This window comes from Pseudophryne corroboree, chromosome 6 (genome assembly GCF_028390025.1).
Source record: "Pseudophryne corroboree isolate aPseCor3 chromosome 6, aPseCor3.hap2, whole genome shotgun sequence".
In the NCBI taxonomy this organism is placed as follows: Eukaryota; Metazoa; Chordata; class Amphibia; order Anura; family Myobatrachidae; genus Pseudophryne; species Pseudophryne corroboree.
This window is the reverse complement of record NC_086449.1, coordinates 28,081,940-28,226,118: the sequence shown is the minus strand read 5'-3', so window position 1 is coordinate 28,226,118 and position 144,179 is coordinate 28,081,940. Positions and strand designations below refer to the sequence as shown.

The window sequence follows — 144,179 nt, the reverse complement described above, 5'->3', positions numbered from 1 at the left end:
ACAGGAGGTGGAGCTCAAATTTCTTACATGGAAGGCGGTCACTTTGTTGGCCTTAGCTTCTGCTAGACATGTCTCCGAGCTGGGGGCTTTATCCTGTAAAAGCCCTTACTTGATCTTCCATGAAGATAGAGCTGAGCTCCGGAATCGTCAGCAGTTTCTTCCAAAGGTTGTGTCAGCATTTCATATCAACCAACCTATTGTGGTGCCAGTGGCTACTGACTCCTCAATTACTTCAAAGTCCTTGGATGTCGTAAGGGCTCTGAAGATATATGTGAAGAGAACTTCTCGTCACAGAAAGTCGGACTCTGTTTGTCCTATATGATCCCAAGAAGATTGGGTGTCCTGCTGCTAAGCAGACGATCTCTCACTGGATTAGGTTCACTATCCAGCATGCTTATTCTATGGCAAGACTGCCATGTCCAAAATCTGTTAAGGCCCACTCTACTCGTAAGGTGGGGTCTTCCTGGGCGGCTGCCCGGGGTGTCTCGGCATTGCAACTTTGCCGAGCTGCAACTTTGTATGGGTTGAACACGTTTGCAAAGTTTTACAAGTTCGATAATTTGGCCACTGATGATCTGAAGTTCGGTCAATCAGTTCTGCAGGAGCCTTCGCGCTCTCCCTCCCATTCTGGGAGCTTTGTTACATCCCCATGGTACTAATGTGGACCCCAGCATCCTCTAGGATGTAAGAGAAAATAAGAATTTACTCACCGGTAATTCTATTTCTCGTAGTCCGTAGTGGATGCTGGGAACTCCGTAAGGACCATGGGGAATAGACGGGCTCCGCAGGAGACTGGGCACTCTAAAAGAAAGATTAGGTACTATCTGGTGTGCACTGGCTCCTCCCTCTATGCCCCTCCTCCAGACCTCAGTTAGGGAAACTGTGCCCGGAAGAGCTGACACAACAAGGAAAGGATTTGGAATCCAGGGTAAGACTCATACCAGCCACACCAATCACACCGTACAACTTGTGATAACTATACCCAGTTAACAGTATGAACAATAACTGAGCCTCATTCAACGGATGGCTCATAACAATAACCCTTTAGTTAAGCAATAACTATATACATGTATTGCAGAGAGTCCGCACTTGGGACGGGCGCCCAGCATCCACTACGGACTACGAGAAATAGAATTACCGGTGAGTAAATTCTTATTTTCTCTGACGTCCTAGTGGATGCTGGGAACTTCGTAAGGACCATGGGGATTATACCAAAGCTCCCAAACGGGCGGGAGAGTGCGGATGACTCTGCAGCACCGAATGAGCAAAGGCAAGGTCCTCCTCAGCCAGGGTATCAAACTTGTAGAACTTAGCAAATGTGTTTGAACCCGACCAAGTAGCAGCTCGGCAAAGCTGTAAAGCCGAGACCCCTCGGGCAGCCGCCCAAGAAGAGCCCACCTTCCTTGTGGAATGGGCTTTTACTGATTTAGGATGCTGCAATCCTGCCGCAGAATGAGCTTGCTGAATCGTGGTACAGATCCAGCGCGCAATAGTTTGCTTTGAAGCAGGAGCACCCAGCTTGTTGGGTGCATGCAGGATAAACAGCGAGTCAGTTTTCCTGACTCCAGCCGTCCTGGCTACATAGATTTTCAAAGCCCTGACTACATCCAGTAACTTGGAGTCCTCCAAGTCCCGAGTAGCCGCAGGCACCACAATAGGTTGGTTCAAATGAAACGCTGATACCACCTTAGGGAGAAATTGGGGACGAGTCCTCAATTCTGCCCTGTCCATATGGAAGATCAGATAAGGGCTTTTACATGACAAAGCCGCCAATTCTGACACACGCCTAGCCGAAGCTAAGGCCAATAGCATGACCACTTTCCACGGAGATATTTTAGCTCCACGGTCTTAAGTGGCTCAAACCAGTGGGATTTCAGGAAATCCAACACAACGTTAAGATCCCAAGGTGCCACTGGAGGCACAAAAGGGGGCTGAATATGCAGCACTATCTTAACAAACGTCTGAACTTCAGGCAGTGAAGCCAGTTCTTTTTGAAAGAAAATAGATAGGGCCGAAATCTGGACCTTTATGGACCCCAATTTTAGGCCCATAGTCACTCCTGACTGTAGGAAGTGCAGAAATCGCCCCAGCTGGAATTCCTCTGTTGGGGCCTTCCTGGCCTCACACAAAGCAACATATTTCAGCCATATGCGGTGATAATGTTTTGCTGTCACATCCTTCCTAGCTTTTATCAGCGTAGGAATCACTTCATCTGGAATTCCCTTTTCCGTTAAGATCCGGCGTTCAACCGCCATGCCGTCAAACGCAGCCGCGGTAAGTCTTGGAACAGACAGGGCCCCTGCTGTAACAGGTCCTGTCTGAGAAGCAGAGGCCATGGGTCCTCTGAGATCATTTCTTGTAGTTCTGGATACCAAGTTCTTCTTGGCCAATCCGGAACGATGAGTATAGTTCTTACTCCTCTCTTTCTTATTATCCTCAGCACCTTGGGTATGAGAGGAAGAGGAGGGAACACATAAACCGACTGGTACACCCACGGTGTCACTAGTGCGTCCACAGCTATCGCCTGAGGGTCCCTTGACCTGGCGCAATATTTTTTTAGCTTTTTGTTGAGGCGGGACGCCATCATGTCCACCTGTGGCCGTTCCCAGCGATTTACAATCTGTGTGAAGACTTCTGGATGAAGTCCCCACTCTCCCGGGTGGAGGTCGTGCCTGCTGAGGAAATCTGCTTCCCAGTTGTCCACTCCCGGAATGAACACTGCTGACAGTGCTAGCACGTGATTCTCCGCCCATCGAAGAATCCTTATGGCTTCTGCCATCGCCATCCTGCTTCTTGTGCCGCCCTAGCGGTTTACATGGGCGACCGCCGTGATGTTGTCTGACTGAATCAGCACTGGTTGGTTTTGAAGCAGGGGCTCTGCTTGACTCAGGGCGTTGTAAATGGCCCTTAGTTCCAGTATATTTATGTGTAGTGAAGTCTCCTGACTTGACCACTGTCCTTGGAAGTTCCTTCCCTGAGTGACTGCCCCCCATCCTCGGAGGCTTGCATCCGTGGTCACCAGGACCCAGTCCTGTATGCCGAATCTGCGGCCCTCGAGAAGATGAGCACTCTCCAGCCACCACAGCAGAGACACCCTGGCCCTTGGGGACAGGGTGATCAACCGATGCATCTGAAGATGCGATCCGGACCATTTGTCTAACAGATCCCACTGAAAGATCCTTGCATGGAACCTGCCAAAGGGAATTGCTTCGTAAGAAGCCACCATCTTTCCCAGGACTCGCGTGCAGTGATGCACCGACACCTATTTTGGTTTCAGGAGGTCCCTGACCAGAGATGACAATTCCTGGGCCTTCTCCACCGGGAGAAACACCTTCTTCTGTTCTGTGTCCAGAATCATGCCCAGGAAAAGCAGACGCGTCGCAGGAATCAGCTGCGACTTTGGGATATTCAGAATCCAGCCGTGCTGTTGCAACACTTCCCGAGAGAGTGCTACGCTGACTAACAACTGCTCTCTGGACCTCGCCTTTATAAGGAGATCGTCCAAGTACGGGATAATTATAACTCCCTTCTTCCGAAGGAGTTTCATCATTTCGGCCATTACCTTGGTAAATACTCCCGGTGCCGTGGACAGACCAAACGGCAATGTCTGGAATTGGTAATGACAATCCTGTACCACAAACCTGAGGTACTCCTGGTGAGGTGGGTAAATGGGGACATGCAAGTAAGCATCCTTGATGTCCAGTGACACCATAAAATCCCCCTCTTCCAGGCTTGCAATAACCGCCCTGAGCGATTCCATTTTGAACTTGAACTTCCTTATATAAGTGTTCAAGGATTTTAAATTCAGAATGGGTCTCACCGAACCGTCTGGTTTCGGTACCACAAACATTGGGGGTCATTCCGAGTTGTTCGCTCGTTATTTTTTTCTCGCAACGGAGCGATTAGTCGCTAATGCGCATGCGCAATGTCCGCAGTGCGACTGCGCCAAGTAAATTTGCTATGCAGTTAGGTTTTTTACTCACGGCATTACGAGGTTTTTTTTTCGTTCTGGTGATCGTAATGTGATTAACAGGAAGTGGGTGTTTCTGGGCGGAAACTGGCTGTTTTATGGGTGTGTGTGAAAAAACGCTACCATTTCTGGGAAAAACGCGGGAGTGGCTGGAGAAACGGAGGAGTGTCTGGGCGAACGCTGGGTGTGTTTGTGACGTCAAACCAGGAACGACAAGCACTGAACTGATCGCAGATGCCGAGTAAGTGTGGAGCTACTCAGAAACTGCTATGAAGTGTCTATTCGCAATTCTGCTAATCTTTCGTTCGCAATTTTGATAAGCTAAGATTCACTCCCAGTAGGAGGCGGCTTAGCGTGTGCAAAGCTGCTAAAAGCAGCTTGCGAGCGAACAACTCGGAATGACCCCCATTGTGGAATAGTAACCCCGTCCCTGTTGAAGGAGGGGAACCTTGATTATCACCTGCTGGAGGTACAGCTTGTGAATTGCCGCCAGTACTACCTCCCTTTCCCTGGGAGCAGCTGGCAAGGCTGATTTGAGGTAACGGCGAGGGGGAGTCGCCTCTAACTCCAGCTTGTATCCCTGAGATACAATTTGTACAGCCCAGAGATCCACCTGTGAGCGAACCCACTGGTTGCTGAAGTTTCGGAGACGCGCCCCCACCGCACCTGGCTCCGCCTGTGGAGCCCCAGCGTCATGCGGTGGACTTAGTGGAAGCGGGGGAGGATTTTTGTTCCTGGGAACTGGCTGCCTGGTGCAGCTTCTTTCCTCTACCCCTGCCTCTGGGCAGAAAGGATGCGCCTTTGACCCGCTTGCCTTTCTGAGGACGAAAGGACTGTACATGATAATACGGTGCTTTCTTAGGCTGTGAGGGAACCTGAGGTAAAAAAGTTGACTTCCCAGCTGTTGCTGTGGATACGAGGTCCGAGAGACCGTCCCCAAACAATTCCTCACCCTTATAAGGCAAAACCTCCATGTGTTTTTTAGAATCAGCATCACCTGTCCACTGCCGAGTCCATAATACTCTCCTGGCAGAAATGGACATTGCATTAATTCTAGATGCCAGCAGGCAAATGTCCCTCTGTGCATCCCGCATATATAAGACGACGTCTTTTATATGTTCTATGGTTAGCAAAATAGTATCCCTGTCGAGGGAATCAATGTTGTCTGACAGGGTATCAGACCATGCTGCTGCAGCACTACACATCCATGCTGAAGCAATAGCAGGTCTCAGTATAGTACCCGAGTGTGTATACACAGACTTCAGGATAGCTTCCTGCTTTCTATTCGCAGGCTCCTTTAGGGCGGCCGTATCCTGAGACGGCAGTGCCACCTTTTTTGATAAGCGTGTGAGCGCCTTGTCCACCCTAGGGGATGTTTCCCAACGTAACCTGTCCGTTGGCGGGAAAGGGTACGCCATCAGTAACCTCTTAGAAATCACTAGTTTCTTATCGGGGGAACTCCACGCTTCTTCACACAATTCATTTAATTCATCAGATGGGGGAAAAGTCACTGGCTGCTTTTTCTCCCCAAACATAATACCCTTCTTGGTAGTAACCGGGTTAACATCAGAAATGTGCAATACATTTTTCATTGCAGTAATCATGCATCGGATGGCCTTTGTAGACTGTACATTTGTCTCATCCTCATCTACACTGGAGTCAGACTCCGTGTCGACATCTGTGTCTACCATCTGAGCTAGCGGGTGTTTATGAGCCCCTGATGGCCTCTGAGACGCCTGGGCAGGCGCGGGCTGAGATCCCGGCTGTCCCAAGGCTGCTGCGTCATCGAACCTTTTATGTAAGGAGTTGACACTGTCTGTTAAGACCTTCCACAATAAAAGCCTTCTCCCTTGTGCTACGGGGGAACCCTGACAATGACTTGATTGTGACACAATTATTGTATTGCGGCGCATACCACCTCCCTGTCCAGAAGAGAAGCTGGTAAGGCGGATTTGAAAAACCGGTGAGGGGGAACGTCTTGAAACTTAGTTTGTACCCCTGGGACACTATTTCTAAAACCCATGGGTCCAGGGCCGAACGAGCCCAGAATTGACTGCAGAGTTTGAGACGTGCCCCCACCGGTGCGGACTCCCGCAGAGGAGCCCCAGCGTCATGCGGTGGACTTGGCAGAAGCCGGGGAGGACTTCTGCTCCAGGGAACCGGCCACGGCCGGTGATCGTTTACCTTCTCCCTTTCCTCTAGTAGCAAGGAAGGAAGAACCTCGGCCCTTTCTGTATTTATTGGGCCGAAAGTAGTGGTGTGCTTTCTTTTGTGGTGCAGGCACATAAGGTAAAAATGACGACTTACCCGCGGTAGCCGTAGATACCAAATCAGCGAGGCCGTCACCAAACAATACACCACCCTTATACGGTAGAGACTCCATAGCTTTCTTAGAGTCAACATCAGCATTCCATTGATGAATCCACAATGCTCTCCTAGCTGAGACTGCCATGGCATTGGCCCATGACCCCAAGAGGCCAATATCCCTCGCAGCTTCCTTTAGGTAGACTGCAGCGTCCCTGATATAACCCAGTGTCAAAAGAATACTATCCTTATCCATGGTATCTGTGGCCGGAGAGACTAACTAGCCACACGTGTAATGGCGGCTGCGGCACTGAAGGGGTTAACCCTCGTGCCCGGCGCCATGTTGCGGACAATAGGCGCTTGGCGTCACTGTTAAATGTACTTACGGCGCTGGGCGCAGACTGTTTAAAAATATGTTTAATGATGTGTCTTAACATGTCATATGTAGTGCTCTGTGCACAATTGCAGGAATGCATGTTTAAATTTATTTATATTTAAGATGTGGTCACCTGTATATTTAAAGGAAAAATGCACTTACTATAGCCGTCTGAATAAGCATCTCTCATCCTCTGGAAATAGGAAGTGGCATGCTAATGGCCCTGTTCTAGCAGAGAGGTGTGAATGACAATACCTTTTGATGTGTAAATTCCTTAGAGAAATATGCTAATCACGGGGGATCTCCTAATCCCATAGATAAAGTCTATGGGCTTGGAACCTGTTTCATGTAGCTGATTTAATTGATATACGAACCCTGAATGGCAGATGCAGGAAAGAAGACTGTTTGTTGTGTTTCCTGTTGTAATCCCAAACACTGGGATTGCCTGGAGATGTGACTGAGACAGAAACATTTGTATTTTGCAGCTATGTGATAAATTTATCAATAGTGAATGTTAATCTGATACCAAACGTTGTCTGTGTCACAGGAAGGAGGATATTGTTTTATTGCACTTATCTCCTTTTGAAATGTAATTTATTTACTTGTATTTTCTAAGTTATCCTGATTGGATAGAAAGGGCTCAGGGAGGACATGATCCCCCTGTTGTACTGTGTGGAAAATTGACATAAAAAGGAGGCCTGCGTGCCTCCAGTATTGTATTTGTACCATCTTCATTCTGCTGGAACATCTTGCTGTGTGCTGTTGCCCCTAGCAATAGGGAAGAATTCTCTTTAGAACTATTGCAAATAAGTACCATTTGCCTCAAGAAGACCGCGTCATCTTGTGACCTACAGGGTTATGCCAAACATAGCCCCGTCCCCCGGCTGTCCAGGGAAGCACCTAACGTCTCCAAGTTCCGCCTTCCGCCAGCTACCGGTAGCGGCCTAGTCAGGTGACTAGTGGGGATTCGTCAATACCACACGTGTAGTAAGGCAGCGTGTCGGCACATACAGAGCAGAACCGTGGTTCCAAACACCACGGCAGGTTAGGAGTTTGGTGGTGGCAGCATAAACCCGCCCACAGCGCAGTGGGTGGAGTCAGTAACAGGCGGTTACTGACGGTAAGCGGGAATCCCCTATGTGGTCAGGTCCCGTGTGACCTAACCTTCCATTCTGTGCACAGGGGACGGGACGCGAAAGCGGTGAGTGCTTTCGTACGGAACCGTCCTGTCACAGAAATTGGTGGCATTGCGGTGGGATAATCCCAGGCGGCTTTTCATCACCCGATTGGAGAAGCCGAGTTACTCAGGAGAGGAGTAACTGCAGCGCAGGAGAACGCACAAGATGGCGGAATGTCCAAGGATGATCTGGAGATCGTGTGCCAGGAGAAGGGTGTGGATATCCCTTTCAACGCGTCCAGAAGCGTCATGAAGGCGGCGCTCATGAGCTTGGAGGAGTCCCATTGGGCGGAGGTGGAAAGCACTGACGGCGTCAGCATCGCAGAGGACGGCCCAACAGTGGACCTTCGTAAGGAACCGGTGAGACCCACAAGCCCCGCCCTCTCTCACAGCAGCAATGTTTCCCAGCAATCCCTAGCAGGGCCAGGATCCCAACGTCCCCGGGGGGGCGGCACGGATAGCCTAGCAGATCGGCTAGCGGAATTGGGGGAAAGGGCAACGGAGCAAGAGCGCTTGATCATCATCCAGATGTGGCGTGATGAGCGGGCACCACAGGCCGTGGTACCCCGGGAGCCGTTGTCAGCTGTTGTACACAGATCAGGACGTAATCAGTTTGCCAAGTTTGCAGACAGTGATGGGGACATTGATGGACATTTGCAAGTTTTTGAAAGGACTTGTAAACTACACGAACTACCCAAGTCAGAGTGGGTGAAACACCTTGTGCCCACTCTGCATGGAGAGGCATTGGAGGCCTATCGAGGAGTGGCCACGGAGGACTGTGGGGATTACGACGAAGTCGCGAAGGCCCTCCTCCAGCGATTCTTCATCACTCCAGAGTCTTACAGGAAGAAGTTCAGAGACTTGCCCAAGAATCCTAGCAGCACCCATGAGCAGTTCGCCAACCAGCTGCGGCAGTACGTGGTGAAGTGGGTGAAGGATTCTGAAGCCACTACATGGGACGCACTGATCGACCTGATCTGCAGGGAGCAGTTCTACCACAGGTGCGCCCCAGAAGTGAAGGAGTGGGTGCTAGATCGGGAGCCACCCAGCTTAAAAATGGCTGCCCAATTAGCCGACAAATATGTGGCAATTCGGCCACGGGGGCAGAAGCGCCCAGCCAGCTCCAAAAGACTGTACCACCAGGGGGACCCCCCTCTTCAGCTCATCACCCCCAAAGACAAGCATCTTCCAACCCGGGTGCTCTTGGCCAGCAACCGCACCGCAGCGTCCCTGCAACTGATCAGAGACCATCGGTGCCACGACTGGAGAAGAAGTGCTACGGCTGTGGGAAAATCGGACATCTGAGGATGAACTGTCCTGCATCCCAAGCACCCCAGACTCGTGCCCCAAATCCGAGTGCTGGAGCCCGGCTCGCTTGTATGACGAGAGGAGATGAGCCTACAGACACTGTTCCCCCTCCAGTCAGTCCGATGGAGTGTGGCGAGAGACAGGTGCACTCTGCAGAGAGAGTCACCTGCATGGCCAACAGCCCCTACACAATATGTGGAGGCACCTGCAGCCGGTGCACGTGGGACCCCTGCAGGGGGAAGGCCTAAGAGACTCTGGGGCCTCAATCACTGTGGTGAGCCCCCACCTTATAGATCCTGCTGCAGTATTGCCGGGTCGCACTGCCAAGGTCACCCTGGCAGATGGAACGGAGAAAGAGGTTCCCATGGCAAGAGTCTACCTGGACTGGGGAGCTGGACCAGAGTTGCGAGAAGTTGCCGTCATGGATGGTCTCCCAACTGATGTGGTCCCAGGAAATGATCTGGGTGGTGGGATCGTCACCACGTTTGCTGGCGCCATTTCCCGGAGTCAAGTTCCACAACCACCGTTGACATCAGCTACTCCAGCACAGCCCAGCCCAGAGGAAAAGACTACAGCTGCTAGACAACTGCCAGCACAGCCAACCACAGCATCAACCAGCCCAGAGGAAAAGATTACAGCGGCTAGATTGGCACATCGACCCCGCATGCCTTTTGCCTCTGGTATGCCTACGTCCCCTAGCAACGCAGAGGATGTTGGTTCCAGCTCGTTTGATCCTGTGGGGGTGCCCAATGATGCTCCTGACCCAAGTGGTTTGCCAACTCTGGCAGTGAGTATGAGAAACCACACTGACTTTTCCATGACTGACCCCTACCAGACTGACCCTAGCAGTCCCAACCTAGATCCCCCTGTAGAGTGTCCCAATTTAGGAGAGATTGAGGGCCGCAGGCAGGAGTTTAGGGAGGCTCAACTCTCTGACCCATCCCCGAAAGGCATGAGGCGCCACTCTGGCAGCGGCCTTGACAGGGTTGGGGCAGGAAGTTTGACCTGGTGGGAAGGGTTAAGGTACAGGGTAGACAGGAAAGTGGGAGGGGATAGACCAGATATGGAACGTGTCCAACTGGTCCCCCCAGGGAACCTTCCTGCGCAACCGGTATCGGTTGCCAGCGAAACCCCTTTGGACAGTAGCCCGGAGACAGACCGTACCCTGAAGTGCCTGACACAGAGCTTACAATGGTCTGGAATGTCGGATGACGCCCAGACCAACTGTAAGGCTGTTGCCATGCATTGGCAGCTCGGGCACTCCAGCGGTTGTGTTGTCTCTGAGCCTCTGCCCATAGGAGAACCTTTACAGCAAGTTGCTGTGGACGTAGCAGGTCCCTTGCCTGTGCTCAGTAGATCGGGGAAGACACGCAGCCTCCCTGTAGTGGATGCCACACAGGATCCAGATGCTGGTGGTCTGGCCGCCATCACTGTAGCACAGGTAGCGGACAAGGAGGAAAGAGTAGGCCTAGGTGACAGGGTAGGTTTCCCGAGTCATAGGTCGACAGAGGGCAAGTCTGACAGTTAGGGCAGACAGTTGCCAAATAGGTATGACGGAGGTGCAGTGCCTGGGGCACCATGTGGGAGGAAACAGGGGTAGGCCCAAACCAGAGGGGGTGGAGGCAACCAGAGGCTGTCCCCGACCCACATCACCCAGACAGGTACTGACCTTAGAACCTGTAAGGCCCTACGGACACGTTGTCCTTGACTTTAGTCCTGTAGTGAACCCCTTGACAGAGATGGCTAGGAAGGGCATTCCCAAGTCAGTGGACTTTGCACCCGCTTGCGAGTTGGCATTCCAGTCATTGAAGGAGGCTCTGGTACCCGCTCCAGTGCTGATGGCGCACATTCTTCACCAGGACTGTGGTTTACGAACTACTGCGCCACTTCACGAACTGGGAGCAGTACTGAGCCAGGAGGAGCCATATGGGCAGGAGCACCCTGTGGCCTGTTTGAGCAGAAAACTGCTATGGTGGGAGGTGGGGTATGCCACAATTGGGACACCTTGGGTGGCACTTGTGTGTAACTGGCCCCCCGCCGTGGTGACTTACCACCCACCTGTTAGGTGGCTGCAACCTACCTTGGGGAAATTGGACAGACTTTTGTGGTGGAGCCTTGAACTTGGACTTCAGGTGGACTATTTGAACATTGTGCACCCACGAAGAGAGGCCCACTACACTATGGATGAACTGTCTAGGCCGGAGCCTACACCCCCTAGGTAGCGTCCCCTTCAACACAAGGGACTGCGGGACCAGGAGCCATATCGTTGGGACATGACTCGCTGGTTTCCCGCTTGAATGGGGGGGGGAGGAGTGTGGCCGGGGAGACTAACCAGCCACATGTGTAATGGCGGCTGCGGCACTGAAGGGGTTAACCCTTGTGCCCGGTGCCATGTTGCGGACAATAGGCGCTTGGCGTCACTGTTAAATGTACTTACGGCGCTGGGCGCAGACTGTTTAAAAATATGTTTAATGATGTGTCTTAACATGTCATATGTAGTGCTCTGTGCACAATTGCAGGAATGCATGTTTAAATGTATTTATATTTAAGATGTGGTCACCTGTATATTTAAAGGAAAAATGCACTTACTATAGCCGTCTGAATAAGCATCTCTCATCCTCTGAAAATAGGAAGTGGCATGCTAATGGCCCTGTCCTAGCAGAGAGGTGTGAATGACAATACCTTTTTGATGTGTAAATTCCTTAGAGAAATATGCTAATCACGGGGGATCTCCTAATCCCATAGATAAAGTCTATGGGCTTGGAACCTGTTTCATGTAGCTGATTTAATATATATACGAACCCTGAATGGCAGATGCAGGAAGGAAGACTGTTTGTTGTGTTTCCTGTTGTAATCCCAAACACTGGGATTGCCTGGAGATGTGACTGAGACAGAAACATTTGTATTTTGAAGCTATGTGATAAATTTATCAATAGTGAATGTTAATCTGATACCAAACGTTGTCTGTGTCACAGGAAGGAGGATATTGTTTTATTGCACTTATCTCCTTTTGAAATGTAATTTATTTACTTATATTTTCTAAGTTATCCTGATTGGATAGAAAGGGCTCAGGGAGGACATGACCCCCCTGTTATACTGTGTGGAAAATTGACATAAAAAGGAGGCCTGCGTGCCTCCAGTATTGTATTTGTACCATCTTCATTCTGCTGGAACATCTTGCTGTGTGCTGTTGCCCCTAGCAAAAGGGAAGAATTCTCTTAAGAACTATTGCAAATAAATACTATTTGCCTCAAGAAGACCGCGTCATCTTGTGACCTACAGGGTTATGCCAAACATAGCCCCGTCCTCCGGCTGTCCAGGGAAGCACCTAATGTCTCCAAGTTCCGCCTTCCGCCAGCTACCGGTAGCGGCCTAGTCAGGTGACTAGTGGGGATTCGTCAATACAACACGTGTGGTAAGGCAGCGTGTCGGCACATATAGAGCAGAACCGTGGTTCCAAACGCCACGGCAGGTTAGGAGTTTGGTGGTGGCAGCATAAACCCGCCCACAGCGCAGTGGGTGGAGTCAGTAACAGGCGGTTACTGACGGTAAGCGGGAATCCCCTATGTGGTCAGGTCCCGTGTGACCTAACCAGGGCCAGTGCAAGGTATCTCTGCACCCTAGGCAAAGTTTCAGCCTAGCGCCCCCTAATCTGCAAACCCCCCCCACACACACACACCTCCCGGTGGTATCATTATATATAAACAGAGAAAAGGGATGACACTCAAGGACTTAAGAATTCAAGGGCCAAATAGGCCTGAGAATAAATAAGCGTCCTGGTTTTTTAAGGAAGGAAGCCTGGGGCTGGGAATGGGAGAAGGGGGGAGGGGAGGGGGAAGGGGAGTGTAGAGCAGGGAGATAGCATAGCAGCATCCTGTTGGAAAAAGGGGAGGAGAGTTACCTAGGAGGTACAAAAGGTCAGGAAGGGCAGGCAGGCTTCCTCTTTCATGCTGAACAAGGATCTAAGACATAGATGCCGACTTTTGGGCTGCTCTCTCCGGGAGAGAGCAGCCAGTCGGCTCAGCAGGGGGGCGGGCATGCCGGGCAGTGAGGGGATGTGAGGAGGGGGGCGGGCCGGAGGCGGCAAGGGGGCGGGCGGAGGCGGGCCAGAAGAGGGACGGGGGCGTGGCTGCTGGATTGCATCATGAAAGCCACGCCCCCCACAGTGCAATGCCGCATTATACAGTGGGGAGCGTGGCTTGGATGACGCGATTCAACAAGAATCGCGTCATCGCCTGCCCGGACCGCCCACTTCACTCGCTAAGTGGGCAGCCGGGCGGGGGGGGGGACCCCTGTAATCGGGAGACTTGCCTGCTCTTCCGGGGGGGCCGGGAGGGTCACCCGATTTTCGGGAGCCTTCCGGCCATTCCGGGAGGGTAGGCAAGTATGATCTAAGAAGGCACCCAGGAATCCAAGGAAGTAATAAGTATCTTTTTTACTTCAACCCCTCCCTCCACCTCTCCTCACACACACGCACGGCAGCCTTGTACCCCAGGGCCCAGGGTACCTCTCTCTCCCACCTCTGATCCTCTGTCGCTGGCCAGCTCCACATCCAAGGGCACGGGGTACACACTCCAACGGTGACCCTGCTGCAGCATGCCCAGGCCAATAAGGCATGGCCCCCCCCACGCACCTTATCCAGGCCTATGTCCCCCCTTCCACGCCCACCTGCAGTATGCCCGCACGCCTTACCAACAACCCCCACGGGCTGAATGCGGCGGCAGCGGGTGGCCCGGGCCTCGGTTTTCCCCCCGGCAGTCGTGGCTATTGTGCACCGGGATGGAGATGGGGCTCAGCGCGCCTCATCGCAGCCACCGCCTCCCCCCGGCGAGAGACGGCCGGCTCCGGCGGGAGTGTTCCCCCCGCCCGGTTACAGGCCACATCCACCCCGGCTGCCCCCGTCCGCGAGGCAGCCATGTGCCTCATGGGACCTCCATGCGGGCTGCGTACGGCGGGGAGGACAGGTGCCCCCCCCCCCGCAATCTTGGCTATCATGAGGCGGCCCAGAGGCTACGTCCGGCGCACCGGTAGCCGGCCCCAATGCTGTCACGCCCCCCCTTCTGGTGCCGAGTGACCGCATCACGCACGGCTCCGGGCAACAAAGCAGGGGGACGGCACCTGCCCCCTTCCCGGTGCCGTGCGATCGAGCTACGCTCAGCGCCGGCCAATAGCAGGCACCTACCCTGGCTCCGGCGGGACTGCCCCCCCCCCCCCCCCCCCCCCCCCGCCGGAGCTCGTGTACCCGCTCCCCATGCCGCCTAGCACACCACAATTATGCCAGCCCTTTCCACCGCAGCAGCCATCCCCCTCCCCCCCCCCCCCCCCACGCAGGCAGCACAGGCTGCATTGCACAGCCACCATACCCAACAACAACCCAGGTGGAGTGGGGGCAGCAGCCGGGCAGTGCATCCCCCCCCCTGGTGGCAGGCAGGGCAGCACCTCCCCCCAGCCCATTACTCGCAATGAGAGAACTGCTGGCTCCCTGCTGCCCACCCCACCCCCACCCCCGGTACCAGCAGCCAACATACCCCCAATGCCACGCTGGCGCTAACCAACACCCGTACGCGATTGGCAGCCAGCCTAGCCCAACACCTCCCCCCCCCCCAGCCAGCGTACCGCCCACCCTCTCAGGGCTCGGGCAGCAACCACACCAAGGTCAAGCAGTGGTCAGCGGAGGCCACACCACAGGCGCAAACTCACCACAGGCGCAAACAGCGGATACTTTACATATTCCCTCTGCAAAGCTTACAGGTTCCAGTCAGCTAAGAAGGGAACCAACCAGCGGAGGAGGCATCGTCAGATCAAGTCGCGGCTGGCGCGCCGCATGACGAGGGACAGAGGGAGGCAGCAGAGAAGGTCAGCCAGGCACCCTCAGCTTCAGGAACAGGTGAGCCAAAATCATCCTCAAGCAGTAGTGCCTTATATACCGACTCTAGCGACTCATCTATGTCACGATCCGGGTATCTGGACGCCATTACTTACCCTTCAGATGCCTCCTAAGGCTGGCTCAGCGTTCCAAGACCGGATCCCGCTGTTCCTGAGTTTCCACATGCAGAATGTCAGAGTGGTGATTTCATCAGCCGCGGCCTCCGCTGTGCCCGCGTGGTTAAATGTGCGCTTGTCAGTCTGGCGTCTCCTGTGGCCGGCGTCGCCATTACTGTTTCAATTCTCACATGGATTACAAACCAAACTTCCCTCCAAGTGTCTGCATGGGCGCAGCCATCTTGGATTTTGTCATCTGATTATTTCCACCAATCTGCTGTCTGTATTGTTGATTTGCATAATTGCCTAGCCAACCCCTTCCTTGCTGCAGGTATAAGTATGCTGTGCCTGAGCAAGGAAGGCGTCAGTGCTTTGGTTGTCTAACCTAGTTCCAGTTTGTCTCTCTCCTGTGGTTGTCTTCCAGGTTCCAGCTCCTGTCTCCAGACTTCTGCTATAGAGACCCGCACCAGCATTCCATCTGCGGTGTAGCCTGACTCTCCGATCCATTCTGGACTCACCTGTTTCCAGCTACAACAATCACCTGCTTCCAGCCCAGCTTCCAGCAGTGTACAGCTTCTCTTAAAGGGCCGGTGTCCTTTTCTGCAGTTTACCACTCTCCACCGGTATTATTATTTCACCGCTCTCAAACAATCACCTGCTTCCAGCCCAGCTTCCAGCAGTGTACAGCTTCTCTTAAAGGGCCGGTGTCCTTTCTGCAGTTTACCACTCTCCACCGGTATTATTATTTCACCACTCTCAAACAATCACCTGCTTCCAGCCCAGCTTCCAGCAGTGTACAGCTTCTCTTAAAGGGCCGGTGTCCTTTTCTGCAGTTTACCACTCTCCACCGGTATTATTATTTCATCGCTCTCAAGTTCGTTTATTATTTAACTGGTTCCAGCCAGTATCCACTCCGTACCAACAACAGTCTGGTTCCAGCCAGTATCCACAGCAGCCGTTTTACCTTCAGCAGCCCAGCCTTTCCTGGAACATCAGCTGGTACGATCCTGGGTTCTCTCCATTGCTACAGTCAGGCCTGGTAAGGACTTTCCAACTAGAAGATTATAAGAACTGTCTCACACTACCAGTGCCTGTGGCCCTTGCCACCCTGTAGTACCCAGGAATTGTATTTATCCTCTGTTGACTTTTATGTTTCCTTTTACTGCTGCTGTGTTACGGAGTTTGTCATAATAAACATCATTGACTTTTATCCTGGTTGTCGTGGTCACGCCTTTGGGCAGTTATTCTACATGTTACTTACATGTCTAGGGGTCTGATACAACCTCCCAGGTTCCGTTACATCTCAGCCCCTACAACTGAGGCTGCCTCCCGTCAGCTCAGGCCCTCAGTTGTGACAATCTAGTTCCGCTGAAAGGCGACGGCAGTTCAGAAAATATTGTAAGCGCAAGCAGAGTAGCAAAAAGCGTACCAAAGATGAAAGGAAAAAGGGTGACCGCGAAGTGCAGCCTAGACGTGGCTAAGGCATGGGGCCCAGCGGCAGAAGATGCACAGATAGATTACGCGCAATGGGTGGAGGGTAGGTAAGTTTTGGCAGCATGTTATATAGAATCCAGGCCGAGCGAAGCCTTAAACATCCTCTGGTACATAGCATGTACATCATGGCTGGGGCTGGGTGTGGAGGCAGTATGATGATAAGTTTTCGAAGAAGCAGGAAGGGTTGATGGTGATTCGCTTTGGATAAAAGACGTAGAAGTTGGAGTGGAGGTGCTATGCCTTTAATTTTGCACCGTGCAACAGAGGAATAGCTTACCGCTATAGTCACACATGCATGTGCTGTAACGCAACTCACCCTGCCAATGCTTGCGATTCTCCCCACTAGGAGTGGTACTTAAGAAGGAGCCAGGGAAGTCTATCTTTCCCAGAAGGGGGGTCGGCAAATGTGTTTGCAGTATGGCATACCAATCGTTCGAGCAGGCATTGGCAGCGGTGCAGGGCATTGGGGGGTGGGGAGGCGGAGGGCATTGCTAGCGAAAGTGGATATTAAGTTCGCATTTCGCCTGCTACCACTCCACCCGGATTCCGTTAGGTACATGTGCCTGGGTTGCTTAATTTCCTGCGCATACTTCGAGCGACTCAGTTCGTTCCTAGAATCGTGCAGAAGCGAAAAAGGGGTCGCCCATTAGCTGGACGACTTCCTGCTGGTGGGCCCCAAGAGCAGCCAGGTGTGCAAGGAGCTGTCATTCTTGACACAGACTCTGTTGTGGGACCTAGCGGTCTCGATAGCGGTTGAAAAGAGCGAGGGGCCCACCGCGAGGCTGGCGTTCCAGGGCGTAGAAATTGACACGGAGCTAAAACTTTATCGGCAGTAAGCCAAAAAGGGGGGCAGGTTGCGGGAATGCACAGAGGTGAAAAAAGTCACGCTTAACCAAATACAATCGCTATTGGAATTGGGGAATCAGGCATGCAGGGTCATTCCAATCGGGAAGGTATCCCGTCGCAGGTTATGGAGAGCAAACAGAGGTATCATAAAAGCGTGCGGCCTGATACGCGGGCTGAGGCAGGACACGCGAGTATGGTGGGAATTCCCAGGGGGTTTCAATAGGGCCCGAATGTGGCTGCACAAGTCAGTCATAGCGCAGGGTTGCATTTGCACAATGACACCTCCGGAGCAATTGGCTTTAGGGCTACTTCAAGGGCGAATGGTGCGGGCAGCCATGTCCAGAGGCATGGTGCGTAGCCGGGTAAAATAAAAAAAAAATAAAAAATAATAAAAAATTATATATATACTGCTAGGGCGGTCCCCAATAGCAGTAACAGTAGAGGCAGGGGAGGATAAGATGGGCATAAAGCATAGTGTTCTGGCGCAATAACACGGGGGCGGTCCAGGCAATAAGCAACCAAAAAGCGGAAGCGCCACAGGCGCTTAAGCTACTAAGGCACCTAGTGCTGCGCTGCTTACAAAAGAATATTGACTTCGCAACGCGCCACGTACCTGGGGTAGAGAACGAGACCAATAACGTGCTTTCAAGGTTCACTGGGACAGATTTAGGGCGCTCGCGCGCAAAGCCAGAGGGGAAGGATTACAGTTTCCCGATTATATCTGGCTGATTTATCAAGCCGGCTAGCGAGGCTAGCGTGAGGGGACATACCACCACGGGCGAGTGGCAGGCAGTCCGGGTAGGCAAGGAGGAGCTGGTAAGAAAGTGCGAGAAGAGTTGCTTCAGTATGTGTGGCAAGGTTATAGTAAGGGTTGCTCTGAAACCGCCAGGTCCGCAGCATTAGCAGGATAGCATACTTCTCAAAGCTGGGGGGGGACACGGCAGGAGACCCGGCAAAGTCAATTTTTGGTCGCAGAAGGCACTAAAGGGTTGGGCAAGAGAGCAAGTACCACCAGGTGACGCACGTACACATTAGCTGCCCCATGTTTAAAGATCTAATAGGGGTGGTCAGGCGTATGGGGACAGACGAGTACGAGAAAGGGCTCTTCCGCCTCGCTTTCCCTCACATTTTAAAATAAAAATAAAATAAATAAACAGATCAGTTGGGGCGAGGGCGCTGGGGAACAATGGTCAGGCAGGAAGATGAAACCCTGTGGGCAGGGTTGCTAGCAAGCAGGTACGGGCAATGGCGAGTACGAGACAGGGCTCTTCTGCCTCGCTTTCCCTCACATTTAAAAAAAAAAAAAAACAGATCAGTTGGGGCGAGGGCGCTGGGGAACAATGGTCAGGCAGGAAGATGAAACCCTGTGTGCAAGGTCGCTAGCAAGCAGGTATACGGGCAATGGCGCCCACAAAGGCAATGGCTAGTGCACTGCAGCGAATCTTCTCTGACAAAATCCCAGTTCCAAAGGGTATTAAAGAATGGGCTTAGCGCTTTGCAGTTAACTAACGCACAATATGGGACCCATTCTTTTAGAATAGGGGCAGCAACATGAGCAGCGGCTGAAGGGTTATCAGCAAGCACGATAAAGAAGTTAGGCCCAGGGAAGTAAGGGCGCGCAAGGTTCATTGCAGAGCTGAAAAACGGGATTAAGGCGAAAGCTCTCTTGGCATAGTGGTATCACGGATGGTTACCATGCCCGTGAGCTAGGGTTCGATTCCTGCAAAGGACATGCTTGTATTGTATATGTGCGTAAAAATTTGCATCCACAGTTTTTTCACGGCGACTTTCTTGAAACCCACGGCCTTAAGCTGCCCGCCAAATTGGGGGAATGAAGGACTTTCCAATTTTGCCCTCAAACAAAAAAGAGGTTTTGTGGTTTTCACCTTCATATGGGTCGCATGAAAGTTCGCACTATAGGTTTGCATTGCTTTACAGAGATGACTGGCTAAGGGAATAGCTACAATGATGTGAAATTTTGATTTCCAGGAGGGCAGCGAAGGCCTTGCGGGTGTGGAAGGTCGGCCACTCATATATTTGCTGGGCCAGTAGGCACAAACCAGTAGGGAGTATAGCGCAGGGATGGGGGGGGGGGGGCAAAGGTAGAATGGATAGGCGTCAGGGGTTTGAGATGGAACGGGCTACGGGACCCATTACTATGGAGTGAGCAGGCAAAAGGGATACCAGATAGGGTGGTCATACGCCTAGGGTGCAACGAACTAGGGAAAGGCAAAGGGAGCGGGCTAATTATAGCAATCCAAGCAGATATACACGGGATAAAAGGGCGGTGGCCTAGGACAGGGATCACAGGGGCAGATATAATCCCGCGGGCGCAGGGGGGTCCGGCCTTAGAGAGGGTCAGAAGAAAGGTGAACAAGGCCGTAGCCCGGCTCTTGTCGGGGAAGGTGATACAATCGCCGGGCACCCGACATTAAAGTTCAGGGAGGAAGGTATGTTTAGGCAAGATGGAGTGCATCTGGCAGAAGTGGGTTTAGCGATACTTTTGGAGGACATCACAAAAAGCGGCAGTAGGTGGCTGGTGGTCACAGCGGGTGGCGGGCCTGGGTTCTAGGAACCAGGCTATGGCGGCAAGCAGTGCTCCTCGGCAGTCTGTAGTAGCGCAATATCGGTTGGCCGGCACTTCCCCCAGATACTCGGCGAGTTTGTCGTGGCCTCAAGGGCCGACACGGTCGTCATCTTAAGGGTGGACCAGTGCTATGCCAATGGGGGAAGTGGTACCGCTCAGCTAAGGTGCGCAAGGGCGGGACTTCGGTTCCGCCCCATTGTTTAATTTAGGAGAAACTTAATGATGAGGCTGTAGCCGGGGGTACGCACTGCTTTCTCGCCACCCACTTATAGAGTACCAATTCTAATTTGATCAATAAATTTGGCTGTGACCTTTTAAATCGCAATTCAGTTGTCCGAGTGATTATTGGGGGAAAAAGGTGGTAGGTTGGTAACGGGTGAGTGTATTAATGAAATCAATGGACGGCTTATTAAAATGAAAAGATATATTGTAATATGTATAAATGTTAGGTGGCATGTTAGGAATAGAATGGGACACTGAGGCCATTTTCACTTTTATGCTGAATGATATACATCTGTTGGGGAGATTTAATTGTATGTGTATACATACATATATACGCACCTACATATATTTTTATGTTCCGGTGTCTTCTCTAATGTGCTGTGCAAACCCCCCCCCCCCATGCCCCCCCACCTTCCGTGGTCCCACAGAAACCCCCATGGGTTACATACCTTATGTTGTTTTCCCTCATCATTAGCAGGGTTCCTCCTACAGTCGGCAGCAGCATTACAGCAAAACTGCGGCTGCAGGCACGTAGTCAGGTGCTGCTGGAGAGTCGGGATCCAGGAGGTGAATCAGGACTATGATGAGTGACCGTGGGGGCGCCCGTCAGGAGCCATAGTTACATCTGCCTCATATATGTGCCTCCACATGACTTTATGATACACGTGCCGGCACAGGGGTAACGCTGAGGCACTATGTGGTAGAGCCTGATAGCAGCAGCTGTACCTGATTAGACCTGCCGCTGCTGCCAGTGCAGTGTAAAAGGAGGATGTCTTGTACAGAGACATCCTTCACTTTATTGCTTGATGAATTCAGTGGCGCCCTCCAAGGGCCGGCGCCCCTAGGCAGCCGCCTAAAGCTGCCTAATGGAAGAGCCGGCCCTGGACCTAACCTTCCATTCTGTGCACAGGGGACGGGACGCGAAAGCGGTGAGTGCTTTCATACGGAACCGTCCTGTCACAGTATCTATTTCAGATGACAAGTTATCTGCCCATTTTTCGATAGCACTACTCACCCACGCAGATGCAATGGCTGGTCTGAGTAACATACCCGTGGTGACATAAATGGATTTTAATGTATTTTCCTGCCTAAGATCCGCAGGATCCTTTAGGGCTGCCGTGTCAGGGGACGGAAGAGCTACCTTTTTGGACAGCCATGATAGAGCTTTGTCCACAATGGGGGATGACTCCCATTTTTCCAATCTCCAGAGGGAAACGGATAAGCCACTGGAATCCTTTTGGGAATCTGAAACTTTTTGTCAGGATTTTCACAAAGTTTTTCACAAAGTGTGTTCAGTTCATGAGAGGGAGGAAATGTTACCTCAGGTTTATTTCCTTTATACATACAGACCCTTGTATCAGGAACAGTAGGGTCTTCAGTGATATGTAATACGTCTTTTATTGCCACAATCGTGTACTGAATGCTCTTTGCCAGTTTGGGATCAAATCTGACATCACTATAGTCGACACTTGAGTCAGTGTCCGTGTCGGTATTTGTGTCTGCCAGCTGGGTAAATAAACGTTTTTGTGACCCCGAAGGGGTCTGGACTTGTAACAACACATCCTCTACGGATTTCTTCCATGCCTGATAATGAGACTCAGATTTATCCAATCTCTTATTTATCAGAGCCACACTAGCATTCAGAGCATTCAAAACATTCACCCACTCAGGTGTCGGCGGTGCCGACGGGGTCACTCCCACAGCCGTTTGTGTCCCTGACATAGTCTCCTCCTGGGAAGAGCCCTCCGCCTCAGACATGTCGACACACGTGCACCCAACACACGCAGACACACTGGCCTAAAAGGGGACAGACCCACAGTAAAGCCTGTCAGAGGAACACAGAGGGAGTTATTGCCAGCTCACACCCCAGCGCCCAACCCGGTCTGAAACACCACAGAAATGCCCCAGACCTGCAGCGCTTTTATAATTTATCAACAATGCACCAAAATAGCTGTGCCCCCCCCCCGTTTTTCACCCTGATACTCATGTAGCAGTGTGAGGAAGGACCAGCGTCTCTGTAGCCTTGTGAAGAGAAATGGCACCGGGCTGTGTGCTGTGAGGGCTAAGCTCCGCACCCATAATGGCGCGCTTCAGACCCGCTCTTTTTAAAAAGAAATTTATACTGGCGGGGGTCCGGACAGTGCCCTGGCACTATGTCCGCTCTTGCCAGTCATTATGGAGGTCAGATATGCTGCCCAGGGCGCCCCCCCCCGCCCTACACCCTGCAGTGCCACTGTGTGTGGGAGCATGGCGCTCAGTGCGATCGCTGTGCGGTACCTTAAAGCCATCACTGAAGTCTTCTTTTCTTCTTCTACTCACCTGTCACCTGTCTTCTGACTTCTGGCTCTGCATGAGGGGTGACGGCATGCTCTGGGAATGAGCCCCTAGGCGTACCTAGTGATCAAACCCTCAGGAGTTAATGGTGTCCTGTAGCCAAAGAAGCAGAGCTTAGAAACTCACAGAAGTAGGTCTGACTTCTCTCCCCTAAGTCCCACGATGCAGGGAGCCTGTAGCCAGCAGTTCTCCCTGAAAATAAAAAACCTAACATAAAGTCTTTTCAGAGAAACTCAGTAGAGCTCCTCACAGTGCATCCAGTCTGCCTGGGCACAGATTCTAAACTGGAGTCTGGAGGAGGTTTTTATGGTTAAAAGACATTTATTGTACACATATGAAACATCGATCCACACACGATTAAAAGTGTGATAGCAGCAGTAAGCTGCTGTGGATTTTACATCTATATGCACTCTTTTCATCTAATTCTGGTAATTGTCCATTTGGACTCCCTGTGTGGATACTCTAATTGCTGCTAGACACATTGCACTTTGTATTACTCTTACTGCTGCTATCACACTTTTAATCGTGTGTGGATCGATGTTTCATATGTGTACAATAAATGTCTTTTAACCATAAAAACTTCCATGTACATTGTAAAAACTGTGCTTCACTATATGCACTTTTTTTGTCTCTTTTGGGGAAATCCAATCATGAGGACTACTGATAATAGTGGCTCTCTGATCTCCACTTGATGCGCTAGGTGTATGTATTGGTACCATATTTTTCTTTACACGTTTATCCCACTTGTTGGGTTGGAGGTATTGTCTAGAGCAGTGGTTCTCAAACTCGGTCCTCAGGACCCCACACAGTGCATGTTTTGCAGGTAACCCAGCAGGTGCACAGGTGTATTAATTACTCACTGACACATTTTAAAAGGCCCACAGGTGCAGCTAATTATTTCACTTGCGATTCTGTGAGGAGACCTGCAAAACATGCATTGTGTGGGCCCACGAGGACCGAGTTTGAGAACCCCTGGTCTAGAGAGTTACCTCTAGGTCACTTTGGTACATCACTAAGCTGCTCTAATTAATGCGCACTGAACACAGTATCTATACCCACTTTGTTCTCCCATAGAGAAGGGGTCTGTGTTGCCACAGCTCTGTAAATGGTTGGTTCTAAATCGTAGTGGGAGAAGGACCTTCTGACGTCACTAGGGGAAAAGACACGTCACCAGGGGGAGGAGCTACTGCCAAATAGGGTATCCGAAAAGTACCCTTGCGGGGGAACGCTTCGGGCTCGGTGGCTCGCTCGCCACGGGTTTACTAATGGTAATAGTTGGTGGCGTGGATAGTAGAGGCTCCTCCTTGTGTTGTGGCTCCTCCCCCTGACGTAAAAGGTCCCTTAGACCACTTGAATCTAGCATATACCCTCTGTAAATGGCCCCTAGTGATGGAATAAACAGCATATAGGGCAACACACTGGGCACGGGCACAGGTACCAGGCAGCAGGAGGAGTGATGTGGAACACGCTGCTGGGCAGGAGAGGGTGTTGTCTGAGGTAACAAAAACCTTAAGCAAACAAAATATCTAAAACATGAAGGCGCTGTGAGGGCGGAAGTTCTCATCTGCCCTCTCGTGCTGTCACTTCCTGGTCCTGATCACGAAGGGAAAGGCTCACGGTACATCGGCGCCGCTATCACCGCTGTACAGTCACATGACCTGGCGACGTCACTGAAGACAACCACCACGGCCGCCGTGAGAACCCAGCTCTTTGTTCTCCTGAGGGATGGGAGTTTCTCAGCGTCCCCATGTCCCCGCCCACTCTCCTCCCCTATTCCCTCGTGTCCCCGCCCAGTGTAATCTCGCGGGCGCGCTCCCCTGACTGACCACCCGGCGAGCGCTCGCTCACACAGCAGAGTGCAGGAGAGCGGGAACGTGGGCGGTGACTGGGAGCTCGGCAGCGGCGGGGAGTGAGGTGAGCGACGCTGTGTGTGGTGAGCGACGCTGTGTGTGCGGGGCTCCTGTGGCTGAGCGGGGCAAGCTAGGTGGGGGTGGGGTAATGGGCGGCCGCATATGTGCCCCCTCAGCCTGTGTGCTGCTAGTCGGGGTGCAGCTACTCTCATTGCCTGCACTGCTCTGTAATATCCTCCTCTCTCTATAATAGTATAGTGATTGCTGTGTATAAGGGATATATCCCTGCACCCATACACACTGGTAGACAGCAGGGCACATTACACTAGGTCTGGTGACAGCTAGGAGGAAGGAATGACACTCTTATCTGCATACATGGAATGCCAATTGACTATAATGGGAGCAGATTGAAATTTATGTATATTTAAAAAAAATCTTAAACTTATGAACTATGGGGGTCATTCCGAGTTGATCGCTCGTTATTTTTCTTTCGCAACGGAGCGATTAGCTGCTAATGCGCATGCGCAATGTCCGCAGTGCGACTGCGCCAAGTAAATTTGCTATGCAGTTAGGTATTTTACTCACGGCATTACAAGGTTTTTTCTTCGTTCTGGTGATCGTAATGTGATTGACAGGAAGTGGGTGTTTCTGGGCGGAAACGGGTCGTTTTATGGGCGTGTGCGAAAAAACGCTACAGTTTCTAGGAAAAACGCGGGAGTGACCGGAGAAACGGAGGAGTGTCTGGGCGAACGCTGGGTGTGTTTGTGACGTCAAACCAGGAACGACAAGCACTGAACTGATCGCAGATGCCGAGTAAGTGTGGAGCTACTCAGAAACTGCTAAGAAGTGTCTATTCGCAATTTTGAGAATCTTTCGTTCGCAATTTTGATAAGCTAAGATTCACTCCCAGTAGGCGGCGGCTTAGCGTGTGCAAAGCTGCTAAAAGCAGCTTGCGAGCGAACAACTCGGAATGAGGGCCAATAAGTGATGTCACATATTATAAATCCAGAATGACGCGGAATGCCGTCGGTTTGCTATGGAATGACGCCTGTTTTATCCACCGCCCCTAAGCAAAATTAGCATTAAACCAATGCATATGTACCATATAAAACCCCCGATTGTTCTATGATCCCCTAAGTGCGCACACTAATCCTTTTCCATATGCGTCCGCATACATGTGTACCCTACTCTACGTGTCACATAATAAGGAATGTTTGCTATGGAATGACAGCTGCTTTATTCGCCACCTCTAAACAAAATTAGCATTAAAGCAGTGCCTATGTCCCATATAGAGGGGGGGGGGGGGGGGGGAGAACTTGCCCGTGGCAACCAATTAGCTGCTGTGTATGTGTTTATAGTATGCAAGTTATAAATGTTATGTCAATGCTGATTGGTTGCCATGGGAAACTTCTCCGCTGGCTCACTTCTCCACTTTTATCACTGTTTAGTACGGGTGTAGTACTGGTGACCGGCGGTCTCCTGACCACCGGTCACCTTACCGATGCCGGGATCCCGGCAGTATACCGACGGGGAGGGGCGAGTGCAGCAAGCCCCTTGCGGGCTCGCCACGCTGCGGGCTCGGTGGCGACCTGCGGTCGCCACGGGTTCTATTCCCACTCTATGGGTGTCGTGGACACCCACGAGTGGAAATAGTCCCTGTTGGTCGGCAAGCCGACCATCGGTATAGTGAGCCGTTGGGCTCACGGAGGAGGACATGTGACTGTCGGTCAGCTGACCGACGGTCACATGACTACCACCCGTTTAGTACATGTCCCCCTTAGTGCTAGCTTCTTACCAGTCCTGTCATTTATTATATAGCTCGTCTTATGGTTAGTGAAATTAATTATATATAGTTTAACATTTGTAGCACCACATCTGATAAGCTTGATGTACAGTAGCAAAGCGGTTTTTATAAATGAACTTTTTTTTTTTTTTTCCTCTTTAAACAGTACGTGAAAATGAACATTTACATCTACCTTTGTAAAAATGAAGATTTGGGGCAATTCATCAAGAAGGTAATGAAGGAGATCTAACGGATCTGTCTCTCTCTATCTATCTATCTATATATATATATATATATATATATATCTCTCTATATCAGACATCTCCTGCTCATCTTTCCCTCCCGAGCTGGCCCAGTATAGGGACCTCATTCATCAAGCTCTGAAAATAAAAAAAATTCTGGCTGGGTCCACAGGATAACATTGGGATATGGTTGAGCGACAGTGGAAATGGCACCAACACGGTCACAAGCTTTCTGGCCTCCCAGGATGCATCGGGGCCTCACCATATAGTCCCGCCCACTGACTCAGTCAGATCAGTTTTTTGCTTGGTGCGGCAGGAAGCCGCATGGTCACAGGGCTGCTGTTGATAAAGCAGCCTGAAGCTTTTTTTATTTTAATTTTATAGACTTACTTTTTTTGAGCGACTTTTCTTAACAGCGTCTTAAACGCATACTGGAAAAAGTCGCTGCAACAACTCCCCACCGGGTCGCAACAACGCTTACCTTTGCGGTAATAGAGCTGTCTCAACGGGTGTCTGTCTGTGTCGGATGTTCTAACAGGTCCAGCAGACGTAACCAGGCTGTGGGCGGAGCATGAAGGGATGGTATGTCTATGGATTTCCTTTTACTAGGGGGGACCGGACATGGCTACACTGTATTGGTGGAGACTAAAAACAGTGTGTTGATGCACCGAACATCTCGAGTGCGACAGCGCTACGCTCCAGGGATCATAGGTGCCAGGACTAGGTAGAGGCCGCGATCCTTAGAGTTTAAGTCAACAGGGGGAGTCAGACGCTCTCCTGGCCGCCCGTCCATGAACTGAATGACCTCACTTCCGTCTCGGACGCTACCACGAGGGTACTCGGTCGCAGCTTAGACGCTGCGGTTGTGTACACTAGAGATCCCACCTAGACCGAGTCGCAGGCCTTAGCGTCTGTATACACGTGGAAGTCGCTGAGCGTCCGTGTCCGTCAGTGAGCGACTGTGTTCGTTATCAGTTATCAGGAGCGGTAGTGTTCATCAGTAGCGTCTGAATCCACTCAGCGGCTTACTTGCATTTGCTTGGATATGGAAGTGTGAGTCTCCCTGTATTCCGCTGTCCAGAGGAAGGGTATACAGTACTAAAAATTATCTCTACTTGTTAGTATGAATTGTTAATTTTCTCTGACGTCCTAGTGGATGCTGGGGACTCCGTCAGGACCATGGGGAATAGCGGCTCCGCAGGAGACAGGGCACAAAAGTAAAAGCTTTAGGATCAGGTGGTGTGCACTGGCTCCTCCCCCTATGACCCTCCTCCAAGCCTCAGTTAGATTTTTGTGCCCGGCCGAGAAGGGTGCAATCTAGGTGGCTCTCCTAAAGAGCTGCTTAGAGTAAAAGTTTTGTTAGGTTTTTTATTTTCAGTGAGTCCTGCTGGCAACAGGCTCACTGCATCGAGGGACTTAGGGGAGAGAAGTGAACTCACCTGCGTGCAGGATGGATTGGCTTCTTAGGCTACTGGACACCATTAGCTCCAGAGGGAGTCGGAACACAGGTCTCACCCTGGGGTTCGTCCCGGAGCCGCGCCGCCGACCCCCTTGCAGATGCCGAAAAGTGAAGAGGTCCAGAAACCGGCGGCAGAAGACTTTTCAGTCTTCATAAGGTAGCGCACAGCACTGCAGCTGTGCGCCATTGTTGTCAGCACACTTCATAGCAGCGGTCACTGAGGGTGCAGGGCGCTGGGGGGGGCGCCCTGGGCAGCAATGATAGTACCTTATTCTGGCTAAAAATACATCACATATAGCCCCTGGGGGCTATATGGATGTATTTAACCCCTGCCAGGTCTCAGAAAAACGGGAGAAGAAGCCCGCCGAAAAGGGGGCGGGGCCTATTCTCCTCAGCACACAGCGCCATTTTCCCTCACAGAAATGCTGGTGGGAAGGCTCCCAGGCTCTCCCCTGCACTGCACTACAGAAACAGGGTTAAAACAGAGAGGGGGGGCACTTATTTGGCGATATGACTATATATATTAAAATGCTATAAGGGAAAAACACTTATATAAAGGTTGTCCCTGTATAATTATAGCGTTTTTGGTGTGTGCTGGCAAACTCTCCCTCTGTCTCCCCAAAGGGCTAGTGGGGTCCTGTCCTCTATCAGAGCATTCCCTGTGTGTGTGCTGTGTCGGTACGTGTGTGTCGACATGTATGAGGACGATGTTGGTGAGGAGGCGGAGCAATTGCCTGTAATGGTGATGTCGCTCTCTAGGGAGTCGACACCGGAATGGATGGCTTATTTAAGGAATTACGTGATAATGTCAACACGCTGCAAGGTCGGTTGACGACATGAGACGGCCGGCAAACCAATTAGTACCTGTCCAGGCGTCTCAAACACCGTCAGGGGCGTTAAAACGTCCTTTTACCTCAGTCGGTCGACACAGACACGGACACTGACTCCAGTGTCGACGGTGAAGAAACAAACGTATTTTCCTTTAGGGCCACACGTTACTTGTTAAGGGCAATGAAGGAGGTGTTACATATTTCTGATACTACAAGTACCACAAAAAAGGGTATTATGTGGAGTGTGAAAAAACTACCTGTAGTTTTTCCTGAATCAGATAAATTAAATGAAGTGTGTGATGATGCGTGGGTTTCCCCCGATAGAAAATTATTGGCGGTATACCCTTTCCCGCCAGAAGTTAGGGCGCGTTGGGAAACACCCCTTAGGGTGGATAAGGCGCTCACACGCTTATCAAAACAAGTGGCGGTACCGTCTCCAGATAGGGCCGCCCTCAAGGAGCCAGCTGATAGGAGGCTGGAAAATATCCTAAAAAGTATATACACACATACTGGTGTTATACTGCGACCAGCGATCGCCTCAGCCTGGATGTGCAGCGCTGGGGTGGCTTGGTCGGATTCCCTGACTGAAAATATTGATACCCTTGACAGGGACAGTATTTTATTGACTATAGAGCATTTAAAGGATGCATTTCTATATATGCGAGATGCACAGAGGGATATTTGCACTCTGGCATCAAGAGTAAGTGCAATGTCCATATCTGCCAGAAGTTGTTTATGGACACGACAGTGGTCAGGTGATGCAGATTCCAAACGGCACATGGAAGTATTGCCGTATAAAGGAGAAAAAGACAACGTCTTTTCAGCCTCAGTCCTTTCGTCCCCATAAGGGCAAGCGGGCAAAAGGCCAGTCATATCTGCCATGGGATAGAGGAAAGGGAAGAAGACTGCAGCAGGCAGCCCATTCCCAGAAACAGAAGCCCTCCACCGCTTCTGCCAAGTCCTCAGCATGACGCTGGGGCCGTACAAGCGGACTCAGGTGCGGTGGGGGGGGTCGTCTCAAGAGTTTCAGCACGCAGTGGGCTCACTCGCAAGTGGACCCCTGGATCCTACAAGTAGTATCCCAGGGGTACAGATTGGAAATTCGAGACGTCTCCCCCTCGCAGGTTCCTGAAGTCTGCTTTACCAACGTCTCCCTCCGACAGGGAGGCAGTAGTGGAAACAATTCACAAGCTGTATTCCCAGCAGGTGATAATCAAAGTACCCCTCCTACAACAAGGAAAGGGGTATTATTCCACACTATATTGTGGTACAGAAGCCAGATGGCTCGGTGAGACCTATTCTAAATCTGAAATAGTTGAACACTTACATACAAAGGTTCAAATCAAGATGGAGTCACTCAGAGCAGTGATAGCGAACCAGGAAGAAGGGGACTATATGGTGTCCCGGGACATCAGGGATGCTTACCTCCATGTCCCAATTTGCCCTTCTCACCAAGGGTACCTCAGGTTCGTGGTACAGAACTGTCACTATCAGTTTCAGACGCTGCCGGTTGGATTGTCCACGGCACCCCGGGTCCTTACCAAGGTAATGGTCGAAATGATGATTCTTCTTCAAAGAAAATGGACGATCTCCTGATAGGGGCAAGGTCCAGAGAACAGTTGGAGGTCGGAGTAGCACTATCTCAAGTAGTTCTACGACAGCACGGGTGGATTCTAAATACTCCAAAACCGCAGCTGTTTCCGACGACACGTCTGCTGTTCCTAGGGATGATTCTGGACACAGTCCAGAAAAAGGTGTTTCTCCCGGAGAAGAAAGCCAGGGAGTTATCCGAGCTAGTCAGGAACCTCCTAAAACCAGGAAAAGTGTCAGTGCATCATTGCACAAGGGTCCTGGGAAAAATGGTGGCTTCTTACGAAGCGATTCCATTCGGTAGATTTCACGCAAGAACTTTTCAGTGGGATCTGCTGGAAAAATGGTCTGGATCGCATCTTCAGATGCATCAGCGGATAACCCTGTCTCCAAGGACAAGGGTGTTTCTTCTGCGGTGGCTGCAGAGTGCTCATCTACTAAAGGGCCGCAGATTCGGCATTCAGGACTGGGTCCTGGTGACCACGGATGCCAGCCTGAGAGGCTGGGGAGCAGTCACACAGGGAAAAAATTTCCAGGGAGTGTGATCAAGTCTGGAGACTTCTCTCCACATAAATATACTGGAGCTAAGGGCAATTTACAATGTTCTAAGCTTAGCAAGACCTCTGCTTCAAGGTCAGCCGGTATTGATCCAGTGGGACAACATCACGGCAGTCGCCCACGTAAACAGACAGGGCGGCACAAGAAGCAGGAGGGCAATGGCAGAAACTGCAAGGATTCTTCGCTGGGCGAAAAATCATGTGATAGCACTGTCAGCAGTGTTCATTCCGGGAGTGGACAACTGGGAAGCAGACTTCCTCAGCAGGCACGACCTCCACCCGGGAGAGTGGGGACTTCATCGGGAAGTATTCCACATGATTGTGAACCGTTGGGAAAGACCAAAGGTGGACATGATGGCGTCCCGCCTGAACAAAAAACTGGACAGGTATTGCGCCAGGTCAAGAGACCCTCAAGCAATATCTGTGGACGTTCTGGTAACACCGTGGGTGTACCAGTCGGTGTATGTGTTCCCTCCTCTGCTTCTCATAACCAAGGTACTGAGAATTATAAGACGTAGAGGAGTAAGAACTATACTCGTGGCTCCGGATTGGCCAAGAAGGACGTGGCACCCGGAACTTCAAGAAATGCTCACAGAGGACTCATGGCCTCTGCCGCTAAGAAGGGACTTGCTTCAGCAAGTACCAGGTCTGTTCCAAGACTTACCGCGGCTGCGTTTGACGGCATGGCGGTGGAACGCCAGATCCTAAGGGAAAAAGGCATTCCGGAAGAGGTCATTCCTACCCTGGTCAAAGCCAGGAAGGAGGTGACCGCAAAACATTATCACCACATGTGGCGAAAATATGTTGCGTGGTGTGAGGCCAGGAAGGCCCCACGAAGAAATTTCAACTCGGTCGATTCCTGTATTTCCTGCAAACAGGAGTGTCTATGGGCCTCAAATTGGGGTCCATTAAGGTTCAAATTTCGGCCCTGTCAATTTTCTTCCAGAAAGAATTGGCTTCAGTTCCTGAAGTCCAGAAGTTTGTCAAGGGAGTATTGCATATACAACCCCCTTTTTGTGCCTCCAGTGGCACTGTGGGATCTCAACGTAGTTCTGGGATTCCTCAAATCACATTTTAAACCGCTCAAATCTGTGGATTTGAAATATCTCACATGAAAAGTGACCATGCTGTTGGCCCTGGCCTCGGCCAGGCGAGTGTCAGAATTGGCGGCTTTGTCTCACAAAAGCCATATCTGATTGTCCATTCGGACAGGGCAGAGCTGCGGACTCGTCCCCAGTTTCTTCCTAAGGTGGTGTCAGCGTTTCACCTGAACCAGCTTATTGTGGTACCTGCGGCTACTAGGGACTTGGAGGACTCCAAGTTGCTAGATGTTGTCAGGGCCCTGAAAATATAGGTTTCCAGGACGGTTGGAGTCAGGAAAACTGACTCGCTGTTATCCTGTATGCACCCAACAAACTGGGTGCTCTTGCTTCTAAGCAGACGATTGCTCGTTGGATTTGTAGCACATTTCAACTTGCACATTCTGTGGCAGGCCTGCCACAGCCTAAATCTGTCAAGGCCCATTCCACAAGGAAGGTGGGCTCATCCTGGGCGGCTGCCCGAGGGGTCTCGGCATTACAACTCTGCCGAGCAGCTACGTGGTCGGGGGAGAACACGTTTGTAAAATTCTACAAATTTGATACCCTGGCTAAAGAGGACCTGGAGTTCTCTCATTCGGTGCGGCAGAGTCATCCGCACTCTCCCGCCCGTTTGGGAGCTTTGGTATAATCCCCATGGTCCTGACGGAGTCCCCAGCATCCACTAGGACGTCAGAGAAAATAAGATTTTACTTACCGATAAATCTATTTCTCGTAGTCCGTAGTGGATGCTGGGCGCCCATCCCAAGTGCGGATTGTCTGCAATACTTGTACATAGTTATTGTTACAAAAATCGGGTTATTATTGTTGTGAGCCATCTTTTCAGAGGCTCCGCTGTTATCATGCTGTTAACTGGGTTCAGATCACAGGTTGTACAGTGTGATTGGTGTGGCTGGTATGAGTCTTACCCGGGATTCAAAATCCTTCCTTATTGTGTACGATCGTCCGGGCACAGTATCCTAACTGAGGCTTGGAGGAGGGTCATAGGGGGAGGAGCCAGTGCACACCACCTGATCCTAAAGCTTTTACTTTTGTGCCCTGTCTCCTGCGGAGCCGCTATTCCCCATGGTCCTGACGGAGTCCCCAGCATCCACTACGGACTACGAGAAATAGATTTATCGGTAAGTAAAATCTTATTTTTGGTACCTATTGCATATGAGATCTGCATATTATACCCCTTTTCCACTCGCATGAAAATCCCGGGATTTTGCACGTGAACGCGCATCATCCCGGGATTTTTGTCAGTGTAAAAGGGTACAGGGACAATTTCCCGGGTCGAACATCCCGGGATTTCAACCCTGGTCTCGACCAGGGTTGGTCCCGGGAAGCTGTGTAGTGTGAAAGGGCCCGTCCCGGGATTCACTATCCAGGGACTGTTAAAAGGCCTCAGATTGGAGCTTTCTTGGCCTCAGAAAAGAAGATGTCATCTTTTCTGAGCCCAAGGCCATTTCTAATGACATACTTATGCATTTGCAGGGATATCCCGGGATCAGTGTAAATGGGGCTGTCCCGGGTCGATCCCAGGTCTTAGTGCAGTGTGAAAGGGGTCAGTCCCGGGAATGCAGCCCGGGACGCATCCCGGGAGTGCGAGTGTAAAAGGGGTATAACTGTGTTTTCTGCATGTTATGTGGAAAAAGAACCAGTTACATACAGAAGTACAATTTTCCTACTTATTTATAAATTGTAATGGGGTTTGTATTCTCATATGACAATGTCTAATGCGTTAACATGTGACTGACTGCTAGTATGTGTGCTGACTTTTCTGTGTAACGTCAGTCCTGTTCTGACCCTAAATTCAGGTGCACTGTGATTCAGATTGATTTCACTTCTATATACTCATATATAGGTGATTTTCAGTCACAAATTGTGTAGTCATTAACAGATTATTACCATGTCTGTGAGCGGCAAAAGTGACGAGGGGAATTTATTTAAGCACTCCTACATCCCTAACATGCTTATCTTGTAAGACAGGGTTAATTGGTATGGACCTATTGGTCACTTATGAGGGCTTGTGTGCGATCTGTTTTGCCTTTCAGCAAAGTTAAAAACAGGAGTTGGTTCAACCACCAACAGAGCCACCATGGAATATGTTCGCAAAGACTATATCTTCAATAGCGGACAGGTTAACTCTGCTCGCACCAACTCAAGGGTTAGGCTACACTGTTAACCCATACATGCAGCTCCCTTCCTACGGCTTGGTTCCAGTAGCCTCTACAAGCAACCAAGGGACAGGTAAGATTAAGACCGATACGTCTATGCGGCATACTCCATATGATGATCAGTCGCAGAGTTTTAGTTCAGAGGATGTAGCTGAACTTATTAATGCTGTGAAGGCTGTTCTCTCTTTGAAAGAGCCAGCCAAGACAGTGTTAAAGTCTAAAGCACCTGTGTTTAAACGAACCAAATCAGTGAAAACTGAATTCCCAGCGTCAGATGAGCTGATGGAAATGATGGATGAGTCTTGGGCGACGCCCAGTAAGAAATATAAGATTCAGAAAAGATGGGATTCTTATTATTCATTTCCAGCTGCGGATTGTTCGAAAAGAGACGTTCCTCCAAAAGTAGATGCACATGTTCTGCGACTTGTGCATAAATCTGCTTTACCACGGTCATCTACCTCACTAAATGATGTCAGACAGAAGGGTAGATAGCTTTTTGAAAAATGTATTTTCTCTAGTAGGAGCAGTGGTAAGACCTGCTATGGTTTCGGCCTGGGTAGCAAAGGCAATGTGCGAATGGATAGAGGAACTAGAGAATGACATCTTTTCTCCTAATAGGGAGCAAGAGTATCATTTAAGCCGTTTAAGACAATCTGCCCAGTATTTGGAAGAAGCAGCAATTGATATGGGTACAGTTGCTTCTAAAGCTTCAGTCTTGTCAGTAGCCGCTCGCAGAGCAGTTTGGCTACGTACCTGGAAGGCAGATGCGGAGTCCAAGAAAGAATTGGAAGCATTGCCTTTTATTGGTATTATATATTGTTTGGGAAACCATTATCTGATATCCTACAATCAGAGGCTGAGTCGAAGGTCAGATTTCCAGCTACTTATAACCCTAAGTCTAAGGGTTCAAAATTTCGCTCATTTCGCTGGCAAAGCAAAGCTAAAGAGGAGTCTAAGCAACCCCAGTTCAAGACCAGGGGTAGGAAGCAGTGGCCTAGCAAAAAGCCAGCTTCCAAGCCTGAACAGAAACCATCAGCCTGAAGAGACGGGCCTCCGCCTGGAGGATTACAGGGTTGGGGGCCGACTCCTTAATTTTGCACACATATGGCAACAGTCGGTGCAGAAGGTGGTATCTCAGGGGTATGGGTTCCCATTCAGAAGGCAGCCTCCTCAAAGATTTTTTTGCACCAGCCCGTCTGGTATAGAGTCGAAGGCCAATGCCCTTTTGCAGTCAAAATTACTGCACTCAGGTGTGATTGTCCCAGTACCTCCATCACACAGGGGACAGGGGTTTTACTACAATCTATTTCTGATCCAGAAGCCAAATGGGTCACATCAACCAATTCTCAATCTAAAAATGTTAAACAAATGCATTTGGATCCCGAAGTTCCACATGGAGACGTTGCGCTCCATAATGTTTGCTATGGAACCAGGAGATTACATGGTATCTCTGGATGTACGGGATGCTTACCTACATGTACCTATAGCACTGTCGCATCAGTGTTACCTCTGGTTTGCCATCCTCCAGGAACATTTTCAGTTCCAAGCCTTGCCCTTCGGGCTAGCAGCAGCACCCAGGGTGTTTACCAAGATCATGGTGGTTATGGTAGCTTGTCTGCGCAAACAGGAGATAAGAATATTCCCATACCTTGACAACCTATTAATCTTAGCACATTCGCAAGATATACTTTTGAGACATCTTCAACAGACAATAGTTTGTTTACAGAGACACAGGTGGCTCATAAATTGGGAAAAGTCGTTTCTGAATCCGTCACAGCGAATGGTTCATTTGGGGGCCATATTGGATTCAGACCTACAGAAAGTTCTCTTACCAGAGAAAAAGATTGTCAAGATGCAGGTCATGGCCCAGGAAGCGTTGCACGCCCAGACAATGTCAGTCCATGCAGCAATGCGACTGTTGGGTCTGATGGTATCAACCTTCGACACGGTGGAATATGCGTAATTCCACTCCAGACCGTTGCAGCACCTTATTGTGACCAAATGGAACGGAAATCATCAGACAATAAAAAAAGCAGATGATAAAAGTTTCCAGTAAATGTAAAAGGTCTCTAGCGTGGTGGCTACAGACAGACCATTTAAACAAGGGGAGACCCTTTTGGATAAAAGAATGACAAGTCCTGACAACAGATGCCAGCCTGCAAGCCTTGGGTGCGGTACTCGGAAGCCTATGGTTCCAGGGAAAATGGACCGCAAGGGAAAGTCTCCTGCCAATAAATCTGTTGGAAATAAGTGCCATCTACTTGGCTCTAGTTCAGGCAAAGGACAGTCTGCAAGGAAGACCGGTCCAGATTCGCTCAGACAATGCAACGGCAGTAGCGTACCTCAATCATCAAGGAGGGACTCGCAGCAAAAGATTGATGGAGGAGGTAACTCCCATTCTAAGATGGGCAGAACTCCATCTCCCAGCAGTGTTTGTCCCAGGTGTTCTGAACTGAGAAGCGGATTTTCTCAGTCGACACACCATTCAGGAAACCAAATGGGCATTACACCCAGAAGTGTTTCAGACACTAGTGAACAGATGGGGTCTACCAGAGATAGACCTCATGGCGTCTGGTCTAAACAACAAAGTTCCAAGGTATGGATCGAGAACAAGGGACCCAGGAGCGGTCCTGACAGACGCACTGTCAGTAGAATGGAAATTTCATCTGGCATATCTGTTCCCTCCAATATCTGTTACCCAGAGTAGTGAGAAAAATGAAGCAAGCAAAGGGAGCAATAATTCTAATAGCTCCAGCTTGGCCAAGAAAGCATTGGTACACAGATCTACTAAGGATGTCCGTGGAAGCACCTATACTGCTCCCTCCACGTCCAGATCTGCTAATGCAGGGTCCTTGTTGTCACAGCCATCTGGATCGTCTGTCTTTGACGCCGTGGCTGTTGAAACCTCTATCTTAGAAGCTAGAGGATTTTCAAAAGAAGTAATCCAAACTATGCTTAGAGCAAGAAAGCCTTCTTCAGCTCGTGTGTATCATAGAATATGGCAAGCCTATATTCATTGGTCTACTGGAAAAAGTTTGAATCCAAGATCTTTTAAAGTATCCAGGATTTTGGATTTCCTTCAAGCAGGATTGGATGAAGGTTTGAAAGTGGCTTCCTTGAGAGTTCACGTATCAGTGTTAACTGTATGGTTTCAGCGAAAGATTGCTGATTTACAGGATGTACGTACTTTCTTTCAGGGAGTTGTACATATTCAACCTCCATTTGTTCTTACTCCAGCTCCCTTGGATTTTAATTTAGTTCTTAAATTTCTCCAGGGTCCTCCGTTTGAACTGCTTAAGAGAGCAGATCTTAAATGGTTAATGGCTATAGTGCTTTTTCTACTGGCAATGGCGTCAGCCAGAAGAGTGTCAGATTTAGGAGCGTTATCCTGTAGGTCTCCTTTCCTCGGTTTTTTTCCAGACAGAGCAGTTCTCAGAACGAGATCTGGTTATCTTCCAAAGGTGGTTTCAGAGTTTCACCTGCATGAAGAGATTGTAGTCCCATCTTTTCAGGTATCGGGACTATCTGCGGGAAAAGCGTCGCTGGACGTATTCCGAGCTTTAAGAATCTACATAGATCGTACTAGTGCCATCAGGAAAACAGATTCTCTTCATCCTCTACGGATTCCATAGGAGAGGTTGGCCTGCTAGTAAACAGATGCTGGCGAGATGGCTCAGAATGGTACTATCAGAAGCTTATTCTCATGCAGATCTTCCTACTCCAGCTAATGGCTCTGCACACTCTACACGTAAGGTAGGTCCTTCATGGGCAGCACAACAGGGTGCTTCAGCAGAACAGATATGTAAGGCAGCCACTTGGTCTTCCATAAACACATTCATCAGACATTATGCTTTGGATACTTTTGCCTCTCATGACGCAGACTTTGGGCGAAAGGTCCTCCTGTGCAATCAGGAGCGTCCCCACCACTAAAATTGGCTTTGGGAATCCCAATGTTACCCAGTGGATAATCCTGTGGACCCAGCCAGAGAAATAGACGTTATGGTAAGAACTTACCGTTGATAACGTCATTTCTCTTATGTCCACAGGTATCCACAGGGATCCCACCCTGACGCACCTGATTTGAGTATCTAGACAATCACTAAACCTCTTCCTTCTTGTATGGAAGGGTGTGCATGTGTGTTCTTATCGCCTAAACAGGTCTCTACCTGATGCTGCTGCCTAATCGCTGTGTAAAGAACTGATCTGACTGAGTGAGTGGGCGGGACTATATGGTGAGGCCCCGATGCATCCTGGGAGGCCAGAAAGCTTGTCACCGTGTTGGTGCCATTTCCGCTGTCGCTCAACCATATCCCAATGTTATCCTGTGGACATAAGAGAAATCACGTTATCAACTGTAAGTTCTTATCATAACGTCTATTTTGTATTTAATAATGTGGGAGCGCTACCGGTGACGAATGCTTGCTTACCTATTGGAAGCAGAACCGGCTTGCTCCTCCCTCTCTCCGCACCTCCCCATCTCGTTCTCACTCACCTCCTCGCTCTCTGTCCCTCTCAGCTCTCATGTTAAACCCCCTTATTTTTCTGTGACTGTCTCCTCCACCAGTTTCTGCTCCGTTATTCAATAACTTTTAATATGTAGCTCCTCAAACACCATGCCCCCGCACTATCCCTATGGGAAAAATCTGTTGAGCCTCAATATAACAGCACAATAGTCTCCTCATAATATAAAGGGGTATCTAGGTGGCAGCTCCATCATAGTATCTTACATATTACCCTGTGCATCAGGTTAGTATATATTAAGGGGTATCTAGTTGGCAGCTCCATCATAGTATCTTGCATATTACCCTGTGCATCAGGTTAGTATAAATAAAGGGGTATCTAGGTGGCAGCTCCATCATAGTATCTTACGTATTACTCTGTGCACCGGGTTAGTATATATTAAGGGGTATCTAGGTGGCAGCTCCATCATAGTATCTTACATATTACCCTGTGCATCAGGTTAGTATATATAAAGGGGTATCGAGGTGGCAGCTCCATCATAGTATCTTACATTTCTCTGACGTCCTAGTGGATGCTGGGACTCCGTCAGGACCATGGGGAATAGCGGCTCCGCAGGAGACAGGGCACAAAAGTAAAAGCTTTAGGATCAGGTGGTGTGCACTGGCTCCTCCCCCTATGACCCTCCTCCAAGCCTCAGTTAGATTTTTGTGCCCGGCCGAGAACGGTGCAATCTAGGTGGCTCTCCTAAAGAGCTGCTTAGAGTAAAAGTTTTGTTAGGTTTTTTATTTTCAGTGAGTCCTGCTGGCAACAGGCTCACTGCTACGAGGGACTTAGGGGAGAAGAAGTGAACTCACCTGCGTGCAGGATGGATTGGCTTCTTAGGCTACTGGACACCATTAGCTCCAGAGGGATCAAACACAGGCCCAGCCATGGAGTCCGGTCCCAGAGCCGCGCCGCCGACCCCCTTGCAGATGCCGAAGAGTGAAGAGGTCCAGAAACCGGCGGCAGAAGACTTTTCAGTCTTCATGAGGTAGCGCACAGCACTGCAGCTGTGCGCCATTGTTGTCAGCACACTTCACACCAGCGGTCACTGAGGGTGCAGGGCGCTGGGGGGGGCGCCCTGGGCAGCAATGATAGTACCTTATTCTGGCTAAAAATACATCACATATAGCCCCTGGGGGCTATATGGATGTATTTAACCCCTGCCAGGTCTCAGAAAAACGGGAGAAGAAGCCCGCCGAAAAGGGGGCGGGGCCTATTCTCCTCAGCACACAGCGCCATTTTCCCTCACAGAAATGCTGGTGGGAAGGCTCCCAGGCTCTCCCCTGCACTGCACTACAGAAACAGGGTTAAAACAGAGAGGGGGGGCACTTATTTGGCGATATGATTATATATATATTAAGATGCTATAAGGGAAAAACACTTATATAAAGGTTGTCCCTGTATAATTATAGCGTTTTGGTGTGTGCTGGCAAACTCTCCCTCTGTCTCCCCAAAGGGCTAGTGGGGTCCTGTCCTCTATCAGAGCATTCCCTGTGTGTGTGCTGTGTGTCGGTACGTGTGTGTCGACATGTATGAGGACGATGTTGGTGAGGAGGCGGAGCAATTGCCTGTAAGGGTGATGTCACTCTCTAGGGAGTCGACACCGGAATGGATGGCTTATTTAAGGAATTACGTGATAATGTCAACACGCTGCAAGGTCGGTTGACGACATGAGACGGCCGGCAAACAAAATAGTACCTGTCCAGGCGTCTAAAACACCGTCAGGGGCTTTAAAACGCCCATTTACCTCAGTCGGTCGACACAGACACGGACACTGACTTCAGTGTCGACGGTGAAGAAACAAACGTATTTTCCTTTAGGGCCACACGTTACTTGTTAAGGGCAATGAAGGAGGTGTTACATATTTCTGATACTACAAGTACCACAAAAAAGGGTATTATGTGGGGTGTGAAAAAACTACCTGTAGTTTTTCCGGAATCAGATAAATTAAATGAAGTGTGTGATGATGCGTGGGTTTTCCCCGATAGAAAATTATTGGCGGTATACCCTTTCCCGCCAGAAGTTAGGGCGCGTTGGGAAACACCCCTTAGGGTGGATAAGGCGCTCACACGCTTATCAAAACAAGTGGCGGTACCGTCTCCAGAAACGGCCGCCCTCAAGGACCCAGCTGATAGGAGGCTGGAAAATATCCTAAGAAGTATATACACACATACTGGTGTTATACTGCAACCAGCGATCGCCTCAGCCTGGATGGGCAGCGCTGGAGTGGCTTGGTCGGATTCCCTGACTGAAAATATTGATACCCTTGACAGGGACAGTATTTTATTGACTATAGAGCATTTAAAGGATGCATTTCTATATATGCGAGATGCACAGAGGGATATTTGCACTCTGGCATCAAGAGTAAGTGCGATGTCCATATCTGCCAGAAGAAGTTTATGGACGCGCCAGTGGTCAGGTGATGCGGATTCCAAACGACATATGGAAGTATTGCCGTATAAGGGGGAGGAATTATTTGGGGTCGGTCTATCGGATCTGGTGGCCACGGCAACGGCCGGAAAATCCACCTTTTTAACCCAGGTCACCTCCCAGCAGAAAAAGCCGCAGGCTTTTCAGCCGCAGTCCTTTCGTTCCTATAAGAACAAACGAGCAAAAGGACATTCCTATTTGCCCCGAGGCAAAGGAAAGGGTAAGAGACTGCAACAAGCAGTTCCTTCCCAGGAGCAGAAGCCCTCCCAGGCTTCTTCAAAGACCTCAGCATGACGCTGGGACCTTACAAGCAGACTCAGGGGCGGTGGGGGGTCGCCTCAAACATTTCAGCGCACAGTGGGCTCACTCGCAGGTGGACCCCTGGATCCTGCAGGTAGTATCTCAGGGTTACAGGTTGGAATTCGAGAAGTCCCCTCCTCGCCGTTTCCTAAAGTCTGCTTTGCCAACGTCGCCCTCCGACAGGGCGACGGTATTGGAGGCCATTCACAAGCTGTATTCTCAGCAGGTGATAGTCAAGGTACCCCTCCTACAACAGGGACAGGGGTATTACTCCACGCTATTTGTGGTACCGAAGCCGGACGGCTCGGTAAGACCGAATCTAAATCTAAAATCTCTGAACCTGTACATACAAAAATTCAAGTTCAAGATGGAGTCACTCAGAGCAGTGATAGCGAATCTGGAAGAAGGGGATTTTATGGTGTCCTTGGACATCAAGGATGCTTACCTTCATGTTCCAATTTGCCCTTCACACCAAGGGTACCTCAGGTTCGTGGTACAAAACTGTCATCATCAGTTTCAGACGCTGCCGTTTGGATTGTCCACGGCACCCCGGGTCTTTACCAAGGTAATGGCCGAAATGATGATCCTTCTTCGAAGAGAAGGCGTCTTAATTATCCCTTACTTGGATGATCTCCTGATAAGGGCAAGATCCAGAGAACAGCTGGAGGTCGGGGTAGCACTAACCCAAGTAGTGCTCCAACAACACGGGTGGATTCTGAATTTTCCAAAATCCCAACTGATCCCGATGACACGTCTGTTGTTCCTAGGGATGATTCTGGACACTGTTCAGAAAAAGGTATTTCTTCCGGAGAAGAAAGCCAGGGAGTTATCCGATCTAGTCAGGAACCTCCTAAAACCAGGAAAAGTATCTGTGCATCAATGCACAAGAGTCCTGGGAAAAATGGTAGCTTCTTACGAAGCGATTCCATTCGGCAGATTCCAATCACGAACTTTTCAGTGGGATCTGCTGGACAAATGGTCCGGATCGCATCTGCAGATGCATCAGCGGATAAAATTGTCCACAAGGACAAGAGTGTCTCTGCTATGGTGGTTGCAGAGTGCTCATCTGTTAGAGGGCCGCAGATTCGGCATACAGAACTGGGTCCTAGTGACCACGGATGCCAGCCTGAGAGGCTGGGGAGCGGTCACACAGGGAAGAAACTTCCAGGGCATGTGGTCAAGCCTGGAGACGTCTCTTCACATAAATATACTGGAGCTAAGAGCAATCTACAATGCTCTAAGCCTGGCAAAACCTCTGCTTCAGGGTCAGCCGGTGTTGATTCAGTCGGACAACATCACGGCAGTCGCCCACGTAAACAGATAGGGCGGCACAAGAAGCAGGAGGGCAATGGCAGAAGCTGCAAGGATTCTTCGCTGGGCAGAAAATCATGTGTTAGCACTGTCAGCTGTGTTCATCCCGGGAGTGGACAACTGGGAAGCAGACTTCCTCAGCAGACACGATCTGCACCCGGGAGAGTGGGGACTTCATCCAGAAGTCTTCCACATGATTGTGGTCCATTGGGAAAGACCAATGGTGGACATGATGGCGTCCCGCCTCAACAAAAAAAAACTGGACCGGTATTGCGCCAGGTCAAGAGACCCTCAGGCAATAGCTGTAGACGCTCTGGTAACACCATGGGTGTACCAGTCAGTGTATGTGTTTCCTCCTCTGCCTCTCATACCAAAAGTACTGAGAATTATACGGCAAAGGGGAGTAAGAACGATACTCGTGGCTCCGGATTGGCCAAGAAGAACTTGGTACCCGGAACTTCAGGAGATGCTCACGGAAGATCCGTGGCCTCTACCTCTAAGATGGGACCTGCTTCAGCAGGGACCGTGTCTATTCCAAGACTTACCGCGGCTGTGTTTGACGGCATGGCGGTTGAACGCCGAATCCTAAGGGAAAAAGGCATTCCGGAAGAGGTCATCCCTACCCTGGTAAAAGCCAGGAAGGAGGTGACTGCACAACATTATCACCGCATTTGGAGAAAATATGTTGCGTGGTGTGAGGCCAGGAAGGCCCCGACGGAGGAATTTCAACTGGGTCGATTCCTACATTTCCTGCAAACAGGATTGTCTATGGGCCTCAAATTAGAGTCCATTAAGGTTCAAATTTCGGCCCTGTCGATTTTCTTCCAGAAAGAATTGGCTTCAGTTCCTGAAGTCCAGACTTTTGTAAAAGGAGTACTACATATACAGCCCCCGGTTGTGCCCCCAGTGACACCGTGGGATCTTAATGTAGTTTTGGATTTTCTCAAATCCCATTGGTTTGAGCCACTCAAATCGGTGGATTTGAAATATCTTACATGGAAAGTAACCATGCTACTGGCCCTGGCTTCAGCCAGGAGAGTGTCAGAATTGGCGGCTTTATCGTATAAAAGCCCATATCTGATTTTCCATTCGGACAGGGCAGAACTGCGGACGCGTCCTCAGTTTCTGCCTAAGGTGGTTTCAGCGTTTCACCTGAACCAGCCTATTGTGGTGCCTGCGGCTACTAGCGATTTGGAGGATTCCAAGTTGCTGGACGTTGTCAGAGCATTGAAAATATATATTTCAAGGACGGCTGGAGTCAGAAAATCTGACTCGCTGTTTATACTGTATGCACCCAACAAGCTGGGTGCTCCTGCTTCTAAGCAGACGATTGCTCGTTGGATTTGTAGCACAATTCAACTTGCACATTCTGTGGCAGGCCTGCCACAGCCTAAATCTGTCAAGGCCCATTCCACAAGGAAGGTGGGCTCATCTTGGGCGGCTGCCCGAGGGGTCTCGGCATTACAACTCTGCCGAGCAGCTACGTGGTCAGGGGAGAACACGTTTGTAAAATTCTACAAATTTGATACCCTGGCTAAGGAGGACCTGGAGTTCTCTCATTCGGTGCTGCAGAGTCATCCGCACTCTCCCGCCCGTTTGGGAGCTTTGGTATAATCCCCATGGTCCTGACGGAGTCCCAGCATCCACTAGGACGTCAGAGAAAATAAGAATTTACTTACCGATAATTCTATTTCTCGTAGTCCGTAGTGGATGCTGGGCGCCCATCCCAAGTGCGGATTGTCTGCAATACTTGTACATAGTTATTGTTACAAAAATCGGGTTATTATTGTTGTGAGCCATCTTTTCAGAGGCTCTGCTGTTATCATGCTGTTAACTGGGTTCAGATCACAGGTTGTACAGTGTGATTGGTGTGGCTGGTATGAGTCTTACCCGGGATTCAAAATCCTTCCTTATTGTGTACGCTCATCCGGGCACAGTATCCTAACTGAGGCTTGGAGGAGGGTCATAGGGGGAGGAGCCAGTGCACACCACCTGATCCTAAAGCTTTTACTTTTGTGCCCTGTCTCCTGCGGAGCCGCTATTCCCCATGGTCCTGACGGAGTCCCAGCATCCACTACGGACTACGAGAAATAGAATTATTGGTAAGTAAATTCTTATTATTACCCTGTGTACCAGGTTAGTATATATAAAGGGGTATCTAGGTGGCGGTTCCATCATAGTATCTTACATTTCTCTGATGTCCTAGTGGATGCTGGGTACTCTGTAAGGACCATGGGGAATAGCGGGCTCCGCAGGAGACTGGGCACTCTAAAAGAAAGATTAGGTACTATCTGGTGTGCACTGGCTCCTCCCTCTAGGCCCCTCCTCCAGACCTCAGTTAGAATCTGTGCCCGGCCCGAGCTGGTTGCACACTAGGGGCTCTCCTGAGCTCCTAGTAAAGAAAATATTGATACCCTCGACAGGGATACTATTTTGCTAACCATAGAGAATATTAAAGGCGTCGTCTTATATATGAGAGATGCACAGAGGGATATTTGCCGGCTGGCATCCAGAATGAATGCAATGTCCATTTCTGCCAGGAGGGTATTATGGACCCGGCAGTGGACAGGTGATGCTGATTCTAAAAGGCACATGGAGGTTCTGCCTTATAAGGGTGAGGAATTGTTTGGGGATGGTCTCTCGGACCTCGTATCCACAGCATCTGCGTATTATCAGGTACAGTCCTTTCGGCCTCAGAAAAGCAAGCGGGTCAAAGGCGCTTCCTTTCTGCCCAGAGGCAAGGGAAGAGGGAAAAAGCTGCACCAGACAGCCAGTTCCCAGGATCAAAAATCTTCCCCCGCTTCCTCTAAGTCCACCGCATGACGCTGGGGCTCCACAGGCGGAGCCATGTGCGGTGGGGGCGCGTCTCCGGAACTTCAGCGACCAGTGGGCCCGCTCACAGGTGGATCCCTGGGTTCTGCATTTAGTATCACAGGGATACAAGCTGGAGTTCGAGGCGACTCCCCCTCGCCGCTACCTCAAATCAGCCTTGCCTGCTGCCCTCGGAGAAAGGGAGGTAGTACTGGCGGCAATTCACAAGCTGTATCTTCAGCAGGTGATAATCAAGGTACCCCTCCTTCAACAGGGACAGGGTTACTATTCCACAATGTTTGTGGTACCGAAAACAGACGGTTCGGTGAGACCCATTTTAAATTTAAAATCCTTGAACATTTATATAAAAAAGTTCAAGATGGAATCGCTCAGAGCGGTTATTGCAAGCCTGGAGGAAGGGGTTTTATGGTGTCATTGGACATCAAGGATGCTTGCCTGCATGTCCCCATTTATCCACCTCACCAGGAGTACCTCAGGTTCGTGGTACAGGACTGTCATTACCAATTCCAGACGCTGCCGTTTGGTCCGTCCACGGCACCGCGGGTATTTACCAAGGTAATGGCCGAAATGATGATGCTCCTCCGAAAGAAAGGAGTCATAATTATCCCGTATTTGGACGATCTCCTGATAAAGGCGAGGTCCAAAGAGCAGTTGCTAGTCAGCATAGCACTATCTCAGGAAGTGCTGCATCAGCACGGCTGGATTCTGAATATCCCAAAGTCACAGCTGATTTCCGCGAAGCGTCTGCTGTTCCTGGGCATGATTCTGGACACAGAACAGAAGAAGGTCTTTCTCCCGGAGGAGAAGGCCCAGGAATTATCATCTCTGGTCCGGGACCGCCTGAAACCAAAGCAGGTGTCGGTGCATCACTGCACGCGAGTCCTGGGAAAGATGGTAGCTTCTTACGAAGCAATTTCCTTCGGCAGGTTCCATGCAAGGATCTTCCAGTGGGATCTGTTGGACAAGTGGTCCGGATCGCATCTCCAGATGCATCGGTTAATCACCCTGTCCCCGAGGGCCAGGGTGTCTCTGCTGTGGTGGCTGCAGAGAGCTCATCTGCTCGAAGGCCGCAGATTCAGCATACAGGACTGGGTCCTGGTGACCACGGATGCAAGCCTCCGAGGTTGGGGGGCAGTCACCCAGGGTAGAAACTTCCAAGGACAATGGTCGAGTCAGGAAACTTCCCTACACATAAATATTCTGGAATTAAGGGCCATTTACAATGCCCTGAGTCAAGCAGAACCCCTGCTTCAAAACCAGCCAGTTCTGATTCAGTCAGACAACATCACGGCAGTCGCCCATGTAAATCGACAGGGTGGCACAAGAAGCAGGATGACAATGGCAGAAGCCACAAGGATTCTTCGATGGGCGGAGAATCACGTCCTAGCACTGTCAGCAGTGTTCATTCCGGGAGTGGACAACTGGGAAGCAGACTTCATCAGCAGACACGACCTCCACCCGGGAGAGTGGGGACTTCATCCAGAAGTCTTCAAGCTGATTGTAAATCGCTGGGAACAGCCACAGGTGGACATGATGGCGTCCCGTCTCAAAAAGCTAAAAGGATATTGCGCCAGGTCAAGGGACCCTCAGGCGATAGCTGTGGACACTCTAGTGACACCGTGGGTGTACCAGTCGGTGTATGTGTTCCCTCCTCTTCCCCTCATACCCAAGGTACTGAGGATAATAAGAAAAAGGGGAGTAAGAACTATACTTATTGTTCCGGATTGGCCAAGAAGAACTTGGTACCCGGAACTTCAGGAAATGATCTCAGAGGACCCATGGCCTCTGTCGCTCAGACAGGACCTGCTACAGCAGGGACCCTGCCTGTTCCAAGACTTACCGCGGCTGCGTTTGACGGCATGGCGGTTGAACGCCGGATCCTAAAGGAAAAGGGCATTCCGGATGAAGTCATTCCTACGCTGATAAAAGCTAGGAAGGATGTGACCGCAAAACATTATCACCGCATATGGCGAAAATATGTTGCTTGGTGTGAGGCCAAGAAGGCCCCAACGGAGGAATTTCAGCTGGGTCGATTTCTGCACTTCCTACAGTCAGGAGTGACTATAGGCCTTAAATTGGGTTCAATAAAAGTCCAGATTTCGGCCCTGTCTATTTTCTTTCAAAAAGAACTGGCTTCACTGCCTGAAGTTCAAACGTTTGTTAAGGGAGTGCTCCATATTCAGCCCCCTTTTGTGCCTCCAGTGGCACCTTGGGATCTCAACGTTGTGTTGGATTTCCTAAAATCACATTGGTTTGAGCCACTTAAAAACGTGGAGCTAAATTATCTCACGTGGAAAGTGGTCATGCTATTGGCCTTGGCTTCGGCCAGGCGTGTGTCAGAATTGGCAGCTTTGTCGTGAAAAAGCCCATATCTGATTTTCCATATGGACAGGGCAGAATTGAGGACTCGTCCCCAATTTCTCCCTAAGGTGGTATCAGCTTTTCATTTGAACCAACCTATTGTGGTGCCTGTGGCTACTCGTGGCTTGGAGGATTCCAAGTTGCTGGACGTAGTCCGGGCCCAAAAAATCTATGTTTCCAGGACGGCTGGAGTCAGGAAGACTGACTCGCTATTTATCCTGCATGCACCCAACAAGCTGGGTGCTCCTGCTTGTTAGCAGACTATTGCTCGCTGGATCTGTAGCATGATTCAACTTGCACATTCTGCGGCTGGACTGCCGCATCCTAGATCAGTAAAGGCCCATTCCACGAGGAAGGTGGGCTCTTCTTGGGCGGCTGCCCGAGGGGTCTCGGCTTTACAACTTTGCCGAGCTGCTACTTGGTCGGGTTCAAACACATTTGCAAAATTCTACAAGTTTGATACCCTGGCTGAGGAGGACCTTGAGTTTGCTCATTCGGTGCTGCAGAGTCATCCGCACTCTCCCGCCCGTTTGGGAGCTTTGGTATAATCCCTATGGTCCTTACGGAGTACCCAGCATCCACTAGGACGTCAGAGAAAATAAGAATTTACTCACCGGTAATTCTATTTCTCGTAGTCCGTAGTGGATGCTGGGAGCCCGTCCCAAGTGCGGACTCTCTGCAATACATGTATATAGTTATTGCGTAACTAAAGGGTTTTGTTTTGAGCCATCTGTTAATGAGGCTCATTATTGTTTTCATACTGTTAACTGGGTATAGTTATCACAAGTTGTACGGTGTGATTGGTGTGGCTGGTATGAGTCTTACCCTGGATTCCAAATCCTTTCCTTGTAGTGTCAGCTCTTCCGGGCACAGTTTCCCTAACTGAGGTCTGGAGGAGGGGCATAGAGGGAGGAGCCAGTGCACACCAGATAGTACCTAATCTTTCTTTTAGAGTGTCCAGTCTCCTGCGGAGCCCGTCTATATGGATGTATTTAACCCCTGCCATTTTACCTCATAAAAAGCGGGAGAAAGGCCGCCGTGAAGGGGGCGGAGCCTATCTCCTCAGCACACAAGCGCTATTTTCCCTCACAGCTCCGCTGGAAGGACGTCTCCCTGACTCTCCCCTGCACTACAGAAACAGGGTAAAAAAGAGAGGAGGGGGCACTAATTTGGCATATAAAAACATATATAGCAGCTATAAGGGAGAAACACTTACTTATAAGGTTGTCCCTATACATATATAGCGCTCTGGTGTGTGCTGGCAAACTCTCCATCTGTCTCCCCAAAGGGCTAGTGGGGTCCTGTCCTCTATCAGAGCATTCCCTGTGTGTGTGCTGTGTGTCGGTACGCGTGTGTCGACATGTATGAGGAGGAAAATGGTGTGGAGGCGGAGCAATTGCCTGTATTAGTGATGTCACCCCCTAGGGAGTCGACACCTGACTGGATGGTCTTATTTAAGGAATTACGTGATAGTGTCAGCACTTTACAAAAAACTGTTGACGACATGAGACAGCCGGCAAATCAGTTAGTGCCTGTCCAGGCGTCTCAAACACCGTCAGGGGCTCTAAAGCGCCCATTACCTCAGTCGGTCGACACGGACACTGACTCCAGTGTCGACGGTGAAGAAACAAACGTATTTTCCAGTAGGGCCACACGTTACATGATCACGGCAATGAAGGAGGCTTTGCATATTTCTGATACTACAAGTACCACAAAAAAGGGTATTATGTGGGGTGTGAAAAAACTACCCGTAGTTTTTCCTGAATCAGAAGAATTAAATGAAGTGTGTGATGATGCGTGGGTTTCCCCCGATAAAAAATTGCTGATATCTAAGAAATTATTGGCATTATACCCTTTCCCGCCAGAAGTTAGGGCGCGTTGGGAAACACCCCCTAGGGTGGATAAGGCACTCACACGCTTATCAAAACAAGTGGCGTTACCGTCTCCGAATACGGCCGCCCTCAAGGAGCCAGCTGATAGGAAGCTGGAAAATGTCCTAAAAAGTATATACACACATACTGGTGTTATACTGCGACTAGCGATTGCCTCAGCCTGGATGTGCAGCGCTGGGGTGGCTTGGTCGGAGTCCCTGACTGAAAATATTGATACCCTTGACAGGGACAGTATTTTATTGACTATAGAGCGTTTAAAAGATGCGTTTCTATATATGCGTGATGCACAGAGGGATATTTGCACCCTGGCATCAAGAGTAAGTGCGATGTCCATTTCTGCCAGAAGATGTTTATGGACACGACAGTGGTCAGGTGATGCGGATTCCAAACGGCACATGGAAGTATTGCCGTATAAAGGGGAGGAGTTATTTGGGGTCGGTCTTTCGGACCTGGTGGCCACGGCAACAGCTGGAAAATCCACCTTTTTACCCCAACTCACCTCTCAGCAGAAAGACACCGTCTTTTCAGCCTCAGTCCTTTCGTCCCCATAAGGGCAAGCGGGCAAAAGGCCAGTCATATCTGCCCCGGGGTAGAGGAAAGGGAAAAAGACTGCAGCAGACAGCCCCTTCCCAGGAACAGAAGCCCTCCACCGCTTCTGCCAAGTCCTCAGCATGACGCTGGGGCCTTACAAGCGGACTCAGGTGCGGTGGGGGGTCGTCTCAAGAGTTTCAGCGCGCAGTGGGCTCACTCGCAAGTGGACCCCTGGATCCTACAGGTAGTATCCCAGGGGTACAGATTGGAATTCGAGACGTCTCCCCCTCGCAGGTTCCTGAAGTCTGCTTTACCAACGTCTCCCTCCGACAGGGAGGCAGTATTGGAAGCAATTCACAAGCTGTATTCCCAGCAGGTGATAATCAAAGTACCCCTCCTACAACAGGGAAAGGGGTATTATTCCACACTATTTGTGGTACCGAAGCCAGACGGCTCGGTGAGACCTATTTTAAATCTGAAATCATTGAACACTTACATACAAAGGTTCAAATTCAAGATGGAGTCACTCAGAGCAGTGATAGCGAACCTGGAAGAAGGGGACTATATGGTGTCCCTGGACATCAAGGATGCTTACCTTCATGTCCCAATTTGCCCTTCTCACCAAGGGTACCTCAGGTTCGTAGTACAGAACTGTCATTATCCGTTTCAGACGCTGCCGTTTGGATTGTCCACGGCACCCCGGGTCTTTACCAAGGTAATGGCCGAAATGATGATTCTTCTTCGAAGAAAAGGCGTCTTAATTATCCCTTACTTGGACGATCTCCTGATAAGGGCAAAGTCCAGGGAACAGTTGGAGGTCGGAGTAGCACTATCTCGGGTACTGCTAAAACAGCACGGGTGGATTCTAAATATTCCAAAATCGCAGCTGATCCCGACGACACGTCTGCTGTTCCTAGGGATGATTCTGGACACAGTCCAGAAAAAGGTGTTTCTCCCGGAGGAGAAATCCAGGGAGTTATCCGAGCTAGTCAGGAACCTCCTAAAACCAGGAAACGTGTCAGTGCATCATTGCACAAGGGTCCTGGGAAAAATGGTGGCTTCTTACGAAGCGATTCCATTCGGCAGATTTCACGCAAGAACTTTTCAGTGGGATCTGCTGGACAAATGGTCCGGATCGCATCTTCAGATGCATCAGCGGATAACCCTGTCTCCGAGGACAAGGGTTCTCTTCTGTGGTGGCTGCAGAGTGCTCATCTACTAGAGGGCCGCAGATTCGGCATTCAGGATTGGATCCTGGTGACCACGGATGCCAGCCTGAGAGGCTGGGGAGCAGTCACACAGGGAAGAAATTTCCAGGGAACGTGGTCAAGTCTAGAGACTTCTCTCCACATAAATATACTGGAGCTAAGGGCAATTTACAATGCTCTATGCCTAGCAAGACCTCTGCTTCAAGGTCAGCCGGTGCTGATCCAGTCGGACAACATCACGGCAGTCGCCCACGTAAACAGACAGGGCGGCACAAGAAGCAGGAGGGCAATGGCAGAAGCTGCAAGGATTCTCCGCTGGGCGGAAAATCATGTGATAGCACTGTCAGCAGTGTTCATTCCGGGAGTGGACAACTGGGAAGCAGACTTCCTCAGCAGGCACGATCTCCACCCGGGAGAGTGGGGACTTCACCCAGAAGTCTTCCACATGATTGTGAACCGTTGGGAAAGACCAAAGGTGGACATGATGGCGTCCCGCCTCAAAAAAAAAAAAACTGGACAGGTATTGCGCCAGGTCAAGGGACCCTCAGGCAATAGCTGTGGATGCTCTGGTAACACCGTGGGTTTACCAGTCAGTGTATGTGTTCCCTCCTCTTCCTCTCATACCCAAGGTACTGAGAATTATAAGACGGAGAGGAGTAAGAACTATACTCGTGGCTCCGGATTGGCCAAGGAGGACTTGGTACCCGGAACTTCAAGAGATGCTCACAGAGGACCCATGGCCTCTGCCGCTAAGAAGGGACTTGCTTCAGCAAGGACCCTGTCTGTTCCAAGACTTACCGCGGGTGCGTTTGACGGCATGGCGATTGAACGCCGGATCCTAAGGGAAAAAGGCATTCCGGAAGAGGTCATACCTACCCTGGTCAAAGCCAGGAAGGAGGTGACAGCACAACATTATCACCGCATTTGGCGAAAATATGTGGCGTGGTGTGAGGCCAGGAAGGCCCCCACGGAGGAATTTCAACTGGGTCGATTCCTGCATTTCCTGCAAACAGGAGTGTCTATGGGCCTCAAATTGGGGTCCATTAAGGTTCAAATTTCGGCCCTGTCGATTTTCTTCCAGAAAGAATTGGCTTCAGTTCCTGAAGTCCAGACATTCGTCAAGGGAGTACTGCATATACAACCCCCTTTTGTGCCTCCAGTGGCACCGTGGGATCTCAACGTAGTTCTGGGATTCCTCAAATCACATTGGTTTGAACCGCTCAAATCTGTGGATTTGAAAGATCTCACATGGAAAGTGACCATGCTGTTGGCCCTGGCCTCGGCCAGGCGAGTGTCAGAATTGGCGGCTTTGTCTCACAAAAGCCCATATCTGATTTTCCATTCGGACAGGGCAGAACTGCGGACTCGTCCCCAGTTTCTCCCTAAGGTGGTGTCAGCGTTTCACCTGAACCAACCTATTGTGGTGCCTGCGGCTACTAGGGACTTGGAGGACTCCAAGTTGCTGGACGTTGTCAGGGCCCTGAAAATATATGTTTCCACGACGGCTGGAGTCAGGAAAACTGACTCGCTGTTTAGCCTGTATGCACCCAACGATTGCGCGTTGGATTTGTAGTACAATTCAGCTTGCACATTCTGTGGCAGGCCTGCCACAGCCAAAATCTGTAAATGCCCATTCCACAAGGAAGGTGGGCTCATCTTGAGCGGCTGCCCGAGGGGTCTCGGCTTTACAACTTTGCCGAGCTGCTACTTGGTCAGGGGCAAACACGTTTGCAAAATTCTACAAATTTGATACCCTGGCTGAGGAGGACCTGGAGTTCTCTCATTCAGTGCTGCAGAGTCATCCGCACTCTCCCGCCCGTTTGGGAGCTTTGGTATAATCCCCATGGTCCTGACGGAGTCCCCAGCATCCACTTAGGACGTCAGAGAAAATAAGAATTTACTTACCGATAATTCTATTTCTCTATCGTCCTAGTGGATGCTGGGGTTCCTGAAAGGACCATGGGGAATAGCGGCTCCGCAGGAGACAGGGCACAAAAAGTAAAGCTTTTCCAGATCAGGTGGTGTGCACTGGCTCCTCCCCCTATGACCCTCCTCCAAGCCCCAGTTAGGTTTTTGTGCCCAGCCGAGAAGGGTGCAATCTAGGTGGCTCTCCTAAAGAGCTGCTTAGAAAAGTTTAGCTTAGGTTTTTTATTTTACAGTGAGTCCTGCTGGCAACAGGATCACTGCATCGAGGGACTTAGGGGAGAAGAAGTGAACTCGCCTGCGTGCAGGATGGATTGGCTTCTTTGGCTACTGGACATTAGCTCCAGAGGGACGATCACAGGTACAGCCTGGATGGTCACCGGAGCCTCGCCGCCGGCCCCCTTGCAGATGCTGAAAAGAGAAGAAGGTCCAGAATCGGCGGCAGAAGACTCCTCAGTCTTCTTAAGGTAGCGCACAGCACTGCAGCTGTGCGCCATTGCTCTCAGCACACTTCACACGGCAGTCACTGAGGGTGCAGGGCGCTGGGGGGGGGCGCCCTGGGCAGCAATGAAAATCCTTTTTTTGGCAAAAAATACCTCACATATAGCCTCCGGGGCTATATGGAGATATTTAACCCCTGCCAGAATCCATTTTTAAGCGGGAGACGAGCCCGCCGAAAAGGGGGCGGGGCCTATCTCCTCAGCACACAGCGCCATTTCCTCACACAGTTCCGCTGGCCAGGAAGGCTCCCAGGCTCTCCCCTGCACTGCACTACAGAAACAGGGTTAAATCAAGAGAGGGGGGGCAAAATTTGGCGAAATTGTGATTTTATAAAAGCGGCTATAAGGGAGCACTTATTATAAGGCTATCCCTGTAAAATATAGCGCTTTGGTGTGTGCTGGCAAACTCTCCCTCTGTCTCCCCAAGGGGCTAGTGGGGTCCTGTCCTCTATCAGAGCATTCCCTGTGTGTGTGTGCTATATGTCGGTACGTGTGTGTCGACATGTATGAGGACGATGTTGGTGAGGAGGCGGAGCAAATTGCCTGTAATGGTGATGTCACTCTCTAGGGAGTCGACACCGGAATGGATGGCTTATTTATGGAATTACGTGATAATGTCAACACGCTGCAAGGTCGGTTGGCGACATGAGATGGCTGGCAAACAAATTAGTACCTGTCCAGGCGTCTCAGACACCGTCAGGGGCGTTAAAACGTCCTTTTACCTCAGTCGGTCGACAGACACAGACACGGACACTGATTTCAGTGTCGACGGTGAAGAAACAAACGTATTTCCCTTTAGGGCCACACGTTACTTGTTAAGGGCAATGAAGGAGGTGGTACATATTTCTGATACTACAAGTACCACAAAAGAGGGTATTATGTGGGATGTGAAAAAACTACCTGTAGTTTTTCCTGAATCAGATAAATTAAATGAAGTGTGTGATGATGCGTGGGTTCCCCCCGATAGAAAATTATTGGCGGTATACCCTTTCCCGCCAGAAGTTAGGGCGCGGTGGGAAACACCCCTTAGGGTGGATAAGGCGCTCACACGCTTATCAAAACAAGTGGCGGTACCGTCTATAGATAGGGCCGTCCTCAAGGAGCCAGCTGACAGGAGGCTGGAAAATATCATAAAAAGTATATACACACATACTGGTGTTATACTGCGACCAGCGATCGCCTCAGCCTGGATGTGCAGAGCTGGGGTGGCTTGGTCGGATTCCCTGACTAAAAATATTGATACCCTTGACAGGGACAGTATTTTATTGACTATAGAGCATTTAAAGGATGCATTTCTATATATACGAGATGCACAGAGGGATAATTTGCACTCTGGCATCAAGAGTAAGTGCGATGTCCATATCTGCCAGAAGATGTTTATGGACACGACAGTGGTCAGGTGATGCAGATTCCAAACGGCACAAAGGTGTATTGCCGTATAAAGGAAGAGGAGTTATTTGGGGTCGGTCCATCGGACCTGGTGGCCACGGCAACTGCTGGAAAATCCACCGTTTTTACCCTAAGTCACATCTCTGCAGAAAAAGACACCGTCTTTTCAGCCTCAGTCCTTTCGTCCCTATAAGAGTCATATCTGCCCAGGGATAGAGGAAAGGGAAGAAGACTGCAGCAGGCAGCCCATTCCCAGGAACAGAAGCCTTCCACCGCTTCTGCCAAGCTCTCAGCATGACGCTGGGACCGTACAGGACCCCTGGATCCTACAAGTAGTATCCCAGGGGGTACAGATTGGAATGTCGAGACGTTTCCCCCTCGCAGGCTCCTGAAGTCTGCTTTACCAAGGTCTCCCTCCGACAAGGAGGCAGTATGGGAAACAATTCACAAGCTGTATTCCCAGCAGGTGATAATCAAATTACCCCTCCTACAACAAGGAAAGGGGTATTATTCCACACTATATTGTGGTACTGAAGCCAGAAGGCTAGGTGAGACCTATTCTAAATCTAAAAAATTTGAACACTTACAAAGGTTCAAATCAAGATGGAGTCACTCAGAGCAGTGATAACGAACCAGGAAGAAGGGGACTATATAGTGTCCCGGGACATCAGGGATGCTTACCTCCATGTCCCAAATTTGCCCTTCTCACTAAGGGTACTTCAGGTTCGTGGTACAGAACTGTCACTATCAGTTTCAGACGCTGCCGTTTGGATTGTCCACGGCACCCCGGGTCTTTACCAAGGTAATGGCCGAAATGATGATTCTTCTTCGAAGAAAAGGCGTCTTAATTATCCCTTACTTGGACGATCTCCTGATAAGGGCAAAGTCCAGGGAACAGTTGGAGGTCGGAGTAGCACTATCTCGGATACTGCTACAACAGCACGGGTGGATTCTAAATATTCCAAAATCGCAGCTGATCCCGACGACACGTCTGCTGTGCCTAGGGATGATTCTGGACACAGTCCAGAAAAAGGTGTTTCTCCCGGAAGAGAAAGCCAGGGAGTTATCCGAGCTAGTCAGGAACCTCCTAAAACCAGGAAAAGTGTCAGTGCATCATTGCACAAGGGTCCTGGTAAAAATGGTGGCTTCCTACGAAGCAATTCCATTCGGCAGATTTCACGCAAGAACTTTTCAGTGGGATCTGCTGGACATATGGTCCGGATCGCATCTTCAGATGCATCAGCGGATAACCCTATATCCAAGGACAAGGGTGTCTCTCCTGTGGTGGTTACAGAGTGCTCATGTTCTAGAGGGCCGCAGATTCGGCATTCAGGATTGGATGCTGGTGACCACGGAGGCCAGCCCGAGAGGCTGGGGAGCAGTCACACAAGGAAAAAATTTCCAGGGAGTGTGATCAAGTCTGGAGACTTTTCTCCACATAAATATACTGGAGCTAAGGGTAATTTTATAATGCTCTAAGCTTAGCAAGACCTCTGCTTCAAGGTCAGCCGGTATTGATCCAGTGGGAAAAACATCACGGCAGTCGCCCACGTAAACAGACAGGGCGGCACAAGAAGCAGGAGGGCAATGGCAAAAACTGCAAGGACTTTTCGCTGGGCGGAAAATCATGTGATAGCACTGTCAGCAGTGTTTCATTCCGGGAATGGAAACTGGGAAGCAGACTTCCTCAGCAGGCACGACCTCCACCCGGGAGAGTGGAAACTTCATCGGGAAGTTTTTCCACATGATTGTGAACCGTTGGGAAATACCAAAGGTGGACATGATGGCGTCCCGTCTGAACAAAAAACGGGACAGGTATTGCGCCAGGTCAAGAGACCCTCAGGCAATAGCTGTGGACGTTCTGGTAACACCGTGGGTGTACCAGTCGGTGTATGTGTTCCCTCCTCTGCTTCTCATACCTAAGGTACTGAGAATTATAAGACGTAGAGGAGTAAGAACTATACTCATGGCTTCGGATTGGCCAAGAAGGACTTGGTACCCGGAACTTCAAGAGATGCTCACAGAGGACTTATGGCCTCTGCCGCTAAGAAGGGACTTGCTTCAGCAAGTACCATGTCTGTTCCAAGACTTACCGCAGCTGCGTTTGACGGCATGGCGATTGAACGCCGGATCCTAAGGGAAAAAGGCATTCCGGAAGAGGTCATTCCTACCCTGGTCAAAGCCAGGAAGGAGGTGACCGCACAACATTATCACCACATGTGGCGAAAATATGTTGCGTGGTGTGAGGCCAGGAAGGCCCCACGAAGAAATTTCAACTCGGTTGATTCCTGCATTTCCTGCAAACAGGAGTGTCTATGGGCCTCAAATTGGGGTCCATTAAGGTTCAAATTTCGGCCCTGTCGATTTTCTTCCAGAAAGAATTGGCTTCAGTTCCTGAAGTCCAGAAGTTTGTCAAGGGAGTATTGCATATACAACCCCCTTTTGTGCCTCCAGTGGCACTGTGGGATCTCAACGTAGTTCTGGGATTCCTCAAATCACATTGGTTTAAAACCAGTCAAATCTGTGGATTTGAAGCATCTCACATGAAAAGTGACCATGCTCTTGGCCCTGGCCTGGGCCAGGCGAGTGTCAAATTGGTGGGTTTTTTCTCAAAAAAGCCCATATCTGTTTGTCCATTCGGACAGGGCAGAGCTGCGGACTCGTCCCCAGTTCTCTCCCTAAGGTGGTGTCAGTGTTTCACCTGAACCAGCTTATTGTGGTGCCTTGCGCCTACTAGGGACTTGGAGGACTCCAAGTTGCTAGATGTTGTCAGGGCCCTGAAAATATAGGTTCCAGAACGGCTGGAGTCAGGAAAACTGACTTGCTGTTATCCTGTATGCACCCAACAAACTGGGTGCTCTTGCTTCTAAGCAGACTATTGCTAGTTGGATGTGTAATACAATTCAGCTTGCACATTCTGTGGCAGGCCTGCCACAGCCAAAATATGTAAATGCCCATTCCACAAGGAAGGTGGGCTCATCTTGGGCGGCTGCCCGAGGGGTCTCGGCTTTACAACTTTGCCGAGCGGCTACTTAATCAGGGGCAAACACGTTTGTAAAATCCTACAAATTTGATACCCTGGCTAAGGAGGACCTGGAGTTCTCTCATTCGGTGCTGCAGAGTCATCCGCACTCTCCCGCCCGTTTGGGAGCTTTGGTATAATCCCCATGGTCCTTTCAGGAACCCCAGCATCCACTAGGACGATAGAGAAAATAAGAATTTACTTACCGATAATTCTATTTCTCGGAGTCCGTAGTGGATGCTGGGCGCCCATCCCAAGTGCGGATTATCTGCAATACTTGTACATAGTTACAAAAATCGGGTTATTATTGTTGTGAGCCATCTTTTCAGAGGCTCCGCCGTTATCATGCTGTTAACTGGGTTCAGATCACAGGTTGTACAGTGTGATTGGTGTGGCTGGTATGAGTCTTACCCGGGATTCAAAATCCTTCCTTATTGTGTACGCTCGTCCGGGCACAGTATCCTAACTGAGGCTTGGAGGAGGGTCATAGGGGGAGGAGCCAGTGCACACCACCTGATCCTAAAGCTTTACTTTTTGTGCCCTGTCTCCTGCGGAGCCGCTATTCCCCATGGTCCTTTCAGGAACCCCAGCATCCACTACGGACTCCGAGAAATAGAATTATCGGTAAGTAAATTCTTATTTTCTCGTAGTCCGTAGTGGATGCTGGGCGCCCATCCCAAGTGCGGATTGTCTGCAATACTTGTACATAGTTATTGTTACAAAAATCGGGTTGTTATTGTTGTGAGCCATCTTTTCAGAGGCTCCTCTGTTATCATGCTGTTAACTGGGTTCAGATCACAAGTTGTACAGTGTGATTGGTGTGGCTGGTATGAGTCTTACCCGGGATTCAAAATCCTTCCTTATTGTGTACGCTCGTCCGGGCACAGTATCCTAACTGAGGCTTGGAGGAGGGTCATAGGGGGAGGAGCCAGTGCACACCACCTAGTCCTAAAGCTTTTATTTTTGTGCCCTGTCTCCTGCAGAGCCGCTAATCCCCCATGGTCCTGACGGAGTCCCCAGCATCCACTACGGACTACGAGAAATAGAATTATCGGTAAGTAAATTCTTATTTCTCCTTCATCCACTAGGGGGCCACTGGAGCGTAGTTACAATGGGGAATAGTAGGCAGTAATTGGGAGCTGGCACTTTAAAAAAAATTCTAACCCTGTGGCTAGCTCCTCCCCTACTATCTCCCCTCCAAGCCAGTCTTAGTCTTAGTTTAGTGCCCAAGGTAGCTGGTTCACTTGGGTTTAGCTGAAGAAATTTTTTTCTTTTTTCTTTATTATTTTATTTTTCTTCACACACACGCACAGACTGGCAGCTCTGCCACTGCCAGTCTGCACCGTGGGAGCTGCCGGTGGGGTCCCATCGCAGCTGCGTGCGGCTCGGGATGGGCCCCGGCTGTGAGTTGGCGGACACCGCTGCGTGCGGCGCGTGTCGGGACCACTCCATCCAGCAGAAGATTACGGCAGCGGTGAGTATCTGACGGCCGGACACTGCTGCGTGCGGCGTGTGTCGGGGCCACCCTCCACCACTGAAAGGTGTGTATATCCCCCCCACCCAGACTGTTGGGATGAAGGGGTGACAACAGTGACTGAGCACCCTTACAGCACCCTGACAACACCCCCCCCCCCCCCCCCCCCCTCGGATTATTATTATTCATTTTTTTATTTATGTAAAAAAAAAAAAGTAACAGCGCTGTGCCGCGCTCCCGCTCGCCCGCCCGCCGCCCGCTCTCCTCACTGCTCGGATCCCCGCCAGCGCGGCTCACATAGCCGCTACAGGGATCCGACATAAGCATTGCAGTTTTAAATTTGGCGCCGTCAAGGAGGGGGGTGGGGCTTAATCCCGCTCTGCGCGCCCGGAAGTACAGCGCGCCGGGGACCCGTTCTTTTCCTGTCAGCAGCGCGGGACGGAGGCCACGCGACCACAGCAAAAGTAGTTACAGTGGGGAAGGGGGGCACTCGGGGGCACTACAGGTACAATATTTGTTTATTGCAGCCTGTCACTGCACACAGTATCGTGCAGGACAGATCGGCTGCTGTGGCTGAATTATTTTCCCTGCTTCCCTCCCCTCCCTCCCATTCTGCCTATTGCTGTCTTCCTGTGGGGGAAGGGTATCAAGTTTAGGTGCTGCCATGGCCACTAAAGGCTCCAAGGCAGCTCAAAAGCAGGGTCAGGTTTTAGGTGAGGAGTCACAGCAATCAGCTCAGCCCTCCTCAGAACCCCAGAGCGCCCCGACATGGACGACACAACTCACAGAGGTGATGTCCCTGCTGACTGGGGAACTTAAAGCCTCTCGGAAAGATAGAGAAGCGGCCCAGTTCCGACAGCTTGTCCCGGTACCGGCGCCAGAACCTGCATGGGCAGTTTCATTGGCAAAGTCAGTGGAAGGGCTTTCCAGGGCTGTAATACCTTCCCAAGCCCCGTCCTTTAGTCCCCCCCAACAGGCTGCAAAAAAGAGATTGCTAGCCTCGGTGTTACAGGACTTTGACGATGATATGCCTCAATTAGATGAGGCGGGGGTAGATGTACAGGATATACAGGATGTGGATATCCAGGATACTGACGATCAGGTATATGGGGACTCTGAACCAGTAGCTCAGGGTATAGAGGCTCTTATTACTGCTATTCGCTCAGTGTTACAGGTGGAGGAAACGGAAGACATCTTACGCCCTTCAAGGTTTGGCACCGACCAATACCTGCCGGTGACTTTTCCAGTTTCGGAGGAGCTGGATGCTCTTATAACAACAGCCTGGAAGCATCCAGACGCAAAATTTCAGGTATCAAGAAAAATGTTGTCTTCCTATCCTTTTCCCGCAGATAGCAGAACGCGCTATGAGAACTCTCCGATCGTGGATCCTTCGGTGTCTCATCTGTCCAAAAAGACGGTCCTGCCTGTTCCGGGGGCAACTTCTCTTAAGGAGGCGTCAGATAGGAAGTTGGAGTCTACCTTAAAGAATATTTACTCTGCGGCAGGGGTTTTGCAGCGCCCGGCGCAGGTAGGTTGTTGGGTCAACAAGGCAATCGAAGCTTGGGCGGAACAATTGTCCTCTGGAATTCGTGACGAATTACCGGCGGATCAATTGATAGACTTGGCAGAACACATCCGTGAATCAGCCCTTTATCTTTGCGAAGCGTCCAAGGACATAGGTGTTCTTGGAGCTAGAATTTCCGCTTTAACAATTGCGGCCCGCAGAGCGCTATGGCTCCGGCATTGGCATGCGGATACGGAATCCAAAAGGGCGGCAGAGGCGTTACCCTTTACGGGTGAGGTTCTGTTTGGTAAGGATCTGGATGCCTGGATCTCTACGGCCACGGGGGGTAGGTCGTCTTATCTTCCTTCTGCTGCTCCAGCCGCTCGCAGACCATATAGGGGTCCCTCTTTTCGATCCTTTCGTGCCCCTTCCAGGTTTCAAGGACAGGCCAGGGGTGGAGCTTCTACCTTCCGTGGCCATAGAGGTAGAGGCGGCGGCAGGGGTAGAGGTTCCGCAGCCTCAGCCCAGTCAGACGTTAAGTCTTCTGGCACTGCCACCGCATGACGGGCCTTCCTCCCACCTGGGAGATCACAGGGTGGGAGCTCGTTTGTGGGATTTCAAGGAGGTCTGGATACAGTCCTGCCCAGATGCTTGGGTCCGGGATCTCATCACTTGCGGTTACAAGCTCGTATTTCAGGAACAACCACCCCAGCGGTTCTTTACCACGGGTTTGCCAGTTTCCGACAACCGGGGAGTTGCCTTACAAACCGTGGTCCAGAAGCTTCTGTCTGCAAGGGTTGTGATCCCTGTTCCCTCGCATCATCGAAAACAGGGCTATTACTCAAGCCTGTTTCTAGTACCGAAGCCGGACGGCTCAGTCAGACCAATCCTGAACTTGAAAGATCTCAATCCGTATTTGAAGGTGTTCAAGATGGAGTCCCTCCAGTCTGTTATTGCGGGGTTGGAAAAAGACGAGTTTCTGGCATCCTTAGACATCAAGGACGCATACTTACATGTTCCCATTTGGCCTCCTCACCAGGCCTTTCTCCGGTTCGCAATACAGGACGCTCATTTACAGTTCCAGGCCCTTCCTTTCGGTCTCTCTTCTGCCCCCAGAGTGTTCACAAAGATCATGGCGGTCATGATGGCCCTGCTTCGGAAGCAGGGTGTGACAATTGTTCCCTATCTGGACGATCTGCTAATAAAAGCAAGCTCAGCAGAACGGTTACTTCAGAATATCCGGATGACACAGGACCTTCTGATCCGACACGGGTGGGTCCTGAATTTTCCGAAGTCTCACTTATGCCCCGCACAACGGCTGTTGTTTCTGGGAATGATTCTCGACACAGTCCATCAGAGGGTTTTCCTTCCGCGAGACAAGATACTTTCTCTGCAGACACTGGTAAGACTGGTCCTTCAACACCGTCGGGTGTCAGTATATCTGTGCATTCGCCTGCTGGGAAAGATGGTAGCAGCGTTCGAGGCTCTTCCGTACGGTCGCTTCCACTCTCGACCGTTTCAGCTATGTCTTCTAAATCAATGGTCAGGATCTCATCTGTTCCTTCATCAGCGGGTGACGCTATCTCCAAAGGCACGGTCATCACTGCTCTGGTGGCTCCAATCGACCCATCTGTTGGAAGGAAGACGGTTCGGCATATGGGATTGGACTCTCCTCACCACGGACGCCAGTCTGCGAGGCTGGGGAGCAGTGACCCTGGGACATCCGTTTCAGGGGCGCTGGTCAATCCACGAATCCGCTCTCCACATAAACATCCTCGAACTAAGGGCGGTGTACAACGCCCTGCTGCAGGCACATCACCTCCTGCGAGGTCGAGCGGTCAGAGTTCAGTCCGACAACGCCACGACGGTAGCATACATCAACCGTCAGGGCGGCACTCGCAGCCGCGCAGCGATGAGGGAAGTCACCAACATCCTTCTCTGGGCGGAGAAGTATGCCCTGTCCTTCTCGGCAATATTCATTCCGGGAGTGGACAATTGGGAAGCCGACTATCTAAGCCGGCAGGACATGCACCCGGGAGAATGGTCACTACATCCTCAGGTGTTTTGGCAACTGGTCCGCCGGTGGGGAAAACCACAGATCGATCTCATGGCGTCCCGCCTGAACCATCAGTTGCCTCTTTACTACTCTCGGACGAGGGACCCGGCGGCAGCGGGCGTGGATGCTCTCACGGCTCCTTGGAATTTCCAGTTTGTTTACCTCTTTCCTCCGTTCCCGCTGTTGCCGAAGGTTCTGCAACGCATCAAGAGAGAAGACGCTCTGGTTCTCCTAGTGGCTCCAGATTGGCCACGCAGGGTTTGGTACTCCGCTCTACATCTGTTGTCGGTGGCCGAGCCTTGGACCCTACCACTACGAGACGACCTTCTACAACAGGGTCCTTTTTGTTATCCAGACTTACGCAGGCTACGTTTGCCGGCGTGGCTGTTGAGAAAGCCATCTTGACAAGGAAGGGGATTCCTCGTACAGTTATACCTACTATGCTTCGGGCTAGAAAGTCAGTTACATCTTCTCACTGCTACCGCATTTGGAAGGCTTATGTAGCATGGTGTGAACGTCGAGAATATTCTCCTTCCGTGTATAGCTTAGCCCGTCTTCTCCGTTTTTTGCAGGCGGGTTTTTCAGCAGGCCTAAGACTGGGCTCACTAAAAGTGCAGGTCTCTGCTCTTTCGGTTTACTTCCAGAAACGGTTAGCCTTGCTGCCTGAGGTTCAGACCTTCTTTCAGGGGGTTCTTCGAATACAGCCTCCCTTCCGTCCTCCGACAGCGCCATGGGACCTCAGTCTGGTCCTGTCCTTTCTGCAGTCTTCATTGTTTGAGCCCCTGGAATCAGTAGAGATAAAATATCTCACCTGGAAGGTGGTTCTGCTCCTGGCGCTGGCTTCAGCTAGATGAGTGTCAGAACTAGGGGCTCTCTCTTGCAGGTCTCCTTACCTGGTGTTTCATGCGGATAGGGCCGAGCTTCGTACTCGTATGTCCTTTCTACCAAAAGTGGTGTCTGATTTTCACATCAATCAGCCGCTTGTAGTACCGGCCCTCTCAGGGGACTCTCCGGATGTGAGATCATTGGACGTTGTAAGAGCGCTCAAGATCTATGTGGATAGGTCTTCGGCTATTCGGAAGTCTGATTCCTTATTTGTGCTGTACGACGCTGCCCGCCGTGGTTGGCCGGCCTCTAAGCAGACCTCGTCTCGATGGATTCGACTGACCATCAGACAAGCTTATTTGGCGGCTTCTCGGGAACCTCCATCTTCCATTTCAGCACACTCCACACGCTCTGTGGGACCTTCTTGGGCGGCTGCCCGGGGGTCTCTATGACTACTTTGTCGGGCGGCTACTTGGTCCGGCCGTCATACGTTTGTCAAATTCTACAAGTTTGACACTTTTGCGGCCTCTGCATCTCACTTTGGCCGAGCGGTTTTACAGGACTCTCAGCGCTCTCCCACCCGTTCTGGGAGCTCTGGGACGTCCCCATTGTAACTACGCTCCAGTGGCCCCTAGTGGATGAAGGAGAAATCAGGATTTTGGTACTTACCGATAAATCCCTTTCTCCGATTCCACAGGGGCCACTGGATGCCCGCCCAGCGCTGTTCCTCCTTGTTGTTTTTTGCTTAACGGTTTGCGTTTCAATTAATGACCGCTTGTTGAGTTCAGGTTATCCTGTTTATTATTAGGTTCGATTCCAGGGTTAGTTTGGGTTATCCTGGTTGAGTAGACGTCAATAACCTCCTCTACCTTATGGTTTTCTCTATTACAGCTCTCCTTGGGCACAGTTTTACGTAGACTGGCTTGGAGGGGAGATAGTAGGGGAGGAGCTAGCCACAGGGTTAGAATTTTTTTTAAAGTGCCAGCTCCCAATTACTGCCTACTATTCCCCATTGTAACTACGCTCCAGTGGCCCCTGTGGAATCGGAGAAAGGGATTTATCGGTAAGTACCAAAATCCTGATTTTATTGCACAAAAGATTAGACAAAGCTGAAGCTAGGGTACAGTCAGGGAGTCAACCCATGTCTGTCCCAATGTCGCCGGGACCTTCGGGGTCTCAGAAGCGCCCACTATCCCAAATAGTTGACACAGATACCGACACGGATTCAGACTCCAGTGTCGACTACGATGATGCAAAATTGCAGCCAAGGGTGGCTAAATGTATTCGGTATATGCTTATCGTAATAAAAGATGTTTTGCATATCACTGAGGAACCCCCTGTCCCTGATACGAGGGTACACATGTATAAGGGAAAGAAACCTGAGGTCACCTTTCCCTCTTCACATGAGCTGAACGAATTATGCGAAAAAGCGTGGGAAACTCCAGACAAGAAACTGCAGATTCCCAAAAGGATTCTAATAGCGTATCCTTTCCCGTCAAAGGACAGAATACGGTGGCAATCCTCCCCTAGGGTAGACAAGGCTTTGACACGCTTATCAAAAAAGATAGCGCTCCCATCCCACGATAAGGCTACCCTCAAGGATCCTGCTGACCGCAAGCAGGAGGTTACCTTGAAGTCCATTTACACACATTCTGGTACGTTACTCAGACCGGCAATTGCGTCGGCCTGGGTTTGTAGTGCTGTAGCAGCATGGACAGATTCCTTATCATACAAACACAACAATAACAGCGCTGATTTAAAACATAAGCGTGCTTTTTATTTAACACAATGATAAAAATCACATTTAAAAATCACATTTAAGAACTAAATCCTAGATACCGGTTGCACCTACAAAACGTGTTATAATTGACACAATTAACATGGTACAATTCTGAACCTTTTATATTGAGTTTTAGTCCATGAAATAATTCAAGCAGACCTAATGAATAAATAAATGAAAACTCTGTCTAGCGTGGCAGTCTCTTATAAAGCAGCAGTTGATTAGTAATGGTAAATCCGATCAGTTTAGTAGCAGCAGGTGAGGCAGTAATTGGCAGTTCCCACTGTGACAAGCTTAGCAGTTAGTTGCAGACGTTTTTAAAAGCAATATTAATACATGCTATAGTTTGGACTGTCAGGCTTATATAAAGAGTCCGTTTTTAAAAATAAATACAACCTGCTTCAAGGATCCAGAATTGACCCTTTATGGACCAATGATTGGTGTCTCACTTTTCTGAGGAAGCTACTTAGTAATATTATGCGGAGAAACGCGCAAGAGTCTTCACCAGCTGTCCAGTACCGGATTTTAAGTCCTTTTCACCTGCTTATGCCCTGACCTTTCTTTGGGATACTCCGGATAAGACCCACAAAAAACGGTTATTAAAAGTACCAGGAGTCGGGAGACACCAATCATTGGTCCATAAAGGGTCAATTCTGGATCCTTGAAGCAGGTTGTAATTATTTTTAAAAACGGACTCTTTATATAAGCCTGACAGTCCAAACTACAGCATGTATTAATATTGCTTTTAAAATCGTCTGCAACTAACTGCTAAGCTTGTCACAGTGGGAACTGCCAATTACTGCCTCACCTGCTGCTACTAAACTGATCGGCTTTACCATTACTAATCAACTGCTGCTTTATAAGAGACTGCCACGCTAGACAGAGTTTTCATTTATTTATTCATTAGGTCTGCTTGAATTATTTAATGGACTAAAACTCAATATAAAGGTTCAGAATTGTACCATATTAATTATGTCAATTATAACACGCTTTGTAGGTGCAACCGGTATCTAGGATTTAGTACTTAAATGTGATTTTTAAATGTGATTTTTATCATTGTGTTAAATAAAAAGCACGCTTATGTTTTAAATCAGCGCTGTTATTGTTGTGTTTGTATTTTTATGTAACTTTGAAGGGTAGAGTACTCTCCCTTATTTAACAGCTGCGATTGAAACAGAGTGTCCTTGAATTAATTAAATTAATTTATGCACACACATTCTTTTTAGCTATTAGCGCCAAGCTGTTGTTTGTTTGAGATTCCTTATCAGCGGATATTGAGACCCTTGATAAGGATACCATTTTAATGACCCTAGGTCATATAAAAGATGCTGTCTTGTATATGAGGGATGCTCAGAGACATTAGTTTACTGGGTTCCAGAATAAACGCTATGTCTATTTCTTCTAGGCGAGTCTTATGGACCTGACAGTGGACGGGTGATGCCGACTCAAAGAGGCATATGGAGTTTTTGCCTTACAAGGGTGAGGAATGGAGAGGGCCTCTCGGACCTGGTCTCCACAGCTACGGCAGATAAATCAAATTTTTTGCCTTATATTCCCTCACAATCTAAGAAAGCGTCTCATTATCAAATGCAGTCCTTTCATTCAAATAAAAGCAAAAGAGTACGTGGATCGTCCTTTCTTGCTAGAGGTAAGGGCAGAGGGAAAAAGCTGCACAACACAGCTAGTTCCCAGGAACAGAAGTCCTCCCCGGCCTCTGCAAAATCCACCACATGACGCTGGGGCTCCCCTGAGGGAGTCCGCTCCAGTGGGGGCACGTCTTCGACTTTTCAGCCACATCTGGGTTCACTCACAGGTGGATCCCTGGGCAATAGAAATTGTTTTCCAGGGATACAAGCTGGAATTCGAAGAGATGCCTCCTCGCCGGTTTTTCAAATCGGCGCTACCAACTTCTCCCCTGGATAGGAAGATAGTGTTACATGCGATTCACAAATTGTGTCTTCAACAATTGGTGGTCGAGGTTCCCCTGCTTCAGAGAGGGAAGAGGTACTACTCAACTCTGTTTGTTTGTGGTCCCGAAACCGGACGGTTCGGTCAGACCCATTTTGAATTTAAAATCCCTGAACCTTTACTTAAAACCAGAGGTTCTCAAACTCGATCTTCGGGAGCCCACACAGTGCATGTTTTGCAGGTAACCCAGCAGGTGCACAGGTGTATTAATTACTCACTGACACATTTTAAAAGGTCCACAGGTGGAGCTAATTATTTCACTTGCGATTCTGTGAGGAGACCTGCAAAACATGCACAGTGTGGGCCCCCGAGGACCGAGTTTGAGAACCTCTGCTTAAAACGGTTCAAGTTCAAGATGGAATCGCTCAAAGCGGTCATTGCCAGCCTGGAAGGGGGGGATTTTATGTTATCTCTGGACATAAAGGATGCGTACCTTCATGTTCCAATATATCCACCTCATCAGGCGTAACTGAGATTTGCGGTACAGGATAGTCATTACCAATTTCAGACGTTGCCGTTTGGGCTTTCCACGGCCCTGAGAATTTTCACCAAGGTTAATGGCGGAAATGATGGTGCTCCTGCGCAATCAGGGTGTCACAATTATCCTGTACTTGGACGATCTCCTCATAAAAGCGAGATCACGGGAGAAGTTGCATAACAGCGTATCCCTTTCACTGAAGGTGTTACAGCGACACGACTGGATTCTCAATATTCCAAAGTCGCAGCTGAATCCTACGACTCGCCTGCCCTTCTTAGGTATGATTCTGGACACAGACCAGAAAAGGGTTTTTCTTCTGATAGAAAAAGCGCAGGAACTCATTACTCTAGTGAAGAACCCGTTGAAGCCGAAACAAGTGTCAGTACATCATTGCACTCGAGTCCTGGGAAAAATGGTGGCGACATACGAAGCCATTCCCTTCGGCAGGTTCCATGCAAGGACTTTCCAATGGGACCTATTGGACAAATGGTCCGGGTCACATCTGCACATGCATCAGCGGATCACCCTGTCCCCCAGGGCCAGGGTATCTCTCCTGTGGTGGCTGCAGAGTGCTCACCTTCTAGAGGGCTGCAGGTTCGGCATTCAGGACTGGATCCTGGTGACCACGGATGCGAGCCTCCGAGGTTGGGGAGCAGTCACACAGGGAAGAAATTTCCAAGGCCTTTGGTCAAGTCAAGAAACTTGTCTTCACATCAACATCCTGGAACTAAGGGCCTATACAACGCCCTACGTCACGCGGAGACCTTTCTTCGCGACTGACCAGTTCTGATCCAGTCAGACAACGTCACCGCAGTAGCTCATGTAAACCGCCAAGGCGGCACAAGGAGCAGAGTGGCGATGGCGAAAGCCACCAGGATTCTTCGCTGGGCGGAGAATCATATAAGCGCTCTGTCAGCAGTGGACAACTGGGAAGCAGACTTCCTCAGCAGACACGACCTGCATCCGGGAGAGTGGGACCTTCATCAGCAAGTCGGTGGGGACTGTCCCAAATAGACATGATGATGTCCCGTCTCAACAAAAAGCTACAAAGGTATTGCGCCATGTCAAGAGACCCTCAGGCGGTAGCTGTGGATGCCCTAGTGACACCGTGGGTGTTCCAGTCGGTCTATGCGTTTCCTCCTCTTCCTCTCATCCCCAGGGTGTTGAGAATAATAAGAAAAAGAGGAGTGGAGACCATTCTCATTGTCCCAGATTGGCCACGAAGGGCCTGGTATCCGGATCTGCAGGAAATGCTCACAGAAGATCCGTGGCCCCTTCCTCTCAGGGAGGACCTGTTGCAACAGGGGCCCTGTCTGTTCCCAGATTTACCACGGCTGCGTTTGACGGCATGGCGGTTGAACGCCGGATCCTAGAGGAAAAGGGCATTCCGGATGAGCTCATTCCTACTCTGATAAAGGCTAGGAAGGACGTGACAGCTAAACATTATCACCATATATGTTTCTTGGTGTGAGGCCAGGAATGCTCCTACGGAAGAATTTCATCTGGGCCGTTTCCTTCACTTCCTACAAACGAGTGAATTTGGGCCTAAAATTAGGCTCCATTAAGGTTCAGATTTCGTCCCTATCCATTTTCTTTCAGAAGGAATTAGCTTCTCTCCCAGAAGGAGACTTTTGCGAAGGGAGTGCTGCATATTCAGCCTCCTTTTGTACCTCTGGTGGCGCCTTGGGACCTTAACGTGGTGTTGAGTTTCCTTAAGTCACACTGGTTTGAACCACTTAAAACGGTGGAGTTAAAATATCTCACTTGGAAGGTGGTCATGTTGTTAGCCTTGGCTTCGGCTAGGCAAGTGTCTGAATTGGCGGCTTTGTCTCATAAAAGCCCCTATCTGGTTTTCCATATGAATAGAGCGGAATTGCGGACCCGTCCTCAATTCTTGCCTAAGGTGGTGTCATCTTTTCATATGTACCAACCTATTGCGGTGCCTGTGGCTACGCGAGACTTGGAGGATTCTGAGTCCCTTTATGTGGTCAGGGCTTTGAAAATTTACGTGGCCAGACCGGCTAGGGTCAGAAAAACAGAAGCACTGTTTGTCCTGTATGCAGCCAACAAGGTTGGCGCTCCTGCTTCAAAGCAGACTATTGCTCGCTGGATCTGTAACACGATTCAGCAGGCTCATTCTACGTCTGGATTGCCGTTACCAAAATCGGTCAAGGCCCATTCCACTAGGAAGGTGGGCTCGTTTTGGGCGGCTGCCAGAGGGGTCTCGGCACTGCAGCTGTGCCGAGCTGCTACTTGGTCGGGTTCAAACACCTTTGCAAAATTCTGTAAGTTTGATAGCCTGGCTGAGGAGGACCTCATGTTTGCTCAATCGGTGCTGCAGAGTCATCTGCACTCTCCCGCCCATTTGGGTGCTTTGGTATAATCCCCATGGTCCTTATGGAGTCCCCAGCATCCTCTAGGACGAAAGAGAAAATAAGATTTTAAACCTACCCGTAAATCTTTTTCTCGTAGTCCGTAGAGGATGCTGGGCGCCCGTCCCAAGTGCGGACTACTTCTGCAAGACTTGTATATAGTTTTGCTTATATAAGGGTTATGTTATAGTTTTCATCGGTCTCGGACTGATGCTATGATGTTTTCATACTGTTAACTGGTTAGTATATCACAAGTTATACGGTGTGAATGGTGTGGGCTGGTATGAATCTTGCCCTTAGATTAACAAAAATCCTTTCCTCGTACCGTCCGTCTCCTCTGGGCACAGTTTCTCTAAGTGAGGTCTGGAGGAGGGGCATAGAGGGCGGAGCCAGTGCACAACCAGATCCAAAGTTCTTTCTTAAAGTGCCCATGTCTCCTGCGGAGCCAGTGTATCCCCATGGTCCTTACGGAGTCCCCAGCATCCTCTAGGACGAAAGAGAAAATAAGATTTTAAACCTACCCGTAAATCTTTTTCTCGTAGTCCGTAGAGGATGCTGGGCGCCCGTCCCAAGTGCGGACTACTTCTGCAAGACTTGTATATAGTTTTGCTTATATAAGGGTTATGTTATAGTTTTCATCGGTCTCGGACTGATGCTATGATGTTTTCATACTGTTAACTGGTTAGTATATCACAAGTTATACGGTGTGAATGGTGTGGGCTGGTATGAATCTTGCCCTTAGATTAACAAAAATCCTTTCCTCGTACCGTCCGTCTCCTCTGGGCACAGTTTCTCTAAGTGAGGTCTGGAGGAGGGGCATAGAGGGCGGAGCCAGTGCACAACCAGATCCAAAGTTCTTTCTTAAAGTGCCCATGTCTCCTGCGGAGCCAGTGTATCCCCATGGTCCTTACGGAGTCCCCAGCATCCTCTACAGACTACGAGAAAAAGATTAAAATCTTATCTTATTTTTGGTTACCTGCCGGTAAATCCTTTTATCGTAGTCCGTAGAGGATGCTGGGTCCCCGCCCAGCGCTGCGTTTTCCTGCATTAGTTTTATAGTTCAGTACTGCTTGGTTTCTAGGTAAGTTCTGCGTTATTTACGGTTTCAGCTTTTGCTGAGTTGTACCGGCATGTTGGCCGGATTTGCCTGTTGTGTGAGCTGGTATGAATCTCGCTACTATCTGTGTATTTCCTTCTCTCGAAGTATGTTGTCTCCTCGGGCACAGTTTCTAGACTGAGTCTGGTAGGTGGGTCATAGAGGGAGGAGCCAGCCCACACTATTAAACTCTTAAAGTGCCAATGGCTCCTGGTGGATCCGTACTAATATGGACCCCAGCATCCTCTACGGACTACGAGAAACCACTAAGCCCAAACATAAATGCGCCTGGGCTGCCCGTCAGCTTCCTTCCAAATCAGACAAGCCTACGGCATGACGGGACGGGCCTCCCCCTGGCGGATCCCAAGGTGGGAGGGAGACTTCTAAGGTTTACGCCATATCCTTCAAGAATCATCCCCCTCATCGATTTTGCCTGACGGACATACTTTGGATCAGGTGAAGGCAAAAACACTTAATTTGGTGGTACAATCCCTCCTGGAAACAGGAGTGGTAGTACAGGTGCCTCTGGCTCAGAGAGGCAAAGGGTACTATTCACCGCTGTTCCTAGTCCCGAAACCGAATGGTTCCTCCCAGCCCATTCTCAACCTCAAGTCCTTGAACAAATTTGTGAGAGTCTCCCAAGTTTCGTATGGAATCTCTTCACTCTGTTATTCTGGCTTTGGGGCCTGGGGACTATATGGTCTCCCTGGACATACAGGATGCTTAGTTCCATATTCCGATTGCCATGTCGCATCAGCAGTACCTGCGGTTTGCTATTGACAACCTCCATTATCAATTTCGGACTTTACCTTTTGGTTTGACCACGGCTCCGAGTCTTCACGAAGGTTATGGCGGTAATGGCGGCTTTACTCCACCGTCAGGGTATCAAGATCCTACCGTATCTGGACGACCTGCTGATCCTGGCGAATTCCCCAGAAATTCTCCTCTGTCATCTGGATCTGACGGTCCAGTTTCTGAAAGCCCACGGGTGGCTCATCAACTGGAAGAAATCTTCCCTGGTCCCTGCTGAGAGCATGGTGCACCTTGGGGCATTGTTGGACACACAACCAGCGATTGTTCTTGTCTCAGATTCACTCGGCGATGCAAGTACTAGGTCTCATGGTGTCTGCTTTCGACATGGTGGAGTACGCTCAATTTCATTCCCGCCCTCTGCAGAGATTGATTCTTGCCAAGTGGTATGGCCTGCCTCACCCGATCAGGTCTCACATGATCTCATTGTCTCCGGAGGGTCGTTGGTCACTGAGCTGGTGGCTCCAGGACCAACGATTGAGCAAGGTCGTCCGTTCTGGATCTCCAACTGGGTCCTTCTGACAACGGATGTCAGTCTGAGGGGTTGGGGCGCGGGGTTGGAGCAACACTCCCTTCAGGGTCGGTGGACCAAGGAGGAGTCTCTCTTCCCGATAAACATTCTGGAATTGCAGGCGGTGTTCAGTGCTCTGAACCTGGCCGAGCATCTGATTCAGAACAGGCCTGTTCAAGTACAGTCTGACAACGCCACCACGGTGGCGTACATAAATCATCAAGACGTCACTCGAAACCGCCAGACGTAAACCTGATGGCGTCTCGACACAATCACAAGGTTTCGTTCTTCGGAGCAAGGACAAGGGATCCTCAAGCAGCGTTCGTGGACACACTGGCAATTCCATGGAACTTTCGGCTGCTGTACGTGTTCCCTCTGGTGTCACTTCTGCCCAGAGTGATACGGAATTTCAAACAAGATGGAGGAATCCTGCTTCTGATCGTCCCAGCGTGGCCAGACGGCATTGGTTCTCCGACCTACAGGGTTTCTCGATAGAGCGTTTCCTTCCACTTAAGCAGCGCCAAGACCACCTCGTTCAGGGCCCTTGTGTATACCTGGATTTGGCTCAGCTGGCTTTGATGGTGGGGCTCTTGAAGCTTCAGTTCTGAGGGCCAAAGGATTTCCTGACACAGATTCTTCAAGTCAGGCTTACCAGCTTTACTGACAGTAAGGGCTATCCTACAGGAAGCCATTCAAAAATTGGAAAGGACAAATGTCATTGTTCTGGTTTCACCTTATTTGGAAACAAAGGGTTACTATTCAAACCTATTTGTGGTACCAAAACCGGATGGTTCGGTCAGACCAATTTTGAACCTGAAGTCGCTAAACCCTTAATTGAGTCTCTGAGAGCGGTGATCTCAGGTCTGGAGGAGTGGGAATTCCTGGTATCCCTGGATATCAAGGATGCGTACCTTCACATTCCAATCTGGCCGCATCATCAGGCTTATCTAAGATTTGCACTGCTGGACTGTCATTATCAGTTCCAGGCACTGCCATTCGGCCTCTCCACGGTACAGAGGGTGTTCACCAAGGTGATGGCAGAGATGATGATGCTACTCTGCAGACGGAGAGTGAACATTATTCCATATCTGGACGATCTGCTGATAAAGGCGTCGTCCAGGGAGAGATTGTATCAGTCCATTGCTATCACGACTCATCTGCTCAGGGAGCACGGTTGGATCCTGAATCTTCCAAAGTCTCATTTGGAGCCGACAATGAGGCTGTCTTTCCTGGGGATGATCCTCAACACGGAGGTGCAGAGGGTGTTTCTGCCAGTGGAGAAAACGTTGGTGATATAGACAATGGCCCAGGATGTCTTGAAGCCTGCCTGGGTATCGGTTCATCAATGCATTCGCCTTCTGGGGAAGATGGTTGCCTCCTACAAGCCAAGCAGCAGTATGGAAGATTTCATGCTCTGTCTTTCCAGCTGGATCTACTAGACCAGTGGTCGGGATCTCACCTACACATGCACCAGAGGATACATCTGTCGCCGATAGCAAGGATTTCACTCCTCTGGTGGCTGCAACTGCCTCACCATGTGGAGGGCGCAGGTCCGGGTTCAGATCTCCTTCTAACCACTGATGCAAGTCTCGGAGGTTGGGGAGCAGTCATCCAAGGGGAAACCTTCCAAGGAAGGTGGTCATGTCAGGAATCTCTTCCATTAAACATCCTGTAGCTAAGAGGATGCAAGATCATGCCATTCAGGTGCAGTCGGACAACGTAATGATAGTGGCCTACATAAACTGACAGGGCGGAATGAAGAGCAGGGCTGCAATGTCAGAGGTGGCAAAAATCCTCCTCTGTGCAGAAAGGCGTGCAGAAAGGCATGCACTGGCGCTGTCAGCCATCTTCATTCCGGGCGTAGACAACTGGGAAGCGGACTTCCTCAGCAGACACGATCTCCATCCTGGAGAGTAGGGACGACACCCGGAGGTGTTCGCAGAAGTGACAAGTCTTTGGGGCGTACCTCAAATAGACTTGATGGCCTCCCGCTTCAACAAGAAGCTGTGGAGGTACTGTTCCAGGTCGAGAGACCCACAGGCAGTGGCGGTGGATGCCCTGGTAACACTGTGGGTGTTCATGTCAGTGTATGTGTTCCCTCCACTTCCACTCATTCCAAGAATTCTAAAGCTTGTAAAAAGAACAAAAGTTAAGGTGATCCTCATTGCTCCGGACTGGTCAATGAGGTATGCTTATCTGCTGGATCTACTGAAGGCCTCTTTTTCTTCGGGAGGATCTTTTACTACAGAGGCCGTTCGCTTATGAAGACTTACTACGACTAAGTTTGACGGCATGGTGGTTGAGCACCAGATCTTAGCTCGGAAGGGTATTCAAAGTTCGTTATTTCTACCGATACTGGCTAGGAAGTGAGTAACATCTAAACATTACCATTGAATTTGGAAAAAGTATGTGTCTTGGTGTGAATCCAAGAAATTTCCTGCGGTGGCGTTTCAACTTGGACGGTTGCTCCGATTCCTGCAACCAGGTGTGGATATGGGTCTGCGATTGGGCTCCCTTAAGGTCCAGATTTCGGCTTTATCCATTTTTTTTTTTTTTTTTTTTTTTTTTTCAGAAACAGTTGGCTGACCTCTTTGAAAGGGGTTCTGCACATCCAGCCTCCCTTTGTGGCGCCAAAGTCACCCTTGGACCTTGATGTGGTGATGCAGTTCTTGCAATCGGATTGGTTTGAGCCTTTACAGGAGGCTGAGGTCAAGTTTCTCAAGTGGAAGGCTGTCGCTTTGTTGGCCTTGGCTTCTGCGCGTCGTGTGTCGTAATTGGGGGCGTTGTCCTGTAAAAGCACCTATTTAATCTTCCATGAAGATAGAGCAGAGCTCAGGACGCGTCAACAGTTCCTTCCTAAAGTTGTCAACTTTTCATAACAACCAGCCTATTGTGGTGCCAGTGGCTACTGACTCCTCAGTTGCATCAAAGTCCTTGGATGTTGTGTGGGCTTTGAAGATCTATGTGAAGAGGATGGCTCATCACAGAAAATCAGACTCTGTCCTTTATTCTCGCTGGATCAGGTTCACTATCCAGCATGCATATTCTGCGGCAGGATTGCCGTGTCCAAAATCTGTTAAAGCCCACTCTATTCGTAAGGTGGGTTCTTCCTGGGTGGCTGCCCGGGGTGTGTCAGCTTTGCCAAGCAGCTACTTGATCGGGGTCGAACACGTTTGCTAGGTGCTGCAAGTTCGATACTTTGGCCTCTGAGGACCTCCAAGTTTGGTCAAGCAGTTCTACAGGAGCCTCCGTGCTCTCCCTCCCGTTCTGGGAGCTTTGGTACATCCCCATGGTACTAATATGGACCCCAGCATCCTCTAGGACGTAAGAGAAAATAGGATTTTAATTACCTACCGGTAAATCCTTTTCTCATAATCCGTAGAGGATGCTGGGCACCAGCCCAGTGCTTTGTTCTCCTGCTGTGGTTATTTAGTTCAGTACTGCTTTGTTCTTAAGTACAGCGTTTCTCTACTGGGTTCAGTACTGTTTCAGCTGTTGCTGAGTTTTCAGGCTGGTTTGCCTTGTTTGTGTGAGCTGGTATGAATCTCCCCACGATCTATGTATTTCCTTCTCTCGAAGTATGGAGTCTACTAGCTTCTAGACCGAGTCTAGTAGGAGGGGCAAAGGGGGAGGAGCCAGCCCACACTATTAAACTCTTGAAGTGCCAATGGCTCCTGGTGGACCCGTCTATACCCAATGGTACTAATATGGACCCAGGCATCATCTACGGACTACGAGAAAAGGATTTACCATCAGGCAATTAAAATTCTATTACACTGTGCATCAGGTTAGTATATATAAAGGGGGTATATAGGTGGCAGCTCCATCATAGTATCTTACATATTACCCTGTGCATCAAGTTGGTGTATATATGTGTCCGCTCCATATATTACATATTACTCTGAATCAGTATGATAGTGTCACGATTTCATATACAGTCCTGATAAACTCAGCCTCAGACAATGACCTGCACATACTCTGCCAGACACCTGCTTATTTACCTCATAATACAAATTTTTTAGTCCTTTTTCTTTAATATAACTTTCTTTACCTTTTCTGATCTCTCCTGCTCCCAAGCCTCAAACCCTCCCCCATCTCATACATAGCAATGTGTAACAGTGACCCCGGATTCCTCTGCACACATCACACTGCGCGGAGTGACTGTGAGATCATCACGTTGTCCCCATTCCCACGGTGTGCGGAAGGGTAAAGGTCTCTGCTGCACATCTCACTGCAAATGGAGTTTCAGCAATTTGGCAACATACACAAATATAAAGCAATGGTCAGTGACTGAAATTTGTTACTGTATATAATTATACATCATCTTCTCTTCTGCGGTAAAAGTAGAATTACCTGATTACCTTTCTGCTCTAACATATTAACTTTGTTACAGGACAAGTAAGGAGCAGGATTAATAAGAATACACAAGACCCTAAACAAGAAGTTGGGGAAAGTGACATTGTAATCGGATCAAGCCAACAAAAGACGTAATTTCTCCTTACACCTCTGGTGGAGCCATAGAATCTTCTCAAATTTTGGGTAAACGAAAACATTCAAGTAATTTACGTCTCCTCTCTTATACGTGATGAGTCTCAAAGAAGAGAGACCATATCTGTGCTCTGAGTGTGACAAATGCTTCAGATGTAAATCAAATCTTCTCAGACATGAGAGGACCCACACAGGAGAGAGACCATTTAAATGCTCTGAATGCAGAAAATGTTATACCTCCAAGATGAACCTTCTTATACATGAGATGACCCACACAGGAGAGAAACCATTTAAATGCTCTGAATGCAGAAAATGTTATACCACCAAGATGAACCTTGTAACACATCAGAGGAGTCACACAGGAGAGAGACCATTTAAATGCTCTGAATGCAGCAAGTGTTGTACCTCAAAGCTGCTCCTTGTTTTACATCAGAGGAGTCACACAGGAGAGAAACCATATCAATGTTCTGAATGCAGCAAGTGTTTTTCGTCCAAGGTAAACCTTGTTACACATCAGAGGATTCACACAGGAGAGAAACCATTTAAATGCTCTGAATGTAGCAAGTGTTTTTCCCTTAAGCATCATCTTCTCGGTCATCAGCGGAGTCACACAGGAGAGAAACCATTTAAATGCTCTGTATGTAGCAAATGTTTTTCCTTTAAGTCAAATTTATTCAGTCATCAATGCAGTCAAACAGGAGAGAAACCATTTAAATGCTCTGAATGTAGCAAGTGTTTTTCTTATAATTCGCATCTTCTCAGTCATCAGAGGTGTCACACAGGAGAGAAACCATTTAAATGTTCTAAATGTAGCAATTGTTTTTCCCGTAAGTCACATCTTCTCAATCATCAGAGGTGTCACACAGGAGAGAAACCATTTAAATGCTCTGAATGTAGCAAGTGTTTTTCCCGTAAGTCACTTCTTCTCAATCATCAGAGGATTCACACAGGAGATAAACCATTTAAATGCTCTGAATGTAGCAAGTGTTTTTCCCATAAGTCACCTCTTCTCAATCATCAGAGGAGTCACACAGGAGAAAAACCATTTAAATGCTCTGAATGTAGCAAGTGTTTTTCCCGTAATTCACATCTTCTCAATCATCAGAGGAGTCACACAGGAGAGAAACCATTTAAATGCTCTGAATGTAGCAAGTGTTTTTCCCGTAAGTCAGGTCTTCTCAGTCATCAGAGGAGTCACACAGGAGAGAAACCATTTAAATGCTCTGAATGTAGCAAGTGTTTTTCCCGTAAGTCAGGTCTTCTCAGTCATCAGGGGAGTCACACAGGAGAGAAACCATTTAAATGCTCTGAATGTAGCAAGTGTTTTTCCCGTAAGTCACTTCTTCTCAATCATCAGAGGATTCACACAGGAGAGAAACCATTTAAATGCTCTGAATGTAGCAAGTGTTTTTCCCGTAAGTCAGGTCTTCTCAATCATCAGAGGAGTCACACAGGAGAGAAACCATTTAAATGCTCTGAATGCAGCAAGTGTTTTTCCCGTAAGTCAGGTCTTCTCAGTCATCAGGGGAGTCACACAGGAGAGAAACCATTTAAATGCTCTGAATGTAGCAAGTGTTTTTCCCGTAAGTCACTTCTTCTCAATCATCAGAGGAGTCACACAGAAGAGAAACCATTTAAATGCTCTGAATGTCACTACTGTTTTTCCTGTAAGTCAGGTCTTCTCAATCATCAGAGGAGTCACAGGAAAGAAACCATTTAAATGCTCTGAATGTAGCTACTGTTCAAGAGAAAAAGTAACGATCTCACTTGTACTTCAGATTGTCCAACAATAAATGGTAATAACATTTTCCCTTTTCTCTAGCATCCATAAGGGATATTGGGGAGCTACTTAGTACGATGGGGTATAGACGGGTCCAAAGGAGCCAGTGCACTTTAATTTCTTCAACTAGGTGTGCTGGCTCCTCCCCTCTATGCCTCCTCCTACAGCTCAGTTTAGGAAAAAGTGCCCTCAGGAATGGATTTCTTCAGTTTAAGTTGAAATGTTTTTATTTATTTTTTTAAAGTATACTGTTTGGGCAACAGCATACCCACACCAAGGGAGTTGGGGGGGGGGGGGGGGGGGCAGTCACCGGCCTCTTGAGGTGCAGAGTTTCCTCCTTGCTGCAAGACCACTGTCCTGAGGGGCTGTTTGTTCAGCGGAGCATGGCGCTTTGGCTGTCGCAGCATGCTGTACACCCCTAACGCTGTCTGAAGGTGATCGTGGTGTTGAGTACAACCCAGGGTCCCCGCTAGGGGGGTCCCCCAGTCCATGGTGCGGCAGCGCGTGGGTGAGGCGGACAGGACCCTCACGGGGGATCACACTTTGGCCCCCGTGTGAGACTGGTGGTGGGGACCCTGCACTAAATATTTATGGGCGGCTGCGGGCGTCAGGAGACCATGCCAGTATAAATAAAAACGGGTTGCTCCGGTGCCGTTATGGGGGGCGGAGCTACAAGAGCGTGCTCAGCGGCTTGTTGGCGGCTTCCTCTGCATATGCAGCAGACTCACAGCTCCTCCATTGCAGTCGCACACTGGATCACTGGTACCGGGTGTAGAGGGGGAGAGCCGCTATTCTTGTGCACAATATCCTTCCCATAGGGAATATTATAGACAGTGTTGCTATTACTGTGTATATATTTTTATACAAAAACGCTGACTGCCTCACTGGGGCCATACTGCGTGGGTGTGCTGGTGTCCTCTTTCCTGCGTCTCCTCTCACATGCAATAGGGCAGATTTTTTTATATATATATATATATATATATATATATATATATAAATCTATATCTACTATAAGTGAATTTCTTCTGCGGGGTACACTGGGCTCCACAAGGATTAACATCGGGGTGTAGAGTAGGATCTTGATCCGAGGCACCAACAGGCTCACAGCTTTGACCTTCCCAAGATGCATAGAGCCTCCTCCTATTTTACCCCGCTTCTGTGCACAGGAGCTCATTTTGTAAGTTGGTGCCTTGCAGTATGCAGGCACTTAACAGGAGACTGCCTTAAGCAGCCTTTTCAGAGCTTCATTTTTACAGACAGAAGAAAATTTAAGAAGAATACAAGGGCTGCTGCAGGCAAAGTCTCATAGACTGTACTGCGTTCAGCTCCATCACCCCATGCGGCGCTGCATACTCCCGCGCCCTGGTTGCCGGGTCAGTGCAGCGGAGGCGTCTGCTGCTTCCTCTCTAAAAGTGAGTCACACAGATGCCGCCGGATCGCGGGGCCGCAGACAAGTGGAGGTAAGGGGCTCCTGTGCCACACTTTACCGTGATCCAGTGCGGCCGTAGGAGGCGGGCTGTGCGTGTGCTGGCGTGGACACTGGGCAGCCGCTGCACTAGCCACCAGGGTTGATTTATGTGCACAGGTCAGAGGTATATTGTACCAAGTACCCTCCGTTTTGTTTTTACTGCCCGCACACCCGGTGGGGATGCCAGCAGGGGGAGCAGGTCGGACCTGAGGCCTCTCCCCCCAGCCACAGGGCGCCATTTCAGTGATGTTCCTGCCCTGGAGATGCTTCCCTCTCCCTCACTCCCGGTCAGCAGCCATTACAAACAGATCCTTGCTGTTCCTTGGAATGCTGGGGCAAATCCTCCTCTGTGGAACCCCCTGACTGCCAGTGCTGTGCTTCCTACAGGACACTTGAGTATTCTACTTGTCACTGTGACTGTTAGTTAAGAGTGCATACCTTCAGGGTTGTGTGGTACAAACACCCAGTGATATACATCCAGTTTACTTTGTTATATCTATAGTTATCACATATAGCAATACTGAGTATTACTTTGTATGGATAGTCCAGTGCAGTTTATGGTACATAATTTCTGCATGGTACGCTTGTGACTGTATACGTGTGTGTGTGTGCGCATGTAGCTACTGTGTGGTTGCCTTATTGCAGGGTATTTCACTCAGTGGGCTATTCCTACAGTATATTGCTATACCTGAGGTGGCCAAGTGTTTCAGGTATTTCTCTATAATTAATATAGGATTGTATCACAAGATATACTGGCGGTGTATTTTTACTTGTGATTTATAGTCACCATATAATCTATATATCTTGAACACTGTGCTATCATAGGCACACTTTACTGAGAGTTCTTGATAGGTATAGTGCTGCTTCACTTTGTACCAGGTTGCCCATTATTGTGCACACTGCTATGTCTGCTTCACGTGGCAATGACGCTGGGGCCTCTCCCACTGCGTGGTAGGCCGCAGACGTAACGGAGGATAATATGGCAGCTGAGAGTTTAGGTTCAGGGTGTTCCTTACCCCCCAGTGGGTCGGTAGCGCCTGGTGCATCCCAAGACCCACCTTGGGCTAAATTTTCCACATTGTTAAACACGCTCGTAACTAAATTAACGCCCCCTGTGCGAACACCTGTGCCACTGCAACAGTTTATGGCCCTTCTGTTAACCCGCCATGGGCGGATCAGCTTTCCACTCAGTTACAGCATTTGAACTGATGTATGACTAAAACTAAGTGTCACTCTCGCCCGCCTAAGACTAAGTCGTCTTCTAAATGGGCCATTACCTCCTCCCACTCCACTGCTATTCCAGACACCACCTCTGTCGAGGACGGTGCATATACTGACCGCACAGACACTGACACAGATGTTTCTTTTGGGGAAGGGAAGTTATTGGTGGATGTACCGGATCTGACTGAAGCAATCAGGCTCATTCTTCAGGTGTCTGATCCCGAGCCTGAGGCTGTCGCCAAGAAACCGGATAGGTTTAAACGTAAGAAGGTGGTTAAATAAGTTTTACCTCATTCTGAACACCTGGTTGACAAACGTCAGGAATCCTGGGAAAATCTGGGAGGAAAATTCACACCGAATAAGAGACTGTTGGGTCGCTATCCTCTCTGCCGAGGTCTGTAAACATTGGGAAATCCCTCCACCTGTAGATTCTCATGTGGCGCGTAAGGTTGTTTCCTCTGCTCTGCCAGTAACTACCGTCACCTTTCTGAAGGAACCGACGGATAGACGGGTGGAGGGCTGTGTAAAAGCGATTTATACCCCAACGGGGGCTGTGCATAGGCCAACAATTGCAGCAACCTGGGCTGTTGAGTCGTGGGCTCAGGAGATTGAGGCAGAACTGCCTTACAACGCATCTGAGCATGCTTTCTAATGTCTCTTGTTTATTACCACGGCTTCTGTACCTTAGGGAGGCGGCCTCCGATGCCAGGATTCTCGCGGCCAAGGCTGCTACTACGTCTGTCCTGGCCAGCCGTTTCCTTTAGTTGAGATCCTGGTCAGTGGATATGGATTCCAAGAAATCGCTGGAGGTGCTTCCTTTCAAGGGAAACATTCTATTTGGAGAAGACCTCAATAAGATTGTGGCTGATCTGGCTACGGCTAAAACAGCTTGCCTACCTAGTACAGCTCCTTCAGCGCAGAAGGCTAAAAGATATCCAACTGGGTCTTGCTGACGACGGATGCCAGTCTGAGAGTTTGGGGCGCGGTGTTGGAACAACACTCTCTCCAGGGTCGGTGGACCGAGGAGGAGTCTCTACTCCCGATAAACATTGTGGAACTGTGGGCAGTGTTAAATGCGTTGACAATGGCCTAGAGCCGATACAGAACAGACCTGTTCAGGTACAATCGGACAACGCCACCACGGTGGCGTACATCAATCATCAAGGCGGCACTCAATGTCGCATGGCAATGAAGGATTCTTCAGTGGGCAGAATGCCATCTGCCGGCCATATCCGCAGAGTTCATTCCGGGGGTCCTAAACTGGAAAGTGGACTTTCTCAGTCATCAGGACGTACACGATGGAGAGTGGACCCTACATCCAGAGGCGTTTTTCGACTTCTCGTGGACACGTGGGGCCTTCCAGATGTGAACCTGATGGCATCTCGACAATCACAAGGTTCCGGTCTTAAGAGCAAGGACACGGGATCCTCAAGCAGCGTTCGTAGATGCTCTGTCAATCCCATGGAACTTTCGGCTGTCTTATGTGTTCCCTCCGGTGTCACTCCTGCCCTGAGTAATACAGAAGTTCAAACAAGGAGGAAACCTACTTCTGGTCGCACCAGTGTGGCCCAGGCGGCACTGGTTCTCCGATCTACAGGGCCTCTTGCTAGATCGTCCACTTCCACAATGACCAGACCGCCTCGTTCAGGGCCCTTGTGTTTACCAGGATTTGGCCCGTCTGGCTTTGACAGCATGACTCTTGAAGTTTCCGTCCTGAGGTCCAAGTGTTTTCCTGAGGCGGTCGTTCAAACTATGTTGAAGGCCCGTAAGCCGGCTTCTGCTCGGATTTACCATAGGGTCTGGAATGCTTACTTTACTTGGTGTGCATCTCGCAATCATGACGTTTTCAAGTTTAGTACGGCCAAACTATTGGCCTTCCTACAACAGGGCCTGTACTTAGGCCTGCGTTTGGCCTCCCTCATGGTTCACATTTCTGCCTTGTCGGTTTGGTTTCAGAGAACGTTGGCTGCCCTGCCTGATGTTCATACTTTCACTCAGGGCGTGTTGCGGATTCAACCTCCTTATGTGCCACCTGAGGCTCCTTGGCATCTGTCGGTGGTGGCCTTCAAGAGTCTCTGATGGAACCTCTTGCCTCTGCTGCCCTTAAGTGGCTTTTTCCCTTAAGGTGCTATTCTTTTTGCTGGTTATTGCTTCAGCTAGAAGGGTCTCGGACTTGGGTGCCTTATCCTGTAAGTCTCCCCATTTGATTTTTCACCGTGACTGGGCGGTTCTTTGAACACAGCCAGGTTATTTACCTAAGGTAGTGTCTTCCTTCCACCTTAACCAGGAGATTGTGGTACTGGCCTTTAATTCTCCTGAGTTGTCTTCCAAAGAGCGGTCTTTGGATGTGGTACGGGCTCTCCCTATCTATGTGAAGAGAACATCCTCTGTTAGGAAATCTGATTCTCTTTTTGTACTGTTTGGTCTTCACAAACGAGGCTGGTCTGCTTCTCAGCAGACATTGGCCTGATGGATTAGAATGGTGATTGCACATGCTTATGTACAGGCTGGTCGACCGGTTCCTGCTACCATCAAAGCCCATTCTACTCTGTCGGTTGGACCTTCTTGGGCGTCCCACCGTGGTGCGACCCTTAAACAATTGTGCAAGGCTGCTACGTGGTCCTCAGCGAACACGTTCATTAGGTTCTATGCCTTCGACACTTCCGCCTCCCAGGATGCTTCCTTTGGACGCCGGGTTCTTGTGACCAGCTACAGTGCGTCCCCTCCCATAAGCTTTAGGACATCCCCGGATGTTAATCCTTGTGGAGCCCAGTGTACCCCGCAGCAGAAAATTTAGATTTATGGTAAGAACTTACCTTTGTTAAATCTCTCTCTGCGAGGTACACTGGGCTCCACAAGGCGCCCACCCTGACGCACCTAGCTTCTTTGGGTTGGTGTGGCATAGCCGCTGACACCCTCTCCTGTGGTGAGTGTGTGGTGTAATTGGCTACGAGTAATTGTCGTCTCTATGTACCTGCTACTGCATTGGGCTGGTTAACAAAACTGAGCTCCTGTGCACGGAGGCGGGGTGATATAGGAGGCGGCACTATGCATCTTGGGAAGAAGGTCAAAGCTTTGAGCCTGTTAGTGCCTCGAAACAAGATCCTACTCTATACCCCGATGTTAATCTTTGTGGAGCCCAGTGTACCTCGCAGAAAAATTTAACTACTGTAAGTTCTTGCCATAAATATCATTATTTGTCCTTCTGTCTGTATTTCTATAGTCCACTGTTTACAAGCAAAGATCGTGAAATTTGACATACAAGCGTATTAAAACACGGCAGAGGCAACTAAAAAAAATTAGAAATCCCCAGCACCCCTGGGGAAAGGGGGAGACAGCATAACTCCGGCATTGCTGGAGCATTGTACTCAGAAATTGGTACACATATGCCTTACAATCTGGCAACAAACACTGGACACCCCCAGGGGTGGTACAGCAGCACAGAGTATGTCAGCAGACAGCATAACTGAAAGGTCTGGAGCAATTTACATCAAACTTAGAACACATCTGACTTAGAATCTGGGAACAAACTCTGGGGGTTAGACACCCCTAGAGGTGGGACAGCAGCACAGAGTATGTCAGGAGACAGCATAACTGTGGCAGGCCTGGACCAATTTACAACAAACTTGGTACACATCTGACTTGGAATCTGGGAACAAACTGTGGGGGTCAGACACCCCTAGTGGTGACGCACTGAGTATTCAGGAGATAGCTTAACTCCTGAATGGCTGGACCTATTTACAACAAACTTGGTACACATATGACTTACAGGCTAGGAACAAACACTGGGGGTAAGACACCCCTAGCACTCCTAGGGGTGAGGCAGCAGCAGAGTTTTCAGCAGACCGCATAACTCTGGAATGTCTGGAGCAATTTACACTGAACTTGCTACACAACTGACTTACCCCCGCAGTGTTTGTTCCCAGAGTGTAAGTCATATGTGTAGCAAGTTTTGTTGTAAATAGGTCCAGGCATTCAGGAGTTATGCTGTCTCCTGAAATACTCTGTGCTGCTGGGCCACTCATAGAGGTGTGTTACCCTCACAATGTTTGTTCCCAGAGTGTAACACACTTCTAAGGGTGGCCCAGCAGCACAGAGTATATCAGGACATGCATGATATGTCAGTGATGACACAGGGCTGCATGTGACAGGGCCAGTGACATGATGTCAGGAGGGGAATGCAGGTAGCATAAACCCACACACCGTTATATAGTGGAACTAGCACTGTCCCCCAGCAGCACAGAGTATATCAGGAGATATATAATGTGCTGTGCTATATAAGAAACTGTAAAAATCGATAATTGCACAGGAGCACCGACATGATGTGAGGAGGGGAATGGAGTCAGCAGGAAGCCACAGGCTGAGCGTTATATAGTGGGAGGAGCAGGGTCTCCAGCAGCACAGAGTATATCAGGAGATGAGTGATGGATGAGCGAGGACAGGGCTGCATGTGACAGGGGCAGTGACATGATGTGAGGAGGGCAATGGAGGCAGCAGGAAGCCCCAGACTGAGAGTTGTATAGTGGGAAGAGCAGGGTACCAAAAAGGGGTCCGGCCATTACACAAAGTGTGTCAGGGAAGCAAGATATGTCTATATATTAGATCTCCAACCAATGTAAATTAACGAACAACTATTCTAATTTACCATCCTCATCCTGTAGCAAAGCATGGGTATTCAGCTATCTACAATGTTATTTATACTGTGTGTTTAATATTTACATTTATTTTTGTAAAGAATCCTGGGCATATATTTATTTATATTATACTGTCTTATGTGTATGTTTCATGATGGTAAAACAGAAGTCATGCAATGTATGTAATGCCAGATTCTCTCCTCTCTCTTGCTCAATATCTTGTGAAAGAAGATGGAAAGGATCTGTTTTATGGTGCACAAAAATCTAAAATATAACTTAATTCACACTTTAAGAAAAAAATTATATTTTATCAAGTTGACTTATGCAAAGTATTTCAAATACATGTATAAAGTTTGTGACAACGTAACAACACTGAATTACAAGAAAAAAAGCGAAAATAAACAAATATTTAATATAACAGCGGCTTTTTTGTGTCTGTTCTCTATAATTAAAGTCTCTTCATAAAATCCCTGGTATCGGGTATCCACTTTCTCACAAAATATCCACAATATTGATTTAAAGTGTCACTATTGTGCTTCTTATAAAAGTCTTGGCATATTGACCAGAAAAGACGGTTAATAGAAATTTGTAGCACAATAAACATGAATTCATGACAAAATGTTACTATTGTGCTCTTATAGAGATCTTGGCATATTGCGCGGAAGAAATGTTAGATAGAACTTTATAACACAATCATTCATGTAGAAATTTTGGACATGTGCCCCAGCTAATTCTTACTGTCATACGTCAAAAAAAGTAGTTACATGAGTTTTTGGTTTAAAAATTTCCACTAGCAGATGGCTATAATTAACATACAATTCTTGTCTTCCTAATTGCATTCACGGTGACAAGTATACGGTCAGCATATTATGTAGTAAATGATAGGTACGAAGGATCCTATAAAGGGAGGGTTTTTATATTATAGATTAAATAAGTATGGTCAGAAATACCTCTCACATATAGTGTCAGGTACGGCTAGTCTTCTGTATGCCGACTGACGGGATCCCGGTGCACAGTATACCGGCGCCGGGATCCCGACAGCCGGCATACCGACACTTATTCTCCCTCGTGGGGGTCCACGACCCCCCCAGGAGGGAGAATAAAATAGTGTGGCCACCGTGCCCGTAGCGTGGCGAGCGCAGTGAGCCCGCAAGGGACTCATTTGCGCTCGCCACACTGTCGGTAAGCCGGCGGTCGGGCTCCCGGCGCTGGTCGCCGGGAGCCCGACCGCCGGCATATCGTAGTGAACCCGTCAGGTACAAGGGTAAGATTACCTCTTACAAATAGTGTCAGTTAGATTAATGAGTCACCTCACATATAGTGTCAGGTGTCACGATAAGATTTTTCTCTTGCGTCCTAGAGGATGCTGGGGTCCACATTAGTACCATGGGGTGTAGATGGGTCCACTAGGAGCCATTGGCACTTTAAGAGTTTGAGAGTGTGGGCTGGCTCCTCCCTCTATGCCCCTCCTACCAGACTCAGTTTAGAAAATGTGCCCGGAGGAGCCGGTCACAGCTAGGGGAGCTCTGCAGAGCTTCTTTAGTAAAGACCTTTTTTTTTAGCGTTTATTATTTTACAGGGAGGCTGCTGGCAACCGCCTCCCTGCATTGAAGGACTGAGAGGGGGAGTAGTGTCTGCCCCGCAAGGTCTGAGCCACTATCTCCGCTGACAGGACACTGAGCTCCTGAGGGGATAGATCGTTCCCCGCCACGGGATTCCTCACCCCAGCAGCATGCCGCCACCCCCTTACAGAGCTGAAGATCTGTGGAGAGTGAGTCACCGACCTCCCTAACAAGTGGGGGCCGGTGTGAAGATGGTGGCAACAGGGTAGGAGCGCAGTATTAACTGCACTCCGGAGGCTCAGCGGTACTTAGTGTGGCACTGTGAGGGGCACCCTGAGCCAGCGCCTGAACCCTGCACTGGTCAGCAAGCCTGTCTGGGTCCGTGGATCTCAGTCAGCATTTTACCACAGGCCAGTATAATCCTTGTGAAGAGCGGGAAGACAGCGCCATTTTGGGGGTGGAGCTTCTCTGAGCGGACCCAGTAGCGTTTCAGCGTCATTTTCCTGCTTGCACAGCACTGTCCAGGAAGAGCAAGTCCCTCCACAGCAACTCCAGCTATCTCTCACGGTACCAGGGGGTTGTAGAAGAGGGGGGAGGCTGCATTAAGACTGTAACCTATTAAGGGGCACAGTCAGCGCTAGTAGGGGTCTCCCTTTACATTAAAAGCACTGTGTGGGTTGGCTCCAACCTCTGTGTCTCTTGCCATTCTTGGGGGTGAAACTCTGTCCTCCCGTGTGTGTGGTCTCCATTAAGCCATATCCAGGGACTGTCCTCTCAGGGTGATCCCATTCAATGTAATCAGAATTGCACACTGGTTTAGCTCAGATACCAGCAAGGGAGCCTGAGTGGTTATCCTCTATCAAATCTATGATTTCTCAGATTTCAAGTAGGGTTGCACAAAATGAATCTGCAACTCAGACTTTACAAAACTCTATGGCAGTCTGGCCCAGTTCTGGTACCTCAGGGCTCCCCGCTGTATATTCACATAAACGTGCTCTTGCGCAGATCATGCTGGATGATACGATACCGATTCTGACACTGCAGACGGTGACGGGGATGTGTTGCGGGGGGCTGCATCTCTTGCTAAAGGGGTGCAGTTGATGATAGAGGTAATTAGAGATGTGTTGAATATTGCTGATACAACACCTCAGCAGGTTGAGGAGGCATACTTCACTGAAAATAAGAAAGCCTCGCTAACCTTCCCTGCGTCAAAGGAATTAAATGCTATTTTTGAAAAGGCCTGGGAAAACCCAGACAAAAAATTCCAGATGCCGAAAAGGGTTCTGGTAGCATTTCTTTTCCCGGTAGAGGATAGGAAAAAATGGGAAAACCCGCCTATTGTTGATGTGTCCATATCCAGACTCTCAAAAAGGTGGTTTTACCGGTTCGAGGATCTACCGCCTTAAGAGAGCCGGCTGATCGTAAAATTGATAATATGCTCAAATCCATGTAAATGGCTTCCGGGGCAATACTACGTCCCATTATTGTCAGTGCTTCGATTGCCAAAGCTATAGTAAGGTGGTTAGGCACGTTACTTGAAGACTTGGATACTGTGGAAATGTGTTGTTGAATTGTTTTCAAGTAACCTTCAGGATTCGGCAGGATTTCTGGTAGAACCCATGAAAGACCTGGGTTCCATGGCTGCAGGAATTTCTTCCATGTCTGTATCTGCTCGTCGAGGACTGTGGTTGCGCCAGTGGTCTGCCGACATGGAATCCAGAAGAGGTGTGGAGACCCTACCCTACACAGGTCAGGCTCTCTTTGGGGAAGCGTTAGATGCGTGGATCTCCATGGCTACGGCTGGTAAGTCACCTTTTCTTCCCTCAGCTGCACCTGCTCCGAATAAACCCTTTTCTTAAGCTACATCACAGCCCTTTCGGTCTACCAAGCCCAGAAAGGCCATGCCTTCCACCACCTTCTTTCGGGGACGTCGGCCCAAGTCCAAGAAACCTGCGGCTGCAGGCTCCCAGGAACAGAAACCTGATTCAGGTACACCAAAGTCCTCCGTATGACGGTGTACTGCACGCCTCGGAGGTGGGGCCGGTGGGAGCGAGTTTCAGGCATTTCAGTCACGTCAGGGTGTCATCCGGCTTGGACCCCTGGGTGCAAGATATTGTGTCTCAGGGTAAAAGCTGTAATTTCAAATTCTCCCTCACCGATTGTTCAAATCAGGCTTCCCAGATTTGTTGGCGGACAGGACTGCCCTTCAAGAAGCCGTCCAGAAGTTGGTGGAGGCACAGGTCGTTGTGCTAGTATCACCTCATATGCAAAACAAAGATTACAATTCGAACCTTTTTCGTGATACCGAAACTGGATGGTTCGGTCAGGCCCATTCTGAACTTAATATCACTAAACCCCTTTCTGAGGGAGTTCAAGTTCAAAATTGAGTATCTAAGGGCAGTGATATCAGGTCTGGAGGAGGGGGAATTCCTGGTATCCCTGGATATCAAGGATGCGTACTGCCACAGTCCGATTTGGCTGCCGCATCAGGCGTATCTTCGATTCGCTCTGTTGGACTGTCATTTTCAGTTCCAGGCCCTGCCATTCGGCCTCTCCACAGCTCCGAGGGTATTCACCAAGGTGATGGCGGAAATGATGATTCTCATCCGCAGACAAGGGGTGAACATAATTCCATATCTGGACGATCAACTGATAAAAGCAACGTCCAAGGAGAAGCTGTTACAGTCCATAGCTCTCACAACCCAGTTTCTCAGGGAACATGGTTGGATCCTGAATATCCCAAAATCACATTTGGAACCAACCAGGAGGTTGTCCTTTCTGGGAATGATCCTCGACACAGAAGTGAAGACGGTGTTTCTTCCAGAGGAAAAAGCGTTGGTGATACAAACAATGGTCCGGGATGTCCTGAAGCCAACCCGGGTATCTGTTCATCAGTGCATTCGTCTTCTGGGAAAAATGGTGGCCTCTTACGAGGCCCTGCAGTACGGGAGGTTTCACGCCTGATCCTTCCAACTGGATCTCCTGGACAAGGGGTCGGGATCCCATCTACACATGCACCAGAGAATACGTCTGTCACCAAAGGCCAGGATTTCAGTCCTCTGGTGGCTGCAACTGCCTCACCTTCTGGAGGGCCGCAGGTTCGGGATCCAGGACTGGATCTTTCTAAAATGGATGCAAGTCTCTGGGGCTGGGACGCAGGAAGGTGGTCAAGTCTGGAAGCCGGCCTGATACAGGCTAGGAAAGGAGTAACGTTTAAACATTACCATCGAATTTTGAAAAAAAAATGTATCTTGGTATGAATCCAAGAAATTTCCTGTGGTGGAGTTTCAACTGGGACGGTTTCTCCTCTTCCTACAAGCCGGTGCGTATATGGGCCTGAGGTTGGGAATCTGTGAAGGTCCAGATTTCGGCCCTATACATTTTCTTCCAGAAACAATTGTCTGCCCTCCCTGAGATTCAGACCTTTTTGAAGGGAGTTCTGCACATCCAACCTCCGTTTGTGCCGCCTTGGGACCTTAACGTGGTGTTGCAGTTCCTCCAATCGGACTGGTTCGAGCCTCTACAAGAGATTGAGGTCAAATTTCTTACATGGAAGGCTGTCACGTTGTTGGCCTTAGCTTCTGCTAAACGTGTGTCAAAGTTGGGGGCTTTGTCCTCTAAAAGCCCATACTTGATCTTCCACGAAGATAGAGCTGAGTTCCGGACACAGCAGTCTCTTCCGAAGGTTGTGTCGGCATTTCATATCAACCAACCTATTGTGGTGCCAGTGGCTACTGACTCCTCAATTTCAAAGTCCTTGGATGTTGTAAGGGCTCTGAAAATCTATGTGAAGAGGACTGCTCGACACAGAAAATCGGACTCATGTTTGTCCTGTATGATCCCAAGAAGATTGGGTGTCCTGCTTCTAAGCAGACGATCTCTCGCTAGATCAGGTTCACTATCCAGCATGCGTATTCTATGGCAGGATTGCCGTGTCCTATATCTGTCAAGGCCCACTCTACTCGTACGGTGGGGTCTTCCTTGGTGGCTGCCCGGGGTGTCTCTGCTTTATAACTTTGCCGAGCTGCACCTTGATCTGGGTCGAACACGTTTACAAAGTTCTACAAGTTCGATACTTTGGCCTCTGATGATCTGAAGTAAAGTCAATCAGTTCTGCAGTAGCCTCCGCGCTCTCCCTACCGTTCTGGGAGCTTTGGTACATCCCCATGGTACTAATGTGGACCCCAGCATCCTCTAGGACGTAAGAGAAAACTGGATTTTAATACCTACCGGTAATTCCTTTTCTCCTAGCCCGTAGAGGATGCTGGGGTCCACTTCAGTACCATGGGGTATAGACGGTTCCACAGGAGCCATGGGCACTTTAAGAATTTTCCAGAGTGTGAACTGGCTCCTCCCTCTATGCCCCTCCTCCAGACATCAGTATAGGAACTGTGCCCAGGGAGACGGACATTTTCGAGAAAAGGATTCATTTTTAAGTTAGTGGTGAGATTCATACCAGCTCACACTTCAACCATGCCGCACAACATGGCATTCAACATAACACATGCTAACGGGAATGAACTATTGCAGCAACATGCTGAAAATAATTTTAACACAACACTTGTGTAACTACAATGAAATAACAACTGCGGGTGAATTACGCACTGGGTTGGGTGCCCAGCATCCTCTACGGATTAGGAGAAAAGGATTTACCGGTAGGTATTAAAACCAATTTTCTGCTGCGGGGTACACTGGGTTCCACAAGGATTGGACAATGGGGTGTAGAGTAGGATCTTGATCCGAGGCACCAACAGGCTCAAAGCTTTGACTGTTCCCAGAATGCACAGCGCCGCCTCCTATATCACCCCGCCTCCCATCACAGGAGCTCAGTTTTGTAAGTTGGTGCTGCAGTAAGCAGGCACTGAACAGAGGGGCTGCTCCAGGCAGCCCTAAGAAAAGCTTTTTATGAAGTACAAAGTGAAGACTTCAAGGGCAGCAGCGGTGGTAAATGTCTTGTGACATTCACTGCTGCAGCTCCAGCTCTCCACAGCGGTGCTGTACACTCCCGAGCCCTGGTTGCCGGGTACCTACAGCGGAGGCTCCGGTTTTCTTCACGTTAGACACACACGGCTGGGGCTCTCCAGGATCACGTGCCGGCGCTTCAGGAGGTGGTAAGTGGGTCCCGCTTGCGGGACCCGGTCTTTATCGCGATCCGGCGCGGTCAGTGGGAGGCGGGCCGTGCGCACTTGCGGTGGACACTCTGGCAGTACAGGCGATCCCACTAGATCGCTTGTACTGCCAGAGGTCAGGTTTTCTCTCTAAACCAATTCTTATATCGCCCACAGTACCCGGTGGTTTTGCCAGCAGAGGGGATATGGCTTAGACCTGAAGCCCCTCCCCCAGCCCCAGGGCGCCATTTCCAGTAAGTGTTCCCGCACTGGAGCTGCATATCTGTCTCTTTCCTCACTCCCTGTCAGTGTCTGCGGCACCATTATCCCTCAGCTCACTGTTCCTGGTACTGCTTGGGCAAATCCTCCTATGTAAAGCCGCCTGGTTGTCAGCGCTGTGACTTTACATGACACTTAAGTATTCTACCTACCTGACAGTGATAGTTAAGAAAGAGTGCACTTAGTCAGGGTTTTATAGTACAATTACCCTGTGATATACATCCAGTTCTTACTGTGTACTGTTATATCTATTGTTATATAGCTGTGTAAGCTAGTCCAGTGCAGTATTATTGTTAGTAATAACCTCTGCATTGTACAAACTGTGACTATTTGTGTGTGCATTTGATAGCGGAGTGGTGTTCATTTAGTGTCTTTCACTCAACCTGCTATCCCTATATTCCATAACCTGAGGGGGCTTGGTGCGTCCGGTGTTATCTAATATAGGATTTTCACAAAGATATACTGTATTACGTATTTTTCTCTGTGATTTAGTCACCATATCTCTCCTTTATCTCTGCTGGTGCTGGCTACACTGCGCAGGGGTTTGGGTTTAGAGGTATAGTGCTGCTGATAATTGTACTGTGTTACCTCATACTGCAAGTTATATCATGTCTGCTTCTGAGGGTAACGGTTCTGGGGCTGAACACACTGCTGGTGTTGCTGAAGCCACAGGCACATATGAGGAGAATATAGCAGCTGTGGGTTCTGGTTCTGGGGGCTCCTTACCCCCCAGTGGGACTGTGGCAGCGGAGGCATATACTGACTCACCGTGAGCCGCTTTTTCCACGCTTCTGCATACGCTAGTTCATAAACTAACACCCCCTATGGGACCCCCAATGCCGGTACAACCGTATGTGGTCCCTGCAGCTAACCCGCCGTGGGCGGACGATTTATCAGCTCAATTAAAAAAGTTGAACCAGTCCTTGACTACTAAAAAGTCTGACCAACGCTCGCCTAGGTCCAAGAGGTCCTCTAAGCGAGCTTTTTTCTCCTCACAATCCACTGCTGTCACTGACACCTCGTCTGATGAAGACGACACTTACACTGACCCAACAGGTTCTGACTCAGATATGGCTGATGGGGAGGGTAGTTCACATGTGGATGTTCCTGATCTTTTGGAGGCTATTAAGTTAATTCTGCAGATTACGGATGATCCCGAGCCATCTGTCCCTCCTAAGAAACCAGATAGGTTCAAGCATCAGAAAGTGGTTAAACAAGTTTTACCTCACTCTGATCACCTAGTGTATATACGTCAGGAACCCTGGGAAAACCCGAGTACGAAGATTGTGCCTCAAAAAAAAGATGCTGGCTCGCTATACCCTCGCGCCAGAGCTGTCTAAGAATTGGGAAATGCCTCCTCCAGTGGACTCACATGGGGCTAGGATGGTGGTTTCCTCAGCTCTACCTGTCACTACCATCACGTCTCTAAAAGAGCCTACGGATAAACGTGTGAATACATGCATACGGACAGCTGTACCACAAATATAAATAAGACACTCTTTTCTGCTACTGTCTATATGAGCAGACTGTTTCACCGTTGGCCTTAACACCATAGTACACAGTCTTTGTACCACTGAGGTTCCCTCATAGTGAGACACTTTGGTTATTTGCCGCGGTTCCAGTCCCATTGACACTGTAGCTAAATTACAAACCAAAACTCTCTATCAGAGTCTGTCCACAACTGGTCTTTGCTCTCAGCTTAGAGCAAGGACCCGTTGTGGTTGGACTCTGATAAACCAATTTTCAAGAGAGTTTTTAGCATGGAACCATGCCAAATGACCACAGTGACTCACTATGAGGTAACATCGGCCGTACAAAGACTCTGTACTATGGCGTTAAGCCCAACAGTGAAAATGTCTGTTCATATAGACAGTCATCTTGAAAGAGACACTGAAATCCATATAAAGGCGTGTCTTATTTATATTTTGGGTACGGCGGTCTGTATGCATAGGTCTACTGAAGTCTAATATCCAGGTTTCATCTTCAGTGACTCATTTTTCCATCTATATGGTGCGGCTACCTATACCCTATGTTTTTATAAATAAATTGTGTTTTGACATCTTTCTACTAAGTCTCTCTCTTATTATATTACATGTACATGAGTTGGGTGATATTCGTCAATCCCACTATCTATTGGTGCAGAATGAAGTTATAAAGAAACCCTTATGTGCTTGGCACCAACCTTGCTCAAGTAAACAATCTAGGAATTTTGACCTCTTGGACAGAACGGGTTCCACCCTTTTCCTTCAGACAATCACGTGTGGAGTTCAGAGTTTTTGGCAATATTACACTATTGTATTGCTTTGTTTCTACTATTTACAAATTTCATTGGAAATAAGGGAAAAGCGTATTACCATCTGTTCTTCGACAATCCAAAGCGCAAGTGAAATCGTTACTTTTTCTGCATCTGTATATTTATATAAGTTTGGTGACTTATTGGGCGGGATGTATTAAGATACATCGACGCCCCTCGCCGGTTACCGCAGCGATGTTGATCGCATATGTACTAACATATGCGATCAATATCGTGATGCGGTGACAGAGGCCCCCCGCGATACCTTTTAGGTGGTCTGCGGGGGGTCTCCGTCACCTCCCAGTGGTCCCCATACTGGCTAGACACCGGGAAGCCGCAGCAGGCTGCCCCCGGCGCCTCCTCCTCTCCCCTGCAGCCGGAAGGACCTCTGGCTGCATTGCTAGGGGGTGGAGGAGATTACCTTCCGGGTCCGGGGCAGCCTGGAGGAAGATAAGCCGGGGGGAAGGGGGGTCGGCTTCTGCGGCGGGGTCAGTGGGTTTGCAGCGGGCGGCGATAAGAAGCCCACAGGCTTCTATAGGGTATCGCCATCCAGAGATGGCGATACGCTGGACGGCAAAAACGCTGCAGTACGGTCTTAGTAAATTTGAAAATGCGGTAAAACCCCTGTTTTGGGGGGTTTTACCGCATTTTTGCTTTAGTACATCCCGCCCATTGTCTGTAAGGTCTTTGCTGCTTTGGAGGGCAGCACCATAGGAGGGATTATTTTTTATTGTTTTAAAAAGTGCTGTGAATACAGGTAGAGGGAGTGTGAATGTATTAATCTCATCAGGAGTCACTCTGAGGGCCTGAATGCAGCATGCATTTCATAAGTAAGGTAACTTGTATCACAATATGCATTCAAGGGATACTAATTTTGTTTTCTGAACATGACAAGAGTTTTACATAAATCAGTCCTGATATAGACCGGAGAGATCTGACAAGTGGACTTGGGGGCACGGGACGGTCTCTCTATTAGGAACTAGAGCTGCAGTATAACTACAGACAATGGTGATGGTGCTGCCATTACTGCGCTCTAATATACAACTGTTCTGCTCATATAGGTGCTGGGGCTAGTAGAGGAAAGAGCTTTCTATCCAGTAGCAGGGTGTGCTGATTTAAATCAACTTGATTTAAATCATGATAATGTCTATTTATCCTAAAAGAATTGGGGAGTCTCCGGTGCGATGATATTCAGCATATAGAATTTATTATCAATGAAGAGGCCACGCCTATATTTCTGCGCAGAGAAACGTGACCCAAGACAGACTTCATCAATTATTCCTGTGCCTTCAGGGCATTTCACGCTTACATATATAGTACATAATTATACAATAATTCATAACTGATTGATCAATGGGGCGTGTATTGAGATAACAAGGGGATTATGAATTTATTGATTGATGGGCAATAACCGGAAGTCCCAAATATGGTCAGCTGGGCTAGATGTAATGGCTGATCTTTTCCTGAAGATGGCAGACTGGCTCCATGAGACTTGGATCTCCCATTCACATCAATAGGGCTTCTCAATTGGCTTTGTCAGCAAAAGAGGTCATCCTTGTTCATCAGGTCATGTTGTTCTTTCCAAAGCAAAGGTCCATCAGATATTCATTATCAAACCCTCATAAAATGTCATTAAGTTCTGGTTATCTAAATACAAGGGTCTCTATTGATAGATACGAACTCTCTGTCAGGTGATGGAACACAAAGGTCGAGAAGAAAACATTACTGTCAGGATGTTAGGCGCCGGGGTCCGCTCGTCTGCGCGGCCCAGCGCCTAGCAACTAGGGACGCCGTGCGCGTACAGCCGCCGGCTCCCTAGCAACGCTAGACGCCGGGCGCGCTGAGCCGCACGGACCCTAGCAACGGGGACGCCACTGGCGGACCGCGTTCCTCGTTGCTGGGTCCTTTTGAATTAATAGTGCACCTGTTCTCTGGACATGCAGCAAGGCAGCTGCACAGCATTTATTCTAATCAGCTCTGTCAGCAGCTAATTGGAGGACTCCTGATTAAATACACTCTCAGGGCTTCTCACAGACGCCGGTAATAGCTTCTTGCATGCTGTCCTGTTTGCTGAGAGTCTGTTTCCAGTCCTGCTGTATCCGGTCATTCTGGTTCTCTGAAGCCCTGTACTCTGGAGTTATCATCTCGTCCCTGGAGTCCTGAACTGATCACCGTTTATCATCCAGTGGTGTTCGTAAGTCGCGGCTTTGCCGTGTGTAGCGGCTCAGCCGCTTTACCCCTTTTATTTTGTGTTTGGAGCATTTGCGGAGGGTTCGGCTTCCACAGGTCCACTCTGGTATTCGGCGGTGCCGGGTAGGAGTATTGGGCAAGTGGATATTTTGGTTGTCCTTTTCCCTGGCGGTTTCTCCGCACATACTTTAGGGTTTTAGTTTGCTTGTAGCCCCTGGCCAGGTTGTCTAGTTAGAGGGCCTCTTGTTATCATCCTGTCTCGGACTTCCCTTTGTCTCTCACTAAGACCGGGGGGCATCGGAGTTGGGCAGACATAATCCGCCCTTCAAACGCGGCTGCCAAGGGCTCAAGAAACCATAGTCTCGCAAGGGATTTCTGACAGCACGGGTGAGACAACAGAGTTAGGGCGCCAGGGGCTATGGTTCTTTCCTGTTCCCTTCCCCAGCATTCCGTTACAGTGTTCCGGTCCTTGCCATAAGATCTCCTCTGACCAGGAGTGCTGGAATCATAACATTATTACCGACCATACCAAAACTTAAAATTAAACGGGGTTTAATTTTTTCTCATTCAGTTTTGTGAGAGTTTATCGGCCTCATAAATCCAACAGGTTTAGGGCCAAATCCTGGTCAGCTCTTAGTCAGCCAGATTCATGAACTTACTCAGATGGGTCAGGATCTTTCTCTTCGGGTGAAGTCGCAGAAAGATCTTTTGCGAGCTTCCCCAAAGGTAGTCCCTGAACCAAAGATGCATTTGCCTGACCGTTTTTCTGGTGATAGGAAAGAGTTTTTTAATTTTAAAGAATCCTGTAAACTTTATTTTTGTTTAAGACCGACTTCCTCGGGTACTGAGTCTCAGCGGGTCGAGATTATTATTTCTTTGCTCCAGGGGGATCCTCAGACCTGGGCATTTGGTTTAAAAGCAGAGGATCCGGCATTGTTGTCAGTTGACGCTTTTTTTGGGTCGTTAGGGCTCCTGTATGATGACCCTGATAGAGAAGCATCCGCTGAAAGTCAGTTGCGCGCTCTCAGACAGGGTAGGAATCCTGCGGAGGTTTATTGTATGGAGTTTCGCCGTTGGTCGAACGACTGTGGCTGGAATGACCCAGCCCTGCGCAGTCAGTTTCGCCTCGGCTTATCAGAGTCTATAAAAGACAGTCTCCTTCAGTATCCCGCTCCTGACACTCTCGATAAACTCATGGAGCTTTCTATTAAGATTGATCGTCGTCTCAGAGAGCGGAGGGCTGAAAAAGGAGCTCCTGTCAGGTCAACTCCATGTGTATATTCCATTCCTGAGGACGTAGAGGAGCCCATGCAGATAGGTCTCTCCCGGCTGTCTCCTGAAGAAAGAGCCAGAAGGCAAAATTCCGGTCTTTGTCTGTACTGTGGGGGTAAGGGACATTTTGCTCGTAATTGTCCAAACAAGTCGGGAAACGCTTTGACCAGGTGAATTGTGAGGGGGTTCACTTTGGTCTGCAGCTTATCTCCTCGAATAACTCCCTTTTAGTCCCAGTTAAGGTTTCCTTTGGCAGCCTCAGTTCTTTGGTGTCGGCTTTTGTCGACAGTGGAGCTGCAGGAAACTTTATGGACTTAACTTGGGCTAAAGCCTTAGGCATTCCTCAGTTACATTTGGGTAGGTGTGTCACCATGCATGGCTTAGATGGGAGTCCGCTGTTTAATGGGGTTATCTCTCTCTGTACACCCCCGGTAATACTTACTGTAGGAGCTCTACATTCCGAAAAGATTGAGTTCTTTCTTACACATTGCCCAGCAGTTCCAGTTGTTCTGGGTCACCCTTGGCTGGCCTTTCATAATCCCACCATTGATTGTCGGTCCGGGGAGATTTCCCAATGGGGTACTTTTTGTGCAAAGGAATGTATTACGTTTCCAGTCAGAGTAGCAGCTACCATTCCTGAACTCATTCCTGTGGAATACCAGGAGTTTGCTGATGTTTTCTCCAAAGGCAATGCGGACATTCTGCCTCCCCATCGGCCTTATGATTGTGCTATTGAGCTAATTCCTGGTGCCGCATTGCCAAAGGGAAGATTATATGCTTTATCCGGGCCAGAAACTGCGGCCATGAATGATTATGTTAAGGAGAGCCTAGAGAAAGGATTTATTAGACCATCAAAATCTCCTTTAAGTGCAGGCTTCTTCTTTGTGGAGAAAAAGGATGGCTCGCTTAGACCTTGCATTGACTTTAGAGCCCTGAATAAGATCTCAGTTAAAAATACTTATCCTTTGCCGCTGATTTCTGTCCTCTTTGATCAGTTACAGTAAAAAGCTAAAAACAGGAGCGCTGGGAAAAGAGAAAGATTATAAATAATAAATTGAATTAAAAAGTTGCAAACACCTGTGAACAAAAAGAAAACAGTTACTTTATAATGTTTACAGCACTTCTGTGCTGATGTGAAAGTCCTGTGCGTGAGTCCTTTTGTGGACACCGGAGCTGTGATCCGTGCTGCGGCTGCAGTGGGGAAACCTGACTAACTGTCTCTCCCTTACTCTGCCTACCTGTAGTCACGTCTGTCCCTCGGTTCTCACATGTAGATCGTGTTCCGCTGCCCCGTTCTTGATGGAACAATCATCACAAATGAAGAAGAAGTTTGTCCAAAGTGGATATAAAGAAGAAGACTTACAGAAACAGTTTAATCAAATTGCTAACATAGACAGAAATGAGATGTTAAAATACAAACGGAAAGAACAAAAGGACTTTCAATTAACATTTGTCACTCAATTCAACAGCCAACATCTAGCAGTGCTGTAAACATTATAAAGTAACTGTTTTCTTTTTGTTCACAGGTGTTTGCAACTTTTTAATTCAATTTATTATTTATAATCTTTCTCTTTTCCCAGCGCTCCTGTTTTTAGCTTTTTACTGTCATTATCAATTTAAAGGAGCAGCTCCACACTTTCTAGCGCGGGTCATTTTCCACATTTACTCTTTGATCAGTTACGTTTGGCTGTGATTTTTTCTAAAATTGACCTTAGAGGAGTGTACAACCTCATCCGAATCAAATCTGGAGATGAGTGGAAGACGGCCTTCAGTACTCAGTCGGGTCACTACGAGTACCTGGTGATGCCGTTCGGCTTGTCTAATGCTCCAGCAGTTTTTCAAGACCTCATAAATGATGTTCTCCGTGACTTCCTAGGGAAATTCGTGGTCGTTTACTTAGACGACATCCTGATTTATTCTGAATCAATGGAACAACATGTTACCCAGGTGCGTCTGGTTCTTCAAAAGTTACGTGAGAATCATTTATATGCCAAGCTGGAGAAGTGTGAGTTTCATGTCACGGAGGTATCTTTTTTAGGGTACATTATTTCCCCTCGGGGATTTTCCATGGAACCAAAGAAGCTCCAGGCCATCCTTAGATGGGCGCAACCCACCAATTTAAAAGCAATTCAGCGCTTTTTAGGGTTTGCAAATTATTATAGGAGGTTCATTCATTCTTTTTCTGACCTGGTTGCTCCCATTGTAGCTCTGACAAAGAAGGGAGCGGATCCTACCAACTGGTCGCGTGAAGCTGAGTTGTCCTTTCAGGCCTTGAAACAAGCCTTTGTCTCGGCTCCAGTCCTCAGACATCCCAATCCGGAATTGCCCTTTGTTGTGGAGGTTGATGCCTCGGAGGTTGGAGTGGGGGCTATCCTTTCTCAAAAGGATCCGGAGTCTCTGGAGTTACATCCTTGTGCCTTTATGTCCAGGAAATTCTCCTCCGCTGAATCCAACTATGACGTTGGTAACGGGAGTTACTGGCGATAAAGTGGGCTTTCGAGGAGTGGAGGCATTGGCTGGAGGGAGCAAAACATACTATTTCAGTATTGACTGACCATAAAAACCTGCAATACATCGAATCAGCTAAGCGGCTTAATGCCCGGCAGGCACGTTGGGCTTTATTTTTTACTCGTTTCAAATTTATAATCACTTTCAGGCCTGGTTCCAAGAATACCAAGGCTGATGCCCTGTCACGCAGCTTTCTTCCGGTTCACAATAACAGTCCTGTTACTCCCATACTTCCATCTTCGGTCATTTGGGCAGGCCTCACACATGATTTATTTACCCAGTTAAAACAGCTTCAACACCAAGCTCCTGGAAATACTCCTGCTGGTCGTCTTTACGTCCCTGAGTTTTTGAGAGCTACTGTTTTGACTGAATTCCATGATAACAAAGTTTCCGGGCATCCGGGAATCTCTAAAACTTTGGAGTTAGTCTCCCGCTCAGTATGGTGGCCTGGTCTTTCTAAAGACGTTAAGGAGTTTGTTTATTCATGTCAGGTTTGTGCACAGCATAAGGTTCCCTGTTCCTTGCCTATCGGGCAACTTATGCCCTTAAATGTCCCTCTCAGGCCATGGTCTCATATTTCCATGGATTTTGTGGTTGACCTTCCCCTTTCAGCCGGATTCCGAGTCATATGGGTGGTAGTGGACCATTTTAGCAAGATGGCTCATTTTATTGCTCTTCCTCGACTGCCATCTGCCCAAGTTTTGGCAGTTTTGTTTCTCCGCCATGTTTTCAGACTTCATGGGTTGCCTACTGATATTGTTTCTGATCGGGGTCCACAATTCATCGCACAATTCTGGAAGTGTTTTTGTGCTTCATTAAAGATGAAATTGTCGTTAACATCCGGTTACCACCCACAATCCAACGGGCAAACCGAGCGAGTTAACCAATCATTGAAACAGTATTTGCGTTTGTATTCAGCCAAACTCCAGACTGATTGGTCCGAGTTTCTTCCGTTGGCGGAGTTTGCCTACAATAATTCTTGTCATTCCTCCACTAAAGTGTCTCCATTCTTTTCAGTTTTTGGTTTTCACCCCAGAGCTAATTCTTTTTTTCATCATTCCTCAGTCTCCTCGCTAACCTTAACCTCCCATCTCAGAGCCATTTGGAAAAAAGTGCACCTTGCTCTCAGAAAAGCGGCCTTTCGAGAGAAAAATTTTTCTGACATGCTCCGACGTCCTTGCACTTTTAAGGTGGGAGATAGGGTATGGTTGTTGACTCGTAACATCAGGCTTCGACAATCCTCGGCTAGATTGGGACCCAAATTTATTGGGCCATTTCTTATTATTAAAAGAGTCAACCCAGTTGCCTTCCGGTTACGTTTACCAAGATCTCTCAGGATTGGAAATACGTTTAATTGCTCCCTGTTGAAACCATACGTTTCTTCCAGTAGATTTCCTCGGAGGATCTCTCAGGGTAGATCTCTGGTGGATGTACAGGGACAACAGGAGTTCTTGGTGGAGAAGGTTCTCGATTCCAAATTGTCCCGGGGCCGGCTTTATTTTCTGGTTCACTGGAGAGGCTATGGTCCGGAGGAAAGGTCTTGGGTCCTGGATAAGGTTCTTCATGCCCCGAGGCTCAAGAGGGCTTTTTTTCGGGAATTTCCTCGGAAACCTGGCTTTAGGGGTTCCTGGACCCCTCCTCAAGGGGGGGGGTACTGTTAGGCGCCCGGATCCGCTCGTCTGCGCGGCCCGGCGCCTAGCAACTAGGGACACAATGCGCGTACAGCCGCCGGCTCCCTAGCAACGCTAGACGCCAGGCGCGCTGAGCCGCACGGACCCTAGCAACGGGGACGCCACTGGCGGACCGCGTTGCTGGGTCCTTTTGAATTAATAGTGCACCTGTTCTCTGGCCGTGCAGCAAGGCAGCTGCACGGCATTTATTCTAATCAGCTCTGTCAGCAGCTGATTGGAGGACTCCTGATTAAATACACTCTCAGGGCTTCTCACAGACGCCGGTAATAGCTTCTTGCATGCTGTCCTGTTTGCTGAGAGTCTGTTTCCAGTCCTGCTGTATCCGGTCATTCTGGTTCTCTGAAGCCCTGTACTCGGGAGTTATCATCTCGTCCCTGGAGTCCTGAACTGATCACCGTTTATCATCCAGTGGTGTTCGTGAGTCGCGGCTTTGCCGTGTGTAGCGGCTCGGCCGCTTTACCCCTTTTATTTTGTGTTTGGAGCATTTGCGGAGGGTTCGGCTTCCACAGGTCCACTCTGGTATTCGGGGGTGCCGGGTAGGAGTATTGGGCAAGTGGATATTTTGGGTGTCCTTTTCCCTGGCGGTTTCTCTGCACATACTTTAGGGTTTTAGTTTGCTTGTAGCCCCTGGCCAGGTTGTCTAATTAGAGGAGAAATTAGTATTAATTGCTTAATACAAGTTCTGGCGCTGGGACTTGTGCTGGTTCTCTAAGCTGCTACCACAGTGAGAGACAGTCAATCTCTCATAAAACTGATACTACCACAAGAAGAAAAGATAAGATAGCGCTGACAAGTTAACTAAACACAGGTGTTTTTCCATAAAATGAATCACATTTATTTAATGATACTAGACATGTAATCATGGATAGTTGTACACATTTAAAACCATATATTAAAAAGCCTCTTATAGCCAGTCTCTAGCCCACGACACTTGATGTAAATCGAGCACACCTATTTATGTTAATAGAGTCCCTATGACCGGTCACAATATCTATAGCCACCTTCGGGACACCTTGACAGCCGTTGTCCTTGCGGACTTATTTCATCTATGGACGTGGAAAATTAATACAGGGAGAACCACCAAACATCTGTGTCGGAACGGAGACAAGCCTCTGGACCTTCGCTAGGTGGGATACCCGGCTAATCCACAAAAGCATTGGTAACTATACCATAAGATTGGACACGTCTGCAAATCAGTATCAAGGATCCTGTTGATATTGTGACCGGTCATAGGGACTCTATTAACATAAATAGGTGTGCTCGATTTACATCAAGTGTCGTGGGCTAGAGACTGGCTATAAGAGGCTTTTTAATATATGGTTTTAAATGTGTACAACTATCCATGATTACATGTCTAGTATCATTAAATAAATGTGATTCATTTTATGGAAAAACACCTGTGTTTAGTTAACTTGTCAGCGCTATCTTATCTTTTCTTCTTGTCTAATTAGAGGGCCTCTTGTTATCATCTTGTCTCGGACTTCCCTTTGTCTCTCACTAAGACCGGGGGGCATCGGAGTTGGGCAGACATAATCCGCCCTTCAAACGCGGCTGCCAAGGGCTCAAGAAACCATAGTCTCGCAAGGGATTTCTGACAGCACGGGTGAGACAACAGAGTTAGGGCGCCAGGGGCTATGGTTCTTTCCTGTTCCCTTCCCCAGCATTCCGTTCCAGCACTCCGGTCCTTGCTGTAAGATCTCCTCTGACCAGGAGTGCTGGAATCATAACACAGGAGAATTACTTCTATATGAGAATTGAGATCTTAATTACCAATGCTAAAATGCTATATGTTTAAAAGCACAATTTCTGAGTCAATACAGATGTATATTTGATTTTTCTTCATCATTCCTGTCTTTTGTTTAATCTCTAAACATAACATATAATTAATCAAATATTCATTGTATTCAAATTGATTTTCCCCAAGTGAGTGTAATGTGATATATGAGATAGGAAAAGGAAAACCCGTTCTCTGGATGCAATCGCTGGCACGAGTCCGTTGAGTATCAATGTGAAAAGTTTCAACCCTCCAGAAAACTTGGATAGATAAGAGAAATGAAAGAGGTAGTGACAGAACATGTTCTTGTCTTCTTCAACCTGGCTATAGGTTGAGGTTCCTTCTTACTATGTGTATATATATGATGCGTGAGCGTGTAAGCACCTCTTAAGAGTATATTTCTGATAATCTGGCTATGTGTGATAATATTGCTAATTTGCTATGTGTGGACTACTGCAGTGTAACTGGGGTCATTACCATAAGCTTGGTTCGTGGCTTCCTTTCGGGCTGTGTGAGTATTTTTCCACACGAGCGTCCAAGAATAGGCAGGCATTTGATTGTTTCATAAATTATAAAGATTATAATTATTATCATAACAGTGTAGTATAGAATAAAGCCATTTTTAAATTCCGGCTCCCATCCATCCGAAGGGGTCCCAATCAGCCTATTGGGTCATATGCTCTTGTATATCCTGCAACAATTTAACCTTTTGTTCAATGGGATTATAATTATCTGAGATGTTAAAACAACACATTCCTTTAAATTGTTCACAACCACTTCCTGCCTTTAGCAACAGGTTGTCAATGGCCACCCTATTTTGAATCATACCATCTCTTCTTCATTTATGAGAGCTATAGCTGTACTGGTGGCTATTAGGGTTTTAGCCAATCCACAAGCTATGCTGTTTATTACTCTTGTATTATACAGGCTGAGTCCTGGGACTCCTATAAGTGAAAAAGCTAATGCTGAATACTGTGCCTTGCTGAGTAGTGGCAAGTCTAATCGACAATCGGGGTCTAGAGACCTTTTTTCTTTACTGTGAGAGTCCAAAGTAGTTATGTTTGCATGTGCTGCTACAAAAGTAAGTCTGCCTAGATAACAAATTCCTGTGTGATTCGCTGGGTAGTAGGAATATGTGATAGCCCCACATACTAGAAACAAGTCCTTGGGCATATACATATCAATTCTAGGGCGGCTTATTGTTACCAAGGAAATACACTTTGGGGTAACCCCTAGAGACTCAAACTGTGGCTTACCAACAATATCCCAACAGTTCTTTTCAAATATACTAGGCTGGATCTCCAGCTTATACCTAGTGGTGTGATACCGCCCGGTTTTATCTTCCGGGTTGTTGGTCCCTAATGTTTCCATGTTAAAGGTGATATTTTTTCCTGGTAGCAATTCTATCTTCTGCATTTCTTCTATTGTTATTGGAATACATATAAAGCAGGTCTTATAAGCTTCTCCCACATGTTTGGGCGGTACTACACAGAAAGCATTACTATGGGCGGCAGCTGTGGCCAATTCTACAAAGGTGTTCCTCTCATATACTCTAGCCTTTTCGACCGGGCCATCATAGGGGTTTTCACTTGTCTGTGTGTTCTTATTCCTATTTTTCCCTTCTTTGGGGTGCCATTCCTGATCATGAAGTGTGTGGTGTGTGTCTGAGTGTTGTGTCCGAATCCTCTCCGAACCTTCATAACACTATATTATGCAATCATTCTGAAGGACCCTCCCATAGTGGACAAGATACATCAATACACATTTACCATTTTGTGGCACTCAATCTGTTCTAGGGGATCCTGGCTCTGCGTGCCCCTCCAAAAACCAGTGGGTCATCGTGGCACCAATCTATACATCTTTGTTCAGGGTTTTGTCCGCAATATTTACAAATACATCTGGCTATTGGGAGTAGCTGCTGACATCTATTTGGGTACACCTCTTTAGCTTCTCTTTTCTTTCTCTCTTTTCTTGTGTCTAGGGCTGTGATGAGAGGCATATAACTAGGATAGAGATGTATTACTTACTCAAAGGTCATCAGAGACATACCCTCGTGCACATTATCGGACTGACCCTGCCCTGGACACTCAGTCATCCTAGTCAGTAAGTAGTAAGTCAATAATCCCCCATCCATATAATTATTCCCAGGCTTACAACTGATACTCCAATCTCGATGGCCCTTCTGGATCTTTTCCTCACCTGGGGGTAAATTTACTAAGATGGGAGTTCTATTCAAGATTAGATGTTGCCTATAGCAACCAATCAGATTCCAGGTATTATCTTCTAGAATGTGCTAGATAAATGAGAAATAGAATCTGATTGGTTGCTATAGGCAACATCCCATCTTAAATAGAACTCCCGTCTTAGTAAATTTACCCCTAGTTGGGGTTTTGCAATACTGATTGTCCCTTATCATTCTCAACATACATTTTACAAAACCAGGCCATTTTATTATCTCTTAGTCTCTAGTTACTGGAGTTCCTCAAAAAGAGCCAGCAAGTTCAATGCTTCTGCAGCTTCTTCCTCTGGTGGGCTTTTCTGGGACTCTTTGCTCTTCCTGTCCTCAGTCACTTTCTTGCAATGCATGTATCCAAGCTGTTTTTTCTGCAACCTTTATTGCCGTGGGAGTGGTCAACATTACTTGGTAAAGTCTCTCCCACCTGTCTACAAATGAACCAGAGCATAAGAAGTTTCTAACCATCACAAATTCTCCTGGTTTCACTTCATGGCATTTCAAGTCACTTTCATTAGCACCTTTACAGAGAATTAGTCCTTTGTGTATTTGTTTGAACTGTTCATGCAAGTCTAGGACATATTTTGTGGTTAGATCATGTAGAGTGGAGTGGCTCTCTTCTGGGCCTATCATCAGGTTGGGATGTTTTCCAAATAACACCTCGTAAGGGGACAGACTGAGATGAGGTTTGGGAGTCACTCTAATGCTGTGCAATACGATGGGCAGTGCCTCTACCCAGTTTAGGCTTGTCTCTTCTATGACCCTGGAAAGTTTGTTCTTTATAGTATAATTAACTCTTTCAACGAGGCCAGCTGCTTGGGGTCTGTAAGGACAAGGGAGTTTGGACTCTATACCCATGATCCTACACATCTCTTGGAAAACCTTACCCGTGAAGTGTGTGCCTTGATCTGACTCAATAATCTCTGGAATACCATATCTAGATACAAATTCCTATACTAGTTTTTTAGCTGTAAAATGTGCTGTGCAGGCTACCGCAAGGTAGGCCTCAGGCCAACCACTGAAGATGTCAACACAAACAAATGCATATTTGAAATTTCTACAAGGTGGTAACTGGATGGTCTATCTATATTGCCTGGAAAGGTTCTCGGGTAAGCGGAATGTGGGCAATTGGTGCTGGGACAGTCTTACCTGGGTTCTTTCTTACACAGATAAGGCATGATTGAGCTTTCTTACCTGCATAGGATGAAAAACCAGGGGCAAACCAGTAGGCCCTGAGGGTCTTTACCATAGCTTACTTTCCTAGATGAGTGAGCCCATGGGCTGCCTCAGCCAGGCTTGGTAGTATGGCTTTTGGTGCTACCGGTCTTCCTGTAGTGTCCCTCCAGATACCAGAGGAATCTGGACTGCACCCTTTGAGCTTCCACGAGGATATTTCCTGCTTTGAACAAGATTGGTACAAATGCATTAACGTTCCAATGTTACAGGTGAGAATATTTGCAAAGAGATGAGACTCTGTATCTCTGGCACGGAGCTATGATTGTTTAATGCCACTGAGGCTGCTGCTTTTGCTGTTTCATCAGCATAGGTATTTCCTTTTGACACTAGGTCTGAGTGGCTTGTGTGAGCTTGACATCTGATGACTGCTACTTCTTTTGGTAGCAATACCACTTCCATTAGGTACTTTACTATCTCTGCGTGAGAGATCAGTGTTCCATTTGATGTTAAAAAAGTCTAGTTTCCAAATAGCGGGAAAATTGTGCAGAATGGCAAATGCATATTGTGACTCAGTATAAATGTTAACAATTTTGTTGCGCGCCAAGTAATATGCCCTCCCCAACGCTATGAGTTCTGCTTTTTGGGCTGAGTGAGGTGGTGGAAGCAGGAATGCTTCAATGACATGTGTATCGTCCACTATGGCGTATCCAGATGTCAGAATGCTCATGTCATTTTGGAGGTGGCAGCTACCATCAACATACAGGTTCAAGTCTGCATTTTGTATCTCAGTGTCTCTTATATCTGGTCTTGGAGTGCATAAGGTCTGGGTAAGCTTTTCACAATCATGATCAGCTACCTTTTCCCCACTTTGTGACTGGTAAGTCACACCTGGGAGGAAAGGTAGATGATTCATGATTGTGAAAAGCTTACCCAGACCTTATGCACTCCAAGACCAGATATAAGAAACAAACAAAATCAAGGTGTTTAATGTATTGTTAAAATGAACTTTGAATATTGAAAATTTTACAGTTGTGTTTCAAGAATTCAATATTTATTACCATGCATGTAGAGCTAGAGTCACAGACACTGCAGGCAGTCCCATTTGGAGGTGTTTACTTCCTCTGGGACTGCCAGACTGGGCTGCGATAAGCAGATAGCTGGCTTCCTGTAGGAAGCCACTTCTTGCCTCGTAAGCCCTAGCTGGCTTCTATGGACTACAGCTGATGCTGGGTTCCAGCCAGCAGCATGAACAGAGGACCCAGCGGCTGGGACAAGGGAGGGGCCCAGCAGTACGGACTGTGGTAGCCCCCCTTCTCCACTAAGGTAGGAGCCGGCGCTGATTATGATTCATGTGATACAAAGAGGCCGGGACAACAATTTCTTCATTCAGGTGAAATTTAGATACCACTTTAGGAAGATTACCAGATTTGGTTCTGGATGAAAAATCAGAAAAGGAGGGTAACATAAAGTCCCTAAATATGAAACTCTTCTAACTGAAGCAATGGCCAGTAGAAAAAGAACTTTAACGGTCAGCCATTTGAGATCCACTTGCTTTAGTGGTTCAAATGGAGCAACATGAAGCGCCTTTAAGACTAAGTTTAAGTCCCAAGGTACTGTAAATGGAACAAAAGATGGTTGGATGTAAAACATTCCATTTAAAAAAGTGAGAACATCCTGTAGGTTAGCTATTTTCTTTTCCTGACACCTGTACTCTCAGGGAAGCTACCCGTAAAACTTTTTCCATTCCTACCTGAATGAATGCTAGGACTCTGGAAACTCTGAAATACCTAGGGGTAAATTTACTAAGGTGGGAGATTTTTAGAACTGGTGATGTTGCCCATAGCAACCAATCAGATTATACCTACTATCTGCTAGAAGCAGCTAAATAAATGGTAAGTAGAATCTGATCGGTTGCTATGGGCAACATCACCAGTTCTAAAACTATCCCACCTTAGTAAATTTACTCCCTAGAGTCTGTCAAAGTCAAATTGCATATTTTGATATTTAGAATACACTATGTAATTTACCAATGGATGTGTCTACAATGCATGCATCAAATACGCATGCTATTGGCTAATACGGTAGGGCACGAATTACTAACGGCAAGTTACGGTGCGCATTACGGTAGAAGATGCATTTGTTAATAAATATCATACTGTAACAAAATAGAAAACATTTCTTATATACACTCAAATGTATTACAGCCAGAAATACAAATTCCTATAGTATCCTAAAACATACAGTATCAGATTGCTCTGTCCAAACAGCCATTGTTACCATGGAAGATAGACCTTGGACTGAGTGTGTAAATACCGTTGTTTGCTCCAATTGTTAACACGAACAATTGAAACTTGGTTCCATGTTGCTCTAACAAACAAGAATCCAAATACAATACAATAGCAAAGATATGCAGATTCCTGATTCCCTAACACACATTCATGTACATCAGAATCCTGTGTATTTATATTCAATAAAATACAGGCCAGATATTGATACTTGAATTAAGAGTGATATGTATTATGTATTCTGGCTTTATGGTTTACACAGCACTGACCTGTCCCCTACACAATGAGTTATACATATCCTTTACACAACTGGTCAACTATATATATAATATAGGTATTGTTCCATTAAATATCAAGCCATACATGTAGTACAGAGATGAGACTGCATAAGGATACTGTGTGTAGGATCAAATTGTTCAGAGTCACATAAGTAATAATTCGGTGGTTGTGAGGATATTGTCACATATTGCGGCAACAAGTTATTAGAGATACCGGATTCGTGAATATTCTTGTATGATACTGTGGACAGTTTGAACTGGTCTTTAGGTGGGAGCCCAGAAGTAAACAACTGTAATCACATCACTGTAATCACATCACAAGATTAGGTATTGCTCAGTGTTCGAGCTGACCAATGAGCCATGGTGTACTGACTATGTCCCGCCCCTGGACCAATGGAAGAAGATCTTACATTCCCCATTGTGCTGTTATTGGAACATTGTACAAAAGGACGCACCTGGCCCAGGTTTCAGTCACCTTTCTGAGAGGTCATCATGTAAGACGACTGAGGCCTGTAATCCAGTGGCGCCGGCGTATGACGGTAACTGTTACTATTGTATTGGTATAGTTGTATTGCTAATTGAACTTGCATTTATTTCCCCTGTGTCTGTTGTGTATTATTGTACATATTATTGTATCTTTGAATTGTATTGTGTTGCTACAGTGTAGCATTGTTATCCCTTTGTGTCCGCTAGGGACTAATATATATGGTTATTGGGTTGGACCTAAATTTACCCCCCTGTCTTGACTAAGTTATTTAGTTAATCTGGCAAAGTGTTAGGGATGCTTCTGACACTATAACAAGGTTTAAGTGTGGTATTACGAGAGCGTCACAATGCTCAAAAGGTACGCTAAGTGGCGCTACACATAGGTACGCCCATAGCTAGGAATAAAGTGTTAACAGTGTAACACTGAGCAACTGACTTATTGTCCATCAGTTTACTTTAAAAACAGTTTATCACAAATGGGGGCTCTAGTCGGCTGTTACATACTTTAAAACAAGTACCGTACGCAAGACTTATGTTTATCAGCAAAGGGTGGGATTGACATCATCTAACTCATGCTGGAAAAACCAAGTCTGCATCGGTACAAAGTTTGAAAGGTGCTAACGCAAACCCGCAGACAATAAGTTCAGTCTCTTGGTATATTGAAAAAAGAAAATATCATATATTGTATTTCTATTGGGTTTATTGTCATATTCTTGTTTGCCACAACTAAAAATGGGGTTTGCTGTTGGAATTGCTTGAATCACAGTTAAGCTGTGCGAGCGTTACATTCGCACAAGCGTAGGCACAGGCCCGTTCGTAAAATCAATACTCCGGTAACCATCGGAGAGTGATTTGCGTATAGTGCATAGGAGATTGTTGAAAAAAGTTGTGTAATTGACTGTACTGTTGTGTGTTTTAGGCCCAAGTCTCTACCACACGGCAACTTGCCACACGGTATTAAGCTTGGGCCCATAAGGTGATGTGAGGCATCCGTAACGCATAGCATGAGTGACACACGCATGTGAAGCAATGTGAAAGCATGCTCACGTCGTGTGTTTGGCAACACGTTGTGCCAAACATACGTAAAGAGGGCGTGACTGCGTGCATACATTGCAGAACTATCGCACATGCTTTCGTAGTCGCATACTCATGTTGCATCACTGACTCACTTCCGGCGGTGTCTGTGGGCATGGTTGCGTGACTGACGCACGTGCACACATGTGGTCGCTTATGTTCACTGCGTACACAGCGCACGTGCAGGTCCAGCAGCGGGCGGTATGCAAAGCAATACTATTAATAAGTATATTCAATTATACTATTAATATGACAGTAGTTTTTATTTTGTTTCCACTAAAGCAATTCAAACTTATTGATTTTATTACAAATTATTAGTTAAGGGTTTATACTCGTGTAACATCCGGAGAGGAACTGTCGACTAGAGAAAGTTTCTGCACAGAAATATAATTGTAGAAGGTATTGTTTGGGACTCACATTCACTCTTCATTAAAAGCTAGTTAAGAGGCGACGCTAGTTAAGAAGCGGTAGTGAAGTGACGCTAGTTAAGAAGCGATAGTGATGTTTAGGATATGAGGGTGTTGAAATCGTAGCCTATTTGAAACCGATTAGCCAGGTGCAGGGGGCATAGCCTAGTGAAATTGTCTCCCAAATAAAGGAAAAAAAACGCTGGTTAAGAGTCAATAGTGTTGGTTAAGAGACACTAGTTCTGGAACAAAGGGACTACCGAGTTCATACAGTTTCCCCAATCGCAGGGTACAAGGAGAACAAGTGTCCTTGTGTGGTATGACTGGTCCGCATGACCGTAGGTGAGACATGGCCGTGATTGAGATTACATTTCCTTCGTAGCGTGCGCTGTTCGCTTATGTGTCGGACTAGCTGTGTCTACTGAGGAAGTCTTTGGGGGTCCTTGGAAAATCGCCCACTGGGCTCTGTTGACAGGGAACATCTTATCTCATCACAATGGGAAATAGAGGTTCACGCAGGGAGACCGTGCTACGTAGGGATCAGGAGCAAGACAGACCCAAAGGGCCTGCCGGGTTCATCATGAAGATAAAATACGGAGAGTATGCAGTTGCTCACATGGGGGAATGGGTTAAAATGACCGCTGAGAGTAAAGTAGATTTTTCGAGTGTTGCCAGTTTCGATCCGGATGTTTTACACGCTGTTAGAGATAAAGTATGCCTGCTCTCCTCAGACAAAGCAAGAATAAGGTATAATGATTGTCTCAACTTGTGGCAACAGGAAGGTCGGGCACACGGGGAAATTAGTTGTTTAGCCAATGCAAGTGCAATTAGCCTGGTAAATAAAAGTGCACCACCCGCTCCATATGCACATGAGGGGGCAGTTACCATCAAGGGGGAAACTAAGAAAGTGTCTGACAAAATTGTGAAGCCGTCTAACTTATACCCCGTGTTAACTCCTTTTAAGGAATCCATAAGTGATGATGAAACGACCCTGACCTCAGCCATCTCCTATGCAATAAATCTAAATGAAGGGCAGAGCCAGGCAGCCAGAGGAAGTGCTGCTTCCCAATCAGTGGAGATTGCTGACGTCAGCAACACAGCAGGAGAGGTATGTAAGTATGGTGCACTACACAGCACACAGACAATAGTACCCAAATCGTGTCTGAGAGCTCGGAAGTGGCACAGACGTACCCTCTGCGCACCATGGACGTCCTCTATTGGAAGGCAGACAGAGAAGGGGTGATACCTGTAAGGCAAATGAATATGTACTGCTCCTGGACTAGGTCGGAACTGCGGTCCATTATCGCAGAATTCCCAGATCCCCCAAAAAATCTGACTGCATGTCAGAAATGTATAAAGGATCTGAGTAACGCGCACGAGCCCACCATTAAATATTGGCGGGTCGTGTTAAGGGCTTGTCTTCCATCCCATATTGACGTCACGAAATTCATTCGAGATTGTAAAGTGGGGGAAGACAAGTCCTTAAGCGATGCAGATAACCAGGAAAATATATGTATGATCAATCTGCAATTGGGTGTGTATTTTCCGACGACAATCGAATATAGCAAGATATTCACTATCAAGCAGAAAGATAGTGAATCGGCGAGCGAATATTTCAACAGGGCCTTACAATCCATATCCAAGCACACAGGTATCACCAACTTCAAAGACAGCACGCATCATAGGGAGATGGTTGTCTCTGTGCTGATGGATGGGCTTAAAGAAACCTTGAGGTCAGAGTGCAGACTTCCTTTCCTAACTGGAGGGGCAAGACAGTAGAGCCTTGAGGGAATCTGAATGACTGTTAGCATCCAAGCTTTTAGTAGTGCTCCAGCCAATCCGTAGCTGTGCATGCAAAACACCACATACGGGGAACCCAAGAGAAAATCTATTGTATGCTATAATTGCAATAAAGAGGGTCACATATCTAGACAATGCCCAGTGACAGGGAACACTAGGAGATACAACACATAAAAGGGACTGGGAACCACATAGAGGAGAGACACGTAGGTACCCACCTAGAAGGGACTGGGAGGAGTCAGACGGGTCCCAGCGCATGCCCCCACCTCACTTTCTAGCTGACACTATTTCACGGGTGGGTCACACCTGTAGCCGGTTAGACTCGACACCATAGAGACGAACCTCAGGTACGTGTCAGCATAGGCGGCGTGAAGCAAACCTTTCTGGTAGATACAGGGGCAGCCAGGTCTCTCCCCTTAACTTAGATTATATGGGTAACATGATAGAAACGTAGGTAAGTACAAAGAAATGACTGGGAAAACTATTTCGGCAATGGGGGTAACGGGAACTGTGCAACATTACACTTTAACTAAGCAAGCAGAGGTTACTATTGGTTGGCTGCACACCAAACACTCTTTTCTCCTGGCTGCAGCGGACCCTACTAACTTACTGGGAAGAAATTTGCTTTGTAAAATGGGATGTGTGATTTTTTTTTGTACTCCTGATGGTATTTTTAGACACCCCAGGAAACTTTGCTCAGAAAGTACAGGACATGTTGGACACTCCCCAAAGACTAATGTTGCAATCTCCCATTCTATTCACATACATCTCAGGTAGAGGAAATTATCTCACAAATACCGGGTTCCCTTTGGACCAAAAATGGACAGGACGCTGGATTAATGGCGAATGTAGCACAAACAGTAATCCAATTAAAAGACGATAGGACAGTTACAAGAATACTACAGTACCCCCTGAAGCCAGAAGTGGATTTAGGGGTGTATTCTGTAATTGAAAGGCTGCTCCAACAGGGAATTCTAATCAGAACTTCCAGCACAGCCTATAGTCCCATCTTTCCAGTAAAGTGAGTGGAAGGGCTTCAGGCTAGTGCAGGTTTTAAGAGGGGCAAACAAAGTAGTTGTGAGCAAATTCCCTATAATGCCTAATCCAGCTGTCATCCAAATGCAAATTCCTCCTTATTCTACCTACTTTACTGTAATTGACCTCTGTTCTATTTTCTTTTCTGTCCCACTTCACTCTGACAACCAGTATCTGTTTGCCTTCTCCTATAGAGGTGTACAGTATACCTGGACCCGCTTTCGTACACCCAGAAATAAATCGAAATGCAAAGTATGTGTTCCCTGCAGGAAAAGGCAGTCTGGAAGTCGAAGGGATGTGGCCAAAAGTCCACCGGACTCTGGATAGATTGGCAAGGAAAACCAGTGGCCCCCAGGGCATACTGAAGCGCCCCAGGGTTCGCTTCACAGGCAAGTAAGATGGCAATATCATGTCTTACTTGCCTGAGGAAGAACATTGGTAAGGCAGTACCAACAGAGCCATCCCATATCCCTCCTACAGATGGTCCTTTTCAAGTAATACAAATTGACTTTATACAGCTACCACCCTGTAGAAATTTGAAATGTGTTTGTATTGATATTGGGTAGAGAAATTCTCAGTTGCCTCTAACACTGCTGTCTTCACTACCAAGAAGATAGTGCAAAAATGTGTATGTAGACATGGTATCCCTAGGATTATTGAAAGTGATGGAGGTACCCACTTCACGTAGGAGGTCTTTCAGGCCATGAGCAAACTCCTGGGGATTGATAGCCAGTGCAAAGGTGGAGATAGTGAATAGGGAAACAAAATGTGTCAGTGTAGTCCTAACTGGCACTAAGCTGCTCAGATGTAACAGATTTCGGAATAAATGTCACCACATTTAAATCAAGAAGTAAAAACCAGCAATTTGAAACACTGTCATACACCACAAGTGCTAAATTGAGATATCACCATAACGTCCCTTTTAGGCTGAGTGACGGATTCTTTCCTCTCAGATATATCTCCGATTCAGGTCAAAAAATATAGGATTCCCAGGTATGGATACCATAAAAAAGACAAAATAACAAGGACAAACCAATGTGTAGTAAGTAATATCAGAGCTTATTATCGTTCGTATGGTGCCTTTAAATAACTGAAGTGGATTCAAAGCGTACCCCACTCACACTGAAAATGAAAGTGTAAAACACATCAGGGTTTCTTTGTGGGGGTCACCTTCTTTTTTTCATATAACACCCAGTGTACCAGAGATGGGATCACACTCAGACTGAAAAGTGACTTGTGATAATTTCCTGAAGAAGGCAGGAGATGCGTACCCCAACACTCACACTCGATAAGCTGGTTACAAACATGTAAAGGTATCTTTCTCTCCTTCAAGGAAAAGGGCAATCCAGAAATCGCGTACCACAACTCACAATTTGAAGAACTGTGTAACTCCTATCAAGGTATCTTTAAATTTTCATATGAGGATCACAGCTGGAAATTTCTGGTATGGTCTCCAGGCGTAGGTCATAAATAAAGATAATAGAAACAGCCAATATGTAATAGGTACTACTGGTATTGAGTGTGATATACACAATATCTCCAACAAACTTAGATAAATTTAGGGCGTACCCCACTCACACATGCATCAAGCACTCAAAGCATATAGCGGTTTCTTTATAGTGGAACATACACGGGGTTCAAACAGACTTCAAGAAGTAAACAGCCAATGCGTACCCTGACACTCACACTCTGGAGGCGGGTGGCAAACTCATAAAGATATCTTTACTTTTCCAAGAGTGATATGTGATAATTCAATATGGCGTACCCCAACTCACAGTTTGATGTATTAAAAGACTCCTATCAAGGTATCTTTGGGCTTCAAGTGGCAAGTGCAGCTTGTGTATTTAGATCATGTATTATTCCGTGAACCCCGAAAAAAGAGAAAAAATGGCAATGCTCATACCAAAGTGAGTAAAAAAAAAGGGGTTACAGATTTTATTTAACAATACATGAAAATAAAATAAATGCATGGATAACCATGCATGGCAGTTCATAAAATCATGAAAAAAGTAAGTAAAAACGGCAAAGAGAGATGGTAACCTCTTGCAGAAAAAATACTTAATTAAAAAAATAAAACAAAATATTAGAAAGATCCGGATAAAATAGCTACTCACACTCCTGTTTGTTGACGCGTTTCAGACCACATCTGGGCCTTTATCAAGACATATTGCAGTGTGTTTGTAGCTTGATATTTAAAGGACAAAGCGCCAATGAAGAGTGAGCAGGAAATGACATCATAATTGAAAGGATTTTCAAACCTTTTCTCTTTGCCATTTTTATATGTAGTAGGTATAATTCTGTCTAACTCAGGAAATACACAATCCCTAACTGTAGTCCCAGTGAGAAAAAAAATCCTATGTCTGCTATATCGATGATGTTTTTTTCATTTGGCGTGGTAATATCGATACTCTCAATGCTTTTTGTCACAAGCTCAATTCCAACAATAAGAATATCAATTTAACTTTTCAGATTGATCAGGTAACAGTCAACTTCCTTGATATAACAGTTTATATCAAGGATGTTATAATTAACACCAAAACTCTCAAAACCCACAGACTCTGGGACATATATTTCTACCAATAGCTGTCATCACGAGAGCTGGCTTAATTCCATTCCAGTCGGTCAACTTAAAAGACTTAAAAGGAATTGTAGTGAGAATGCCATTTTCCAACAACAGGCAGCTACATTATCACAGAAGTTTGAGGCCTGTGGTTATAAGTGTGAAAATATCAACAAAAAGTCTTGTAGGATGTGAATGGAATGGATCGTAAGGACCTCCTCATTAAGAATAGTGTGAAGAAAGCCAAAGATAAAAAATATGAATGGGCTTTCATCACAGAATACACCTCACAACATAGATCTATTGAAAAGATCATGAGGAAACACTGGAACCTCATTAAGAATGATCCGGTTATTGGTCCTTTGGTACCAGATAGACCGGTTCACATCTACCGTAGGGCTCCTAACCTCAAATCAAAATTAGTTTCCAGCACTTTACATACTCAACCAAATCCATCCAAAATAGTATCCAAGGGCTTCTTTAGGTGCGGCAATTGTATGGGCTGTCGAAGCATAAAAAGTGGGGGGTGTAGTGAAGGGTTAGCTCTTCTGTCTTTGTAAATATTACTTTTTATATGATCAATTTCCTTATAATAAGTATAGTGTAAAAGTGAATATTTCTACCTCCCTAATGAAGGGTTAAACATGCTATATGAATTGTTATGTGTTTGAATAGACACGTACGCACTCTCTACAAGATGCCTTTGTCTGTTCATATAATATAAGGCTTGTGTGTGTCTTATCTTCAAGGACAATTACATACCAGATCAAAACTGTTACTTCTGTGTGTTACTAAAATATCCTGCATGTAATGTCGTATGCTACTTCTATTTATCCAATCATATGCTTGCACATATTGTATACACCCATGTTTCTTTTCTATATAGTACTCTGTAATTTATTAAATAAACAGTGTGAATTCTTACTGCTTGTGTTGTGCATGTACCTTGTGGCTAAGAGTTTACACTCCAGACGTCTAAGAGGCCATCACATCGAGGGTTAAGGTATAAGGGCAAATCCTTTCAGCTGGGGGCTCGTCCGGGATTCAGTGATCGTCCCTGAATGGTAAAAATAGAGAATTTATTGTCTGTCTTTGCCATACAGGATTGCGGTCATACACTGAAGCTGAATCCGTGTCAGTGTTCCGGGAACACGTGACAAGGTAATATTTAAGTCCGGGACTTAATATTACGAAGTTTTATGTAAAAGCATAAAACAGGTATCAGGGATACCATAGAATCTTTAATGTCTGGGACTTAAAGAATACGTCTGAGAAAGGACCCGGGGTCCAAGCGCAATTCTCCAAAGACGTCAGTATCTGGGATACTTAAAAAAAAAAACATAGACCTGGGGTCTATACGTAACGTAGAGAATACCCCGATTTGATCGCCTATATATTTTTGTATGTTGTAGTGAGATAAGTTCTTATATTTGGTCCAGACGGCTGGTAAGTTTTCGTCTGCCAGATATCTTCACTCAAACACTTTTCTTGCTTCCTGTTTAAAACGCTGTATTTTTCTGACATCTTGTACGAAGGTAAGCGTACCCGTCAAAAGATTTCATGTTCTCACTATACAGATAATATTGTGATATTGTCAATGACTAATTAACTGGTTAAGCTGATGCATGTATAGTAAGTAGAGTGTTGTATATTTTAGATAATTTTCTTTTAAAAGTTGTATTGTTGATTTATATTACTGTCTGACAATGGGCTCTAGTCAGAGTAAAAAACTGCATATCCCCCGCCCCTCCCTGGTGAGACATGCAGGATGTATGTTGCCCGTAACTCTACCTCAGAGTATTATTTAGTTAACCCATGGGTGGATAATTTAGCGGGATGGACAGAGAAAGCAGGACAGGACCCATTCCTACGGGAAGGCAGTAATTACCTTTTCTATATGGAGATTTAAGAAAAAATGTCAGTTCCCAACAGCACAGAAGCGAGGCTGCAAAAAAAACCCTCTCCCTCCCCCCTTTGCATTCCAATGTATCCTGCGCTCAGAGACACAAATCTCTTGGCAGCAGTAACCCTTTCACACTAAATGGGATTGCCTCCAGCTCCACTGCTGGAGGGTGCGTCCACTAGCTCTATCCCTAGCACCAATAACCCAGAGTTTAGATAATAGTAAAACACTGTCCCAAGCCCACTATTACCCTCGATGGCTGTATATCTTATTTGCGCAAAGCTTGCAAAGGACGCAGCTATACACATATGAAGGAAGTCTTTAAAGCCTGTGCTTTTTGCCTGTCGCTGTAGCTTGTAAACAGAAACCTTCATAGTCTGTTACTGCGTTTTGGAAAAGGTTTAAGGACTGCTGGACAGATGACGCTGGCTTACCTTTGCTTAACTCAGAAAGCTTACTCACTTCCCCACTCACTCATAACTATCAGAACCCCAGACGCTTTGACAGACAGAACCAACCCCGCAGTCAGGGAACATTCCAAAGACCCCGCGCACTGACGGGGCCCGGAGGAGGGTATCCCAGCCTTTATTCAACTCTCCCGTCATAGTAAAGATTCACCTCTGCTGCCACTTATTATAAATGGAAGTAAAATTCCCTTTTTAGTGGACAGCGGTGCAACAACCAGTGTTTTGTGTTCTGACCTATGCAGTATCCCCTCTCACCAGAAAAGATAGAAGGTCTCCGCCCCATGATACAGCAATTCTTACAACAGGGTATCTCAGACATATTGTATCACCATACTGTACTCCTGTGAACCCTGTTGCCAAAGCTGATGGTAGTATAAGATTTGTACAGAATCTCAGAGCGATCAATCAGCCAATTGTCCCAATTGCACCAATTGTTCTAGATGTAAACTCACTCATTTCTGCAATCCCTGCAGATGCTGCGTTCTCTGTAATTGATTTGAAGAATGCCTTTTTTTTTCAGCATACCTGTAGATTCACAGACACAATTACTTTTGCCTTTTCTTTTGAGGGTAAACAACTTACCTGGTGCAGATTATTGACGCACCTGTTGTCTCCAGGCCACATTGAGGCCCTGGCAACCTCACCATGGTTCAGTCCTGCTACAGTATGCAGATGATCTGCTGCTCTGTAGTAAAACTGAGGAGGCCTGCCGAGAGGATGGTGTTTCATTACTAAACTGGCTTTGTGAATGTGGACACAAGGTGTCCAAAATAAAAATGCAATGGTGTAAAAAGCATGTTGATTACTTAGGTTTTGTGCTCACTCAGGGAGAGAGGAAAGTCAGTCCACAACGCATACAGTCTGTATTGGGCCTGGTCACCCCAACTACCCAGAGGGAACTACTGTCCTTCCTGGGTATGGTAAATTACTGCAGACAGTGGATATCTGATTGCTCTTATTGTGATAACATTTTGAGACAAGCCACACTGAAGGACAAACCTAAAACTGTACAATGGTCACAAGAAATGTTAACTGCATATGAAAGTTTAAAATGTATGTTGATGAAAAGTCCGGCACTTGGCCTCCCCAGTTATGTGCTACCTTTCCATCTATATGCAAGGGACAATTGTAAAACCATGGCGGGGGTGCTCACACAGTTTCATGGAGGGAAGTTGCGCCCCGTGGCATTTTTTTCCCAAAGTCATGCCAGTGTCTGTGCAAGGTATGCCTGCCTGCCTCAGGGCTTTGGCAGCCTGTGCAATGGTTGCAGAAATGGCCACTACCCTCACTTTAGGCCACATCACAGTACTCCACACCACACATGATATCCTGGCAATACTTAAAGGCTTACACACACAGCACATGTCAGCACAACGCCTTAGTGGATATGAAGTACTCCTTTTGAGTAACCCTACCCTTACCATTAAGTACACTGCTAGTTCTTCTGGCCCTGCACCCATTCTCAATACCCTTTTAGGCTTGAAAGGTCCCGAGGATGAACCACCCGACCTACATGACTGTGCTGCTTCTATTGAAGCTGAAACTTCTCCCAGACTTGACATGTCTCCCGTTCCCATACCAGGCGCAGACATAGTTTTTGTTGACGGCTCCTGTAGTAGGCTCAATGACAATACATACCAGGCTGGCTATGCCATTGTCACCCTCCCTGATACTGTGTTGGAAACCCTACCAATACCTTATCAGTCCGCGCAAGCTGCAGAACTCATTGCACTCACTAGAGCATGTCCCTCCCTTTACAACGTCCATCTGCTCACTCAACTTCAAGCTGCTGCGACTAATACTGATCTCTCCGACTGGACTTACCCAATTCTGCAGAAAAAATCCTAAATCAGGATTAATCTGCAAAGAGGGGAAACCCTGTATGCCCCAGTCCAGTGCCCCTTTGCTCGTTGCCCAGTGCCGTGGTGTTGGTCACCGTGGTGAAGCCACAACACTCCTCCTACTAACCAATGATTTTTATGTTACTAATGCCAAATCACTTGTGGACCAGTATGTTAGCAGATGCATCACTTGCCTCAGGAACAACCCTAATAAAGCTAAACACCAGCATCTTGAATACCCCACAGAAAACTCTAGGATACTCCCCATTTGAAATACTAATGGGTAGACCCTTTTCCTACACCCTGGGCTAAGAAACCACTAGTAATACAGGAAGGAGATCTAGAACTCATCAGAGAAGAGTATGTCAGGTCCCTGATAACAAAACTGAATGAAATTGAACATGAGGTTGTTTGTAAAAACCCTTTGAATCCACAGGAACCTACACACCCCTTTAAAGTCGGAGACAGAGTCGTGGTGAAGGTGCTCCCCAGGAACAAGAGCCCAGGAGACTTCACCTATGGTCCAGAGACAGAGGTCGTAGCAGTTACCCGGACAGCAGTCCTGACAGAGGAAAGTCCTGCCTGGATCCATGCATCCCGAGTAAAAAAGGTTCCTAGACCAGACCTAGAGAGGGAAGCAAGTGATTCCAGTGAGGTACGAACCGGGGCAGACAGCCCTGACCTCCCACCTAGCGAAGAAAGAAGAACAGAAGAAGATGAGGAACCTGTCCCCTATCTCTATCCTGGGGACTATCTCGATAGCCCTACTGGCCCTCATTCACCTCACACTATGTGAAGTCGACATCACACAAACAGATGGGGTCCCCACCTTGTGGTACAATTCCTCCAATACACACGTAGCCACATACATCCTTGACTATTTTATGTTCCCTAAACTTGCTGACAACAAACATTTCATACAGCAGAAAAGGAAATCAGGAATGTCTGAGACAGTATATATTTGTGTTACTGACGAATGGTACTATGACATTAGATATTATGGATCTAATTGTAATTCCTGGGAAGCTGTGGGGTGGAATACAGGAACAGATTGGGGATATCGCCCATCAGCTGCCAGAAACAGATATGGTCAACATCTGAACTTACTTCAAAGATTGTCTATTAATTTTGGTTGGAATGGATGAAGTATAGTGCTAACAAACACAATAAAAGCAACTGTTATGTCTGTGGCAAATCTAGGCCCCACCTAGGTACAGTGCCCCTTAATATACCCCTAGAACAGGAAAATTGTTTTTTCAGCCTTTTTAATGATCACCGATGACCCCACTCCTCCCTCTAATACTCCTGTTAATCGAAAGAAAAGAGCACTCCCAGGAGGTAGCTTTGACCCCCACGTATACATTGATGCTATAGGGGTCCCAAGAGGTGTTCCAAATGAGTTCAAAGCTAGAGATGAGGTGGCTGCGGGTTTTGAGTCATTGTTCCCTATAGTAACTGTAAATAAAAACGTAGCCTGGATTAATTATATATATTATAATCAACAAAGATTTGTTAATGATACCAAAGATGCTCTTAAAGGTATAGCTGAACAGCTAGAAGCCACTTCCCAAATGACATTTCAAAATAGAATGGCCCTTGACATGATCCTAGCAGAAAAAGGCGGTACATGTGTTTACATTAGTAAGGTGGAAGGCTGTTGTACATATATTCCTGACAACACTGGTCCCAATGGTAAGGTTACTTTAGCCATAAACGAGTTAGAAACCTTATCCATAGAACTTAAGAAAAATTCAGGTATTGATAACCCATGGAGCCAATATTTTGGGTGGTTTGAAAATTGGAAACAGGCTCTTGTGCAAATAAGCATATTTATACTTGTAACTTTAATTCTTGTAGGCATTATAGTTTATTGTGTAATCCCCTGTGGAAAGAAACTTACCTCCAAAGGCATTGATAAGGCCCTGATGTACTATGATATAACCACCAGTCCTGTCACCTCCTCTGATAGTAAGGGACCCGACGATTATGTCCAATATCTCAAGAACTGGAGGAACAAGAAAGGAGCCTCACTCAAGAATCATGTCATATAATAATCATGATTCTAAGAGGGGATTGAAGGGTTAGCTCTTCTGTCTTTGTAAATATTACTTTTTATATGATCAATTTCCTTATAATAAGTATAGTGTAAAAGTGAATATTTCTACCTCCCTAATGAAGGGTTAAACATGCTATATGAATTGTTATGTGTTTGAATAGACACGTACGCACTCTCTACAAGATGCCTTTGTCTGTTCATATAATATAAGGCTTGTGTGTGTCTTATCTTCAAGGACAATTACATACCAGATCAAAACTGTTACTTCTGTGTGTTACTAAAATATCCTGCATGTAATGTCGTATGCTACTTCTATTTATCCAATCATATGCTTGCACATATTGTATACACCCATGTTTCTTTTCTATATAGTACTCTGTAATTTATTAAATAAACAGTGTGAATTCTTACTGCTTGTGTTGTGCATGTACCTTGTGGCTAAGAGTTTACACTCCAGACGTCTAAGAGGCCATCACATCGAGGGTTAAGGTATAAGGGCAAATCCTTTCATGTAGCAAAATCGAGAAAGTAACTATTAATGACAAAACAGTTGAAATAAGAGATTTCATAATCTGTGACACAAGCAATGTTATCTATGCGATTACCTGCAAATGTAATTTGACATATATTGGACAAACATCTCGACCTTTAAAAACCAGACTGGGAGAACATGTCCGGAATATTAAAAAGGGTCTTGAAACACACTCCCTATCAGCCCATTTCAAGTTGAAACATGGTTGCTGTATTTCCGAAGTCTCTGGGTTCTATGGATTGAGACACATAAAAAGGAATAAACGTACCAATAATACAGCAACCATGTTAGCAAAAACAGAGATGAGCCTTATCTTTAATTATAACACGTTAGACCCCACAGGTCTAAACAGTGATTTCGAGATCAAATGGTTCAAGAAATTCACTTTACTCTTTTTCTTGGTTTACTTCGTAATAGATATAACAAGCATTGAGGACATTAAACAATGACCCTATTAATGGGAATTTGTTACACTTTAGACACTTCTGATGCACTTTATTATATGAAAATTAATAGACACAATAAGTATTGAGTATAATAAATATCCACCCTAATAATGGGAACTTGTCACTTTTTAGACACTTCTTATGCACTTAACTATATGAAAATGTATCCATTCTATTGTAATAGATATATTGGTAGCACTTTATATTAATGCATTAATTAATGCATTATTATTTATTTATTTTTCTTTGATTAGTAGTATTGTATTTATATGTTGGAATCACTGGAAGTGTATCTATATATATCTGCATGCTGATTGCGATTTTGTTTTCTAGAATTTAATCCATCTAATACACTATGACGTCATTTAAGGATTTTCTAAGTCTGGACTTTTGTTTCAATTATGGAACATCGCGATATTAACAATAGATTTCCAGTCGGACGCCACAGTTGGGATGTTTGGTGGACTTCCTTTCCCAGATGCATTGTGGTGGAACTACAGAAGTGCAGCTTCCGGTGACGGCCTGGGTGCTCCGGCGGGAGGGACTACATCTCCCAAGAGCCTTGTGCACCGCTTCCTGTCTGGCTGGTCTATGAGCGACGAACGGCCGGATATGTGGATAAAGATTACATCTCCCATGAGTTCCGTGCCGGAGCGTCACTTCCGCCAGAAGTCACAATACGCGATTCACTGCTGTTATCTTTTAGCTTCTATTTTGTTTTGTTTTTCACTGGGACTACAGTTAGGGATTGTGTATTTCCTGAATTAGACAGAATTATACCTACATATAAAAATGGCAAAGAGAAAATCCTTTCAATTATTATGTAATTTCCTGCTCACTCTTCATTGGCGCTTTGTCCTTTAAATATCAAGCTACAAGCACACTCCAATATGTCTTGATAAAGGCCCAGATGTGGGCTGAAACGCGTCGACAAACAGGAGTGTGAGTAGCTATTTTATCCGGATCTTTCTAATATTTTGTTTTTTTAATTAAGTATTTTTTCTGCAAGAGGTTACCATCTCTCTTTGCCGTTTTTACTTACTTTTTTCATGATTTTATGAACTGCCATGCATGGTTATCCATGCATTTATTTTAATGTATTGTTAAATAAAATCTGTAACCCCCTTTTTTTACTCACTTTGGTATAAGCATTGCCATTTTTTCTCTTTTTTCGGGGTTCACAGAATAATACATGATCTAAATACACAAGCTGCACTTGCCACTTGAAGCCCAAAGATACCTTGATAGGAGTCTTTTAATACATCAAACTGTGAGTTGGGGTACGCCATATTGAATTATCACATATCACTCTTGGAAAAGTAAAGATACCTTTATGAGTTTGCCACCCGCCTCCAGAGTGTGAGTGTCAGGGTACGCATTGGCTGTTTACTTCTTGAAGTCTGTTTGAACCCCATGTATGTTCCACTATAAAGAAACCGCTATATGCTTTGAGTGCTTGATGCATGTGTGAGTGGGGTACGCCCTAAATTTATCTAAGTTTGTTGGAGATATTGTGTATATCACACTCAATACCAGTAGGACCTATTACATATTGGCTGTTTCTATTATCTTTATTTATGACCTACGCCTGGAGACCATACCAGAAATTTCCAGCTGTGATCCTCATATGAAAATTTAAAGATACCTTGATAGGAGTTACACAGTTCTTCAAATTGTGAGTTGTGGTACGCGATTTCTGGATTGCCCTTTTCCTTGAAGGAGAGAAAGATATCTTTACATGTTTGTAACCAACTTATCGAGTGTGAGTGTTGGGGTACGCATCTCCTGCCTTCTTCAGGAAATTATCACAAGTCACTTTTCAGTCTGAGTGTGATCCCATCTCTGGTACACTGGGTGTTATATGAAAAAAAGAAGGTGACCCCCCACAAAGAAACCCTGATGTGTTTTACACTTTCATTTTCAGTGTGAGTGGGGTACCCTTTGAATCCACTTCAGTTATTTAAAGGCACCATACGAACGATAATAAGCTCTGATATTACTTACTACACATTGGTTTGTCCTTGTTATTTTGTCTTTTTTATGGTATCCATACCTGGGAATCCTATATTTTTTTACCTGAATCGGAGATACATCTGAGAGGAAAGAATCCGTCACTCAGCCTAAAAGGGACGTTATGGTGATATCTCAATTTAGCGCTTGTGGTGAGATAGTGAATAGGACTAGCAAGAGAAAATTGAGTAAAGTGATGACCGGAACTGGACTACTGTTGCCAGAGGCACTGCCACTGGTGTTGTATAGCATCAGGACCACTCCCAGGGCTCCTCTCAATTTATCACCTTTTGTGAGGCAGCCCATGTGATGATAGATCCTCAGGATGATTTTAAAAGCAACAATGAGGTGACAGTTCAATACCTCATAAAACTGAATAAGCACTTAAGAGAACAGCAAAATAACTTAAAACTGTTGATTCCAGATATACCAAATTCAATCTGCCATGATATTGAACCAGGGGACTATGTGATGATTCAAAATGTTTTTACGCTCAGGTTGTTTGATAGACCATTGGGAGGGACCGTAACAAGGTTTGTTAACCAGCACCACTTCATTGAAGGTAACAGAGAGAGAGACTTGGGTCCATTCGTCGCATTACAAGAAAGCTAGTAACCCGGAAGAACCTCGGGAAAGAAGTGAAATGGAGGAGATATCACTCTTAAGAACTTACATTAGGGTTCTCACCCGCAGGCCAAACAAGGTATCTTTAACCCCTGATATAATTTCTTCAATATATAATAAAATGGGATAACTTCATAAAAGATGATCACTTACATATTATTCTGTCACGCGATCACATACGGGTATCTTTAGAACGCCTTGGGAAACAGCTGTGTCCAGTACAATATACAGTCCAAAAAGCTGATGTTTAATATTAAAGGCTGATATAGAATAAAATCACAAAGTTTGCAGCACAGCAAGAACAACACTAGGAGTCTAGTGCGGAAGCTGGTCTCCACTCACGGCTGGGTCCGGCTGCAGTCACGGACAAGGTATAGATGATATGCACTGCTCACTCGATCACTGGTGAAGTTCATTGCTGAAGCTGATTACACATAGCAGATCTCTAACATGTTTCGGGGGTTACTGGACAGCAGTTAAATGATGTCACGGATAGGAAGGTGGATGGGTTTTTAAAGACCATATTTTCCCTATCTGGGGCAGTCATCATAAGGCCAGCCATGGCTTCAGCTTGGATGGCAAAGGCAGTGGCTGCCTGGGCTGATACATTGGAGGGGGATTTTTCTGTAGCTTCTAGAGAGCAGAAATCCCACATAGCTCATATAAAACCAGCTGCAATATTCTTGGAAGAAGCAGCATTAGATATGGGTATTATCGCCTCCAGGGCATCAGCTTCAACAATAGCTGCTTGCAGAGCAGTTTGGTTGCATACGTGGAAATCTGATTCAGAATCCAAGAAGGTTTTGGAATCTTTGCCTTTTTCGGGAAATATTCTTTTTGGTAAAGAATTGACAGATATTCTGGAATCAGAAGCAGACTCCAAAAAGGTCAAGTTTCCTTCCACATACAACTACAAACCTAAAGTTCCGGTTTTCCGTCCCTTTCGGGCTCAGGGAAAAGTTAAGGGAAAAAGTGATTGCAAGCTCCAATACAACAAGTCGGGTAGACTAAAAAAACATTGGGCTTAAAGAGGGACGACTTCCAAATCAGAAGATAAGCCATCAGCCTGCTGGTGCGGGCCTCCACCTGGGGGACCTCAGGGTAGGGGGCCGACTTCTTCAGTTTGCACAGATATGGCAGCAGTCTACAACAGATGCCTGGGTGTAGGAAGCGTTATCTCTAGGTTATGCTTTTGCCTTCAAGAAGCATCCTCCTCAAAGATTTTTCTGTACCAGCCCGTCTCGGGTAGAGACGAAGGCCAGGGCTTTGCAAGAAGCAGATCAGAAATTGCTTCAGTAAGGAGTAACTATTCCAGTTCTCCCTGCATAACGAGGACAGGGTTTTTACTCCAACCTGTTTTTGGTTCAGAAGCCAAATGGGTCATTCCAGCCCATTCTCAATCTTCTTGGGTACCTCTGTTTTACATGGAGACATTACGTTCCATAATATTGGCAATGGAGCCAGGAGATTATATGGTATCCCTGGATATACAGGATGCTTACCTACATGTTCCTATAGCACTGTCCCATCAGTGTTATTTCAGGTTCGCTATCCTCCAACAGCATTTTCAGTTCCAGGCTCTACCCTTTAGGTTGGCCACAGCCCCCAGAGTATTTACCAAGATTATGGTGGTCATGGCAGCTTATCTCCGCCAGCAGGGGATAAGAATTTTCCCATACCCCGACGAACTTTTAATTCTGGCTCAGTCACAGGAATTGCTCCTATGTCATCTTCAAAAGACAATAACATGTCTGCAGAGTCACAGGTGGTTCATAAATTGGGCAAAATCATATATAGTTCGATCACAACGGATGACTCACTTGGGGACTGTACTGGATTCAGGTCTGCAGAGAGTAATTTTACCTCGGAACAAGATATCCAAGGTACAGTCAAGGATTCAGGACTTGCTACACAGTCAAACAGTATCCATTTACGTAGCGATGCGAGTGATGGTGTCAACATTCGTCATGGTGGAGTATGCACAATTCCAGTCAAGACTTCTGCAGCGTCTGATTCTTGCCAAATGGAATGGATTACATCAGACGATAAAGAAATAGACTATGGTGCTTTTGGTAAAAGTAAGAAGGTCATTAGCCTAGTTGCTACAGACGTCCCATCTGGACAAGGGGAGACCCTTTTGGATATCAGATTGGGAGATTCTGACAACAGATGCCAGTCTTCAGGGCTGGGGAGCAGTGTCTGGAAAATTGTGGTTCCAGGGGCAATGGACCAAAGAAGCATGCCTGCCTATAAATGTGTTGGAACTTCGGGCCATATACATGGCACTGATTCAGGCAAAGGACATTCTTCAGGGAAAACCAGTCCAGACCTGCTCGGACAATGCAACAGCAGTAGCATACCTCAACCAACAGGGAGAAACTCACAGCCAAAAAGCAATGAAGGAGGCAAGTGTGTAGGACTTCATCATCCAGCTGTGTCCGCAGTGTTCATTCCGGGAGTCCTACACTGGGAAGCGGACTTTCTCAGTCGACACACCATTCAAGCAAGCGAATGGGCTCTACATCCAGAGGTCTTCCAGACTTTAGTAGACAAATGGGGGTTGCCAGAGATAGATCTCATGGCGTCCCATCTGAACAACAAAGTGCCTGCATACGGGTCAAGAACAAGGGATCCCAGAGCAATTTTGGTGGACGCCTTGTCGGTGAGATGGGACTTTAATCTGGTTTATGTGTTTCCTCCGATCACCCTATTAACAAGGGTGGTGAGAAAAATAAAGCAAGGAAGGGGTGCCGTGATACTAATAGCTCCGGCTTGGCCCAGAAGGCTGTCAAAGTCGAAAAATATTGCAGTACACACATCACGTACAAACTACTCACAGATGGCCTCCCTGCGCGTACTTGTTCTGTCATGCGTGCGCATATCCGCAATTTGCGAATAGGTCGCTCCCGCGGCCCTGTGCATTAGCGCCTGGTATGAGTATTTACGGTAGAGTTTGCGAACGCATGGAAAAGCCATCAAAACACATTACATATTTAATCCAAATAGCGCACAATGTACACAGTCTCCCTGCACCACACCAGCAAGTTACACTAGTTTAAATGGTAACAGAACAAAGGGATTCACCTTTACAGGATAGGAGGGGACAGCACTAGGTTATAAGGTGGTGTTTGGTATCCAGCTGTAGGGTATTTTAAGAGCAATATTCCGGTGTTGGTTTGCAGAAGATCGCACGTTCCTGCGAATAGTTATGTGCAGGAGAAGAATATAGATATAAACTGTATTTACTGTGCATTAGGTATGTGGCGGGAACCCAGAGGTAGACCACCCACAAGTGCATCTTGAACAGACATCGCCCACCTATTCAAACCAACCTATGACCTCTCCTGTACTGTAAATGACCATCCCTGTGTCCAATGGACAAAGAGATTACAGTATCCATTGTGTTAAGTTTTGGAAGATTGTATGAAAGGAGCCAGCTGCAGGCCTGGTCACACAAGACTCTAAAAGTTATCTATCTAGATTACCGAGGACCAGACTGGGTAGCGCGGCGAAATCCAAACAAGTATGTACCATTGACTGTAGCCATTATTCTTTTGTATTGTATTGCTTTGTTATTGTAACCCCCTTTCAGTAATAATATGTTGTGGTGTCGGAACCCGGCAATTTAAATACAATTTGGTGTTGTGTTTTCCTTTCCCTGCTAAGGTTTAAAGAGTACTACTATCGCATCCATAGCTGTTAAGGGTTCACAGTGTATCTTTGGGTGTGTACGTGCTGCGTGTACTTTGTACAGCCAGCGCAGCGTTTGTACGCAAAGTCCGTACACGGTACGGGACTTTGTACGCTAATGGTGTAATAAGTACGTAGGTTGTGGATTAAGTATAGCGGCCGCAGCGGCTTCATTTAAAGTGTATGAAATGTCTTTTTAAAGTGTTGCTTTTAGTCCTGTATGTAAATCAGCGTTTACAAGGCATTGATATATGGATCTGCAGAGAATGTTGATGGAAGCTCCATTTCTGCTCTCTCAACATCCAGACCTACTGATCCTTCTTATCACAGACATCTGGATCGACTGTCTTTGATGGCGTGGCTCTTGAAACCTCTATCCTGAAGTCACGAGGATTCTCACAACAGATAATTCAAACAATGCTCAAAGCAAGGAAACCTTCCTCAGCTCGTATTTATCACTGAATATGGCACGTCTATATTCATTGGTATAGGAAAAAACAATGCTTCCCTAATGCACACCGAGTGAAAAATATTACTACATAATAGTCAGATAATACGGAGATCTTGGTTGCGTATATCTGCAGATATAGGGTTAAGCCCCCCCCCCCCCCCCGGATGGACAAGGATTCACCGTCACTGGGGGTCCCTAATACTAGGTATGGGTCCGGGGTGCAGGACCCCATAACGTCGGCACAGGTCGGCTACCCCAGGTCAGCACACAGGTGAAAGTTAATAAGGGTTAATAAGAAGCACAGAAGTGCTATGTAAGTGGTGTGATTAAAATATTACAAAAATATATACAAAGTGATAGGGAAAAACATAAGTGTTAATAAAGTGTTAGGGTGTGCCGACCTGAAGCAGCCCAGCCATACCGACACAGGGGCCACCACACCCCACACCCACCCCAGTGAACGGAAAGTGGACCCTATATCTTTCAGAGTTTCCAGCGTCTTAGCATTCCTTCAGGCAGGAATAGATAGGTTTGAAGGTTGCTTCCTTGAGAGTGCAAGTATCAGCATTGACTGTATGGTTCCAAAAGAAAATTGCCAATTTACAGGATGTGCGTACTTCTGTCCAGGGAATGCTGTGCATTCAACCTCTGTTTGTTCCACCGACAATACCGTGGGACTTGTGTTTAGTCCTGAAAGCCCTTTAAGTTGCCCTATTTAAACCACTTAATAAAGTGGATCTTAAATGGTTGACAGCTAAAGTGCTCTTTCTACTGACTATGGCATCAGCTAGAAGAGTATCAGATTTAGGGGCGCTATCATGTCGTTCCCCATTTCTGATTTTTTATCCAGATAGAGCAGTTCTCAGAACAAGATCTGGGTATCTTCCTAAGGTGGTGTCTAAATTCCACCTTAATGAAGAAATTGTAGTCCCGGCTTTTCAGGTACCAGGACTTTCTGCGGGAGATGCATCGCTGAACGTAGTCCGGGCATTAAGGATCTACATGGATCGTACCAGTGTCATCAGAAGGACAGAGTCTCTCATCTCATCATTCTCTACGGATTTCACAAAAGAGGATGCCCTGCTGGTAAACAGACGCTGGCAAGATGGCTTTGAGTGACAATTTCAGAAGCATATTCTGAGGCTGTTCTCCCTGTTCCGGCTAATGTCTCTGCTCACTCTACTCGTAAGGTAGGTCCTTCATGGGCAGCATAATGTGGTGCTTCAGCAGAACAGATATGTAAGGCAGCCACATGGATTTCTATTAACACATTCATTAGACATTATGCCTTGGATACCTTTGCCTCTCATGACGCTGAATTCGGGCAAAGGGTTCTCCTGTCCAATCAGAAGCATCACCACCACTAAATTGCTTTGGGAAATCCCATTGTTATCAGGTGAATAAACTGTGGACCCTGCCGGGGAAATATATGTTATGGTAAGAACTTACCGTTGATAACGGTATTTCTCCTAAGTCCACAGGGATCCCAACCTGACGCACCTGATTTGAGGATCCTTATACTCACAAACCTTCCTTCTTGCATGGAAGATTGTGCATGTGTGTTCTTCTTGCCTGATTAGGTCTCTACATTTATGCTCCTGCCTTGTGCTTTGGAATACAACTGATTTGTCTGAGCCAGTAGGCGGGGATATATGGATGGGCCCGTTGCATCCTGGGAGGCCAGAAAGCTTTGATCGATTGGTGCCAATCCGCTGTCACTCCATCATATCCCATTGTTATCCTGTGGACTTATCAACGGTAAGTTCTTACCATAACGTATATTTTGGACAACTCCATCAATCACCTTTATTCTCTCACACGCTCTACTATATTATATAAGGGCGGTGTTTTCCTTTTATATGTGTGTTTTAACTTTAAATTTATGGGATATTGATTATCTATTCCTCCTTCCAGCATTAACCAAGGTGATACTGAAACTTGGAAACTGTCCAAACTCAGACTCCATGAAAGCCAGTCCACCACTTTTAGACCTCTTCCTGAAACGTTAACCAGAGTAAGACACGAGGGGCTGGTCACCATTCAGTCCCCGTGAAGGCCGAACTAACACAATCATTCATAAGGTGATCAATAGAGTTCTTAATAGTCTCAACAAGCAGTAAAAGGAAATATGAACAATCAAATGATAGAATGTCCAAATCAGAGGTTAAATAATATGGTTTACTTATAAGGGATAATTCATTAACATCAAATAATTAGGGTACAAAAACAGAATTAGAGAAAACAATTCAGCCAATAAATGAGTTACGTGTGACAAAAACACGCCCCCTTGGAACTTCAGTCCAAAAGCTCTAAATGTGCCAATTTATTCTAGTATTTATTGGGATTCTATCAAAATTATGTCACCAAGATTAAACTTGATTGGTCTTTTTCATCTTATTTATCTACATCTGTAGATCTTCTGGAAAGTCCCTTGCTGGCCATTTAGCATTGCCTGATTAGTAATGTCATTTATATTTCCTATTGACCATATATGGTTTAAACATCCTGAGACCTCAGGGACCATTTTAAAATAGGATTTTAATACCTACCAGTAAATCATTTTCTCTTAGTGCGTAGAGGATGCTTGGAACTCCAAAAGGACCAGGGGCTATAGACAGGATCCACGGGCACTTTAAGACATTAAATGGGTGTGAACTGGCTCCACCCTCTATGCCCCTCCTCCAGACCTCAGTTATAGGAACTGTGCCCAGGGAGACGGACATTTCGAGGAAAAGGATTTTTGTTAAACTAAGGGTGAGATATATACCAGCTCACACCACAACACACCGTACAACATGGCATTTTAAGAAAATACCAGTTAACAGCATGAACCAAAACAGCAACAGGCGGAACATAACCGAAACACAACCTTTGTGTAACAAAAGCAATAACTATCAACAAGTACTGTAGATACAGCCCGCACTGGGACGAGCGCCCAGCATCCTCTACGGACTAAGAGAAAAGGATTTACCGGTAGGTATTAAAATCCTATTTTCTCATACGTCCTAGAGGATGCTGGGGACTCCAAAATGACCATGGGGTTTATACCAAAGCTCCAGCCCGTGCGGGAGAGTGCGGACGACTCTGCAGCACCGATTGAGCAAACATGAGGTCCTCATCAGCCAGGGTATCAAACTTGTAGAACTTAGCAAAAGTGTTTAAACCCGACCAAGTAGCTGCTTGGCAATGTTGAACCGCCGAGACTCCTCAGGCAGCCGCCCAAGATGAGCCCACCTTGCCTGGTAGAATGGGCCTTCACCGACTTCGGTAACGGCAATCCAGCCGTAGAATGAGCATGCCGAATTGTATTACAGATCCAGCGTGCAATAGTCTGCTTAGAAGCAGGAGCCCCAATTTTGTTGGGAGCATACAGGATAAACAGAGCCTCTATTTTCCTAATACAAGCCGTTCTGGCTACATACATTTTTAAAGCTCTGACTACATTGAGAGAATTTGAATCACCCAAGGCTTCAGTAGCCACAGGCACCACAATAGGTTGGTTCATGTGAAACGAAGAAACCAACTTTGGCAGAAATTGTTGACGAGTTCTCAATCCGCTCTATCCACATGGAAGATCAAATAGGGGCTCTTGTGAGACAAAGCCGCTAATCTGACACCCGCCTTGCAGACGCCAAGATCAAAACCATGACCACTTTCCAAGTGAGAAATTTGAACTCAACCTTTTGTAAAGGTTCAAACCAGTGTGACATAAACTGCAACACCACGTTAAGGTCCCATGGTGCCAATGGGGGCACAAATGGAGGTTGGATGTGCAGCACTCCCTTCACGAAAGTCTGAAAATCTGGAAGGGTGGCCAATTCTTTTTGAATGAAAATTAATAAGGCCGAAATCTGCACTTTAATGGAGCCTAACTTTAGGCCTGCATCCACACTTGCTTGCAAAAAATGGAGAAAACGACCCATCTGAAATTTTTCCGTAGAAGCCTTCTTGGATTCACACCAAGACACATATTTTCTCCAAATACAGTAATAATGCTTCGCCGTTACTTCCTTTCTAGCTTTAAGTAGAGTGGGGATGACTTCACCGGGAATACTCTTTCAAGCTAGAATTTGGTGTTCAACCGCCATGCCGTCAAACGCAACCGCGGTAAGTCTTGGAACACGCACGGCCCTTGCTGTGACAGGTACTCTCTTAGAGGAAGAGGCCAGGGATCTCCTATGAGTAATTCCTGAAGATCCGGATACCAGGCCCTCCGTGGCCAATCTGGAACAATGAGAATCGCCTGAACCCTTGTTCTTTTTATGATCCTTATCACCTTTGGAATGAGTGCAAGTGGAGGGAACACATATACCGACAGAAACACCCACAGTGTCACCAGGGCATCCACTGCACTGGCTTGAGGGTCCCTCGACCTGGAACAATATCTCTGAAGCTTCTTGTTGAGGCGAGATGCCATCATGTCTATTTGAGGAATTCCCCAATGACTTGTCACTTCTGCAAAGACTTCTTGATGAAGACTCCACTCTCCTGGATGGAGATCGTGTCTGCTGAGGAAATCTGCTTCCCAGTTGTCCACGCCCGGAATGAAGACCGCTGACACAGCGTTTGCATGTTTTTCCGCCCAGCGGAGAACTTTTGTGGCCTCCGCAATCGCCGCTCTGCTCTTTGTTCCACCCTGGTGGTTTATGTACGCCATTGCTGTTATGTTGTCCGACTGAATCAGGATGGGCAGACCGCGAAGAAGATGTTCCGCTTGTAGAAGGCGTTTATAGATGGCTCTAAATTCCAGAATGTTTATGTGCAGACAAGCTTCCAGGCTTGACCATTTTCCCTGGAAATGTTCCCCCTGTGTGACTGCTCCCCTGCCTCGGAGACTTGCATCCGTGGTCACCAGGACCCAATCCTGGATCCCGAACCTGCGTCCCTCCAGGAGGTGAGAACTTTGGAGCCACCACAGGAGGGGTGTGGTTCGTTTTATCGACAGTGCCTAGGTCGACCACTATTGGTTGACAGTCACTAGGTCGACATGGATGGAAGGTCGACAGGGTTTCTAGGTCGACATGTGCTAGGTCGACAGGTCTAAAGGTCGACATGAGGGGTTTTTTTGTGTCGTTTTCTTCGTAAAGTGACCGGGATCCCAAATTAGCGCACCGCGTCCCCTCGCATGGCTCGCTTCGCTCGCCATGCTTCGGGCATGGTGCCTTCACTCCACTACCGCTTCGCTCGGCACACTTTACCGTTCCAATCGTAGTCGACATGGATCGTTAAGTATGAAAAAATAAAAAAACTCATGTCGACCTTTAGACCTGTCGACCTAGCACATGTCGACCTAGAAACCCTGTCGACCTTCCATCCATGTCGATCTAGTGACTGTCGACCTATGGTGGTCGACCTAAACATTGTCGACCTAGGCACTGTCGATCTTCAGACCGGATCCCCCACAGGAGAGATACTCTGGTCCTGAAAGATAGGCTTATTTTCCAGTGCATGTGCAGGTGAGACCTGGACCACTTGTCCAACAGGTCCCACTGAAACACCCATGCATGGAACCTGCCAGACGGAATGGCTTTGTAGGCTGCCAGCATCTTCCCCAGCACCCGAGTGCATTGATGAATCGACACTCTTGCCGGTTTCAGAATCTCCTTGACCATGTTCTGGATTTCCAGAGCTTTCTCCACTGGGAGAAACACTCTCTGCAGTTCCGTGTCCAGGATCATGCCCAAGAATGACAGCCATGTTGTCGTAACCAACTGTGACTTTGGCAAATTTAGGAGCCAACCATGTTGTTGCAGGACTGTCAGGGAGAGCGTAACGTTTCTTAGTAACTGCTCCTTTGATCTCGCCTTTATCAGGAGATCGTCCAAGTACGGGATAATTGTGACACCCTGCTTGCGCAGGAGCACCATCATTTCCGCCATTACTTTGGTGAAAATCCTCAGAGCTGTGGAAAGACCAAACGGCAATGTCTGAAATTGGTAATGACAATCCTGAACAGCAAACCTCAGGTAAGTTTGATGTGGATGATATATTGGGACATGTAAGTAGGCATCTTTGATTACTGCTCGGAGAGATTTCATCTTGAATTTGAATCTTTTCAGATATAAATTGAGGGATTTTAAGTTCAGAATCGGTCTGACCGAGCCATCCGGCTTCAGGACCACGAACAGTCTTAAATAAAAGCCTCCTCCCCGTTGCGACGGGGGGGACCCGACAATAATTTGCTGCAGTCACAGCTTTTGTATCGCAGTGCATACTACTTCCATTTCCGGAAGAGAAGCTGGTAAGGCCGATTTGAAAAATCGGTGAGGGTGCACGTCTTGAAACTCCAGTTTGTACCCTTGGACGACTATTTCTAGCACCCAAGGATCTATGGCCGAACGAGCCCAGACCTGACTGAAGAGTTGAAGACGTGCCCCCACCGGTGCCTACTCCAGCAGCGGAGCCCCAGCATCATGCGGTGGATTTGGTAGAGGCCGGAGAGGACTTCTGCTCTTGGGACTTGCCACAGCCGGCGACTTTTTTCCCCTTCCCCTACCTCTAGCAGCAAGGAAGGAGGACCATCGTCCTTTTTTTAAATTTATTAGACCGAAAGGACTACATCTGATAAAGAGGCGTTTTGTTGTGCAGGGACATACGGTAGAAAAGATGACTTACCCGCGGTAGCTGTAGATACCAGGTCCGCGAGGCCCTCACCAAACAAAACACCACCTTTATACAGCAGAGACTCCATAGCCTTCTTAAAGTCAGCATCACCATTCCATTGATGAGTCCATAATGCTATCCTAGCTGAGATTGCCATGGCATTGGCCCTTAATCCCAAGAGGCCAATATCTCTCGCAGCCTCCTTTAGATAGACTGCAGCGTCCCTGATATGACCCAGTGTCAAAAGAACGCTATACCTATCCAGGGTGTCCAATGCAGATGATAAGTTGTCTGCCAACTTTTCAATTGCACTACTCACCAATGCCGATGCCACGGCAGGTCTGAGCGGGTACCGTAGTGACATAAATAGATTTCAAAGTAGTTTCCTGCTTAAGATCCGCAGGATCCTTTAGGGACGCCGTGTCAGGGGACAGAAGCGCCACCTTCTTGGACAGCCGTGCTAGAGCCTTGTCCACATTGGGGGTTGACTCCCACTTTTCCCTATCCTCAGAGGGGAACGGGTATGCCATGATAATTCTCTTGGGAATCAGCAACTTTTTGTCTGGAATTTCCCAAGCCTTTTCAAAACGAGTGTTCAGTTCATGAGAGGGAGGAAACGTTACCTCAGGTTTCTTTACTTTAAACATACAACCCTTGTTTCAGGAACAGCAGGGTTTTCTGTGATATGTAACATGTCTTTTATTGCCACAATCATGTACTGAATGCTCTTAGCCAGTTTAAAATTCAACCTGGCATCACCACAGTCGACACTGGCATCCGAAACCGTGTCGGTATCTGTGTCTGCTATTTGGTAAACGACAGTTTCTGTGACCCTGAGGGAGTCTGCGTTTGGGAAAAAGCATCTTCTATGGATTGTCTCCATGTTTGGTTCTGAGCCTCAGACTTATCCAATCTCTTATTTATTTATTTAAGCCACATTTGCATTCAAGACACTACACATATTTACCCAATCAGCAGTCGGCGGTGCCGACAGATTCACACCCCCACTCTGTTCTGTCCCCACTCCAGCCTCCTCCTGGGAAGAGCATTCAGCTTCAGACATGTCGACACCCACTATCACCCTGGGCTATAGGTGACAGACCCACAATAAGGCCTATTAGAGAAACACAGAGGGAGTTTGCCAGCTCCCAACCAGCGCCTATCCCTGTCTGAAAGTATATATAATGCCCCAGACCTGTCAGCGCTTTTTATAAATAATAACTCAACACCAAATCTGCTGTGCCCCCCCCCCTGTTTAGCACCCTGTTACTTGTGACAGAAGTGTAGGAGGCCAGGATCAGCGTCTCTGCAGCTCAATGTGAAGAGAAAATGGCGCTGATTAGAGCTGGGAGGACCAAGCCCCGCCCCCTTAATGTCGCGCTTATGTCCCGCTCTTTTTTTTTTATACTGGCAGGGGTCTGTATACAGTATCTATGCACTGTATATCACTTTTGCCAGGCTGAAATTGAGGTTTTATTGCTGCCCAGGCGCCCCCCCCTGCGCCCTGCACCCATGTAGTGCCGCTTGTGTGTGGGAGCAATGGCGTGTTACGCGGTACCTCTGAGACTGAAGTCTTCTGTACTTCGGTTACTCACCCGGCTTCTTTCTTCTGGCTCTGTGAGGGGGACGATGGCGCGGCTCCGGGAACGAGCAGCTAGGCTATACGAAGTGATCAGACCCTCTGGAGCTAATGGTGTCCAGTAGCCTAAGAAGCAGACCCTTTAACTCACAGAAGTAGGTCTGCTTCTCTCCCCTCAGTCCCACGAAGCAGGGAGCCTGTTCCCAGCAGTGCTCCCTGAAAATAATAAACCTAAATAAAGTATTTTCCAGAGAAACTCAGGAAAGCTCCCCTGTTGTGTGTCCAGTGTCTCTGAGCACAGAATCTAACTGAGGTCTGGAGGAGGGGCATAGAGGGAGGAGCCAGTTCACACCCAATTAAAGTCTTAAAGTGCCCATGTCTCCTGCGGATCCCGTCTATACCCCCTGGTCCTTTTGTAGTCCCCAGCATCCTCTAGGACGTATGAGAAAATGGCATACTTAAATGAAATGTAATTTCTTATGCTTTCAACTCTAACACTTATTCTAATTTAATATACGCATGCATTTAATATCTTTATTTCATAATTATTTCACATAAAATTTTAATAAATCTTGTCATCTTAGCCTTCAGCATCAGTCAATAAATGTTGTTGAAGATAGATGTGTATAATAAAACTTTCATGGAAGATCAGTTTTCTTTCTTTTTTCTTTAAAAGGAAAGTAGTTTCTTATCAGCTCCTTTGTTCTGTTCAGCAAAGTGTTCTTGTGGTAATTTGGGTTTCATCAGTCATTTCAGACAAAAAGCCTTTTGTTATTCCTTGATGCTAAAATATACTCGTAACTTCATTGTATTATTGAAACTCTACTTGTTTCGCACGATTTTAATAATTTTTACCACATGCATCGGAATTGTCTAACTTAAGACACTTTCTAGGTATCTTTCAAATGGACTATGGAAATGTTATTAGCTTACATTATTTTTAAAAAGGAATTGTTAAAATGTAATATATATTGTCGAATACTGTGACAGAGGCAACCTGCTGAAGGCCTAACAGTTATATATATATATATATATCCAGTTTCCCTACTCAACTTTGGCTCCTGCTGCACTGCTGTATGGATGTTTTTTTGCTGTATAACCTTGATAAAGGTCCCGGTGAGGACCGAAACGTTGGACATTACCTGGAAAACTGTGAGATAAAACTTGAAATAAATATTAACTTTTTTGATTTTCAATTTGGAGAGTGCTGTCTTTCCACATAGTGGAGATACTGTTTGTTGTACTATGGGCCCCATCCCCTAGGGATAGGACTCTGACTGGCACCCCACCATTTACTTATATGAAGTGAGAGTGCAGGGACCCCCCAATATATATATATATATATATATATATATATATATGTACTACGGGATAGTACATATATTATGCATACACCTAATAATCACAATATCAAAGGTGATCTACATTCACTAGTATAGTATAAAAGCATAAGAGAATCCATTTTGTTTCTAGCTAGATGATACAGCAGATTCATTTGTATTTCATTTGAACTCTATACAAAGTACAATAACAACTTTGTTGGCTAAGTATTGATTCCACATACGCATATCCGAAAAGCTCATAGAGTCCAGCTTAATTCCTAATATGGACACATAGTTGAAGATCACGAGTATCTTTTAGTTTTCTTTGCCAATTTTCCTAATATTGCATAATACTGTATTCCAGATGAATTAACTCATATGGGAGGGTTATAAGAATGGGGCGTAACTGGTATGTTATAAAAATCATTGTTTTACGTGTATTTGTTGTTGAAGCATTTTGACCCAGGCTTGAGAGGATGTTCCCTCTCAGCCTGTATACGGACGTGGCCTTTTTAATAAATAATTATTGATTTTGCTAAATCTATTTTCAATTCATTCATTTACATAACAACCCATACAGCAACAAGATGGTTAAACAGGTATCCAATATATATATATTAGTGCTGGGCAAGTTAACGCGTTAATAACGCGTTAACTCCATAAGACAATAACTGCGATTAATATTTTTAATCGAGTTAACGCTTCTGCTGCTGCGCCGGAAGCAGTAATTCATCTGACCCCCTGGATGGAGAAGCCGGGGAAGAGGAAGCCGCCAGCACCTCTTGAGACTTGAGACTGAGCCTCTGAGCCAACATCGATCCCGAGCAACGCTGAGTAGCGCTACACACAGCGTGCACGGGACTTCTGCCGGCGGACTCCGGACCCTGCTTATCATCTTGGAGGACAGACCAGCCAGAGAGCTTCCTCCTGGAGAGAACATTTATGCGCTTGGAAGGTAACTTCTTCTTTAAACAGGACTTCATTTGCTGCTAGCAATACCTGTAGGGATGTGCACAATCTGTTTGGAAAAATCATCTACCTCTACAAATTCAGTTGTATAACTGGGAGTGTGCCCCCCCCCCCCCCCTCCCCTTAAAAAAGGACTGTTACTTTAAGAGGAAATCTGTGGTCATTACCATATTAACATAGAAGGAGTAAGCCGCAGAGCAGCGCATCCAACCTATGAGAATTGGTTGCATTTCATTTTTTGCACTGGAGACCACTATACCATCGTGGGGTATAGTGAATATTTATTTTTAAAAATCCCCATCTATATGTTTTTTCTGTGTTTGTTATATGTATGTTTACCGGTAAAGAGCCCGAGGCTGGTAATACATAGGAGGGGGGACCTCACGCAATTTTCTTTTCTGTTTTCCTGTTTTTAAATGCTACTGTGTAAAGGGAAAACTGCAAACCAAATGTTATTGCACTGTTGTTCATATAGAAGTACTAAAAGTGCGCAATACACCACTTTTTAATTCATTTGACTTCAGTCGGTTAACAATACGATTAATCGCTATTAATCGCAGGAAATCCTGCGATTAATCGCGATCAAAAATTTTAATCGTTGCCCAGCACTAATATATATATATTTATAGATATATATATATATATATAGAGAGAGAGAGAGAGAGAGAGAGAGAGAGAGTTCAGTTACTTGTTTTCATGAGTAGAAAAGGACACACATTTCTGCATTATCAAGCTCCAGCTGCTATGTAAGTGGGATCCCGGAAATCAGAACGCTGGTGTTTGGAATCCAGACACCTGACAGAAGGCAGATGCTGCTATCCTCAACATAAATACACCGGGG

At 47.4% G+C, this 144,179-nt stretch overlaps 1 protein-coding gene across 1 annotated transcript; it reads left to right on the top strand.

Annotated features, from left to right (window-relative positions):
- The first annotated feature begins 24,243 nt into the window (after positions 1 to 24,243).
- Positions 24,244 to 79,539, top strand: LOC134935968 (oocyte zinc finger protein XlCOF7.1-like). The gene is made up of 3 exons (XM_063930831.1): positions 24,244 to 24,514; positions 26,400 to 26,465; positions 77,637 to 79,539. The coding sequence occupies exon 3, from the start codon at positions 77,829 to 77,831 to the stop codon at positions 79,449 to 79,451; it is 1,623 nt and encodes a 540-aa protein (XP_063786901.1). The 5' UTR covers positions 24,244 to 24,514; positions 26,400 to 26,465; positions 77,637 to 77,828; the 3' UTR covers positions 79,452 to 79,539.
- The last annotated feature ends 64,640 nt before the right edge of the window (positions 79,540 to 144,179 follow it).

Excerpts from the sequence above, each read along its gene's own strand:
- LOC134935968 (XM_063930831.1), top strand. The coding sequence starts at position 77,829 with ATGAGTCTCAAAGAAGAGAGACCATATCTGTGCTCTGAGTGTGACAAA.